The following is a 122,529-nucleotide window of genomic DNA, read 5'->3' as shown; positions in this document are numbered from 1 at the left end:
TGACTGAAAAGTAATTAAAAACAGAAGCAATTATGCTTAATAAGAAACTAGCAACAACACATGCAGGGACTGGTGAGTAAAAATCGAAGCGCTTTAATGTTTTAGAGGCTACCTGAGTTCAGCGACTATGTCGCAGCAACGTAAGCACTCTTTGAAATATTAGCTTTAATTAAGGAGGATAATGGATTTAAATTTCTCATGCATCAAGCTTCAAATATGGCATCCCTTCCCAGGAGTCGATAAATGTCTGATATTGCTTCAGGCTGCAGGACACTTTGGGAAATCTTATCCAAGAGTGAGTTAATGAAAATAGATAAGCCTCTGAAATGCTAATGTTGACTTTTGGTGCCTAAATGTGGCGGCAGCTCTGGGGAACCTGCTTCAGAGAACGTCACGCTGTTTGTTAGAAAGATTTATCGCCTCCACCTCACAGACACGGTTTTTCTGAGTCATTCAGAGACAAATTGATTTACAGGAACCAACAAGTTGCATCTTGAGGTCATTTTCAAGTTTCTCTTTGTCCTGATTTATCAATTTTTTTGTATTTATTCTGCAAAAAAAAAATAAAAAATGACCGTGATTAAATGGAAACGGATTAGTGCTACTTAAAAAAAAAAAATCTGACATTTCTTCTCAGAATTCTGACATTTTATATAAATTCTTGCTTTTTTCAGAATTCTGATTTTTTTTTTCCTCAAAATGTTAAAATTTTTCCAGAATTATGTTTTTCTTCAGAATTCTGACTTTTTATCTCAGAAATTGTTTTCTTTTCTCAGAATTTTGAAATTTTTTCAGGATTCTGACTAACCTCAATTTTAACTTCTTTTGGAATTTTGACTGTTTCATAATTCTGAAATTTTTTTCTCAAAATTCTGTTTCTGACTTTTGACTTAATCACTGCATTCTGACTTTGTTTCCCTCTGAATCCTGATTACTTTTCAGAATTTGGAGTTTAATCTCAGAATATTTTTGTATAACGTTTTTTCAGAATTCTAACAAAACTCAATTTTAACTCTTTATTTTAATAGAATTTTTACTTTCTCAGAATTCTGGCTTTTTCCTCAGAATTCTGACATTTTTCAGATTACGGATTTCAATCTCAGAATTTAGATTTTTTTTTTCTCAGAAACAGAATTGTTTACATTGTTTATGCCCAATCAAGCAAATCTAGTCTAAAGACAACAAATTTACCAAATAAACTTGGGACAGGCTAAAGTGCAGGTTTACAAATCATACAAGAAGAAAAATGTATTATTTTCATACTAACAACATTATTGACATTATTGACTTAACATTTGGTTATTGATTTGAATTTTGACATATATTCACTCAGAGTTAGGATTCTGAGTTTAAAGTCAAAATTTAATGTAATCTGTTTTTCTTGTTGGCCCTAATCTTCTTCCGTATCCACGTGTGGCCCGCACTGCTGGCAATTAATTAAGGAGGGAACATGCAGAGCCTGTCAGTCATCAGCACAGCATGTCAATGATCTGACCATCAACCACTTAATTGGCGTTTGGAGGACAGACTGCTTCTCCCCGATAACTGAAGGCTGAATCAGCAGACAGAATGTGTCTGTGTCAGTCGATAACTCTGTTAAAGTTCATCTGATGATTATTTTTATCTAATCTGTGTTCTTATGGTGACAGGAAGTTTTAGTTTAAATAACTGAAATAAATGGCTTAACTAATGGAGATGTTGTCAGGGGATAAAGGAAGTAATGAATGAATGAAAGGTTTTTTTAGCGTTGTTGCAGGTTGTAGGTCATTTTTTTTTTTTTTTTTGAACTTTTTATTTTCAATCCACATTAAAGACATCAAGAATACAAAGACCAGGAACATAATAATAATATTACAAACCAAATTTTAAAAGTACATGAGAGGGAAAAGAAAAAAAAAAAGGAAGTAGGTGTCGAGGTTACATTATGAGTTTAGATATAGTCATCCATCTTGTTTCAAAGGTCTCCATCTTAAGTTGTAGTCGTGATGTTGTTTTTTCCATTATATAGACTTGTTTAATCCTCTCTCGCCACTGTGTAATGGTGGGAGGCTTTGGCCTTAACCAATTATACGTTATACACTTTTTAGCAATCAGAAGCAAAACTCTGATCAGGTACTTTTTCTCTTTATTGATCATGTCAGGGGGTATTATTCCTAATATATAGACAGATATATCCAGATCCAGTTGAATGCCCACAATACTTTTTATATCTGTTTGGACATTTTTCCAGAACTCGACCACCTTCGGGCAATCCCAGAATATATGAGTAAAATCCCCCACCTTTCCACAGTTTCTCCAACAAAGCTGGGATGTTTTAGCATATTTAGATGTGATGATTGGAGAGTTAAAGAAACGCATCTTAACCTTCCAATCAAACTCCCTCCATGTCGGACTATTAGTTAATTTGTGTCCAGAGCTAAATGTTTCTTCCCAATCCTCGTCTGCTATTATTATGTTAGCCTCCAATTCCCATTTCTCCTTAATTTCTTTATTGTTTACATTAGATTCATATTGCAGGCCTTTGTATATTTTTGATATGAGACCTTTTTTAGAATCACCTTTTGCTATTGATAATAGAATCTCTTCCATCTTTGTCATGTCTGCTGAAAGTTTCTGCCAGTCACTATGATTCTGGATATAATGTCTAATTTGTAAAAATCTATAAAAATCAGTTTTTTGTAGACTGTAGGTCATTTTTTATAACACCACCAATCAGAGGGCGACACCGGTCAGAACTTGTTTCATTCTTTAAATGAATCCACAGTTAGCTGTACCAATAGATTTAGACAGATAGTAAAAGTATTGTTACCTATTTAGTTTTTCTAAATTTAAATAAATTATTGTGCCAAGGACGTTATGTGTGAACTCTGGTCTGCCGACGAGCCTCAGTCTGGGTTCAGTTGAACTAAACTCTGGTGCAATTCAACTACATATGTGAACGCCAAGCAGACTGAAGAACGCTCCAAAAGCAGGAAGTGGGCTACAGTGCAAGGAATTCTGGGTAAATACAACCAAAACATACACACAAGCCCAGCGCTAGTGAGAGAAATGGCTCATAGTTTGTTGCTAAAGAGAAATCCTACAACCACTAAAATCTGACGCCACTGCATTTTTTTTTACATTTTGTGAAGAAGGAAGATGCGTTCAGTGTCTTCAGAGTTTTTGTGTCGTTTCCTTCAGTGGTCCTTGGTGCAGCGCCCCCACAGGCGAGGAGGGGAACAGGTTTCTCAAAAGTAAAATGTAACCAATGTTTCAATTCTGTTCTGATTCAAATTGAATCCACTGGACTAGGTGGGAAAACAGCCTTAGATGCTTATTCACATCCTCCAAACAAACCAAACTTTCAGCTAGAGTTTAATTAAAGCGAATCAAAGAGGGCTGGTGTTAATGCACCCTACATCTAGTCAGTTTTCTCTCTTTCTTTGCTCGTTTAACTGAGTGATCACAACACATTTTCTTTGCACAGATCCCAGAAATCAGGTCAGCCTCAGTAGAAATGGGACGAGGGCCGAGATCAAAGCTGGCACCCTTCTGCAGCTCTGCTCTTCCCCGACTTTTACATCACGAAGCGTCAGCCACCTGCTACCGTTTCAGGTGAAACAAAGCGACTGAATGAGGCTGAAGTGGGAGTTTCTCCTCGACACAGTTGGAGTTATCGCAGACGGAGCGTGCCTGCTAATTACATTCACAAGTCGGCTTCAGAAGCTTCAAAGGCCGCTCCTGCTCCTCCATAAACTTCAAATTGCCTATTGTGCTTTCAGCTCCACGATCCGACTGATTCGCTGTGACAATTTCCAGACTAGTGAGCGTTTGGTTGGTTTTCCTCCCTCTCAGACCCACCTTCCTTTTTCCTTCTTGTTATGTAAAGTGCGTGTCAAGTGTGAGTCTCATGTACGTCAAGTGGAAAGTGTTTGTGCACAACTCGTTCCCAAGACAACTTCAGGAGAGAGAAAAGTTGCTGTTACTTTTCATTCAGGGAAGTTTGTTTAAAGCGTTTTTCCCCTTTTTCAGAGGCGGTGAGTCATCTTCTCGTTTCTTTCAGTTGGAAACCGGGAAGGAAAAGTCATGTGGGAGGCGCCGTTTGAATCTCAGAGAAAAGATGTCAACGATTCAGCAATAATTCAGACCGACTGTAAAATAGATAATAGGAGCTGCAATTTCTTGATTCACTAATCTTTGAATGTGATTATTTTCTGTTTGAGGGAACAACTCAAGTTATTTCTGGGTGCTTAAATAAATCGCTTGCATCCAAGCATTTATCACTCAGAGTTGGATTTTTTTAGTGGTATTTCTCTAATCCAGAGGTTTAAAATTACACAAAGCATAAATTATACACAAGTCAAGCTTGTGTATAAAGTGTACTTGTGCATAAAGTACAAAAGTGATTTATGCACAAAAAGTACCGCCGTACTTTATGCACAAGCTTAATGTTATGCGTAAAACGTTTTCTTTTTAAATTCATGTTGAGTAAATAAAGATGAGAATATTTAAATTTAGACAGTGGGAAAGAAATGTGTTTGTCTTTTTATTAAGTGTAGGAAGATATCTGGCTTCAACTGTAAACAAAGTTTTCCAAATGATTTCTATGACAGAGTGTAACAGCCATCGCTGACAGCAAAAATTATACATGTATTTCCACCAAAAAATATCAGATTTTTTCTTGAAAAAAAAAACAAAAACTAGAACATTTCTGAGTTTGAAAAGTTGAAAATTTGCTAGGAAAAATTTCCAAACTCCAGAAATTTCTGAAAAGTCAAAACTTTTAGATTTTTACATTTCTGTGCTTTTTCTAAAAAGAATATCAAGTATTTTTTCACTGGATGTCGTTAGATCTCCGCCGGTTCTCTGCCGCTCTTCTCTTCCAAATGATGCCCGGCTTTATTAAATAGTCTCATTACATTCAGGTCCAAACCACGGCAGAAATGAAATGGCACAGAGGAATAAGGCCGTGTTTATAAACCGGGTCGAGCTTTTCTTTCACAGTCGCTGTGGATAATTTCCTGGCCCACTGGTTTCACATCATGACCTCTTGTTTGGTGACCTTATCATGTTTTCCCACAGTTTTATAGAAACAGGATCATTGCTGCTGCTGCTGCTGCTGCCTGGAAATTACATGACATGAACTCAGGCAACACACCATGCAAACGTTTTCACACTCTTTGACCCTTTTTCACATTTTGTCACGGTAAAATCTAATTTCAACACATTTCATTAGGATTTTATGTTATATCTGAACACAATCTAGTAAAAATGTTTTTGAAAAGTAACAGTAATTTTAATACTTTGAATAAATAGTGTAATATTTTAATAAAATCCACTTATTTAGCTTGTTTAATTTAATTCAAAATGAGTATTTCGGGCAGCAGTCAATCTTGCAACCAATCTGAAAATCCCTCTGACTGAAGACGTCATGATTTGCTAGCATCTCAAAATTAAGCCAACAGAAAGAGTATTTCACATCAACATGTCCTGGATGACACCATCAGTTGCTAGCTAGCGCTGCTAATCCAGCTCCTTTGCTTTTGCCGCTCCTCTTTAGGTCTCTGTCTGGCTGTATGGTTAGAAAGATGCTGGAGTAGAGGATACGAGTCTTTATGATGGATGGAAGAAATGCTTCAAACTTTCTCCTTCCCTCTTCTCCTCAACTCCTCTGGGATTTGAGGGTCAAAGTTCAGCTTTTGAGGTGATAATTAACTGTGTCCGGTCATAAATGTTACCACGGTAATGCATCATAATCACTGTCTAAATGTAGACTCTGCAAAAACACAAACTCTCGCCAAGTATTTTTGATGTAGCTTCTAGTTTCTAGACTTCAGTGATGGGTCTGAATGACTATCGGCCAATAGCCCTCACGCCGATAGTCACAAAGTGCTTTGAAAGACTGGTAATGACCCACATCAAAGCCACCATCGACGTCACTGTGGACCCTCACCAGTACGCCTACAGGAAGAACCGCTCCACAGAAGATGCCATTTCTTCTGTGGTCCACACTGCTCTCACCCACCTGGAGCAGAAGGACTCCTACGTCCGTCTGCTGTTTGTGGACTTCACATCGGCTTTCAATACAATAATCCCTCAGACCCTAATAAATAAACTTTCTTCACTTGGACTGAGCACTTCACTTCAGTCTGTGAAGATCCACAACATCTCCTCCTCCACCACAGTCCTCAGCACTGGCTCTCCACAGGGCTGTGTGCTGAGTCCCCTCCTGTTCACGCTGCTCACATATGACTGCTCTCCTCTCCATCCTGGCTGTCATATTGTGAAGTTTGCGGACGATAGAGCAGTGGTTGGAAACATCACAAACGGTGATGAGTCCAGCTACAGACAGGAGGTGGAACACCTGGAGGGCTGGTGCAGAGAAAACAACCTCTGCATCAACGTCAAGAAGACGAAGGAGATGATTGTGGACTTCAGACGGAGCAGACACGCCCACCTCCCCCTGCTCGTCGGAGGATCTGCGGTGGAAGTTGTCTCCAGCTACAGGTACTTGGGTGTGCACCTGAGCAACAACCTCACCTGGAGCAACAACACTTCCGTTCTGGTCAGGAAGGCGAATCAGCGGCTCTACTTCCTCAGGCGGCTGAAGCGTGCAGGACTGGGGAGCTCAGTCCTCACCTCCTTCTACAGATGTGTGGTGGAGAGCGTGCTGTGCTCCAGCATCAACGTGTGGTACGGTAGCTGCTCTGCTGCAGACAGGAAAGCTCTGCAGAGAGTAGTGAAGGCTGCACAGAGGACTGTTGGAGTCAACCTCCCCACCACCACAGACATCTACACCTCCAGATGCAGGAAAAGGGCCTCCTGCATCAGGAAGGACCCCACTCACCCAGCACACTCACTTTTTGTCCCGCTACCCTCAGGCAGGAGGCTGCGGAGCATCAAATGCAGGACAACCAGACTGAGAAACAGCTTCATACCAGAAGCTGTGAGACTCTCAAACTCCTCTCAGTCTCTCTCACTGCACTGTCCCTAACAATAACTTGGTCACTTCAACCCCTAACCCCCCCAATGACACTGTATTTGCACTTTACACTCGGACACTTTAAAATGTTGCACTTCTAAATTTATCTTCCCATGCTGCTACATTATTCATACTTCATCCATTTTGTACATTCCTATTAATATACATTTCATTTTTCTACTTCTTGTTTTTATATATTTGTAAATATTTTTCCTATTTATAACAATTTGATCTTGTAGCTAGTTTTTATATTTTATACTTTATATTTGGATGTAACTGGGGCCGTGACTCTCAATTTCCTTCCACCTCATGTAACACGTGATGTGAATGACAATAAAGTCTCTTGAATCTTGAATCTCTTCAAAGAAGTTTTCGGCAAGATACAGGAGCTTATTTTAAATCAATAATTTCTTAAAACTGATGGAGAAACTACTGGTTCTACTGGCAGATTATTTCATGTATAACAAGACATTTTCCCCATGATAGAAGAGAAATAACCTGACAGTGGAATTAGAACTTTTTCCATCAATTTTAATAAGAAAGCTCTTGTATCTTGCTGAAAACTTACTTGAAAGTTAATTTTGTCCTATTTCAAGTATATGACATTTGCATTAGAAACTTTGGTAAGATTTTGTGTTTTTGCAGTGAACAAAGTGAGAGCAGAAATCTTTCCAGCTACACAAACTACCAAAAATTATGATTAAAAGTCAAATCAGAGCTAAAGTAACAGAGCTGCTCCACCATGTTGCTACTATGAGCTTGTGTTGTTTCAATGTTCAATGCAGCTGATAAAAAGTTAAGTCAACTAAATGCCTTATTTTGGTAAAATCAAACATTTTTCCTGTGGCTCTGATAAGACGTTCAGAGGTAAAAACATAAAAACAAAAAACTCTAGACTGATTTGTTTCCCTCTGGAGGCTCAGCTTTCCTGCTAAGCTAATAGAAAACGCATCTGTTAAATTTGTGTAACCAGTTAAACTCTGTGAGTGTCTCATCCGCGGGATCCGTTTCGTCCCGGCAGACCTGCCGCCATAATGACGACGCTTTGATTGCAAACATTTGTCTGGCACTTTCAGTGATTTATGGTGAGCAGGACAGCGTGTGGAGAATGACCTTGTCCTCTTTGTTTCACCGTTCCTTCTGGGAACATTCATGCTGTGTTCTTCTCAGGAGAGGCCAACAGGGCTTTTTTGTTACAACATGCATTTCCCACAGTTTGCATCAGCCTTAGAGCAAAGTGCTAACACAATGGAATATGTTGCTGAGTCTACTGAACACACTAACTAGCTTATTGTTCAAAGTGTTGCTGTTATCATCAGATTTATGGAAGATTAGAGATGAAAAGGCGACTTCCTTCTGCAAATTTAAGATGTATTTTAACACAATACCAAGCTGGAAAAACATCAGAAAATAATCTTAAAAACACAACATATCTAAACTCTTTCAACAGAAAGAGTTACTGATAAACATTTAAGATGGCTGCCTGGAAAATGCATTAATTCATTCAGGCTAATAGAAGGCCGACTTTGTAACTGTCTTTATGTGTCTCTGAAGGTTCAGGTCTGAGTCCGTTATTTCAGGCTGATCTCTAGTTTCCAGCTGAAATAACTCCAGATTGTTCCTCTTTAGGTTCCATGAAACAATCTTAATTTTTCATCAATATTAAGGAATTATTCACTAAAAACAAGCAGAACTTTTACATATCGCATATTTTGTTTTGTTTCCAAAACAAATATTTTATTACACTTTTAAATAAGACAAAACTTTTCAGCAAGATACAGGAACTTAATAATTCCTTAAAATAATTTTCTTTAAAAGAAAAAAAAAAAGGTACAAGATTTTCTGGAAGAATATTTAACTGAAAACATGTGGAAAAGTTTTGTTATGTGTAAAATAACAACCAGTGGAACTAGTACCTTTTTAAAATCAGTATTAAGGAATTATTTACTGTAAACAAGCTCCAAAGTGCACTAAGATATTTGTACTAGAAACTAAACCAAACATTCTTGGTAAGATTTTGTGTTTATGTTGGAAAGTAGAGATGGACTTTTTTGGCTTCAACTTCAATTTAAATCATATATTTTTCTTCACCTGAAGCAAAATGTTAACAATTTTAGAACCTAATGAAGACTAAATTATCCTAATTTGAAAGAGGGCGTCTACAGGGATACAGAAAACCAGCTTTATGTTTTGCATAATATGAAAAACGTTTGCACATGAAGAGCCAAAGTGAGTGAAAAGTGTCAGAATATCTGCTGCCTTTGACTTCACCTTGTGGCTGGAGTTTCTCCTCCGGCCTTCTCCTCCACCACCCACCTTAAAACGAAATCTTCCAATCAAATTCCCCTTTCAGTCGCCCCTCGATGAGGAGGAGATAGGAGTTAAGGTGACCTGGTTCTGAATGAGCCTGCCGGGGATGTATAATTGGATACACTCGGATGCGAGATTGAGTTTATCCCAGGTTATAAAAAAAAGAAAAAGCATCGGAGAGATCCGTTCTGCTCGGAGACGGATGGTTGTGAATGAGGGTAATCACTTTACAGAGGCAGAGACGGAGCCGCTGCTCCTCTTGCCTCCAAAATAACAATCAGTTTAACCTGCAGCTGCTGTGGCTAACCCACTGAGAGGTAAACACACAGCAGAGGTCCACTTCATTTACCCCTCACCCTGTGAAGGAATTGTTTACAGGTAAAGCTGCTCTGTTCCAGCACGAAACACCAAAAATAATGGCAGTAAGGCATTTTTGGAAGATTCTACGGAATGTCAAAAGGCTCAAAATTAAATAAATATGCATAGTTGTGAAATAATTGAATGAATAGTTACAAGAGTTTTGAAATAAAAACCACTGGAATCAAATAAAAATTACAACAATATATGATATTATTGCATGGGTAAAAATTCACAATGAAATTATGTTTTATTTTTCTTAAAAGAGAAGGAAAAATATTTCACAATAATGAACTTATTCATTCATTCATTAGATAAAGACCACAGTAGAGTAGGACGTTTTATGTAAAATTCGTAACCTGCACATTTTTGTACTTTCATTTGTGTCTCAGCTACTTCTTAAATCATCTTAAAAAAACAAAAAACAAAACACCACTGTGGTGTTACCTAGCAACCCCAGCTGAGTCCAACCTCGTTACCTAGCAACCCAAGCAGAGCTCCAGCATGCTTAATCAGCTGTATACGCTGTACAATGGCTGCTGGAAAAGACAAGTACTTTGTTTACTTGTCTTTTCTGCATTCTTGTTGGTTTCTGCAACAAGAATGCAGAAACCACTTCCTGCATTCTTGTTGATTGTGCAGGAAGTTCCACTTCTGCTTTTCAAAGATGTACATTTGTATAATTGTGCATCTGTTTGCAGCCATTTTCACGTGAAAATGTAAACGTTGAGTCGGGGGGGCGTGGCCAGCAGCAGCTTATTTGGATTTAAAACAGTTCTCAGACTTATTCAGGCTGGAGACTATTTAATCCATTTAACAAACTCATCTAAAATAAAATTATTCCTGTAGAAACACAAAATTGTAATATGTACAACCTGAAATGAAAACATTAGTCTCTTGCTATCATAATAGAAACAAAAGCTCTGCAACTCACTCTGAGAAAATGGAAAATGTTCCTGCAGACATAAATTTCTCCGATCATATAAGCAATCTAACCTTCAGTTTCTCTTTTAGTAAGCGAGCATGAACTTTGACCTCATATTGCCGCAAATACATAGTCGTTTACATGCAATACCTTGCTAACCATCAGTTTGATAAATCATCAGAATGATTTTGTGCAAAAAACATTAACAAACATGTTTGTATTGCCATAAAGTTACCTAATGAAGCACAAGGTCACCATTCATAAAATCCCCATTCTGCCCTTCACATGTTACACAACTTTAAATAAAAGAGAAGTTTTGATTAAACTCAAATCTCTGTAAGAGTCCCCAGGCAGCAGATCAGGAGTGGCTGATCTCAGTCGGCTCCTGCAGCAGCAGCAGACTGTGGGCGTCTTTTAAAAAGCTGCGAGTCTTCGCTCAACAACTCCCTCACTTTGTCTCTGCGCTTCCTCTGCCAAAATATTTCTCACATTTGTCTTTCCTCACTCTCTGATCTGTCCAATTAATTCTCTCCTCTTTCTCAGGCTGTGGGTGATCAATGATCTCTCACTAATTTACTTGGCGGGCCGTACAGCTCCCCTTGGACTGTGGGCGGCGGTTACATGTCAGCGGTCGCGGTGTGTAAAACGAACAGACTCTATTAACATCTGTGTTGCGACCTGGAAATGAGGCAGAAATTAAATTTTGAGGTCGACCGCTTCGTATTTCAGAGCGCTGACCTTCACTTCTAATACTAAGTGGAGATGGATGAACGCACAGAAGGCAGGAAGCTAAACGGCGTCCAGTCCTGCAGGGGATTTTAGAGGTTACTGCACCAAGTCCAGAAGTCATTAGGAAAGACTCAACACTGTAGCAGCTCAGCTCAGAGTCAATAAAAGAAGAAAAATCAACAAAAGTGTTAAGAAGAACAAAAACACAAATAAAAAATAGTTTTCAGGAAGCTAAAGTTGTTGTTTTTCTTCCTTTTTCCATTTCAGGTCAAATGAAAATCATGTTCTTAAAGGGTTGGTTGTGCCAGAATGTATCAATAAAACCCAATAAACTGTTAATGAAATATTAATAAACATCTGTCTCTGCACTCAATAAGTTCTTGCTGACACTAAATAATATTGATCAATCCGTCCAGAATGTCGAGATTGTTTTAAAGATTGTTTTGCAAAGATTAAGAGCAATATTTATGCTTCTGTATGATGTTAAATATGACTTTTTGTTAACAGCCACATATATCATGAACTGTACTTTGACATCAAGTAAAGCCGAGGTAGAAATGTCTAAAAGTACAAAATAATGTGAATTAGCATCACCTAAACCCGACGTTTTGACCATTTTTGCAGAAAATTTCCAATAAATTCATAATCAAGTATTACAACAAAAAAAATGCATGTATCTGTTGATTTTGTGTGAATTTTCACAACTGTGAAAAACTGGAGGTAACTGATGTAATTTGGAGTCTTGAGTTTAAGGGCCACATAAAGAACCACAACAGGCCAAATTTTGCCCCCGAGCCTTCAGTTTGACACAAGTGATTCATACTGGATTTAAATTGGGTTTTGATATCTGCAGTTGTGATTTGTAATTGTCGGTGTTTTGATCAGCAGTATGTGCTATATAATGGCTGCTGGAAAAGACAATTGCTTTGTTGTTAACTTGCTATTCAGAAACCACTTCCTGCATTCTTGTTGATTGTGTAGGAAGCTCCACTTCTGCTTTTCAAAGATGTAAGATTGTATAATTGTGCATCTGTTTGGAGCTATTTTCACATGAAAATGTGAAAAATGCTCCAATAGCTTCACTTTTCCAAGATTTTACTGCTAATCTTGGCAAAGTGAAACGAGAATGAGTCAAAAAATATAAATAATTCTTCAAAATGATCAAAACGTGAACACTTATGAAACCAAGACTTACTAAACAACAAGAGTCAGAATGACTTTGTCCACAAAGATGCTAAAAAAGCCATTAAAGACGTTGCTAAGGTCTTTATTGGTTCCACATCAGCGGCTGCTGGTGAGCAGAATATATGGGAGGCTGTATTAATGTCTGTGACGCAGCCTGGAAATGAAGCAGAAATTGAATTTTGAGGCCGAGCCCTTCTTATTTCAGGAGGCTGACCTTCAGGTCTGATTCTAAGTGCAGATGGGTGGATATATTATTTATATTTTAGATTTTGTGTACAGAAGCGGTCTCTTTTTCTGCTCAAGCTGCATCCGCGGATCTAATGACCTCATTAGGACGAAATACCTGGGGATGAAATTTCATGCATTTTGAGATGAACCAAACCATGAAAGGAGACGTGCGTGGCTTCACACCTGGCCGACTCCTCCGCACATCGGCTGCATCTTTTTCTCCCCACCTGTGATTTCAATTCAGCGCCTCTAATCCATGATGGAGGCACAGCGGGGTCTCCGGAAACCATTGGCTGGGTCAGATATTTTCCTCTACAAGAGGGATTATCCCAGCCTGCCTCCAGAAAGTTAAACATTCAAATAAAAACTCTGTATCTTGTCTTCACAGGCCCAGAGAAGCAGGCGGGGGATCAAATCTCAAGGTTTATTCATCACAGTTAAAGGGATAAACTAGTTTGTGTGCTTCGTAAATCATTCAGGATTTATGTACCACAGATTTAATTAGGTCAAGAAAAGCGACTATGTGGTTCTGCTCCGATTGTTTCCCGTTTTTAGCTGTCAGTCCACAGAAGAAGCTTCAGCTCGGTTAGCAAACCGCACGGTCCTCACTTTCATCCCGTCTGAGCCTCAGTTTCTTCATCTCTGGAGGAAAAAGCAACACGGCTTATCGCTGGAGACGCACAGATGCAGCGCAGCTAGAAGAGGCGTTTGGGTGTCTGTCAGAACTCTGTGATTTAAGCTGCTGTTGGGTCGGAGCAGATACCAGAGTGTCTGCTCATTTTCTGCTCAGTTCAGTCCAAAGACACTCATTGATGATTATCAGTTCATCTGAATATCTTTAAGGAGTTGTTGGTGAGCAGGAAGGATGTCTGGTAGCAGTCAGTGCTGCAACGAGTCTGAAGATCCCTCTGACTGAAGACTGTCACTGTCTCATCTTTGTCTCGACATGCTAACAACAACGTCAAGGCAGATGCTGATATTATATAAAAGACATGTCTTCAACTAAATATTTAGCATGCGAGCAATATTTAGTTTGGAGCAAAATACTTAGCTTACAAATTAAGTATTCAGCTCTAGATTCTTATTTAGTTAGCAACTTAAACATTTAGTCTTCAAACTAATTATTTAGTAAACAATGTTAGTGTTTAGTTTGAAAACTAAATATGTAGTTAGCAAGCAAAATACTTAGCTTACAAACTAAATATTTAATTAACAAGTTAAACATTTATCTCCAACCAAATATTTTGGGATTAACTAAAGGTTTAATCTTCAAACTAAATATTTAGTTACCAAACTAAATATTTCTCTCCACATAAATATTAAGTTAACAAGCTAAATATTTAATTTACAAGTTAATATTTAGCTGAAGTATTTATTTACTAAGCTAAATTTAGCTAAGTATTGAGTTAGCTTGCTAACCCAGCTAGCTGATTGTGCTGCTGAGTTTCTGACAGCAGTTTCTGCTTCGTCTCTGATGGATTCTGTATCTGCTAAGAGTAAAGCTGCGGCGGTTCCTCTTTGGGCCCCATTCAGTTACACAACGAGAATTAGCTCATTCCTCCATCCTGCCCGTTTTTGTTTACTTCCTGCAAATCATCTCTTGCAAACACTCTGGCTCTGATCGCCACATCTGCTACGTGTTTCTGTCAATTAGATTGTTCTGGAAGAGGAACAAGTCATCGCTCTGAGGTCTCTGCAGGCTGCTTGCTACACATGTTTGCAATCTCCCTCTTCCTGAATTGGCATTCCCCCCTGCTGGGTTTGTTTGGGTAAAACGTTCGCCCAGAACGCGGCGCTGATTACCTCTGGGTGTGGCAGCAGCAACCGCCAGGAACTGAGCTCGCTTATTTGCAGCGTCTGAACCTGAGCTGATGTGTTGAACGAGTAAATATTATGACGGTAATCATGTGGATAATTATTCCCACGGCAAAGCCAGGCTGAATCTGCTGAGCACCTATTCAGCAGCTGAACTGTCACTTCATCCAATTACTGCTGCTGAATATTCATGTCGAGTCTGGAGGCAGGTACAGTTCCTGCAGCACGCAAAACGAGCCCAATGCTTCAAGAAGAGGAGTAATGTTTGGAAAACATGCACACAAAAAACAAAACAAAAAAAAAACATTTCTTAGGCCGCCCCAAAACTTATGGCCCTGGGGTACTGCCAACGTCCAATGTTCATGTCATTTTAGCAGTTAGCCAAAACTGAAAATAGAGAAAACATTTTTGTTAAAGGAAATACATGAAAACAGTAATTAATTGGGAAAAACTGTAACGCTTATTTAATTTTTTCTTTTGGATAAAAATGCACCACAAGCCTGTGTGCAAAATGCAAAAAGAAAGCAGGTCAAACATGAGCTTCTCATCTCTTTTCATCCCTGCTAATAAACAAAAACTTTCCGTAAAAAGAAAAGAAGGAAACAAACCTAATTGGGTTATTTTTTGAGTTCTTTTCCTGGTGTATTAAACTCATCTGATTGTGTCTTTTTCAGTTAATAAAGGGCCGTTTTCATGTCCCGTTACATAAACAAACATAAACACGCAGTTACACATCGATTTTCAGTCAGTTTTCTTCAAGAATGTGGAAACACGTTTTCACTAAGACTCTTTAAATGTGTATAAATGTGCAAATTTAAATTGATCTGGTCGATGTGTACAAAAAAGACCATTTATTGTGAGGTAACGCAAAAGAGCATTTTCCCCTCATGTCCTCTAGGGGGCTCCGTAGAGCTCAAATTAGCTGATTGGTTAAAGTATTTGATTGAAAAGGAGCCAATTGATGCTTCTCATTGCAGTCTGACCTTCTCGTTTGCCAAAAAAACCCCTGGACCCGGTCCGACGAGGCTCACTTCATAAACACAGGTCATTCTTCAGCCGAGGGGCGTTAAAGTGCAGCAGCCCCAGGTGTTAACATGGCGGCTGATCTATCTGCCGTCAGCTCAGAAATGCTGAGCCTGCAGCGCGACGCGCCTCGGCGGCGTGATGAACCTGTTCCTCCGTGCAGGAAACAAGTGGAGTCCGCTGAAATCTGCTGCTCCCCTCCGGCTCAACGCGGCGCCTTATGACCTGAAAGCGGATCCATTCTCACTCTGCGCTGACTCAACACGCAGCCAGGCAGCGCGACTTCATGCTGGAGTTGTTTAGGAGTAGAGATTCAGCTGCAACTAGCGATTAATCGATTAATCAGTAAAAAAAAAAAAAAAAAAACCGAGAACATTTGCAGATTTAGTAGAAATACATTAAAAGATGCAAATATTTCTTATTCTTAAGCTGTTTTTGGCTGAAGGCATGCTAATGTCACTGAATTATTTTTACTGCACTGTCATAAATACATCCTGCAGTGGTTAGGTATATTACTTTATTTGTTTTCAAGGTTTATTCTTTTACTTATTTTTACAATTTTTAACGTTATTATTGTTTGTTTTTGGTTTCCTTCTACGTACGGTGTTACAAAAAATAGTATTTTCAAATAAGACAATAAACATGTTATGATCTAAAATGCAATAATGCCACATTCTTTTCATCATTTGTAGCAAAAAATAAATAAAAAATACTTCCAACACCAACATTAAAAGCTCAAGCCTTTCTGCTTTACTGATCAACACGATGCACGGCTGATTGAAATGCAAAATATGTTTAATATTTGATTTATTTAACAGAATTTGAACCAGATGAAACTGTTTCGGAGTGAAATCTGGTGCATTTTCTGATATTATTTCTGTGCAAAGTAATCAAAAATAAATAAAAATGTGGATGTGCCAAAACTTTCTTCAGCTGAATAAAAATAAAACTAAAGTTAAAGAGGAACCAAAAAGACTTACAGATCTAGAGTCAATCAGCTTCAGTTATTATAGCTGGCAACTACAGATCAGGATGACCTTTGACCTGAACCTTCAGGGACACATAAAGACGTTACAAAGTCGGCCTTCTATCAGCTGAAACACACTAAAGGACTAATGTCTCAGCGAGACGTAGAGAAACTCATCAATGTTTTTATTTTTAGTTGCATTTAAAATACTTCTGTTAGTTTATAAATCACTGAACGACTTAAATACCTTAAAGGTTTCCTGCTTTTTAATCAACCTTCCAGACCTCTCAGGTCCACTGGTTCTGGTTCTGCTTTGCATCAGAACTAAAACCAAACATGGGGAAGCAGCTTGAGCTTCTATGCACCACAAATCTGGAACAAACTTCCAGAAAACTGCAAAACAGATTAAACTGGCATCATTTCCCCCATTTTCCCAATGCAATGCTTATTTTTCTTATTGTTCTTCCAGTCATGTAAAGCTCTTCAAACTGCCTTGTTGCTGAAAATGTGCATATAAGATTGCATAAAAAAATGTCCTGAAAGTTATATTCCTTTTAAAATATACTCCTTTGTATTGGTTAAATAAACACAACATAAACAAACTCACACTAAATCATGTTTGCTTTCTGTAAACGTGTAGAAGCAATAAGCCGGTCGGTGTTTCGTTTCACTGCTACATTTCCTCTCTGCTGCCAACATCAACGACCTTCACGGCGTTCCTGCTCAACTGAGCGCGTGCAGCAGAATGTCGGAAACCCCAGTGGAAATCAAACCCTCAAACAAGGAGGCGATGATGGAGCCACAGCTACACTGTAAAAAATACCCACACAAAAACAGCACACTCATACGAGAGCCACTGCACGTAGAAAAGTACATTTCTGCCAAAAAACTCTGAGATTAATCTCAGAAAATTTCTTTAAAAATGTGGAAATGTCGGAGTTTGAAAAGTTTAAAATTTGTTACAAAAAATATTAACTTGAAGATAAATCTCACAGGATTTCCCAAAGTAAAAAATGTTTTACTTTTGAAACTCAGAAATGTCCAGATAACTGACATTTTCTAGAATTATCTATAAAAAATTTAATTTTTCTAAAATAAATTCAAAGAATTTTTCAAAAGTTGGACATTTGCTAGAAAACAACTGAGAAATTTTGAGATTAATCTAAAATCTTTTCAAGAAAACAGGATTTCTCTAATTCAAAAATGTTTTACTTTTGAAAGTTAGAAATATTTTTTCTAAAAAGAAATTTTTATTTTGTACACTTTTCTAGAAAAAATCTGAATTTTCCAACAAAATTCGAGCAATTTTTCATAATTTGGACATTTGCTACAAAAAAAATCATAAATTTTAGATCTAAAAAAAAAACCTTTTCCAGAACAAGGACATTTATGAGCTCCAAAAGTCAAACATTTGCACAAAAAAACTCAGAAATTTTGAGATTAATCTCAAAACATTTCTAGAAAAAAGTTTAAGAAAAACAAAATTCTATAAAGTTTTTTTTTTTTTTAGATTAATCTCAAAGTTTTTGTTAATTTTTCTTGCAAATGTTTGACTTTTTGATCTCAGAAACGTCCCTGTTTTTATGCTCAGAAAACATATCTGGGATTAATTTTAAAAAATCTGAGTTTTTTGGTTTAAATTTACTAATTTTTTTCTATATAATGGCCGTAATATGCGGTCTTACATGGTTTAGTTGGGTGGAAGTTTCTAACTTCCAGGTCTCCAAAAAGCTCAGAGAAGAGGAAATATTCCAGTCAGTCTCGGCGCGTCTCACCTGAGGTCGGTCGGCATCCTGCACCAAGCTGCTGCGTCAGATGACTGATGGATCAAACCACCAGAAAAGTCACAGCGGTCTGCTGAGTGACTGATGCCGGCCTCCTGCCTCTGGGTGTGGACCGGCCAGCCGTAGCAAGGCGCTCTAATTGGGAGTCTGGATGACAGAAGGGATATTTCAACGAGGCATCCATCATGTCGGTTAGGGAGCCGCAGAGACCAGACGGCTTTGTCTTCGGTGGAGGAGGCAGCCAGGATGGACTCAAGTGTTTCTCTTGATTTTAAAAAAAAATTAGCTTTATATTTAGTTTGCATTTTGTTTTGTTGCGTTTTTAAAATTAAATTAGCGCCTGCACTTTAACTTGTTAACTTTGATTATTTATTTGCATATATTTCAACTCCTTAAATGTTTTTATTCCGACAGGAACCTTTGGATTCGCGCGTTTCCGGTATGCGCTAAATCTGACGCACATCCACAAACAACAGCGATGGTCGACAAAGCTGCTTTTCTCGGTCCACTGGGAATTAATGTCTGCTTTAAGAAACGATCTGGATGCTGGAAATGACTTGCTGTTTTGTTCTAAAAGGAGTTAGCCTATTAGCTAAGCTAAGCTAAATTAGCATCTCAATGCTAACGCTAATGTTAGCATCCACAGTCTACATGTCTAAAGTTCTGTTATTCAGAATCTGAATAACATTAAAAACTGTAAATATCTATGTTGGTAAGCTTATATGTCTATTTGTTCAGTGATTTATTAGCAAAAACGGGTGTTAAATAGAAAAACTTGTTTATTTAGTCGATATATAGTTTGGTTATTTTAATTAGAAACTGCATTTAACTTAAAATTTTATTCGAGTTGCACCACTAAGAAAAATATATAAAGTGCCTACATTTCCTTAAAAAATGCAATTACAACTCAACAGTGTAAATAATTGTACTGTATTTTCTTAAAAATACAGTGGAACCCCAGGGATTTAGCTATTAGCTAAAATCTGAATGCTTGAAAGCCCCTTTAATAAAACACATTTATCTATTTTATCGGTTCAAACATCAAATATAAGTTTCTCCGTTTCTGCATTCTTTAAAATATTTTGGATATGCACAAAAATGTGCAAATAGGCAGATGTTTTGCAAATAATTTTGCAGCAAAAAGTTAATTAGTCTTGTTTTATTTCAAGATATCTGCTCTAGAAATTAGACAAGAAATACTTGGTGGTGTTTTCCATTTTTGCAGTGCAGAGCAAAAATTATTGCCCAAAGGTTTTAATTTTACTGTCTTTTTCTGCACTGCAGGAAGTTTATCCGGCTTCAATTATGTGATCTTATGTTAAACTTTAAATAAAGTGACCAGGAAGGAATCGGGGAAATTAAAACGTTCAGCAATCATTTCATGGTTTATTTTCTCACATTAAATGTTCATGAAGCTTTCAGCAGCCAGTTGTCAGTCAGTCAGTCCTCAGGCTGCGTTTACCACAGTGATAATAATAATCCCTCAGGGTTACATCTTTTTTTATTTAACTGTAAAAGATGGCAGAGCCCTTGAAGAGAAACTGTCCTCGCAGTAATCGCGTGTTCTGATCCCACTTAGTCATCTGTGCAGCATTAGTGATGAGGATTTCAAAACGCCTGAACCGTGGAACCGACTTGACAGCTTGACAGAATCCTGCAAACAGTTAAGGAGAAACGATGGATGCTCTTAACCTCCCGCAGCGCCGACAGGCATCTCGACCTTACGCCGCGCTGAACACCGGCGTTGTGCTCGGCCTGACGCCTGCACCAAGCAGTAGCTGTGTTTCCTCAGCACAGTTTAACCTTCAGCTTATAGAGCTTATATCCTTGGTAGAACAAGATGTAGATTTTTAGATTCAATAAATGCAATTCTCTGCAGAGGATATCGGTTATGAGGTCTTTTTTATGTAAAAAATGTTAAATGATGTTGGATATTCACTGATTTAAGCACCTCGGGTCATTTTATTCGGTCGTAACATAACTAGACACCTCAAGTTCCAGCTCTGCTAATCCACTTCATTTGCTGCTGCACTCACACTACGCTTGTTTACTGCAGTATGTCACTTTTATAAAAATATGTTTTCATATATTTAACACCGTCACCATGTCATGACATTTTGTAATGATACAGATAATCTATAAAAAGATTGATTTCCTCCACCTTCTCCCTCAGATACTGTTGACGTCTGAAGAAATGCACCAAAAACCACTAATCAGAGCAAGGAGGCGGGTCTTAGTGCTGTCAATCATCCTGCTGAATGAGCTGCTAAATGTGCTAATTGAGAAGAAACGCTTACAGATAAAGAAAACCTGTTTTTCCACCATCATTGGTGGCCATGCTAAGTAGCCTTAGCATTGAAGACGGGCTATGCTGACAGGGAGAAGCTAAGCTCCGCCTCCTGGCTCCAGCTGGTTGTCACAATATAGACAGTTTGAACAACTATGTAAAAAAAAGTAACAATTTATAAAAGTTACATACTGCAGCTTTAATCAAATGAGTCTGTTGGCCCAGAAAGTCAGGTTGGTTTGAGGAGGTCTGAATGCTAATTGAACCAAATAAAAGTGAACTCTGGTCCGCCTACAAACCTGTGAATGCCAAGTGGACCGCATTACGCTCCAAAAGCAGGAAGTGGACTACAGCGCAGGGCATTCTGGGTAAATACAACCAAACCAAACATGATGGTCTTGAGCTAGCGGGTAAAATGATTCTTCAGGCTCACAGAATTGAGCTGAACTAATCAGTCGGATCAATTTCAACATTCGGGTTTACGGTGCTGCAGAAATATTGGAAGCGTTTTCATATTCATTTTAACGGAAGTTTAAATTGAGAAATGTAAAAGATAAACATTAGAAGCAAAGTTTTTTAGATGTGCTTGAGATTTTTATTTATACCAACTTAGTTTGTTAGAAATTTTGGAATGAACAAAGTATTTTTAATGATTCAAATAATTTGAGTATTTCAGTTTTTAATCTGCATTTTCATAGTACTAAATGCTAACCCTGTGAACTTTTTAGCTCTACAACATAACCTGCCCAGCCGCCGCCATCACCTCCTACTGTAAACCCCCTGAGAGCCAATCAGACCGTCACATTTACCCATAATGCAGACGTCATAAAGATGGAGCAGCGGAATGAAACGAGTCAGAGATATGAGCTGCGAGACCATCCACTCTGGGCTTTAGATCCGATCCCTGAAACGGGCAGATCTGGAGGGAAATCATGCGATGCGCTCCACTGATCCAGCTTTTCTAATCCCGCCTGGCTTCCAAGAACCATTCCTCGCCCAAACCACTAAAGAGCAGCTTTCTGTAAAATCCAAAACCTCTCCACTGTCTCTGCTTCAACCAAAGCACACTGAGAAGAAAGTAAAGTGGAGGTGGGAGGAGTATCCAAAGATTGTACTCCAGAGCAGCACTACTTCAAGGTACTTTAACTCAAGTAGAAATAAGATCCAAGAAATTACTCAAGAGTAAAGAAGCATTTGGGGAAAAAGGCTACTGAGTAACTTATAACCAAACATTTAATATTCAATTGCATATATAAAATTAAATTGAAATTTTGGTATTTTAAGGACAAAAATGACAATTCATACAAGTAAAATAGTGAGGCAAAAGAAAAAAAATTCAAATCATTTTGTTTTTCAATATAAAAAAAAACTTTAACAGGAACTGCAGGTGTCTGTGTCTAGTGAAATTTCTGGTTAAAATATGTTTTTCATTCAGTGGGCAGAAAATCCAGAAATTTAACTCAAAAGTAGGAATACTTCATAATAAAAAATCAAGTAAAAGTAACAAGTACATCATGGTAAAAATTCTCCTACACGTACGTATTCTAAAAAAAAAAGTAAAAAAAAAAAGTAAATGTAACTAGTTACTAAACTCTGGATGTTAAATACAGAAAATGCCAACTAGAGATAATTTTTTCTGCCATCTCTTTGGCGCCCCTTTACGGAGCACCCTACGTGTCGAACTTTTATGATAAAGTTACTCAAATATTACATATCCAAGAAATTACTCAGGAGTAAAAAAAAGTAGCTCCGAGTGACTGATCAAATCATTTAATTTTAAAAAATTAGATAATTACAAAGTGGAAATTTTGGTATTTTAAGGATGAAAATGATAACCAGGAATTTTTGGTTAAAACATGTTTTTCATTCAGTGAGTAGAGAATCCAGAAATGTTATTCAAAAGTAGAAATACTTAATAAAATGACTGAAGTTAAAGTAAAACTCGTAAAAGTCAAATTTAAAAAACGGGAAAAAAGTTAGACGTGAATGTAATTGAGTAAACGCAACCAGTTATTACTCACTCTGGATGTATTGGGTGACCTGAGTAAGTGGTGGCCTATTCCAAGGCCCTGAAAGTCACATCAACTCCCAACATGGCTTCTACATCCGAGGTTTCACCTCCCCTGCAGCAAGGAAGCCATTATGGCAACACATTACATGATTCATCCAGAACAATGTGGCTACAGCTGGTTTCATTACCTGAACGTCTCGCAGCTTTGTGCAGCGCTACACGAGCTCTAATGGTCCGCTCCGGAGTGATTTACCGTTTATTCAATACAAATGTGTATTTAAGCCCACAGGGAGAAGCGCTTTGTGCTTCAACGATCAATAACCTGCGACACAGCCACTTTAGCAGCTTGATAAGAAAAATTGCTGGTCTAATTATTTCTCTTCGGTTTAACTAATTCAGCCCAGAGGCAAAAAGTCTTTGCCCCAAACGTCATTAAAACTTGTGTTCTCGTCATTTTTGCTGACCTAATCATTAAAAGGGCAACAATATGTTTATTTTAGCAACTTTTCATTTGTTAAGGTCCGAGTAAAGCCGAGACCACGCCTGTCTAATGTTAGTCCCTCATTTTGGGTAAAAGGAGGTTTGAAAAGGTTATATTACCGTAAAGCAGGGACATAGTATCAAATTAGAAAGCTGATTGAGTGGAAAATCTGGGGATAAAGAAAGTGGGAGTATCTCAAGTACAGATTTTTACCCAAGTTTACACCAAAACAGAAAACCAAAAACTGGTTTTTAAACCTTTACTTTGGACAGAATTTGTAGGTCATCTCAAAAAACAAGATGGATGATTAGATATCTCAATCACAATTTTTCTGGACAACATATTGTCCCAGAAGTTACTGCAATAAATTATATTGCTCCGAGACCATTTTCAAATAAGTTACATAATAATGAAAAAATGCATTCTGAAACAAACTTAAAATTCTATTAACCATTTCTCTTTTAATGTGGCACTTACTGTGAACAATTAAGTTAAAAACAAAAATCCACAAGAAAAACAAGCAGGCCTAACATCTGGGAGTGATCGACTCAAACCTGAACCTTCAGAGCCACAAAGATGGTTATAAAGTCGGCCTTCCATCGCCTGCAGAACATTTCCAGGATTAAAGGACTAATGTTTCAGTAAGATGTAGAGAAACTCATCCATGCTTTCATATTTAGTCGCATTGAACACTGCAGGCGTCTTCACAGCTTCCGATTTAAAATCTGCTGCAGTTGATCCAGAATGCTGAAGTTGTCAAAATGTTGCAGGTTTGACCACAAGACGACATCAGGAATTCACAAAATGGCATCGATAGAAGACCTTAGTTTAAACATCTGGAGTAAACTTGTCAGAGGTGGGTAGTAATTACTTACTTAGGTTTTATGCTCTTTTCACTACACCAAACTTTGTTTAAAGCACTTCTCAAAAACAATTTGTCAACTCTACCCACTTCTGCAGTGATTTAAACTAAAAAGAAAAGTCACAGCTGACAAACACTTTCTAGTTTTAGTTTTCCTAGTTCTTCTAAAAATCAGCAAAATGGAGACGTTTATTCATCCGATGTGGAAGATTAAGAGTTTTCTGAAAGGGAACAGCTCCCTCTGCTGGACAAATTCAGGAACAAAAACTCAAGATGTTTGCAAAAACTATTAAATCTGTGTTTATTTCAATATGAATAAATAGTGAGCATTGTGATTATTTACATATCCAAAGAAAGTGTAAAAAACTTAATTTAAGTGATGATTAAAAACAAACAGTGGCTGTATTTTAAGTTGTGCTCTTGTGCAAATCAGCATCTCGTTTCTTTTGTGCAGATTCCTGAAGAAAAAAAAAAACAGAAAAAAAATGTTAAAATTGAGACAATAAAACTTAGACCATATGCTTCTAGCAAATAAAAAAATAAGTTAGACTACATTATCTGAACAAGTGTCCTTTTTCAAAGTAAATGCTTTAAATAGAATATACTATATTGTCCCCAAGGGGAAATAGTTGTCAAGCTACCACAACCATTTATACAAATATAACCACAATACAAGCATAATAATGTTATTGTAAGTAATTTGAATATGACCAAATATAAAATGCATAAATAAAACAATCTGTAAATGAGTCTGGAGATGTATCCAATCCAAGTTAAATCCATTTTTTTCTGCTTTTTCTCCTATTCTTAGATGAAAAATTGCAACGGCTTCTTTCTCTTTTATGCCAAATTTACAAACGAGGGTATACGACTAAAAACATTGCTTCAAGTTTTGACAACCAGCATTTAAATCAAAGTCTTGACCTGATCAAGAAGCTTTTCTATTGCCAGTTCTGTTTATCAGTTGTCCATCAATTAGCTTCATATAGATATTGATCAAACTAGGCAGTGGAAAAACTAATTGTGAAAACTGTTTGATTTTAGCCTTTAAACCTTTTCCATTAGTATCCATGTTTGTTTTAGTTACAGCTTTTTAAGTCTAAGACCTAATTTTAAGGGTATAGACTATGGGGTTTTTGTTTTGAAAAAAAAAAAAAAAAAAAAACAGTAAAGTGAAACATCCAAAACAAACCTTGTGATTGTGGTTGTGTTTTCTTGTGATTAAAGTGTGAGGTGGCTTCCTTCAGGAAGCGGCCATTGTAAGTGTTGAGCGTTGCGTCTCTCCATGACTTCTCTGCTGGAAGACAGTGAGGTCAGACGTTAGCTGCTGCAGTTCCTCTTAAAACTGCTTTAAACACTGAACTGAAACAAACGGCTCCATGAGGAGAGATATTTTGCTCAACCAGATCTAGAAATCGTCAACTGAAACTAGTTTAAGACTCTTGGAGTCTCCATGACCAATGAGATTCATGAGATAAATGTAGCCCTATGATTTGTTAAAGTCATTGGCTTACCAGTTTGCCGTTTGTGCGTCAGGTACATCTGGTCCAGGTTACTCCATTTTTCCTCGTGGGAAGTTGGTGCATCACAGTTCTCGTCAATCTCTCGGATTGTGTTCCCATGCGGACATCGGCGGAGTCTTTCCCAGCCAACTGACTGGTTCTGCAGATCGTCATGCTTGCAGTTGCTCTGTCTCAGCCTTGTGTGGATCGTCACAGGACTTTTGGTTGCCATCTGCCTCGGTGCCAGTGGCCTCTTGAAGTCCTGTCCTGTCCGACATGAACTGTTCCCAGAAGAGTCGCACTCCGTGTCGTGTCCATAATTGGGAGAACAAAGATCCGGACTGGAATCTTTTCTCATGAGTTGCCTCTTTGTGTGAGATTTGCAGGCTTCACATGTTGGTAAAAGGACATCGTTCCATTCCTGGAAAGGAACCGCTTTCCTTTTCAAGCTTCGGCCTTCACACACCGAACTTGGAGACGTGCTGATCCTACGTTTTGCCGTACATCTGGTACAGAGTCGCTCATTGTTGGACCAGCGAGAGTTCAACATATTCTCATTGAAATTTCTGCTGAGGCAACATTCATGGTCAGAAAGACTTTGTCGATCCACCTTGCCTTTGGGTTTGTACCTCTCTTTTGATTTCCGCACATTAGGCTGTTCTTTGTAATCCATGTTAAGCTTTCTTCTCCTTTTAGACACATCCAGACTATGGAGATTGCTTGGCCTGTTCTGCTTCATAGGAGCTAGTGGGATCTTTTTGCTGTAATAGCCATGATTAAAGTCAGAAATCCAGCTGGTGGATGGAAGGTAAGCAGGCAAAGATTCAAAGGAGGTGTCCTGATGATCCTGGTCATTCGTAGTTTCCAGCTGGTGATGCTCTCTGTCCGAGTCCAGAGGGGAATTATCTGGTAGAAGGATATTGGTTGAAAGAGTTTCCTCTGCTGTGTTTGTTAGCTCAGGCAGTGGAGAAGCATCTGTAGCAGGGTAGACATTTGCTTCAGACATCTCTACAGAGGGGACAAGTTCCTCTAGTTCAACCTCTGTTAGTGCAGGAATCTCCATTTCAGTGATTTCCTCAGTAGGAACCTCCTGCGTTAACATTACCAACTCCTCAGTTGAAGCATTCAGTGTTTTATTGGAAGCCTTCATGAAGGAGTTTTGGACAGGGGAAGTCACAAACGATTCCTCTGCTGACCAGACCGTGGACTCAATCTTCCTCAGTTCATCCAAATATGTTGGATCAAATGGCACCTGAACAACTTTGAGGTGAAAGCTTTCTGAGATCACACTCAAGTCTTCATCAGTTGAAGTCTCTTCAGATTCATTTTCAGTCACAGGATCCATTTGGTTCATGGGATCCTCTAGAGAAAGGCTCTTCTCCCCAGAGTCTGGCTTCTCATCCAACAGGATGTCTGGACAAACATTGAGCTCCTGCTCAGACTGGTCTGCTTGAAGGTCGAGACCCTCATCCTGTGGGATATCACTTTGGATAGGAGAACTACACTGAACCAGATCCTGGGAAAAGCTGTGGGACATTTCTGCAGCCTCTTGAGCGTGGAGCAGTTGGAGCCCGACTGGTGTGGCGCAACATTCAATCCTCACCTCCTCAGTCTGAATCACGAAGGAGCCGTTTGATGGCATTCCTGTCTTGGAAGAGGGCGCCTTCTCTTGGAGCTCTGAAGGGTATTCCTCCGTTTGTACGGTGAAAGCCTGTGACTGGAGCTGACCAGTAGTGGCATTGTCGGTGGAGATGCTGCTGGACCTTGGGGTGCTGGTTTTATGAACCGAGAGAAGCGGCTCAGTTTGAACCTCAGAGCTGGTCATTTCTTTTGACGCAGAGTTGTGTTGGTAGCGAAACCTGCGGGCATGATAGGCCATGGTGTGGTAGTACTGGGGGTTCAGCATGCGTCTGTAGTCCATCAGATGGAGGTGGGTGTGGGGAACGACAAAGCCAGGCGGCTCCATGTAGGGGTTCGGCTGATAGTGGGGCATCATTGGCAGACCAAGCCCTTGACAAAAACAAAACATTTAACTTTGGTAAAAAGGAAAATATCCTCTTGCTAGTCAAATTTGTAAAGAATAATGACAGATTATAATACATGTGGCACTCTGGGCATCTAAACACATGACCAAGGCTGGGGAGGGAAGAACAGTAAGCTATGTAGTACCAACAGTAGTTCAAATTTATATTTGAAATGAAGCATTGGTGCAAAACCTAAGTTTTACAGCTTTATCTGAGATTTTTTATCTACATTTTCAGCCACTAAGTCTTTAATTTGACATCTGCAAAGATGGAAAAGAAAACTTTTGCAGAGTTTTAGAAACAATTTCCAACACCGACAGCTGCCCAGCACAACAAATCAGAGACGCCAGTATTTCCTGACCTGCACTACATGTTTTGGTCACCAGAGGACAGTGACATGGAGCTAGTTTTATCCCAAGTCTCTCAAAATGTCAATTCATTTATGCATAGTTTGTAACTGAAATTTGTTTTTACCTACTTTTCCTTGTTTTCTATTAAGGTAAATGGTATAATTTGCTAAAAAAAAAAAAAAAAAAAAAAAAAAAAAAAACTTCTTAACCCAAACCTTCTCATGAATTACTTAAATCCCTCAAACTATTTTGGTATTTTAATGACAAAAATGACAATTCATATTTGTAACAAAAATAAAATCAGAAGATTTTTTTTCCTAAATCAGTTTATTAAAAAAATAAAACAAAACTGCAGGTGTGCATCTGTGTCTGGCGAGTTTTTGGTTAAAACATGTTTGTTTTCCATGCAGTGGTAAGAAAATCCAGAATTTTCTCAAGAGTAAAAATACTTCATAATAAAGTTACCGTACTCAAGTAAAAATAAAACTCACAGCCTAGTAAAGATACTGCTAGAAGTACTTTCTCAAAACAGTTCAAGAAAATGTGAGTAAATTTAAGTAGCTACTACCCAACTCTGGATGATGAATACAGAAATGCCGACTATATTTTTCTGCCATCTCTCTGGCGCCCCCTTTACCGGAGCGCCCCTACGTGTCTCTTGTAGCACCATCCCACTTTTTGCGACAGAAATATTAATAATCCATTAACCGGAAGAGTCAGAGCGTCTCACCTAAGCCAGGGTAGCCGTAGTACGGGTTGTACGCCATAGGCATGGCTACCGGCCACTGAAGACTCTGCATCGGCAGGTACGGCTGCGAAGGCTGGATGTAGAAGAACGGCTTATGGTGCTGCTCCTCCGGACGAGGCGGACCAGGAGCGGCCGGCTCAGGTCCCAGCTTCGGGTTCAGGTTTGGACCTCTAGGGCCCAGCCCGAAGGAATGCTGAAAGTTAGGCGTGGCTGCTTCCATATCTGAACAAAGAGAGACACGAATCACTTGGGAGTTAAGATTATTTCCTGGGGATAAAGTTGCACCTACATGCGAAGGAGAAGAAAACATCCACAGAGAAACCGGATGAGTTTTCCTTTATGCTTTCAAGTGGAAACCAAACACTCAAGTTGCAAAAAAGCTTCCGCTCCAGGTGCTGTTAGTCCAATTAGAGCTTAATAAGCTGCTGTGTGAACCAATCACAGAGGCTTATTCCGAACAGGTGAGTGTGGTGCCATTCACTCACATGGTGCCAGAAAACACAGCTGTGATCCAAACTATGACTCCGATTCTTAATGACACATAAAGGCTTAAAAAGTCAAATCCTTTTGATTTTTAAACATCTATGATAGAATCTGTTTCTCTTTAGACAATCAGAGGTGAGTAAAGTTAAGTGGAGGAGCAAAATGACAATATGCATAAGTAAAAGAAATAAATAAAATGAGGCAAAAATAATTTTGTTCCGAATCAGTTTTTTGTTTTCAATAAAAACACTTATGAAACTTTAAAACTGCAGGTGTATCTCTGTGTCTGGTGAGTTTTTGGTTAAAACATGATTGTTTGTCATTCAGTGGATAGAAAATGCAGAAATTTTACTCAAGATTAGCAACACAGCGTAGCAAAAATACTCCTAAAAGTAAATAATAAAAAGTTCAACTAAATGTACTTGAGCAAATGTAAGTAGTTACTACACAACTCTGCTTATAATGATCAAACAAAACCAGATTTAATATAGAATATTTCTGTTTATTCATAAACTTTGGAGAATAAAACAACTTGCTTTAAAACTCAACATCAGATTAGGAAAAATGTCCAAGGACTTGGAGAATTGCTTTTTAAGAATCACCATATTAAATTCTTTAACTTTATGTGAAAACTCTTGGTTACAGTTACAATCCTGGTAATAATGCTCTGCTTCTTCTATGGTATGATGAATAACTTGTCAAATCAATCAAAATGGGATCTGTATCATTATGACAAACTCTCTGCATCTGTTAGCTCAAACATTCAGATTTAAACAGGTGAAGATGTTCAAACTGTTGGTTTTAGTAATACAACTTTCAAAACTCATTTTCTCTGACTAGATCTAAAATCAAACGTTTAACCAAATATACTCAGCATCTCAAATGTTGGAAGATGTAAATTGTTTTCTATATTTAGAATATGTTGGTCCAGTTGAATATTTTTTAATCACTTCAGAAAGTGAAACCCATATATCATATAAACTCATTAGAAATGGTATTTCCTGTACTTTTTTGACTTACAGAAAATTAAAACCTCTATTCAAGATTTCTCTGAAGGGTAAAATATTGTAGTGCTGACTTCAGATGTCCTGAAGAAGATGGATGTTCACAGGCGTAGGCATAGAAAGTTGATTGGAAGGAAGAAGTATGCTAGGAAATGATGCAACAGAGAATCACTTCAAAGAGCAGACTGAGGCTAGAACATTAAGAGTTGCTGTGCTACAAGAGAACCAGAACTGGACTATAGTTCTATGGTCCAAAGTTTTCAGACAAAAGTAAAGTTTGCGTTTTATTTGGAAGTGAAGGTCTCAGAGTCTGGTGGAGAAATGCAGAATCCACGTCGCCTGAAGTCCAGAGTGTAGCCTCCAATGATTGTCTGGTGTCTTCATCTCATCTGCTGGTTCTGGTCCACTGGGTTTTCTGAAATCTGATCAATGCAACCATCTACCAGGACATTTAGAGTATTTCTGAGTTACTTCTGCCAACAAGCTTTATGGAAATGCCTTTTCATTTTCCAGAACTTTGTACCAACCCACAGAGCCAAAGGTACCAAAAGCTGGTCCAGTGACCAGTGGTACTGTGGGTGATTCACCAGCATACTGGTCTGGCCAGAACCAGAGAATCAATGGAGTATTGTCAACAGGAAGATTACACCAGAACCAACAAGATGACCTGAAGGCAGCCATCAGAGCAACCTGGACTTTAACTGTGGCAGAACCAGAGGTTGGAAACCTCCTTGCTGCGCTGATGCCCAAACTAACTGGGTGCATAAAAATTACCGTTTTCAGAAGCAGAAATAAAAATAGTCAAATATGTCTTAGTTTGAAGAACAAATATTTTCATCTATAGATTTGCAGAGATACGTTTTGCAGTTGCACCTTATTGCTAGCATACCTGCTAGCATAGGCACTGTCAGGATAGCTAGTATTTGAAAAATCCCACTTGATCAAATTATACAAAAAATACCCTGTTTTTTTAAGTTAAGTTCCTTACTGCCTGCTTACATTTGGAAGTAATCGGTTCACACCAACAACACTTTTTGGCATTATAACTGCAAAATTCAAGCTAGCCATGCAGAAACAAATCCATTTCAGGCAGTATAAGTATACCAGTTAATACTTATACTCTTAGGATTTCACATTTAAAAAGAGCAAGCCATGGTGGCTGGTTTAGAACAAAAGTCCCACAACAAGCTTAAATATTTATATTTTATTGGACTGACCCCAAACAGTGGCAACAACCTTTTAGCCCATTTGTGAGATCAAGTTATCTTTGGTGAAAGGCAGCAGCATCACTGCAGATTTTTTTTTTGTTCTTTTATACAACTATGCTTCTTGTGCAGTGCATTACACCTGGTGCTCCATCATCCCTCAACAGTTACACCTTTAGGGGGGACCTGTAAAAATAAAAAGTGGTAAATATGTAAATAGATGTTAAAACTATTGTTCATTTGGAATGACTGCCACCTACAGTTCAATGCGTTTTGTTCAAAACTCAGTCAAGGAAAACGTCATCTTGGTTCTCCTCTCACTGTGGAGCCTGAAAAACAAATTTACATTTTAAACTCGCATAATGACAAAAAGATAAACCGCTGCTCAAATAAAAATACCTCTTTCCCAACTTAATGGAAGCACCTCTTCTTCACCTTCATGATCATCATCTCTAGGCCTGTGGTACATCACTTTCCACTGAGGGCTCATTTCTACATAGTTGGTTAAGAGAAAATTCAACGGGGGATTAAGAAGGTTCTTATTACTCTAAAAAACTATTTGACTAAAATACACAAAACGGCACATCCCATCAAACTGAGGAAACCAGTCCCTCAGGGATGTGTGCTCAGTTTCATGAATTTCTTTCAAATTCAACATAAACCACAAGTTCTCCAATAAAACCAGCATGAATGTGTGCTAAATGTCACCTTGTCGTTGCAGAGGGGTGGAATGTCTTCTACGGGGAATCACTTCTCCAGCCGGCCTTCGGCTTTGGCCTGCTGTGGTCACATCCGCTCTGCAGAGTCCATCTGTGAACAGATTCATGGGTCACATCCGTTTCTCCTGAATGTTTTTAAAAAAATACCAATTCTCGACTTACCCTGACATGTTCCACATTGCAGCTCCCTGCTGTCCAGCTCCTCTGTTTCTGCTTCAGCAACCTCCTGCTGACAGGCCTCATGACTCTCCACCCGTTTCATAGCATCTGGCAGCTCTTTGTACTGGTCTTTCTTATACCAAGGTTTAGCTGAATGTCTTTGGACAGTTTGAGTCTTCCTTGGTGCAGAATGCTTCCTGACAACCACTCTAATTGGCTGTTCGCACCCTCTCCCGTATGCACCCTCCTCTTCAGAGTCTCCAGCTTCATCATGATACACTTTGGAGCTATGGATTTTGTTCCTGCTTGTCCCTTTTTCCAAGTTTTTCCCACAACAAGCACACACAACCCTCTTCGACTTTGGCAACCATGCGTCCTCCTCATCGTCTGCAGCTGGAGGAGATCGTCCAATTACAGCCGAAAGTCTCCTCCCGGTGTACATGTGCTTTGGGAAGAGATCCGTGTCGTCCAGATCTGTAGAGAACATTTCATCTCTGGAAGACAGTTCATCCAAAGATGGACTGAGGACACTCATGCGCTCGTGTGTAGTCTGCATGGGGAGGTAGTTGTAATAGTAAGGTGAAGCTGGGGACAAGAGCTGTGCAGCTCCAGGAGTAAAAACACCCTCAAATGGTAGCTTGATGATCTGGTAGCCTTCATCGGGTTTGGTTTGATCGCAGGAAGTCATTGAATCTTCTACCTTTGAGACTTTAAGGTCTGTAAAGACCAGTGGACCGGAGGGAAGTGAAGATTTGTGGTCCTTCTCAGCGTCACAAATTGGAACACTTGAGTCAGTCACCAAGATATTTGATTGAATATCTGGGATCTCCGTCTCATGTGAAACAAAGTGTTCGTCTGGTGCCGACTGATTGAAACATTCTTCATGAACTGAAGAGCTGTCAATAGGCAGCTCCTCCTCCAGTCTTCCTGTCCAGCCTCCCTCCGGGCTCAAATGGTCCAAAATAACTTGGCTGGACTCGCCATCATAAACCCCTGCAGTGGAATCACCTGAAGTCACACCTGGAGACTCCAAAGAGCCATGATTTGGCTCTGACGGTAGTGGGTGACCTTCCTTTTCAGCTTTTTCTTCTACAGGAGAAAAGACACCAGAAGATTGAGAGCCAATGCCAGAGTCCAGCTCTCGGTCGGTGCTCTGAAGCTCTGTGGCTCGGATTTTATCCAAGCATTCGATTAGCTTGTTTATGGCCTCACTAGGGTCGGTTTGAGCCCCCGAACAAGCGGTCTCACGGCGCCCTGGAGGTTGTGGATGGTACTGTTGACGAGGTACATCTCCCCAAGCTGGTGCTTGGAATCTAGGTTCAAACATCCGCCTGTAATCTACAGGATACACCGGGGCATGTGGTAAAACAAAGCCAGGGTACGGCATATAGGGGTAAGGATGCATGCTGGGGCGACCAAAGTTAAAACCTGCAAACAGATTTTGAGAAAAATACTCTGAGATTTCCTATGTCAATGCATGATCTACACGTGTGAATTGCTGAATACCTGCAGGCAGTCCGAAGTGGTTGTATGGGTTGGTAAGGTGCCAGGGAGGGTGGAGATAATACGGCTGAGAAGGTGGCTGGACGAAGAAGAAAGGTCTGGGATGGGAACTTCTCTGAGCTCCACTGCCAAAGGAGGGAGGCTGTTTGCTTGGATCTACAGGATGGATTCAAATGGCTTCAAACCACACGTTGGTTGAACTTCATTTTAAAGTTGGAAATAAAAACGACTTACCTTCCATTTTCATTCACGATCTCGTTGACTGTCGGAAATAAAACACACAGGGATGAAAATAAATAAACATCCCCAAGTTTCAGAAAAATAAATAAGTTACTTTAACAATTTCTAATTGAACAGAAGTAGAAAAGTCTCGCTCTATGAAGCCCAAACGACATTTCTACTGAGTAAAAAGCCGAACTGCTGCAGGCAATTAGTTATATAGCAAACAGCTTGCGTCCCGTCAGGAATGTTGCCTTCATGGTCAACCGGGAGCCTTATGTTAAAATAAGATAAGATAATAATATTTATATAATAATAATAAAAACACTAAATTTAAATTCATTTAATGTAGATACTTGGTTTGTTTAACTTTGGTTATTCAAGATATTTTAATGTATCTTCTTCTGAAAACAAACCCTTTTTAGAATATTTTTTCTTAAAACTTCCCACCACCTTAAAACATTGTTACTTTTTAATTGTCAATAAAAAGTATAATTTTTGTGTTTACTTGATCTACCTTAAATTTGATTAATTTTTAATAGATGTTAATGCTTCGTTTTAAAAAAAATACATTTTAACAGATGCAAATAGATTTCCAATGTTTATCTACTTAAATAATTTTTATGCACATAATTATGACGCAATGTGCATTTTTGTACCTTTAATATTTGTTTTTAAATTCAAATTGTTTGTTGTAGAAGTCCAGCTTTTAAAAAACTATTTCTTAGTCATGAAGAACTTTTGACTCTTTCACTACTGTGGTATCACAATATATCCAGCAGATGGCGCCATGTCTCAATTCTACAGTTGTTATGTTATTATCTGTCCAGCAGAGGGCGTTATTTCTCTATAAAACAGGGCAGGTCACTGGGTTTGAGTGCAGTATCCTCAGTTGGCCTCTGCTCTGTAGAGGCGCCTTTGATGCGCTAAGAGGTTTGTCCGCTGCTCGGCGCCGACTCATAACAGTCTTTATCGTCTCAGTTCGGCCTCAAGGGTCCAGTTTACTCTTCATACCGACGGAAAAACATCAGGACGGTTCAGTGAGTGGATCTCACCGACAATCAAAGTAAGGAATGTAGTATTTTTTTCTTGTCGGAGGTGTTTTACGGAAGAGGCGATGTGTAGCTCTGGCCGTTATTAGCTTAGCTGATGCTGTCTGGTTTCCCTTCATGTTTTTTGACACCAGAATCTTCTGTCACAACACCAGAGCTGGGATGGTGGTATCTGACTCTTCCCTCGCTAACAACCAGACAGTGTGCCCCAGCGGGTGCCCAGTTAAACTGGGCCGGAACTGTGCAGAGTGGGGAAAGCTAAAGCTACCATGCTAAAGCTAACATGCTGTGAATCAGGCTAGAGCCGCTGGTTCTGTTCTGATCGTTTTATTTTCCTCTCGGATAACCAGAAACTCCGCTATAAAGGGTGGGCCAATCTGATCACATCTTTTTGTTTTATCCCGGCCAGTATGAAGCCACTCAAATGGGTTGTTCCTGTGGCGATAACGTGCTAACGCAGCTAATTAGCTTTGGGCTAACAGAACATGTTAACGGTACAGATTCGCAAAATGTCAGCCTCTAGATCAAAATAAACCGGCTACTTAGCTGGGAGTGATGCTGACCTTGGCAGCTGCATCATTTCGAACAATTTTAATGAAAATTATAATATGAAACCTTGATTTTTGCTTAGGAATGGTATTGGAGCACGATGTTTTATTTTAAATAAACTTGGATAGGATTGCTTAAAAACCTGTAATTAAATTGTAATATAAAAGCCAGATTCTTTAAAACACTCTTTGTAATCTATGAGCACAATATTCTTTATGTGTTGCCATATTAGAGATGAGGATGAAAACCAGAATGGTTTGACATTTGGGCAGAATTGATTTGTATTAAGTGACATTTTTATGCTGCTTTTGACATCATTTCATATTTGACTTGTTTATGAACTGCGATTTTCAAACTGAAGCCCAACAATAGTTTTTAAAACTGCAGAAAAGAATCTAAACCGTTGAAAACATCTGGAGTTGCACCAATCAGGCTTTTTCTGGAGAATACCAATTTTCCAGTTTCCTGGGATTTATGACCTTATTTTCTTTATTAGATCATAGTACTAATTTTGTGAGAACTCCAACATAAAAAATAATTTTCCAAGACTTTTTTTCTCATAATTTTTTAAGAATTTTTTTTTCTGGTAAAATTGTTTTTATTTTGCTAATATTGTGACTATATTCTTGTAATTAAATAATTTTGTCGCCTGGCTCTAATATTCTATTGTATACAGAAGGGATGATTGAGATGAGTCACGTTTTGAAACTATTCTGTCATTTGTCATTTCTGTCTAGTAAAGAAAGTGGGAGGGGAAATTGGATCTGGTATGAAAATATCTAATTTTATTTTTTCAAGCCAAGAAATCAAAGGAAAAAATAATTATTTTGAAGCCATATCACCAGGACAAAATGTTTTTTATTGGATGGCTCCATCTTCTCAACTGATGTATATAAAAAAAAACTACTAACTTCCTCTTTAAGCACTTTGAACTGCCTTTGCTGAAAATGTGCCATATAAATAAAATTACCTTTTTATTTCAATGTAGTGAAGGATACATTTGCTTGCATGCCTCCTTTTTATTTATTTGTTTTTATTGTGATGTAAATAAATCAAATGCAAGTGTTAGGATTAGATGAATATAAACAAAATGTGCAAAGGAAGAAAAGACTTCAGTATTGTTCAAGACAGAGGAGCTGGTTTTAGGTTAATAAGTCCTTAAAATTGTATTTGTTCCATTGGCAGATTATTTTCACTTATCAGTATTTTTTCCAAGTCATGTAATAAATGAAACCAGTGGAACAAGCAGTTTCTCATAAATTTTAAAGAGTTATTGACTTACAATGAGCTTCTATATCTTGCTGAAAAGCTACTTATAAGTTACTTTGTCTTATTTTAGATGTAGTGGGGTATTTATACTAGAAAATAGACCAAGCATACTTGGTAGGACTTTGTTTTTACAGTGTATTATAATAATAAAAATTCCTGATGAAAATAAAAACACTGTTTTCCAGCGGCCCTTGATGTGACGGCGCCGCAGCGGAGTCGCCCTCTCTACCTCCGATTCTCCTCCGTGCCTCGCCGCATGACGTCCGATGACCGCTGACCCTCGGAGGGGAAACCCCGTCCTCACCCTGCATCCCCCACTTCCTGTGGACTCCTGAGACCGCCCCACCCCCCCACCGCCGCCACAGTCTTGACACCTCCACCTGTTCCAGCGGAGGAGTGGAGGGCCAGAGAATAAAACTCCCCCTTTTCAAATTTCTCCTGGTTGGTTTGAGTCCGGTTCTGCCGGCCACGCGAGTTTTCAAAGCTGGGGCGCGATTCCTGGGATGCAACCATGTCGGGTCTGAGTGAGCGCAGGCCGGTCAACACGGACTACGCCGTCTCGCTGCTGGAGCAGCTCAAGTTCTTCTACGAGCAGAAGCTTCTGACGGATGTGGTGCTGCTGGTGGAGGACGCGGAGTTCCCGTGTCACAAGATGGTCCTGGCCACGTGTAGCTCCTATTTCAGGTGAGCAGGCTGCTTTGTTTAACCGTTACCAGGGTTTCCTCCAGAGTATTATCAGCCTGGCGGGCCACCAGGCTTTACTTGCCCCTGCCAGGCTAAGCGTTTTGAAACTGGCCCTCTCTGTTTTTTTTTCTGTTGTCTTCTTTATTTATTTTGAATATTTAAACTGTTTTCCAGCTCCAGTGTTAAATATTCTTTGTAATTTAAAGTTTATTGATCTTTCGGGATGTGTTTTTGTGTTATTCCATTACCATAATATTACTTGAAAATTGTGTTTAAAGAAAAAACAATATTTATCATTTATCGCAATAACTTCTGGGACAATTTATCGTCCAGAAAAGTTTGTCTCTGTGACAGGCCTACAGAAACGGTATTTTTATTTTGCCATTTCTGTATTTTCATTGTTGTTTATGATTTATTTATAAAATTGTCTGTCAACTTGACATTTTTTGACACTAAAACACAGTGGGACAAATGATGAACTTCCCCACTGCCCTACCACTTCGCTTAGCCAGATTTCTGGGGGAAATCAAAATATTTTTATGGAAAATCAATTTAAACAAGCTTATTTATGCATAAAACTATAAGCTCATTTTAGGGGCTACAACTATTGAAAGTTGGAGAAATGGAAAAACAAAATAAAAAGTTGAATTAAACCAAAATAACAATAAAAAACTGTTTCTCAAAACAACAGAGGTAATTGAGCATCATCATACAGACTGGATACAATAGTACAGGAAGGTCACAATATGGCAACCATGCAGCTGTGCATAACGCCTGGGTGGACCTAGCTCCGCCTCTGAGCTGCAGCTCCGCCTCTGAGCTGCAGTTTCCAAGATGACGAGTTTCCACCTCACAGCAGCCCTCTTCACTCAGCTCCTTCAGACTAGCCAGCTGTAATTAGTGAACACCTGGCTGAGCTCATTATACAATCGAAATGCTGGTAAAAGTGTTAAAGGGTTAATAATGTAGCCATGTTGTGATGACTTCCTGAAGGCAGTTTTTTAGAGAAAGACAGACAGAGGCCCAATTTAAAGGCACTAAATCAGCTGAACAACTGAAGGTCACACAGTTACTTAAAGCAATAAAATGGCGCTTTGTGCCTGGAAAACACAAAATACTGTCAATTTAATGGAAAGACGGCAATTTCTAAATTGTTTTTTTTTTTTCCCCCCAACTTTATAGGAATATCAACAAAGTTTTGCGTAAATTTGTAAAGGAAGCGCAGCTACTGTCGACTTGAGCTCAGGGGCCAAACAGAATCATACGAAGGTCCACTAATGGGCCCCCGAGCCGCGCTTTGGCTGCAGGACTAGAGCTCCAGCTCTTGTTCTCCAACCAGTTCCTGGTACATTCAGGGGGGAAAAAATGAAGTAATTGCTACCAGACGTTTTCCTCTTTCATGCGCTCAGCGTTGCATAATGAGATGCAGCAGTCTGTATGTTTCGGCTGGAAATCTGCTGCATCATCCCCCCTCCCCCACGCGTTGCCTGTCTGGTGCGAACAGAGTGTTTCCCCCTCGGGGTGCAGAGGTGTCGCTGCGTTTCCGCCGAACTCCTCCTGCCTCCTCTCCATCCTCCACGCCTGGCTTCAGGGGGAGCAGCCGGACCGCAGAGCGGAGGGAGGGAGAGTCTGGTCACGTAGCTCTTGTTAAGAGATGGAGGGGGTAAAAGGGGTAATTCTGCAGGGTTGCGTAATACAGCCTGGCAGGTTTGGCCCCTGCTGAGGCCAACACACCCAAAAAAAAAAAAACCCTCCTCTGTATTGTTCAAAAAGTAAATTTCTTCTTCTTCTTTTTACTTTTGGGTAACAAAAAGTGATGAAATCCCTGATAATTTGAGTTGTGTTGATGTTTTTCTGGATATTATTTAATCTGTTGGTAAAGGTGAACCTTAAATGTTCAGTTTGGAGGCAGAAACTGGTGAAATGTTTTCCAGATGAGTCTGTTCTCTAAATGAAATGAACAATCATGCAGCAGCTGGTTGACATCATGCTTCCCACCAGAAGGCGGATGGTTTTATCCCAACAGCAGGTCTATCTGGTCTTCATCCTGAGGAGGAGGAGGAGCCTTTTGATTGGCTACTGGGGTTTCCACATGGCGGCTTTTTGGTCAGGAGGTCTGGAAAATGATTTATGATTCAGGATTTATAACCGGATCCACTTTCAACATGGAGGATATGCATCCATCCATCCATTCATTCATCCAGCATTTCATACATTCATAATTTTATCCAACCAACATTTTATTCACCTGTCCATCCATCCATTTGTCATCCAGTCTGTTCATCCTTCCATCTGAATGTCCAACTGTCCCTCCACCTGTCCATTCTTTTGTCCTTTAATCTCTCGCCTCGTCGGCTGTCTCTATGGCGACCGATCCATCCCTCATTCTGGGTTTTAATCTGGCTTCTGATGGAGGATTCCTTCAGTAAAAGCAACTTGTGAAATCAACAAAAAATCAAAATGAAGAAGCCAACTTGTTAATTTATAGGTTGCAGACATGCTAAAGATTACATCACAGCTGAGGTAAAAATGGCTGATCAGGAATACATTTTCCTCTGACCTGATCACAGATGTGTTGGTTAGTGCACCCGTTGCATCAGGAATCTCCTAAAATCAGAAAATGCTTCTGTTTTCTATGAGAAATGTTGGTGAATCCTGACATTCCTTTATAATTTTAAATAATTATTTCAGTGGTTTTCAAAACATCAGAACTGCATCTTCCACTTCAGAGTTGCTTCAAAAACATCCCAGTAGTTGGGAAAAGGTGCTGTTTTTATTTAAACTGTCCAGGATCAGTAGCTTCCTGGTTGTTAGGGTTGCGTAACTCGCAGTGTGGACGCTGGTGTAGAATAACACGGGCAGCACGGCGGTGTTTGGACTCCAGCAGCGGCCACTTCCAGCTACCTAGGCTCCGGCTGGGAGCGTTGGCGAGCTTCCAGCCGTCATTAAGAGGCTCTGTGTGTTTTTAAAAGAACAACCCTGGGTTGTGAAACGGCCAGCATGTTTGGAGACCCAAACAGAAACATCTGTTCTGACTTGGTCCAGTCTCTCTGTTTCTTGCACTTTATTTTGACTTAATTTGACATGTATGAGACAAATGACCGAGAGGGCAGTTAAGATTATAACAGTCTAGATGCAGTTATGTAGAAATGTGGCTGATTCTAGTCCCTCTGTTATTAAAATTCCTGGAGGTGAGTGCTCTGCGTTGAAGTTTTGTTAAATTGTGCTGTACTGTTTAGCGCACTGGGTTCCAGACGGATGATTATTTTTGTTGCGCAACACTCTCAATTCCACCAATGAATCTTGACGAATGCTAAGTGCTGCTAGCACAACTTAGGGTGACTAAACGTATCGTTTCATTGAAAGGGGTCCATCCTCAGCCACCTATCTACCCATGTCTTATGTTTTTTTTGTTGCTTTGGACTGGCTGCATATTTTTTTCCCTGGACATGTCTGGGTTTTTAGTGATTTGTGCAGTTTAGCAAATCATACTTTTTTTTTTGTGATTTGTGAAACTTATTGCAAATGGGAATGATTTTCAAGAGCAGCATTTGTGTGCCTTGCACTCAGACATACAGCTATCTAAAAAAAGAAGGAAATGGTTCTTATTGTCGTTTTATCACAATATCTTGTGATGCTATTATAATAAGTCCATGCTGCTCACTGCTGGTGTCTCCACTGCAGAGCGATGTTCATGAGCGGCCTCAGCGAGAGCAAGCAGACCCACGTCCACCTGAGGAACGTGGACCCCGCCACGCTGAAGATCATCATCGCCTACGCCTACACGGGCCACCTGGCCATCAGCGACAGCACGGTGGAGCCGCTCTACGAGACCGCCTGCTTCCTACAGGTACGCCCCACTGTCCCTCGATAAGGGATCTTAGCATTTTGTTGAGGTACAAACACAAACTTGAAGTTTTTTGTATTAAATGTCTTGCACTGCAAAAAAAAGAGCATCTTACCAATATTAATGAAAAAATACTTGTTCCATTGGACAAATTATTTCACTGCCAATGGTACTAGAAACTAAACCAACAATGCTCGGTAAGATTTTGTGTTTTTGCAGTGGGTGTGTGATGTTACCTTATGGAAGTGCTGGACAGATTTGTGATGCGTTTGTCTCGTTCAGGTGGAAGACGTCTTGCTGCAGTGCAGAGACTACCTGGTGAAGAAGATCAACGCTGAGAACTGCGTCCGCATGCTGAGCATCGGCGACCTCTTCAGCTGCAGCGAGCTAAAGCAGAGCGCCAAGCGCATGGTGGAGCACAAGTTCCCCAGAGTTTACCGACAGGAGGCCTTCCTGCAGCTCTCCCATGAGCTGCTCATCGACATCCTGAGCAGCGACAACCTCAACGTGGAGAAGGAGGAGACGGTGCGCGAGGCGGCCATGTTGTGGTTAGAGTTCAACATGGAGGCACGCTCGCAGCACCTGTCCTCCGTGCTGAGTCAGATCCGCATCGACGCGCTGTCGGAGGTGACCCAGCGCGCCTGGTTCCAGGGTCTGCCGCCCAACGATAAGTCAGTGGTAGTGCAGGGCCTCTACAAGTCCATGCCCAAGTTCTTCAAGCCTCGCCTGGGCATGACCAAGGAGGAGATGCTGATCTTCATGGAGGCCATGTCGGAGACGCAAGGCGAGACCTACGTCACGTCGACGTCGGCGCCTACAACGATAGTGTGTTACAGCCCACAAGCGGAGAAGGTGTACAAGCTGTGTAACCCGCCAGGAGACCTGCAGAAGGTTGGGACCCTCGTTACCCCGGACAACGACGTCTACATCGCCGGCGGTCAGATCCCCCTCAAAAACTCAATCGCCAACCACGGCAGGAGCGGGAAGCTGCAGGCCGTGTTCCGCTCGGTCGACAGCTTCTTCTGGTTCGATGCGCAGCAGAACGCCTGGGTGCCGAAGACCCCCATGCTGTGCGCCCGCATCAAGCCGTCACTGGTCTACTGCGACGGCTACATCTATGCAATCGGCGGCGACAACGTGGGCGGAGAGCTGAACAAGCGCACGGTGGAGCGCTACGACTGCGAGAAGGACGAGTGGACTATGATGAGCCCACTGCCCTTCGCCTGGAACTGGAGCACCTCGGTTGTGGCGCACGACTGCATCTACGTGATGACGCACGACCTGATGTACTGCTACTTCCCCCGCGCTGATGCCTGGGTAGAGATGGCCATGCGCAAAACCAGCCGCTGCTTCGCCTCTGCCGCCGCCTTCGGCGACCTCATCTTTTACATCGGTGGCCTCCACGTGGTCAGCAACTCCGGCATCCGCATGCCGACCAGCACCATCGACGGCTCCTCGGTCACCGTGGAGATCTACGACGTCAACAAGAACGAGTGGCGCCTGGCCGCCAACATCCCGGCCAAGCGCTACTCGGACCCGTGCGTGCGCGCCGTGGTGCTGCTCAACTCGCTCTGCATCTTCATGAGGGAGACCCACATGAACGAGCGCGCCAAGTACGCCATCTACCAGTACGACGCGGAGCTGGACCGCTGGTTCCTGCGGCAGCCCGTGTCCGAACGCGTCCTCTGGGATCTGGGGAAGGACTTCCGCTGCGCCGTAGGGAAACTTTACCCTTCCTGCTTGGAGGAGTCTCCGTGGAAACCGCCGACGTACCTCTTCTCCCCCGACGGCGGTGAGGAGTTCGAGGTGGACGGAGAGCTGGTGACCCTCCCCCACGTATAGCTTCTACCTCCCCCCTCCATGACACGGTGGAGGAACATTGAGGAGGGGGGGGCGCTGTAGCGTTGGCGTGAAAAGTGCGGCGGGTCCTCCGGACTCGATTCCCCTCGAACATAAACCCATTCTCCTTTTGGTTCTGTTTTTACTTTCAGTGGTGACATCTGTTAGATATTATGTCGGTCATACTGTTTCTACAATGTGATAATCTCAAACTAATTTTGTGATGATGATGATGATGCACTTAACTGGTAAACCTTCTGGTTAACAGAAACTGTACCAAAATCTCTCCTCTCTGCTAAAGAAATACTCCACAGAAAATCAAAGATCACTGCAACTGGATGTTGAATTTGAAGATATTTCAGCACCTTCTTGTTGGAACACTTGAGTTTTGATAAATATTTATGCAGCTTTAATAAAATAAAGTTCGGGAAACGATAAAAGCGGAACAGCTGGGCTCAAAGGGAATGCACTGGGTGGTTTTACAGCTCTGGGCCGGATCGTGTCCTCATGTTGCCTTCTCACTTGTTTAATTTTTCCCCTAAGAACTGGAACATAAAGGAGAAAAATGTGCTGCAGGGTTTCCTATAAACATAGTTTATGATCCATCTTTAAAGGAATGCATTAACAGATATTCCCCATTTATGCATCAAACCTCTTTCATTTCGTACTTTTTTTTTAAAGAAACAATTTCACACGTCTACCTTTTCATTTCAGTTATTCCCTTTTTTGTAATTAATTTTTTTTAAAAACATTAAATAAAGATGGAAACTTTATTCATCTCCAGAATGAAGCTAAATGTACTGAATCGCAAAAGAAAAAAATGCTTTCATGAAATATTGGATAGACTTTCACTGCCTTCCATGTCTGCTGATGATTATTTTGTATTAAAAAAGTAGCTGGTCTAATTAAAGTTGATGCCTTCAATGCAGTTTCAGTTTTTCTAAGCTCCGGCGGCGCTAAACACGTAAAATCTAAAATATCCCAACAAACTACAGTTTGAAATGTGAAGAAAAGTCACCAGAATACTCAAATCTGATGTACAACTTAATTTAGTTTTGCAGACTGCATTTCATTTGTTTCATTTTGGTGACGTCAGTTTCAACACCTTTGGCTAATATTAGCTTTAGCTACGGTTATTGTCCGTTGTTGGGTCATTTGACAATCGGTCAAAGCAAAAGTAGAGCAAACTACGATTTTTAAAAAATTACTTTAAGCCGTCAGCTTTCTATATAGCGGCGAACTGAACTGAAGTCGGAACCAATCGGCTCCATTTGGCTCCTGGAAAACGGTGAAGGAGCAACCAGACAACCTGTTCGTCATCCGTCGCCATTTCGTCCATTTAAACTTCCGTTTTCAACCATTTCATACCCACGATTTTAAAACATTGCATATTAGTTTTATATATGAGGAGTTAATTCATAAACGTGCTCAAATCTCAAAATTTCCATTATTCGTAGATTAATTTTTCACTTATTCTGGTTTTTGTGTCTTAATTAATAAACCATATTGACTAAGCAACCAGCATATATGTAAATATGCCTGAATGATCTAAAATAAGCTAATTGCCGTTGGTAGTATTGGTTACTGGGGTCATAAAACCACATTTCCCTTCAGTAGACCAACAAACTCTTGGCTAGTCATAAATCATCCTTTTTTTTATTATTTTTTTGGCCGGAAACGGCACAGAATAACAAAAATTAGTAAAGAAAATGTATTTAGAAAACTCACTTATTTGGAAGCGTCCCACAATGTTTGAACTTTGATTTTTAGCGGAGTATTCCTTTAAAAAAAAAAAAAAAAAAAATGGGATCATGCATTTCCTTAAAAGGCCTCGCAGACGGAGCGGGTCGTTTCCGGAGGACCGAGCGGCAGGTGGACGAAGTTAAAGACGGGGTGGCTGCAGGTCCAGCCACTCGTAGCCCCGCCTCCGCCGCTTGAGGCTCCGCCCCCTCCACCCAACTGACCCCGCCCCTCATTACGTCACGTCTGCTGCACACAGGTCTTCCACACAACCAGCAGTTCACACCTCAGTCTGTCTCTGTTTCTTTCTCTGCAACAAACAAAACTCCACTCGCAGTAAAAAACCTCCACTCGGGCTCATGCATTTTTATTATTTTTTTTTATTTCCAAGCTGCTGAATTATATAAATTTATAAAAACTATATTTTTCATATGTTTAAAACGGCTGTTTTAGTGTGGAAGCGATGGGTGGGCGTAACCAGGTCTATTTTGTATTAGTGTCTTTTATTTTTTATTGTTATTTAATACCTGACATTACTGTAGTGTGATTGTCTGTAGATCTTCATCTTCTTATCAGATTACATTTTTTTTCTGGATGAGTACTGAGAAATCTTGCTGCTGATTGGCTGAGAGAGGAGAGAGCTCGATAACATGGCGGGTGGGGGGTCTTCCTTCTAAAACATCTTTAAACATGAGCGCAGGTGCTTCATGACAAACCTTACTAGCATGTTTGGCTGCATCATTTTTCCTTTGGCACTGTATTTTGGATGAACGTTAATTTATTAAAAAATATACCAAAAACGTTCTGCAAATGGCCTCTGGTGTTTGGTTTGTTCATACTTTAATTTTTAACCATTTCATACTTCATACCTTACATGTAAGGTATTTTCATAAAATGTAGTGATAAAAATGCACAAATTTTTATTTGTAGATTTAAAAATGAATTTACAAATAGATTCATTTTAAATAATTTTCAAAAATTTGTTTTGAAATAATTTAAGTATTTTCATCTATTTAACGCAGCTGCCAGGAGAATTGGCTGTAATTTGCTGATAGCTGACGTAAACCGCTTGTGTGTGAAAACAAAATAAAACGAGTTCAGTTCAAAAGGAAGAAAATATTTATAAACAAAAACAAAGGATATATCTAGATGTTTTATAAACTCACCTTACGGTTCCAGTTTTAGTTTTCATTATTTTGTTGGTTTTAGTTAACTACATCAACTGTGTTATTGACTAATATTTTAAGACCAAAAGGCCAGGAAAATAAAAATGCAACTTTTATTTATTTTTAATACAACAACATGGTTCATCACGGCCTTTTCTTCCAGGAAAAAATATTTCTTCTTACAATACATTCATTCGGTTTAAATACAAAATGAAAAGATATCAGATTAGAAAAGAAAAACAGCACAAATAATCAAAAACACTTAAAATCAAACAACTATGTGGAGAAACATCGTACTGGTCGATCATGCTCACTGGACAGCGACAGTTTGCAGCATGGAGGGAAACGATCCTGAACGCACCTCGAAACGAACAGTTACACGGTAAAGATCCACAGACAGAGTAATGGCTGCTTTGTGCAAATAAACACAGTGGTCCACTTGTTCCAGTGTTATAATGACACAACATGGATATAGTTCTTTTTGATATAACACGCTACACATCAATAAATAAGTCTTCAGGCTATTTTAGGTCTTAGTAAATATAGTTCTCCAAATATATATTCATTTAAAAGTAGAAAAAAGGTCTGGGAAATGTTAACAGCCTTCAAACACAAACTTCCTTCATAATCAGGATGTTTTTACACCAAATGCAAATCATTTTTGTTCTCAATGATTTCTGTAGCAGCACTGTGGTTGTTCACCTTAAATAAAAGTCTATTTAACTCATTAATGCAGCAGCATTTATAAATTAATCCCTTTAATCCACTTGTGATGCCCAAAAAACACTCAAAATATGCCGAGGTTCAATTTTAACATGGTTCTAAACTATGTTTTTGGTTTAATTGTGAGTGGTAATTATTGACCTGCTGACTGGTTAAACTGCTAAATATTTTAGTTTCAAAAATATATAAATGCAACTTTAAATGTAGGATTCTGGGAAAAAATATACATAAAGGAATTGGAGGTAAAAAAACGACAGAAAATATAAAAAATCTACAAAATAATAGTTAGCAAATTCACCATAAGGCTTCCTTAAAACATAAATAGTAGCCATTTTTAACCACTGCCTTATTAGTAGTGCTGATAAGTGTAGTGCGTATAAAGTCTACCAAAAGCCAAACAAATTGTCATCAACACAGACTTTGTGTTATATAATAAAATCAAATAAAACATCCTCTGGCTGTCGGACCAGTTCCTGAGTTATGCTGACTGTAATTAAAGTTTTACGCTCTAATTATGTGGAAAGTTTGAAAGTTACTTACCACATGTTTCAAATAGTTTAAGGTAGCCAAGACATTTAGCATTTTAGCTGGCAGGCTAATGCTAACTGAATTAGCTTAAATTGCTAAATGTATTAACTTTTACATTTTTGCATATTTTTTATACTTTGAGATAATTTTTTGTTTTGAATCAAATGTTTGTTCAGTTTGAATCTATAAAGCTGCTTATCCTACCAAAAGTTTTAGCTTTGATGTCAGTTTTTGCTACCTAGCTACAAATGTGCAGCTAATATTTTTATGAATGAAACAAATACACTTATAAATATATTTGATGCACAATTTTTTTCATAATTGATTTCAAAGTTTAAAAAAATAAAGAGCTGAAATTTAGTAGCAATTTACTTAGCATCTGCAAATGAGCTAAAATAAATTTTGAGCAAATAAAGACCCTTTTTAGAAGTTTATATTGAGAATCTATTACATAAAAAATATATAATAAACTACTAAAACGTTTAGCGTTTTAGCTAGCATCTAATGCTAACAAAATCTATGACCTAATGATTGTAGGAACATCAACATCATTGAATTTATTGGTTAAATTTAGACTAGAACTGCTTTCTGAGTAAACTGAGGTAATTCTTTTGTAAATATGTGCATTTATGTGTAAATATAAACACACCATGTCAGCTGTAAATTGCTTCTTTAATCTCTTCCTTAATTATTTTGTACAAAAGAACAAAAAAAAACAAACCCTGATCTTAGTGTTCAAATAAGTATTTCATTTTTTGAATTTACTAACTTTTCTCCTTTTCTTCCAATTTAGTAAAAATAATAAATTTATTGTAAACACACGTTTTTGTTTCACTTCAGTTTCTAAAAATTGATTACATTGCACATAATTAAGACAACCACAGTGTCACAACAAAGTCATTGATGAAACAAAAATCTATTTAAAATTGTATGTTTCCAATTTTTTAAGAGTTAAGCTATTCAGTAAAATCCCCAGACCAAGGCGTTTTAAATAACTTTTCCAGCAAAATGATGACAAACTGTAAAGTAAGAAGAGTGAACACAGCAACACGAACTGCAGCGCTGAGACTGTTGAACTTCAAAAAGCCTCTTAAATGATCAGGTTTTTATTAAAGCAGTGGCAGGTTCCACCTCACAGTGATTTTGGGCTGCAGAGGAAATTTACCACCTGCAGGCGCATCCAGCTAACGCGCTGCAGGCGCATCCAGCTAACGCTGCAGGCGCATCCAGCTAACGCTGCAGGCGCATCCAGCTAACGCTGCAGGCGCATCCAGCTAACGCTGCAGGCGCATCCAGCTAACGCTGCAGGCGAAAGCCCAGAATCCGGGTTTATGGTTCAGATTCCCATTTGAATTTGAGGAAAAGAGATTGTTTGTCTGTTCACATCCGTAGTCCGTCCACTGGTGCAAAGGCTTCACAGTCAGACGGTGCACCAGGACCAGTGCAGATAGAAAAAAAAGGAGTGAATTTTCACCCAATCTGAAATCTGTTTGATTAATCTCAGAATTTTTTTGAAAAAATAAGTAATTTCCCGAGATCCAAAAGTTTAACATTTTTTACTTTTGAAATTTTCTAGAAACCTTTGTGATTAATCTAAAAAAACCTTTTGCTTTCATAAATATCAAAGTTTTTCCAAGAAAATTTCAGAGAATTTTTTAAACAAAATTTCCAGGTTTTTTCTAGTATCTTTTTTACTTTTGGAGATAAGAAATTTACTTGTTTTTTGAACATTTCTGGAATTGGTATCAAAATTTAATATTTTTCTTCAAGATTTTCCACGTTTTAAACTCAAACTTCCAAGTTTTTTCTAGGAAATTTCTGAAATTAATCTCAAAATTTGAGTTTTTTCTAGGAATATTTTTCTTTCAAACCCAGAAATCTTAAAAGTTTTTCTAGGAAATTTCTGAAAGTTGTGAATTTTTTTTCTAAAAGATTTTTGACTTTTTAAGCAAAGAAATTTTCAAGTTCTTTCCAGAAATATTCTGAGACTAATCTCAAAATTTGTGATTTTTTTCTGGAGCTCAGAAATTTTCTTGTTGTTTTTTTCTAGAAATTTTCAGAAATTTTTTTCAAAGTGCAAGTTTTCTAAAAAAAAAAAAAAAAAGTTGAACTTTTTTCCAGATATTTCTGATATCAATCTAAAGATTTCACATTTATTTCTAGTAAATTTTTGACCTTTGAAACTGACTTCTCTTTCTTGAAAATATCTGAGATTAATCTCGAAATTTCTGAAAAATTCGACGAAGATTTACTCGTTTTTTCTATCTACAGCGGCCGCAGTCCGGAAAGAGTCGCTGCGGGACGTTTGGATCCTAACTGTCATGGCTTCACCTCGGAGGCCGGTTCTGGACCTGAGGATGGGGTCAAAGGTTGAGGCTGAGCCAGCGTGGAGAACCAGGACGACATGGCCGACTTGGCGCTCGTTAAGGCTCCGCCCACCGACTGACCTATGAAACAATCAAACTTTCCATCAGAAACGCGTTTCTTTCACTGGAGCGTCTTGTGAGACGGTTGGAGGTTTTCCTACCCACTGCCTTCCCGGTTTGGACGACGCTGCGGCTGGTCGTGATCATGGCGTTTCCGATTTTTTTCCCTCGCTCGCTGTTCTGCACCGAACTGCGGAAAGAAAAAACAGAATCAGAAATTAGAAAAACAAAATACTTTGTCTTCTTCAGGATGACGAGATGTTTAGACGTTTTCATGCTTCCCAAGCAAACTAGACAGAAATGCAGCTACTGAATATTGCTTTATTCTGTTGAGGATTTGGAACAGTGCATACTTTTTCCTTCCACTTAACTTTCCACTAAAAAATAAAAACTAAATAAATAAAATAAAAAATAATGGTCTTGTGGAATATTCAGTTTCTGAAAATCAGAATCTTCTGCTGTCTTCAGCTGTAAGCAATAATTAAAATAAATAGAAGCAAATGTTTCAAACACACTTTTTCCTTCCACTAAGCTTTCCATTAAGATTATCATTAAAAAAATTTAATTGGTATTCTAAAATATAACATTTTTCTGACAAACTAGATTTTGTGCTTTCATTAGATGTAAGCCAGCATTAAAATTAACAATTGCATCAAACACACTTTTTTCTTCCACTAAACCTTCCAATAAAATGCTTATCTTAAAAAATGAGGGTTTTTTTTCTTGATTATTACAATTGTTATGAGTGAAGGAATTTTGTGCTTTTATTAACAGTAAAATGAACAGAAGCACACTTCTTCCTTCCACTCAACTTCCCATTAATATGCCTGAACATCTGAAAAAGCAGCATTGACATTTTCTGCTTAATCTTTCACTCCGAGTGAAATAATGTCTCATCAGTTTGACTTTTTCAATTAAACCAATGAAACAGATTCACTTCTGAAAACGTGAGCTGAACTCAGCCAAACCTTCGGCTAAACGCGGCACCTCAACTCCTTTACTGCAGGATGATGCCATAATTCCGACCTTTAACCCCAAAGTGTGTTTCTGGAGAAAAATAGGTTGCTTCTGTGTCCACTTTCTGTCTCCTGGGCTGACCCAGATAAACATCTTATGTGCTGCAATAAAGAAAGATGCGATTGGCCGGCAGCACTTGGGCTGGTCATGTGACTCGCCTCCTAAAACGTCTCTGCCACCAGCTGCTCTTTGTCCAAGAACAAGCCTCGTTTTTGCCCCCGGGGTTTCCACAACATCACCAAGTCAACCGTAGCTTCCCACTTTCTTTTGATTTTTCTTTCTTAGATCCAGTGACGAGTGTTTTTACTTTCCTGACGGTGGGATTCATCACCCCGACCCCCTTCGTATGTCATCCAGGTTCAGGTTTCAGGAAAATAACTCTGTTTACTGAGGCAGGGAAAATGGACGAGTGTGGAAAATACTCAAAAAAAAAAAGGATCTGGAAATGAATAAAGTTAGATGGAAGTAGGGAATGAACTATTCTCTAGTAGAAAAGTAAATATTTGAATACAAAAAGAACAAATTAATCGTTTTACATCATGGAGCATTACCATGCTGCATATAAACCATGCGGTGGCGTCGCTCAGGGCAGTGTTCTCGAGCCCCTTTTGGTTTCAGTTTTTATTTTCAACCATACAGTGTCTTGCAAATGAATTCACACTTTAAATGAGTTTTTTTCCCATAAATTAAATCATGCAAAAACAAACTTCGGTCTACTTTATTGGGTTTTGGGATCGACCAACACAGAGCAGAACAAAGTGGACACGTGTTTTTTTTTTTTTAAATAGAAAAACCGAAACGTGTTACCATTTATTTTCAGATAATAAAATCTAAAGATGCCACAACTTTGATCCATCACATTAAACTCAAATGAAACACACTACACTGAAAAAACACAAAAATCTTACAAAGTATTTTATATAGTTTCTAGTGAAAATATCTTAGGACACTTTAAAAAAAATTTACAAGTAACTTTTCAGCAATATGGAAGCTTGTTCTAAGTAAATAATTTCTTAATATTGTAAAAAAATAATAGATTTTTTTTCATGTTATAGGTGAAATAATCTGTAAGTAAAATCAGTAATTTTTCTTCAGTATTAAGGAATTATTGACTTAATTCCTTAACATTGAATTAAGGAATTAAGCCCCTATATCTGAGGATTTTTTATTACTTCAAGTGAACTAAGATATTTGCACTAGAAAATAGACAAAAACACTTGGTAAGATTTTGTGTTTTTGCAGTGTATTTTTGACTATATGCACCAGAACATGGTTTTATTTCACTCGATGCTTTAACTGGACGCTGTGAGCTGATCCGACCCTTTGCAGCTTGTTTGTTTACTGAAGCTTTACGAGAGATTTCACAGCCGCTGTGACACCGAACACCTGCAGGTAAGGCGAGAGCCGAGTCCGACTTGCTCCTCCTCGTTTGGAGGGTAACTCTACCTGCGGCGCGCGAAGCTTCCTGGAATGAAACCGAGTCGGTTTTTCAGAATGAAGCTCGCTCATTATTAACAACTCCGGCCTCCGACCGGCACAGACTTTAGGCTGCATACAGTATTCATCAAGCGTTCACAGCTTCAGGCTCACAGTTTCTGATTTACTCTGCTTTTAACTCCTAATATGGTCACATAAAACTAAAAGAACCTCACAGAGTTGGATCTCCATTTCCAAACAGGCAGTAATGGTTGAAGGAAAATCAAACTGGGAGGTGGGAGAGACTGGAGACGTTTGTTTTTGTTTTGCTTTCATCTGCTGAAATGCTTTACACGTTTTTACTTTTAATAATTGTTGTAACCAACTATTACTTTAGTACTGGATTATTCTATTAATTATTCTGACGATTAATTGATGAGTCAAATAAAAGTTTAACCACTTAAGCCTTAATTATGCTATATTGAGAATACATTAAAAGATGCCACTAGAGGGCAGCAGAGTCCTTGTTTTGAGTTAATCTTTGAAGATTAGAGACAGATCTACAGCTGGGTTTGTAAATATCTAAAGATTTTCCACATTGGACACTGAAAGAAGCAGAATAAAATTAAACTCACTGTGAGAGCCGCAGTTTCACGTCTGCTACGCTGTACTGGCCCTGGAACGGGTGGCTGTAACACAACGACATGCAATTAACTTCATCCTTACCACAACACATTGAGAATAACTTTTAAAATACTACATTTATCCAGTATATGTACCATATTTAGGTGTCCGTATCCTAGACTTTCTAAAAAGCTGTTTCTTGTTTTTTGTTGCCGTTACTGCAGGTGAACTGAATTTACCAGACGACCGTTCCTGAGGGATTAATAAGGTTCAATCTAATAAAAATGGTTTTAATGCAAGAAGCAGTATTCTTAATATCATAAAAATGTTAATTTTTAATCAAACTAGTATTAAAAATAACAACAAATCGATATTTTTTCTTAATAATTTGTATTAAAAACACCAAAAAATGTTTATTGTTTTCCAGGATTCCAGTTCAGTTTCTTTCAATGTCTCCAGTATTGGACACACTACTGCTAATTGGCTAGTAGCACATCTAACTCTCAGCGCTTTTGCCAACACTGATGTTAGCGCACTTAGCTTCCATTGAGTTTTTCTTTCATTTGGATAAAGGCTGAGTTTTAAACTTTTTGTTTAATAAAATTCAGCATCTGTGCTGAAGTTTCAATAATTGGTAATTTAAATAGTTAGATGTTTATATTCATGCTCTTATTTTAAAATGATTGTTTGCACAGCACTTCCTTTAGTATTAGCTTCTGCTAAATATTCATTCTGCTAACTTTAGCATTAGCCAAACAAATGTTTATTGATAGTGCTTAAGCGTTAGATGCACCGTTTATCGTTAGTGCTATAGCAAAATGAAGGTTTATTGTTAGCACTTTAGGGCTAACAAAACTAATGTTTACTGCTAGAATTAATGTCTATTGTTAGCATTTTAAAGTTAGCAGATCTAATGCTCATCATTAGAGCTTTAGCGTTAGCAGAAACTATGTATATTATCAGCACTTTAGCATTAGCAGAACTAGTGTTTATTGCCAGTGCTTCAAGGTTAGCACAAATAACATCTTAGTTAGCAGTTCCCTCCATTTTGCACCTCCATAATTTATAAAACATATTTGCAATTAGTTAGAACATCTTTATTTCTCTTCCTGCGGTGCATTATGAGGTTGCCGGGTTGGTGCACCTACCCTGGAGTGATGGCTGTCATGCCAGGATGTTTGTTACTGAACCAAACCCGGAAGTTGTGGGTGTTCTTCCACGCTCCAATGAACGGCACCCCATAATCGGCCAGCAGCCTCTCGTTATCTGACAGGAAGAGGAGAAGGGGTCAGGCTGGGATGAAACCATGACATCACAGGATGTTCTCCAGATTTCCCACCTTGCTGTAGCGCAGAGGAGAGTAAGGAGTGCAGGTAGAGGGTGAACTGGGCCCTGATCCACTCGTCTCCTCCCTCCCAGCCCGTTCCGTCCAGGAACACGTCGTCTCTGTTCTCTGTCACGTGTTTCACCAGGTAATCTGCAAAGCGCAGGTCAGCCGTCGTCAGGCTCAGGATCTTTCGGAGTTCTGGATCCTGGATCTGGATCCGAGCTTCCTCCACCTGCAGAAGCAAAGGCGTTCAGATTAATGCGCCCGCTATTCTGATTAAACAGAGGCGGAGAAATGAGCAGGATTCACTTCAACGATGGCGTCACTGAGGTGCCTCTGCTGGCGGAAAAGGATGTTGGTCGCCCCGGCAACGAAGCCTCGAACTGTTACGTCCGACAAGAGGTGATGCTGCTGCAGAGCCATATAAGGCAGGCACAGGTAACCCTGGCAACGATACAAGCAACAAGAAAATAAACCACAAAGCAAGTAACACAGCAAACGTCTTAAAGGGAACCCATTATTAAAAATTCCCATTTTGTTTGTTTCTGTACTTCCATTTTGGTCTCAACTGCGTCTGTAACATTGAGTTTGGGGGCTTAAAGTGACAGTAGTCCCTAAAACAGCTCAATCTGAAATGAACTCACCCGACTGAAATCTCATTATCCAAGAAAGATTTTATGCAAAAAGCTGTAATGGACATGTTTTGTAGTCCGTAGACCAGGGGTGATCAAAATGTGGCCCGAGGGCACTTTGTGCATTTCCAATTTGTGGAATATGTTGTTTGGCCTCGAACCACGAGTCAAGAACGCTAAAGGTTTGGACAACAAAATAGAAAAAATTGGAAATTATATGTTTTTCTGTAATGAGGCTGCAGTCTGGTTAAACTTGCTGGTTTTGTACATACATCAATCCAGTTGAGGACCACAATACATCCCCTCTAGAACCAGAACAGCTGGTTTTATTTACCTTAGTGAAGACGGGGAGCGGCAGGCCGTACTGATCCTCCTCCAGACCCGACACCAGACCCTGGATGACCCCGCCCTGACCGCCGACCCCCAGCGGCTGCACCGTGATCGGAGTTCCTGGTTTGGAGTCGAAGGCGTCCGGCATATCCGACCCGCTGCTGCCAGCTGCAGGTTCTTTGGGTTCCTCCAACACGCTGGGGTCCAGCGTCTCCCAGTCGCTCTCGGAGGACTCTGGAGAGGTGCGTGACGGCGGTTTGAGGTGGTTGCTGTCGCCCTGCGAACTGTTCCCCGACAGCAGGGACTCTGCAGCTGGCTGGGTGGCCTCCATGTTGGCGTGGGCGATGTCGGTGACGGACACCGAGACGAACTCCTCGGCTCCCAAGCCGCTCTCCACCAGACTCAGGTCGTCCGACACGCTGCTCTTTGGTTTGTAGTGCGATGAATCCACCAGGCCGTGTTCGATCATACCTGCAGAAACATCGATGGCGAGACAGTGAGCTCACATCGTGGCAGGGGTCAGCTGCCAGGAAGTGCTGCAGCTTAGTACCAGCAGCTTCCGGCTTCGGTGGGAACAAATGCCACAGCTTCTGCGACAGATGCCAGAGCTTTGATGACAGATGCTATTTCATAAAGTCAATTTTTATGAAAATGTATAATTTTTGCTTTTTCAGGTTCCATAAAAGAAAACATATCAATCCCCTTTTGAAAAAGTTGTGTTTTCCTCTGTATTACGTCCTATAAATAGGAATAAAATTATGGCTGTATAAAAATTAGAACAAATTTCCTTCAGTAGATATTCATGAATATGTATAATTTGTCTTTTTTTTAACATTAGTGGTTCGAAACAAGTTTTATTTATCTGGACTGAAAATGGCTCAGCTGTTCTCTGAGTTACTGACCCGGAAAAAGTGACAGAACCGTCATCAGCGCTCCAACCAGCCTGTTTACAGGAGAAACATAGAACAGGACCTGCAGGCAGACAGACAGACAGTTCTGTTTGATCACATGTGGAAAACCAAAACAACAGAATAAGATTTTACTTTTCTCACCTTCTTCTCCAACAGAATGAGCTTGAAGAGGATGAGAACCTGCAAAACAATGAAAAGTGTTAGAAAAAGTTCAGATTTTAGCATCTTGTGAATGTTTTTGTTACAACCTTGTGCTGAAAGTGCAGGATGAGATCTCTTGGTGATAAACCTGAGGGAAAAAAAATTAATGAATGAGGAGTTTTCCAGGATAATCTGAAGCGTTTCTAGAGGACGGAGTCTGCATACCGAGATAAACCTGCGACCCCTCCAGAGCGGAGCCCCTCAGGGAGCCGTTCATGTGCTCATACAGCTCCTGAACAGGAAGCCAGGGTGGTTACAACAGGAAACAGGAAGTGAATCTCACATAGTGGCTTAGATTCACCTTCAGGATGGAAATCTGGGAGAAATCTTTCTCCTCGAAGTAGGCGTGTGTGATGAGCTGCAGCTTAGCTTGGAGCAAACCGTAGAGAGGCTGGAGAGAGAGAGTCAGCAGTGATTCAGAAACATCATGACCCAAACATGGAGGAGGATTTTCCCCCAACCAGGACAAAGATCCACGAATCACTGAGGTTCCTGCTAACTAATGAGATCTACTGATCAGCTGGTCAGCAGCAGCTGCCAGTGAACCGTCGCTAAACTGTGAATAACCAGAGGTTGGATGTTTAAATCTATGGATGAATGGATGGATGGATGGATGAACGGTTGGATGTTTAATAGATGGATGTATCCTTAAAGTAAAACTCTTCCTGGTTGGTCCAACTTTATGTTTTAGAAATGCAGTTTTTCACTCATTTATTATTTAAGACACTGAAAAATAAATCCTGTTAATATTACTAATTTATCTTTTTCTGTTTTTCCAACCCTGGTATGACCTCTGACCCCTGTTTTCTTCTTTCCATTCCCCCAGATCAGGTTTTCTGAACCGATTGATTTAAGTTCAGTCTGACTCGATGTGAAGTCGCGGTTTCTGAGCTGAACCTGAAGCTGACGCCGACTCACCACTCGACTGAGGACACAGACGCTCTTCTGGACCGTCTCCCTGGTAACATCCGCCTGTCGAACCTTCAAGGCCTGAAATCACATCCACATCAATGAAGAACGACATGAAGAAGAAAACAAGCAGGTAACCCAACATGCAACATTTAGATCAATGAGGTCAAAGTTCACCCTGTAGGATCCTCCAGACTATTCTATTTAAATTAGTTTCACTAACCTTTGCTTCTATTTGGCGATAACAGGACACTCCATAGACGCACTTCATGTCTACACTGAGAGGCGGCAGGTGGAAATACACAGTGTCTGAAAACAGGAAGAAAATAAATCAAGCTGTGTTTTCACACCTGACGGCCAGGTAAACACGGTTTGATTGGGGACAAAAACTGCAACAGAGGTGCATTTTCAGCTGCTGCACCGAGTCAAACAAACCAAAAACTTTGAAAAACTTGTTCCCCTCCTCGCCTGTGGGGGCGCTTCATCAAGACTTACTGAAGGAAACAACACAAAAACCTCTGAAGAAAGCACTGAGCAGACCTTTCTATTTCACACAATGTAAACAAAAATGAGGTAGCTTCAAATTTCAGAGGTTGTAGGATTTCTATTTTGATGATGAGCCATTTCTCCTGCTAGCGTTAAACTAGCGCGTTTGTTTTGGTTGTATTTACTCAGTATTCCTCGCTCTTTAGGCCACTTCCTGCTGTTGGAGCAGCCAATAACATTAGTAATGATTAATTTTAGTCCTTTTTTAACTACATCAGCTCGATAAGCAAAACTGGTTCGATATTAGCAACCAAAGTTTTCATCTTCTGTTTGTATTATCGGAGGGGAGCGGGTTGGTAACGTGGCATTTGTTTGGTCACATGACAGTGAAAGCGACACAGCGCAGTCTTAAACAGCATCAGTAAATATTGCTTACCAACAGCGATATCAACTTTTTTTAAACCACTTAACCTAGTTAAAAAAAATAGTTAAAAATTTGACAACCAATAATAGTAAGAAGATACAAAATCATGTTTGAGAGTAAAAGCAGCTAATAGCAGCTAAAGTGGACTCCTTTCCTATACATGATATACAGCTCATTCTGCCAAAAACAAAGAATAAAATTTACAAAATATTTTGATATTTTTCATATTTGGTGTTTTTCTTTTTGATTGGCCAAGATAAGAAAATGGACATTTAAATTAACAATGGAGAATCATTCACTCCTCATTTATTGGACATGCAAACAAGTAATAGAGAAATTATTCATGATTTTAAAAAAAACTAAACATTTCCCCCGACCTCAAATGCCTGTCCTGCCCCAAGACCATACTGCCCTGGTGAAAAGCCATAATAGGACTGGACAATAAATCAATAATATATATCTTGATAGACACAAGATCATTATCAACAAATAAAAAGTTTAATAAAATGTTCAATATACAGATTATTCAGTGAATTCACAGCATTCTGGGAGGTGGAGGCTAGGTTGGTGAAATCAACTAACTAACTCACTCTCTCTTTGGTTACCTAGCAACAAACTGCTGGAAGGAGTTTCAAAGTTCCACATAACTTTGGTTACCTAGCAACAAACTGCTGGAAGGAGTTTCAAAGTTCCGCATAACTTTGGTTACCTAGCAACAAACTGCTGGAAGGAGTTTCAAAGTTCCACATAACTTTGGTTACCTAGCAACAAACTGCTGGAAGGAGTTTCAAAGTTCCGCATAACTTTGGTTACCTAGCAACAAACTGCTGGAAGGAGTTTCAAAGTTCCACATAACTTTGGTTACCTAGCAACAAACTGCTGGAAGGAGTTTCAAAGTTCCACATAACTTTAGTTACCTAGCAACAAACTGCAGGGAGGAGTTACTTTGGTTACCTAGCAACGACCTGCTGAGTAACTGACACAGCAGCAGTTTAAGGTTTTGCCACAGTGCTTCATAACTGATTAAAAATAATAATAACAAAACAACGATAGTTTGATACTATTTCAGATATTTAAAACAAAAAAACTAATCCATCGTTATTGATAGACTGATATGATCTCTTATGTTGTGGTATGGTATGTTTTTCAGCCGTATCGTCCTTATTCAACCCTGAATCTAATAAAATGACACAGTTTATGTTTTTAATCAGGTTTTAATTGTAAATCGATAACTGATTAAACTGGTTTTAGAGTCCTGTTCTGCCTGAAGACGTTTTTATTTGATTTTCTCTGGTAAACAAAATGCCACAACGTTCAGCCTCAGTTCCATCTGAGCGTTTCTGAACTCTGGGGAGATTTTCTGTGGCTCAGAGCGACAGCAGAGCGTCTTAAAGGTCGATCAACACAGATTAAAGATTTCAGAGAAGAGGTGCCAGCGGCGACATCGCAGAGTCGCTGCGCTTAAAGAAAACAGGATTCTGCAAAATGACAAATAATCCTGAGGAGAAGAAGAAAAACTCAGAAAGATAAGATTTAACCAACAGGAAGATCTGCAGCAAAAGGAGAGGAAAAAAAACTCAATAGAATTTCTTTTAAAATGTATAAATGTACATTTCCACTCATTGTATGGATGGATGGATGGATGGATGGATGGATGGATGGATGGATGGATGGATGGATGGATGGATGGATGGATGGATGGATGGATGGATGGATGGATGGATGGATGGATGGATGGATGAACAGGTGGATGGATGGATGAACAGGATGGATAAACTGGATCACCTGCGATCTTGAAGCAGGAACTAAACTTTCGGACCTTAAAACTTTTGGAAAACAAGATGGAGGATTCCAGATTTATCTCTTTAAGCCCTTGTTGCCATGGCGATCACTGGTTGACCAGCTCCAGTTTTCTGTCTCTTCACAGCAGCAATTGTCCTGTGTAACCAAAAACCAGCAGCCTCCCTGAGACGCGGCTGGTTTATGAGCGGCTCAGGCATAAAAGATTTATTATGCTGTGAAAACCCAGATGATAAGAACCCAGAAAGATGTCCAGATAAGAGTTAAATATTAGACAGGAAGTCTGGTTTCAGGAAGATGAAACCATGAGGTTTTCCAGCCTGAATGTTAACTTTGGCTCAGATCCTGATGTTTGCCTTCACAGTCAGGAAAAGCTGAAAGTTACAGCCACTCTGCCAGCTTTGAAAAAGGTTTAAAAACAAAAAGTTTTCAAGAAAAATTCATATTTCCCCAGACGTTATTGCTATAAACGATAATGTTGTTGTTTGACACCATTTTCAAGTAATACAATGGCATAATAGTACAACACATTCTAAAAAAAATCAATAAACTTGGTTTTTGCCACATCCAGTTGTAAAGTAATCAAATTAATTTTGATTGCTCATTTTCTTAATCAGAGAAGCCAAAGCTTTTCTAGCTCAATCCCAACCCAATCTCCCAGTTGAGAACCATTCAAGAAAATCTCTAAAAAAGCAGCCAACAGGATAAAATACATTTATAACACTGCTAAGTGTTTTTGTTGATCTGTGTGACATTTTGGCACAAAACTCCACTTTAAAGGGTAAATAAAAGCAATTTAAACTCATCGAAAATGAGCACAAGCCTCCAAATCGCACCCTGCCAAGACCCGTCACGACAAATTTTGCTGGATGATAAATTGTTCCAGAAATTATTGCGATAAATGTTAATATCGTTGTTTTGAGACCATTTTCAAGTAATATAATGGCAATAATGGCATGATGATGCAATATTCTCAAAGATCGATAAACTTTAAATTTAGATCAAGATTTAACACTGGAAAACAAAAAAAAAACAACGCAAATAACAGCAAATAAAATGTGTTATGAAGTATCCATCAACTAAATTCTCCACCAAAAATAACCAATAATAAATACTGAGAATGATTCAGAAAGCCAATATTTAAATGCTTTTTCACTGCCTGTGTGAGATCTGTGTGAGATCTGTGTGAGATCTGTGTGGACCCGGCGGCGCCGTACCGTCCTGGTAGTTGTGGGCTCCATCGGGCAGAGCCAGGAAAGGAAGATACTTCCACTCCTCCGGCAGCAGGCTGCTGTCGTGACCCTCGTTTGGCATCAGCGGCGGGTACGAGAACTCAACCTGGGGACACACAGGAAGCAAAAGCTCGTTTACTTCCAGTCATTCAAGAAGAAAGTTTTCATTTTTCAGATCGTTTTGGTGAATCCAGCCGGATGATATCGGTTTGTACGAGAGCAGATATAGACGTCATCTTTCTGACCTCTTAACCCTCAAAACATATTTGGATAAATCTTGAATGCAAAATGTATATAATTTTTGTATAGTCTTGGCTTAATTACGACTCTGAGTAAATTGTTTTTCAGCAAATGCCCTTTTTTGAGTCTGCATACTTCAGTTAACGATTAATCAACTACCAAGTTAGTTAACGATTGTTTAAATAATCAATTAATTGTTTCAGTCCTACCAGCATGCTACAGTCCTGCTACGGAGATGATTTAGCTGCTTACACCTCCCCTCTTTAAAACGTCTCGTGTTTCACAAAACTTGTTTGGTTTCCATTGAGCTCAAAGAAAACTTTCACTCTGCAGCTACAGTGCTGAATTAAAACCTGTTGCTCCTGAACGCAGCACACACCCACAAACAATGACTCAGTTCTGCAGGAAAAACAGGGAGCAACTCCTCCAGGTGAGCAATTAATCAATTAATCACATGAGAATCAATTAAAAAGACCCTGGTAATTTCCATTTGGAAAACAATCTGTAAAGAAATGCTTTCCTTTAATATCGTTGAAGAGCTGGTATTTTTGAAAAATGCTGCAAACATTTGACACCCAGTACGAAGTAGTTAGTTTGCGCATTTAATTTTTTTACTTAAGTCTTTCCTGCCACTTTTGCCTGTTTTCCCTGTCTAAAGCAGAATGATTAATCATATTTTAAATTTTGGTTCCAGAGATTTCATAATCCATTTTAATTATTGTTGTTCTGTTCATTTATTTTGGCTATTTAAAATATTTTCCAGTTACAGTTTTAAATGTCTTTTTAAGAAATACATTGTTTTGAGCCTTGAGAGGGTTTCCTTGCATTAATGAAATTATTAAAATGTTAGTGGAAAATAGTCTCAAAATGACAAAATGATAATTTATCACAATAATTTCAGAGACAATTTATCAAATAAATTAATACGACAGATTAATTAAACTAATTGTGATTAATTGCTTAATTAATCATCCACTAATTTAGTAATTGATTAATCGTTAACTGGGGTACACCAACTCTAAAAATGGATATTAGCTGAAAAAAAACAACAAATTCAGAGCAGTAATTAAGCCAAAACTGTAAAAGTATACACACATTTTGCATTTAGAAGGAAAAACATTTTTATCTGTAAATCTATTATATTCAGAACTCTTCAAGTGGCATTGTTAGCTTCACCTGGTTCATATTCTGTAGAAGAAATTTCCTTTTAAGCACCTTAAGCACCAATTATTAATTTAAAAAATAATCAACAGAAGTAGACAGTATTTTTATGCAGATAAATCCTTTGCTACAAATAATCAAATGTTCACTAAAGGAATGCTATGTTAGTGCATTTTAGGCACAAAAAAAAGTAACTAAATTATTTGCATATTTCTATTTTTTTAATGTTTTTTTAAAAATGTAAAAATGCTTATGTGGTTAAATTAAAAATATGCAGAAAGTGCCTGCTTTTTCTCTCTATCCAATTAATTAGAATAATTGATTACTAAAATAATCACTGGCTGCAAACCCAGTGAGAGAGAAGGCCACAAACCCAAATGTCTGATGCTCAGCAGGAGGCCGCTGACCCTGATCAGATAACCCCAGAGCAGTTTGTCCTCGCTCTCAACTTTACGTGAGAAAAAAACACTCTCTCTCTCTCTCTTTTTTTAATCTTTCAAGGTGGAGAGCAGCTGCTCGTGAGGCTGCAGAGCGACGTGATGCAGACAGATGGAGAGCGGAGGCAACACAGAGGCAAACTGTTTGGTTTATGGCCGTCCGTTCACCATGTCATGCATTTTAATGGAGGGAACTAGAGGACGGCATGTCCACTTTCACTGATTAGCAGACGGAGGACACAAGATGTCTTTACACATAACGTCTGGGCTGAGAAATTTATTTAATCTGAATGTGATGGAGACCAGGGGTTCCATCCCATATTGATTATTGATATTATGTTTATTTACAGTTCAAATGTGTTTGTATCAGTTCTTTATTTCAGTTACATTATGACATTTAGTGAACATTCTTTTTGGTTAGGAAAACTGGACATCTTTCCTGTTCAGAGAATGTGGGGAAAAATGTCAGTTTGTTTTTGATTGGTTTAATTTGAGTTAATTGTTTGAGTACTTGTCTTTCTGGGTGTGACTCAGCCAGGTGGAGCAGAAAGAGAGACGAATGCTCCTGGAGCATCTTCCATTAAGAAGGGTAATACTCTGAGGATTTATATTTAGTTGCATTTACTTTTTGATTGACCTTAGATTAGTTTAGTTTTAATAATTTGCATGCATGTAAATATTTGTTGGAACATTTATTGTTTGTTAGGTTTGTGTAAGTAGTGTTTGTTTCTTGTTTGTCTTTTTTTTGATCACCCCTTTACCTGGTGTAAGTGTTGGAACTTGCCTCAGGTATAAATGTAAGCTGCTTTGTTTCACTGTGAGAAGGGTGTCGGTGTAATGGTGACCTGGAGCTCACAAATAAACCCACCTCAAATACATTTTGTTGCCTCACTTCCTTCCTGAACGCAGAGCCTCCGCCGGTCAAAGTGACACTGAAAATATGGCTCAAAAACATAAAGCTAGGTGTTTCAGTCATTGAAACTTTTTTTTTTTTAAAAAGTCTGATTGTGTTGCAGTTTATGCTAAAAACCATCCAGGAAGTGGTTTTTGTCATGTCTAGTTTCAGAAATATTTGACTTTTTGATTGCTCTTTTTTTTATTACTAAGAAAACATGTTAAGCAGAGAAGCCAAGCCTTTTCTAGCTCATTCCCAAACCAATCATTTAAGAGAATACTCTTAACTCTCTATACAAAGGTTAATACAATCAAATCAATCACATTCCTGCCATTTAGAACAAGGTGTTGCGCTACATGACTCCACTTTAACTGGTAAATAAAAGCAACTTAAACTCATCTAAAATGGTGCACACACCTCCAAATTGCACCCCGCCTTGACTTGTCACAATGACAAATTTTCTGGTTGACAAATTTTCCCAGACGTTATTGTGATAAATATTGTTGTCTTGACACAATTTTTCAAGTAATATAATGGTAATGGCCTCAGAACACAAAGTCTAAATTTTAATGGACATTTAACTCTGGAACTGGAAGAGATTTTAAAAATCCAAAGCAAAAATTAAAACAACAGAAACAAAAAATAAAATGAATAATGAAAATTATCCTAGTTGAGACCAATGAGCCTATACTGAAGACTTTGTCATCCAGTTTTTGGTAGAAAGAGAAAAACGATAAACTATACAAACACAAATTATTGACCTTGTTTTAATTTCCACCCATGTGGAAATTAATGGGTGGAAATTAATTTCCACCCAAAAAGCTGTCAGTAGCTACCTGACAGCTTTTTGGTCAACCATGGTGGTTGACCCACAGAGACTTCACCAGCACAAAGAAGAAAGTCAGGTATGAAATACCGTGACTTCCACCATCAGAAAGAGCTCTGGAGCAACGCTTTCCAAAGTTTTCAGCTTCTGACCCACACAATTAAAAAGCAAGACAACATTTATATAATGCACATGCTTTGTCACTGTCAATTTGGTAATTAAGTCAGTTTCTGATCCCAATTTTGAAAACTGTGCACTCACCTCCAAATTGCACCTAATCTCACATGGGATGCTTGCTAAAGGGAGTTAGGTGTTCTGAAGAGGTTTGAACACACTGTGTACAACAACATTAACGCAGTAATTATAAGGAGGATATTATATTTCTGGTGTCAAACATTCAAACTCCTTGAATCCATAATAAAAAATTAGCTACAGCGTCTTTCAGTGACTTTTACCTGATAAAGATCTTAGTCAAAAAGGTGCTAATGCTCAAATGAAATGTGGCTTTTTTGCAGTTTATATTGTTTTCTCAACATTAAATAATAAAATGTTTATTTGTCCTGTAATCCTGGAACTCTACAAAATATATTATTTGCATGCAATGCAACAGTTTGTGACTCCTGGAAATTAACAGCGAATATTAAACGCACACACTGATATTCCAGTTACAAAATATCAGAAATGTACTACTGTTTTTTAACGGCAGTGAATAAATTCCATCAAATTATGCATTTATCATTGGTTAAAACTTTGATAATGAGGTGTTTTTATTCACAGTTATTATGCTGTGGAAGTTCAAGTCTAAACACAACAAAGCAACAAACCATCAGGAGAATTTCATTAAGATTGTGTTATTGCTACAATGCCGTTTTAATTAAATATGCAGATATGTGTGCTTCAGTAGACATGAAATCAGAAAGGAACTAATCTGATTGTCAGGAAGTATTTCACCGTTTTGATAAATATGCAACTGAAACAACTGCAACAAAACCAGACTGGGAAGCCAATCACCTTGCTAATCAATCAATTAATCTTAAAATGATTAAAGCAAACCGGATGTGGGATCAGGTGGAAACACTGAGCTGTAAAAATATTTCAGCTGGAAATAGAAAGTAAGTGAATCCAAGAGCAAATAGCTGATTATTCATTTCCACACCAATGACAGACTCCAAATTCATGCTTATTATTTATACATAGTGAGAGTATTATTCTCAAACACGTCTGGGGTAATTTTAGTGGGAATGCGACTTTAAATGACAGATAGTTAGCCAGAGTTAGCATAAGGTTTGAGTAGCTACCTGACAGCCTTTCTTATGGTGAAATCCAACCACCACGATGTGCAGCACCGGCCCCTTCATTTCATCTCTGCCCTGAGACTCCATTTCTACCGTTAGTGTTCAGTTCTGGCAGTCCAGGTTCGGTTTCCCTCAGGAGTCCGGTGTAAACAGCAAACAGAGCCGAGTTTTAGCCCCGAATCTGTCACACACACAAGCAGAAACAACAGCCACAAACCTGAGCTGGCTCGACTCACAGCGGGAATCAACGAGAGGGTCCCCTGCAGCGTACTTCCGCCTTCGTTTTGCCTCCAAAAGCTTCGTTAACACAGTTAGCTTTAGCTTTAAAGACACATTTATTTGAAATTGATTTTAAAATATATATTGATTAATGTAACTATATTTTCATAAACCTTAAGGTTATTTTCATTTGAAGTCTTGTAGCTAAATATAAGTGCATAATAATTTTATTTCTTTTACTTTTGTTTATGTTTTATTTTTATTTTTGGAAAGAGTAAAATGCAGGAATCCAAACCACCTGTACACCAATGTATTTGTGTAAATGCAAGTGAAGTTAATTCTATTTGATTCTATTTGAATTAAGACGTTTTATTTTTTTCTACATGGTCCTTTCTCCTCCAACTAAATAGATGATATGAGCTAAATAAACGAAAATGTTATGAAGATTAAAAAGTTACATTTTGTTTCCCTGTCTCGGCAGATAACTATCTTGACTGTCGTCATACAGCAACTGTTTCAACCAACGCCATCATGTGGAGTAAGATAAGGTCTCCCAATGAAAATGTTTTTATATGATAAAAAAAACTGTTTAAAAAAAACTATGCTAGTTTTGTTTCCCTTTTTTGAGTTAAACCACTATTATTTCATAAACAGATATACAAGCCACTATGTCCGATTACTTTTGCCTGATTCAAATTTAAATCTTCGGTCGATTGGTTTTGACTGCTTTCTATTCAAGATGGCGGCTACACCAGCAACGAATCCTTCACAGTTGCTCCCACTCGGTTCGTAATAATCTTAATTTCTGTGTTTTTTTGTGATTCAGGTAACAGAACCTCTGGATGTGGGTCAGAAACAATGCGATGTTTTTATTTTTTATTTATTGTGACGCAGCCACGACGAGCTTCATGTTGGAGGGTCAGATGTGATGAAACAGAGTAAAGCTGCCATTTATCAAACGCACGTTTTGAAAATAAGACTAAATTAGACAATAAAAGGTTTTGAGCTGCATTCTATTTCTAAAAGTAAATTCACAGAAGCAGAACTTTTCCAAGATGAACGCCGCTTTAACTAATTAGACACCTGTGTTCCTGTCCAAATGGTTGCTCCAGTAGCAGTCAGTCCTGCAACGAATCAGAAGAGGCCTCTTACTGAAGACTGTCGCTAAATAACTTTCATGACATGCCAACAGCTCAATATCTAGGTAGCAGAGATGATATTTCACAGTAACATGGTCCTGGATGACACCATTAGGTGTTAGCTAGCACTGCTAATCCACTTCATTCGCTTTTGCTGCTCCTCCTCAAATCTGGTCTAAAAATGTAAATGGTATAACAGTTGTAACGTGTTTTACTCGGTTTTCCAGAGCTTGTGGATAAATGTATCGGCTCCAGGATACACATAGTGATGAAAACGGACAAAGAAATCGTCGGCACGCTGCTCGGCTTCGACGACTTTGTCAGTATCCTTTCTGAGACTCACTAATGGGTTCTGGTCTGAAACCACCAGGTGTTTGGTAGGTGAGGGCTGGATGACAGGACTGTGCAGCTACACCTGTAGCCACGCCCCCTACCCGGGAACCCTCACAGTTCTGCTCCTTAACTCTTGACTTTCAGACATGGTGCTGGAGGATGTCACTGAATTGTAAGTTATGTTTACACATCCATCCACCTGTCCATCTGTTTATTCATCCATTTAATTATCATCCATCCTCTATCTATCCATCCGTTTATCCATCGATATTCATCCATCCATCTATTCAACCATCCATCCCTTTATCCATTCATCCAACCACCAAGTTTCATATCCATCAATTCATCCATCAATCTATTCACATTCATTCATCCATCCATTTTTTTTGGATGGATGAATGTATTCATCCATTTATCCATCATCCATCCATATTCATCTATGCATGAACATGGATGGATGATGGATTAATTCAACCATCAAAATGGTCATCCATCCACCCAGATCCCTATTCATCAATTTTTCCCTTTTTCTGGATGTTCTGCTCATGGTTCTGATCCGCTTTGGTTCTGGTCCGTTGCAGTGAGATCACCCCAGAGGGAAGGAGGATAACCAAACTGGATCAGATCCTCCTGAATGGGAACAACATCACCATGGTAACCAACATGGCCGCTGCTTGCTTTCGGTTGGGCTGCATTCCATTTCTCTGAGTGATTCACCCTGAAATGTTTCCCCCTCTGCAGCTCATCCCCGGAGGAGAAGGACCCGAGGTGTGACCGCCCAGCTGCCTGCGTTCGCTCCTCACTTTCTGATACTCTGATTTTGTAAAAGGAAAATGCTTTTTGTTAAGAGTCTTTTTTTTTTTAATTTTATGTTTGGTAGATAAAAGATGCATCATGTCGGGTTGTTTTCAGTTTCAAATAAAAGAGAATTTCCAACAGCTTGCAATAAAAAAAATGTTCTTTATTTATTGACGAGTTCAATTTAGTGCAAATGTTGGATCAGAAATGAAGTGTTGCAGAAAGTAATGAAGCAATGAAACCAACATCCAGGTAATTATTTTAGGACTGTAGAGGGGAAATTAGGAAACTCGGGTCAGACTGGATTCAGTCGCACAGCTTGGATTGATTTGTTGATCAGTACATCGACGACTTCTCCTCTCCCTTCGGATTGGTCACCTTCTCCAGGTTCTTGACGATGATGTCATAGAGTTCAGCCTGAAGAAAACGGATGAGAGAAATCAGGATTCACTTTTTAGGCTTTTCAATGGATTTAAGTTGCTTTTTTACTCTTATTTAGAGGAATATTTAAGCTGGATGATACATTTATTTTCAGTTCATTGAATTTTTGGATTTTGAAAGTTTAAATGTAGGAAAATCTGGATTGTTTTCCCCATAAATCAGAGTGATGTCAGCATGCCCAGAGCGACCATCTTGTTTTACGTCTGTATTTGGACTTTGAATTCAGGTCAACTCGACAACAGAATACTAATATTAAGTCACAATATTACAATAATAAAGTAATCAAAGTCATTACTTGAAAAAAGTTGTAAAATTAGAAAAATAAAGTAATCAATAGAATTAATTTGTAAAATTAGGAAAGTAAAGTCATAATATAACCAGAATAACGAAGTTATATTACCAGAATAAATTTATAATATTACAACAGTTATGTTAGGTGAAAAAAGTCCTAATATTACCAGAATAAGTCAGTAAAATTAGGAAAATAAAGTATTAATAGTTTAAGGAATGTTGAGCATCTTAAGTTACATATTTAGTAGAAATACTTTATCTTTTAACACATCATCAATTTATTATCCAGATCAGGACTTTGAAACAATCGTGCAAACAACTGCATATTTTGAAAAAACAACTACACTCACATCAGATTTTGATAAATTTGCTTTTTTTTCATTAAAATAAATTTTTTTCTGATAATATTCTGGTAAAATTGTGACTTTATTCTGATAATTAAACAAAAATCCCAGTGAGTTGGCCTTACACCAGTATGCAACTCACAGAAAGTTTGACTGAAATAAAAGCCATTTTTTGAAAATATTGAAATCAGAAATTCAATTTAGTGTAATTTAATATGAGGCCCAACAAACTTTCTCTGTAAACCAGGATCAGCAGTGAAGGAAACACTGCCGTGAATTTTTTTTGGTGAGTTTCCTGACGGGCAGCATAAACAGGGAGAACAGGTTATGGCTGGGAGGGTTTCAGTAACACGTCTCGTATATTTTGTGTTATTAATGTAGCATGAAGCTTCCAGACATCGTTTAATCATATTTTGTGGGATTCGTTGCCATGATGAGAAAAAAAGTATAAACAAATCCTTTGTATTATTTTTCAAAATAAACACAAACACTGCTGTTAAAATATGAATCCATTATGAAACCGGCTACTTCAGGGCACCGTTTGCATTTAAGAAATACGATCTTTACTGCTAAACAGCATGAAATAACTTGTTTATAATAAAATATTTATTTATGTCAATATAACAGTAACAATTGCAACAATATTCTAAGTGGGATTTTTAAACATTTTTATTGTTGCTGCAATAAATCACAAATAAATCCACAATTAAATAAGAATTTTTCACAATAAATTATAAACTGCATTTGCTTCAATTACCAAAATGGAATAGATTAATAATGGAACATTTCCCTGTAATACATACATAGCACACATATTTAATTAAAATGATAATATTTATTTAACTTTAATTATAGTGATTGTTCATCCACTATAATTACAATTAAATAAATATTATATTGATGAGTTAACTACTTAGGTGTAGTTCTCATATATGTGGATTATACATCTAATAAATGTATAAGGAAGGTTATATTGATATGTTTATACTTCTATCCATTCCTTTTAATATGTAAAACATAAGTTTTGACATTATGTTTTATGCTGTAAGTGTTTTTTGTATATATATTTTGGACCAAATTATATAATTTGGTCACCAGCTTAGCCAGGTTGCCACAGATTTTCTGAACAGGTTGCAAAATTCTGCCATATTACAGCTGCAGCTCTAACGCTGCGTTCCATTTAGAGTTAAAACTCGGAACGTCCAACTTCCAAGTTGGAAGCAAAAAAAAATTACTGCCATAATAGTGTTGGCTATCGGTAGAAGGGAGGAGTTGGAAACATAACTGGAACGCGGAAAAGTGGGAAATTACGTTCCTCCGACTTCCCAGTTATGATTTCCAATGTAAATGGAATGCAGCATGTTGGTATTGCTGTTTTATAATTAATGCAACTGAGCCCAAGTGTCAAAGCAATGATGCAACAACAACATTTAATCTCAAGCTATTTCATGCCTTCTGCGCTGAAATGGATTCACTCATATCGGCATGCTGGATGCTTGAAACAATCATTAGGACATTTAGATGCTTAGTTTCTTAAGTGTGTTTCACAACTAAGCAAAGAAACTATAACATTACAGCTTAATTATGAGTTTCCTTATATTCTTATAAGTATTTTCTATTTACTTACGTAAAATCCACGGATGTCCAGGACGATCACTCTGATCTCAGAGAAGATTGCTCCATCCTTCTCATGAACAAGTGAGCGGTAGTCCATCTGACAGCAGAAAGAAGCTAATATTTTAGCACAAAGACGAAAACATTTTACATAAATTCCCATGTGTTTATTCAAATTAAACAGTTTCGTACCACATGAGTATCTTTGGAGGCTTTAGCGACGGCGTCACCCCTCTCTGAAAAGTACCTGTTCAAACAGAAACAACCACAGCTGAGCACTAATATATACACTACTGGCATGCTTTACAGAAAACCTTATCCTCGTCGTACTTGTTGATGTTGGTCTGAAAACCATCAACTTTGGTCTTAACTGCAGCAATTCTCTCCAAGATCTTCTCCTGTGGTTCAATTAGAGATTTCAAGTTAAGATTGGAGGAACAGCCGAATCTCATAAAATCAACGCAAGGCCGAAGAACTGATGTACCTGGATGGCGACGCCAAAGTCATTTCCATCCTCTATTTTGGGAATGAGGTGCTGGATCCAGCAGGAAACCTGCAGGCATCAAATGGAATCATCAATGGTTTTTCATCCATTCATCTATCAGAGGACAAACGACGAGGAATTCACAATATATTGAAATTAACATCGGTATTGTATGATTGTTTTAAAGCATTGTACCAAGAATACATTTTAGGGCTTTATTTCTTTTCTTTTTACATTTTAGGAAACATTTTAATAATCTTTGTCGTTTTTTATTTTAACTATTGATATTAAGTACTAATTTATTCAAGTATGGTAGACATGCTTTTAAACTTTACTAAGATAAAATTTAGGTTGCACGATTTATTATTAATTAAGTATGATTTAATTCTGATTTTTAACAATGAAAACCACCATATAGAGACATTCAAGTAGACTTGAAATAGTAATTAGTAATAGTAATTAAACAAAAAACTGTAAATTACCCCCCCCCCCCCCAAAAATAAAACAAAGCACAAAAACCCCAGCGAACACTTTGCAATAAAATGGATTAAAAGTAAAATCTAAATTAATTAAACAGAAAGCAAATAAAACAGGGCATCTAAAAGGCTTTATGTATTCTGTGCTACTATAATTGTTATAAGAGTTAGATAAAGACTGTATGCCGTTACAACTAGATATGCTTTTTTTTATTCTAAACCTTATATGTTTATACCTACACTAAAGTAAAAAACTAAAATTACATTTCTTGTTTTTGCCCACAATTTTGAGTAATAAAACTGATTCTATGCTGAAGTAAAAGATAAATAAATCTGAGCATCCACAGTAATTACAGTAAAATCCAAAGCACTGATAATCTTTTTTATTTACCGCCAGGATGGTTTCTCTGAGATCCATGATCTCCGGCTTCACTTTGTCCAGAAGCAACATGATTTTCTCGTTTCCTTTGATGTAGCCACATTTTGGAGCTGAGGGACACAAAAACAGCAGCTGAAGGGATTTTTCTCCAACTACACAGAAATATTACCTTCACAAACAGAGTCTTCCAGGACATCTTACCTTTCTTCTTCTTCTTCTCTTCCTCCTCGTTCTTGTCTGTTTCCATTTCCTGGAAGATAAACGGCAGAAATGTCAGACTTTTGGGTTTATGTGAAACCAGGTTGTCCTTTTGGCAGCTGTTGCTTGGGAATTTATCACTAATAAAACACAGATCAGCCTATAAAGAAAAGCATAAAATCTAGTACATATTTATTGCGCAGTAATTATAGAGGGTGAGAATAATTCAGGCACCTGTTGTTTTGGAATAAAGTATTTCTCACCACTGAACTACTGGTTCCTACTGAATAAATACACAAATTACAGGTTAAATGTTTTTAGGATGACGCAATGAACGAAGCTTAGAAGGAAAAATAGAAACTACACAAACCAGTTGGGAAATATACAATAATAGAGAAGTGAGGAAGCCGTTATTAACTCTTTATGTCAGCAATTTTTCTAGCCCTTTTGCATAATTTAACAGTTCTGTCCACGTTGACCCAAATTCGCTTATATTTTAATTTGGACATGAATTTAAAGAAGTTGATGGGTTGGAATCAACTTTCTTTCCTTTAGCTAAAATGTTTGAAATTGTGTTTTCAGTGACTCAAACCAGCATCCTAATTCATGCCATAACTGCAAGAATCAAAATATACTTAGTTTTTACTAAAGAAGCAAACATGTGACAATTATTGATTTAATTGCCCTTCATACCTCAGTAATTCATGATTAGAGTTGGACAAAGTTGAATTTTGCTGCAAAGAAACAAACTAGACTACTAGAAAACTACATGTATGAAGGGCTGAAACACATGATTATGTGACTGCTGTCCACAAGGAAGCATGCATAAATAATAGAAACTAATTCAAAGTGTTTATGACTAAAATAAAGGAATGAAGGGATCACCTCGTCTTCTGGAGCAGGAGGATCTGGGACGGGAATATCCAGAGGAGCCTGGAGTGAGGACATGTCTGTGATGCTGAGAGCATCATCCTGGGGAAAACAAAAAGAGAAATTTAATTAAAATAGTCACCCCGGGAGGGGTATGGATTAAAACAATAAGAAATAGTTTGTATACTGAACCCTGAGGAAAGCGTCCAGTTTAATTATCTTCATAGGAATAAAACTGGAAAACAGATTTTCAGCCTGGAATCACAAAACAAACCCATCAGGAGCTGCAGGAGGAGGATTAAAATGGGAATTATTTCAATTTTCTGCACAATCAAGGGACACAAACCTCATGATAGATGGACTGGCGGAAGTTTTCCACCTGTGTTACAGACAAAAAGAAAAATAAACTTGCTGAGTCACGTTTGCAGAAAGCTTTCTGGATTTACTTTCGCTTTCCTCTGAGAAACGGGACTTTCCACCGCTTTTACGCTCAAAAACAACTTCCTTTCACATTTTATTACAGCCAACATTTACAAAACCTGCACAAAAACCGAGTTACATTTAAAAAATAAGTTTCGGTCCAACTCTTTAAGTCCTGCCCCGATCGGAGCAGATCGACTCACCTTGACTGCGTGGTCTCTGCTAATTTTCAGGGTTGCTGCCTTTGACATGATGGAACTTTACCGCTTTAAAAACAATAAGATTTAAAATAAATAAACCCACAGAATGGATTTTAAATATATATTTTCTATGCGGCTGCAGCTGAGGTCTGTTTGTCTCCTCCGTGGGTGTGAGATATTTTATTTCCTCATTCAGTTTACTTTCGATTACACCTCGCACCTCCCACCGACAGTGTCCCTCCTCTGATGAAACTAGTGCCCAAACGACTTGCGCTGAAAAGGCTGTTACTGAGCATGCGCAGTAGAAACAGGAAGTCAATATGCCTCCATTAGCGTAACAAAAATGATCTGAAACTAAACTACAAGCATATGAGACGCGTTTATTAGTATTTATATTTCACATTTCCAACACGAAGGCAATTCAAAATGCTTAAAACCAGTGCTTAAAAGTGATTTAAATGAAAGAAAATCAACAAACATTACGTTGCAAACTAAAGGGAAACGTATTCATGCCATTTTCAATGTAGTTGTCATTAATAAAAACACTATACTTTCCCATTTTTACTTTAAAGACGGTTTAAACTGGCTTTTGGCAGGTGGAAACAAGACAAGATCCGCTTTTACTTTGAAAATTCCCCAAAAACCCAACCGGAAGTAGATTTTAGTCTGCAGTCCTCAAATGTGTATTTCCGCATGAACAGTTGCTCACACACGGACCGAAGTGTCCGAGTAAGATGAGGGTGTGTACAAGACATTATTGGGACAAAGTAAAGAATTAAAAACTCTACATTTAAGCGGAAGCAGAAAAAAAACCTGTCAAAATCAGTATAAAGAGCGACAGCGGTGAGTAAACGAGCAAAACAGCTAGCTTGTTGTGGACTCTGATTTCAGGTTTCACTTTCAGCTGAACTGACATTGCTTTCTTAACTTATCGATCTAACAGCGTTGTAACACAGTTATAGAATGTTTAATTTAATTTAATTTAATTTAAATAAGCATCACTGAAAGTGATATTTTTGCTTTTCTCAGCTGTTATTTCTGTAACTAATATTAGCCCGGGTTGGAGTTTCTCATTATGTCATGTAGAGTTAATTCAAAAGTATTCAAACGGACACGAAGGCTGCATGCCATAAATGTGAAATTTTTCCTGCTAAAATGTTTATTATAATGACATGAATAGTTTTAAATCTGTAGTTAGGATATCACAATTCATTTCCAAGCTCTTCTTATCGACCTCATTTACTTTTTCCGCTCCTCTTTAAATCTCTGTCTGATACTGACTAAAAAAGAAGTGAAATAAAAGCAAAAGAGAGTTTGCAAAGTTAGTAGTTGCAAGCATTTTGTGAATTGTTCTATTTAGAAAACAAAACAAAAAGTACTGAGTGAAGGGAGATTTTATAGAATAGGAAAACAAGTTTATAGTTAATGTCTCGATATAGTACTCAGATGAAGAAAGACACAGCTAAACACTAAAACAATTATGCACAAGTACATACTATGGGAAATAATAAAACATTATTTAAATTAAAGGTTGTAATAGAATTGTAATTGAACTAATTTCAGTAATAATGCTTGAGTAATTCAGAGGGGAAAGTTGGTGAAAAGGATCATAATTCATGTCAGTATGAATCCGTATGAAGACAAAAAACAAACTTTTAATTTTTAGCAAATAAAACTGCAGCTATAGTTTCTGCAAGCATGGAGTCAGAGGAAACCAGTGACATCAGCTGCGTTTCCATTACAGATGTGTGGAAAACGTTGTTACATCCATCCATCCATTTTCTTACACCCTTGTCCCTCAGTGGGGTCGGGAGGGTTGCTGGTGCCCATCTCCAGCTAACGTCCCGGGCGAGAGGTGGGGTCACCCTGGACAGGTCGCCAGTCTGTCACAGGGCAACACAGAGACACACAGGACACACAACCATGCACACACACACTCACACCTAGGGACAATTTAGAGAGGCCAATTAACCTGACAGTCATGTTTTTGGACTGTGGGAGGAAACCGGAGTACCCGGAGAAAACCCACCATGCACAGGGAGAACATGCAAACTCCATGCAGAAAGACCGGGGCCGGGAATCGAACCCAGAACCTTCGTGCTGCAAGGCAACAGCTCTACCAACTGCTCCACTGTGCAGCCCCCAACTTTGTTACATGAAAAATAAAAAAATTAAAAATTGCAATTGCAGTGTTTCCATTAAATAAGAAAAAATTAAAATCACACTTAAATAAGTTTGTTTACGCTATAAGTCAGTAAAAAACATGCTGCGCCAAGATTCTCCAACTACTTCCTGTCTCTTCTTTGTGGTTTTTGCCAGTGGTTAACATCCGGTTGATGATCATGTGACTCGTCAGATGTGTGAAAAGTGTTTCCTTTTGAGTTTTGTGAAATAAACTAATTTCAATACAGCCAAATCATCCTACGAGCAAAACACTTAATAAAAAGCATGTTTTTTTTATTAAACTGGCATTTTTACATTAATAAAATTTATTTTCGAAATGTCAAATTGTGCTATTATGTTCAGCAAAAAAAGCGAATCTGTGCAGTTTATTTATCTTTTTTCCCCGGCAGCGATGAGCGGCAGCGCCGAGTCGATCCAGATGGAGGAGGTCCGGCAGAGAGCCCAGTCCCTGCTGTCGTCGTCGGGTTTAGCCCAGGATGTGAAGGCCGAAGTTCTGACCCTGGCCAGCATCTCTCTGCCTGTTTCAGAAAAGTACCGCCATCTGACAGCGGAGGAGATGCTGAAGGAGAACACGGCCGGTCGCAACAACCTCGAGGTTTTTCTTCTGTTCCTACTGCGTCCTGTAACGCAGCTGATGATTTCTGTTGTTCCTTATGCAGCAGTGGGATCACAGTTTACATCTGTCTCGTTAAGTTTTAGCTTTTGAGCCGCAATATTAGGAAAAATTTGTTCTATTTTAGTAGTTCTTATCAACTTACAGCACAGGTGGGAAGAGTGCCCTGAAATAATACTCAAGTAAGAATAGCACTACATCAGCATAGTTTACTGAAGTAAAACCTTAAGTAAGAGTAAAATAGTGTTTGGTAAAAAGTTTAGTAACTTATCAAATGATCAATTATTTACACATTCAGATAGAACAAAATATAAAGCTAAGTGTAATTTTTGGTATTTTAAAGTTGACAAAATGTTGACATTTTCTTAAAATGTCATCTTGTCAAAATTTGACAAAATTACAATAATTCATATAAGTTACAAAAATAACAAAGAAAATTTTTTCAAATCAGTTTCTTTCAATAAAAAACTTATGAAACTTTAACAGAAACTGCAGGTGTGCGTCTGAATTTGGTGGATTTTTAATAATACATTTTTTATTTCAAAGGCGCCTTTCTGGCACTCAAGGACACCGTACAATAGTAAAAAATAGTGACAGAAACAAATAAAATATAACAATTAAAAATAGATAGAAATAAATAAAACAAAACAATGTATCTATATAAAATCTATGTAAAATCAGGGAAACCAATTGTGTCATGTGGAAAAGGCAGATCTAAAAAGTTCGGTTTTAAAATTTGATAATGAGTTTATGTTTCTAAGGTATGGTGGTAATGAGTTCCATAGTTGAGGAGCAGAGCGACTGAAAGCTCTGCTCCCCATGGTGGTGAGACGGGCAGAGGGGACAGTGAAATGGATAGAGGAGGATGATCTGAGGGAGCGAGAGGGAATGGCAATATGAATAAGATTTGAAAGATACATGTTTGTTTTTCATTCAGTGGGAAGAAAATTCAGTAATTTTACTCAAGTAAGAGCAGAAATACTTCATAATAAAATTACTCAAGTAAAAGTAAAAAGTACAACATTGTAAAAATACTCAAAAAAGTAATAAAAAAAAGTTTCCCAAGTAAACGTATCTGGTTGCTACCCGCCTCTGGTTTGCAGTTGAATGTCAGCAGAATGAATGAAAACAGATTGTCATGTTAATGTTTTTTCCTTTGGTTCATTTCTCCTGGCCAGGTGTCGGAGTCGTTGAGTCGACTCGTCAAAGCTTTGAGCATCCTGGAGAAATACGGCTGCAACCTGACGAGTCCCACCAGGCCCAGATACTGGAGGAGCGTCAAACACAACAACCCCGTCTTCAGGACCACTGTGGACGCCATCAAGGTGAGTAAAATCCACAGACGTTTCCTCCAGACTCACACAATCATGCTGCGCCGCCAGGCGTTTGTTTATTTATTCTAAATAGCTTTTTTTATATTAACAGTGATAGCGAGTTCAGGTTGAGCTAATAGTTGATTCTCTGAACTCTATAAAGGCTGAATTATGGTTTCACTTGTAGAGGTTTGCAGTGAGACTCGTGTGAGCGCACATATACTAGTGAACAAAGAAAAACGTGTTTATATGTCACACATTTGCTCATTACGTGTTCTGGCAGTGCTGCAACTCCATAAAGTAGAAGAAAAATATATTTTGATGTCTGAGATAAAAATATAACACATATGAAAACTGTATTAAGAGCAACAAACTGTACAGTAAGGGCAAAATTACAACATAAAATACTGTACAATTATTAAAAACGGTGTCCTCTAATCCAAAAATGTGTAACTGAGTAGAATAATTATAAACATTTACATGTGCATCAGAAAACACCAGACTATTTACAACAAGTAAATAATCTATGAAAAATAATAAAGACCTGAGTAGGGTTGAAATGATTAATTGTAATAAATCGATGATTGAAATAATTATAAACTACTTTAGTAATCCATTAATAATTAACTGGAGTCAAAAAATGCAATTTGCTGAAGGAAGAACATATTCAGAGCAGTAATTAAGCAAAAACTGTACAAAAATAAAAACATTTTGCATTTAAGATGTAAAAAAAACCCTTATTACTCTGTAAATACGTTCTACCCAGAACTCCTCAAGTTGCAGTTTTAACTTTCTCTCCGTCGTATTTCGTTTTGCTCAACAGGGCGGCCGGAGAGTCCTGTTTCTGTACGGATACACCAACCAGCAGATCGACGGCCTCAGCTTCCCGGACGAAGTCACCGAGCCGGACTGTGACGTCGTTGCCGCGGTGACGCTGGAGGTGATGACTCTGCGCACCGAAGTGGACATGCTTCTGAAAGTCAGTTCGGCTCCTGGGAAAACCCGCTCTTTGTTTCTCTTTTTGTTCTGGATGAGAAACAAAATAACTTTTTGTTTTGTGGTTTGAACCTCCAGGGCATCCATCCTCACCCAGAATGCTTCAAGGACATCATCCCGGGTCTCACCCTGCAGGTCAGGAGCACAAACACAACCCAGTCAGCTGGATGTCAGGAAACATCCTAAATGTTCTGCATTTTCTCTGCAAAAGGAGCAGACTGACGACTCAAATCTGTCTGGAGACGACGGACAAGGAGATAAACCTCAGGCTCCGCCCCCTTTAGTTAAACCTACTCCTTTACCCCGGCAGACTCAACCTCCAAAACCACCAGCAGGTGAGTCGGTGTTGCACACTGAATAAAATGAAAGGAGGAGAATATCAACACGTATATTGGAATATATTCACATCTCAGTTGAAGTTTTACAGCTTCAAAAGCCTGAAATTAGCTTTTATTGTCTGCAAAGTCAAAAATGAAAACATTTGTTTACAGGTTTTAATTCCCTGGAATCCCCAGTTTCCATCACCATCTGATAAAACTGTCATTATGTGTTTTTATCTGCCTGCAGTTATCGCAACTAAACCAGGAGATCTTCGTCTTTAGATGATGTCACTGACAGCTGCTAACACAAATACAAGCTCAGCAGCTTAAAATGTACTTAATTGTTAACATTATTTTCAAATGATACGAGCTTAGGATAAAATAAAATAGTGACAATTATCATTATTATAGCAAAATAAACTCAAGAAAGTGAGATAAAAGAAACTGTTATTGTAATTTTGGTATCTTGGTCAAATTACATTTAGGAGAGTAAAATAACCTTAATCTCATTACAAAAAAAGTTTGGTACAATAAAAAGTTTTTCATTCATTGTCCAGGTTTTTGTTCTGCTCTAGTCTTCCTCTGTCTCTGCTGTCTTCAGCGCCCCCTGCAGTCGCTCAGTGTAATCTCTGCGGCAGACCGTCCACACTCGTCTGTCCGTCCTGCGAAGACAAGCCTTTCTGCGACGCATGTGACGACCTGTATCACCGCCACCCCTCCAGAGCCAATCACAAGCGAGACAAAATACAGAAAACCCAAACGGGTGGGTCACGTTCCTCCACAGAACTGACCCAGAGATGCTTCTATTCTATTCCATTTTTCTGAATTTTGTCTTGTTTTGCAGAGAAGTGCAGCATCTGCGGCATTTCTTCTGTAAGCATCCAGTGCTCCACCTGCATCCAGAGGCTGTGTTTGAATTGCGACCGGCTCTTCCACTCCCATCCGGACCGCCGGGGACACAGCAGGACCAACCTGGCTGCCGCCGCCGCCGCCTCAAGGTGAGCAGAACGCGCCTCGACGCATCGCTGTAAGAAAACCCCGGTCCTAAGTGTTGCTCTCGTTCCCCCAGCCCGTCTCTGTCTACCTGGGAGTGCGCTCACTGCACCACCGTGAACGAGATGCGAGCCGTCCTCTGCACGACCTGCGACCGCCCTCGACTCGCCACTCCTGCCATCGCTGGCCAGGACGGTTCCGGTCCGACGTCACAGAACACCGGTGGGACTCGGATACACGAAACTCCAACACACCAAAACAATAGGTGTCACGAACTGGACGGAGGCTTTCTGTGGTGTCCAAACATTTTTAAAAGCACCTGTACACTACAAAAACACAAAATCTTACCAACAAGCAAACATCTTGGCACACAAGAAACAAGACAAAACTAACTTACAAGTAACTTTTCAGCAAGAAATAGGAACTTGTTTTAAGTCAATAATTCCTTAATATTGTTGAAAAAGTTCTAGTTCCACTGGCAGATTATTTCACTTATAATGAAACATGTTTTCCCATGTTATAACGGAAATAATCTACTTTTTTTTTAACTGGTATTCAAGACTTTTTTACTTAAACAAACTTATTTATCTGTCTGAAAACCCATTTCTGAGTTAGTTTTGTCTTATTTCAAGTTATACAAAGATATTTACACTAGAAACTAGATTTTGTGTTTTTGCAATGCAGGGCTCTATTTTTGAACTTTATTAAATTTATTTAATCTTCTCAAATAATAAACAAGGACATGTAAGATTTAAAATTATTTAAATGTAAAACATTTAAAAATTTTAAATGTAAAACATATGTTTCATTTATATTTTTCTCTGAGCCAAAGTCAGAGTAAAGTTTTCCTGGATGTTTGTGGTTCTACAAAATTACAAGTTCAAAAATCTGGACAATGAAGAAGAAACTTTTTTTAAATCATTTTTTTCTTGTAATTTTAAGATTTTGTCTGTAAAGTTTGTCGATCTAAAAGAAATGGGGAAAAAACTGTTCACCTGTGTTTACAGCTAAAACTCGGTTCATTCTAGAACCGTGGGCCGCACAAAATCATCCAGAGGGCCACAAATGGCCCTCAGACCATATTTTGAACACCTCTGGTGTAGACACACTTCTTACATAAATATTGAGACGTTTATCCAATTTGATTTAACAAAAACACAAAATGTTGGGAGAAAATTATATTAAAAAAGTTAATGTAAAGATTTGTGTGCTAGGAGTTAATCAGCCTGACTCTTTATTTTTCTGACTTTTTACTGTCCCACTAAACAGATTCAACTAGTTTCCAGTTGAATTGCATTGGTGTTTATTATAGAACTGTGTATATTTGAGAGAAAATCTGTTCTCATTGTGGAGTTTGTATTTGTTTTCCCTCAGAGTGGCAGTGCAAGAGCTGCACGGTGGTGAACCAAGGCAGCAGCATCCTCTGTGAAGTGTGTGAGCGCCCCCGCCTGGCCACTCGCCCGCCTGTCCCTCCAGCTGCAGAGTCTGGATCAAAGGTCTCTGCTGACAATGTCAGATTTCCAAGTTTAAACGTTTTATGGATAATTATTAGACCTGATGCTGTTTAAATGTCATTTTCCACTCTGTGGGAAATTAAATGTTTATAGCATCAAAGTTTACAAAATTATAGGATTCAATTTTTATTTTTGCTTTTTTTTTCTCATCTCCCGTCTAACTTCCTGTTGGAGCGCCCCCTGGCGCGCTCTGGTGGTTTAGTTCCTCTTATATTTTAAATATTTGTGTTTTTTCAGTGGACCTGCCAGTTCTGCACCTTCGTGAACTCCAAGCCCTCGGCGGTGTGCGAGATGTGCAGTCTGCCGTGCAAAGACGCGTCTGGCGTTTCGGCGCCACAGCCGCTGCAGCAACCGCTGCAGCAGCCGCTGCAGCAGCCGCTGCAGCAGCCGCCCTCCTTCACCAAGGAACAGCCTGACCTGGGCGCGAAGCCGCAGCCGAGGCCCCGAGCCAACCTGGACCTGAAGAGGCAGAAAACGATGAGGGAGGACGGACTGGCACTCATCCACCAGATCAGAGTAGGAAACACGCTTTTTTTCCTTCCTTCCTTCCTTCCTTCCTTCCTTCCTTCCTTCCTTCCTTCCTTCCTTCCTTCCTTCCTTCCTTCCTTCCTTCCTTCCTTCCTTCCTTCCTTCCTTCCTTCCTCCCTCCCTCCCTCCCTCCCTCCCTCCCTCCCTCTTTTCGTCCTTCCTGAACTCTGATCCTGTCTTTCTTTTGCCTCCCTCCCTCTTTTCGTCCTTCCTTCCTTCCTTCCTTTCTTTCTTTTGCCTCCCTCCCTCCCTCTTTTCGTCCTTCCTGAACTCTGATCCTGTTTGGTCTTCAGGAAGCGGAGAAGCGCGGCGTCAGCCCCGAGGAGGTCTTCGCTGCTCTGAGCATGTGTGGCAGCAGCAGCATCAACCCCTGTGATTGGCTGACATCTGAGCTGCCGCACCTGCTGGACGAGATCTGCGCCATGGCCGCCTCCATCCAGCTAACCTGCAGGCCGGAGAACGGTGGCACGGCGCTCCCGGTGGAGAGGGACGGGCCGCCGCCGGAGCAGAACGCCACGCCCGGCGGCGTGAAGCTGTCCAGAGCCGAGGCCAAGCTGGCCTGGCTGGCAGCCGGCGGAAACAAGGACAAGGCTGTGAGACAGCTGCTGAGGGACAGACAGGTCAAGGTAGGAGCCTGACAACAGTTGCTATGGAGACAAACCACTGGGCAGCTCTTGTTTAGCTCATTTTAGGAAAAGTTGATTCCAGGAAACGATTAATTGGATTGAACTCGATTAATCGATAAGGGAAATAATCGTCAACTAATTTAGTCATTGATTAATCGCTAACTAGAGGCAATTTGCTGGAAAAAAAACATGCTCAGAGCCATAATTAATCCAAAACTTTAGTTATACACATTTTGTAATTAAGATTAAAAAACAACAACACATTTTCTGTAAATATATACAACTGTTGTAGATTCATCCAGTTAAAATTCACTGAAGGAATTTGATATTTTTGCTTTGAGACAATAAAATGTTTATTTGCATCTTTTAATGTAATCCTAATAATTTATTTAAAACAAAAAACCATGAGATTAAGTGAAATATCTCTAAAATGTGTCATTTTCTATCTGATTAATCGTCAGAATAAACGATTAATCGATTAGCTGTGATTGAGATCTCTTCTTGTTTCGTGACCAGATGCGGGAGCTTCACTCCCTGGGCTTCCAGGACATGTCGCAGTGCGAAGAGGCTCTACGGCAGAGCGGAGGGGACATCAAGGGCGCTCTGTCTCTGCTGCAGCGCCCCCTAATGGACCCATTCCACCAGCGCATCTGGCTGGACCAGCCCGAGCCGCCGATCAATCCCAAACACCCGGACAAGCAGGTCAGGCGACTCTGTCCGTCTCCTGAGACATTTGTTGCTCTGGAAAGTTTTTGTTCCTGCCTCACGACCCGCCGGATGTCTGCTGCTGCTTTTCAGAGGATGTGCCGGCGTCTGCTGGCGCTGTACGACCTGCCCAGCTGGGGGCGCTGCGAGCTCGCGCTGTCGCTGCTCCAGGAGCCGGACGTGAACTACTCCCTGGAGGACGTGGTGCAGGCGGTGAAGGAGTCTCACGACCGGGAGTTCATCCGGCGTCTGCTGAACACGGAGTGTCCCGTCTGTCTGAGCATCTTCCCCCGCAGCAAGGTCAGTCGCAGGGAGTCGGACCAGCAGTTACTGCTGCTTCACATAGATATATGCGCTCAGATCAGTCTCACTATGCGCTCAGATGTAACGCCACCCTACTGGGGCTCAAAACTAATTTTTAGAACAACATTAATGTTTTTCTTTTGCCTGATTTTGTTATTTAAAATAAATATTTTCAGTTTGGTCCCTAAAAGTCCTAGATTTCTTGAGTAGACTATTTACCAAATACTTGTTTTACTTTCTTGGAGAACTAATATTGATCTTTACTTGAGGGAAAATATGTTGAAGTAGTTTTACTCTTGGGTGAAATTATTGGGTATTTTACCAACCTCTAACTGGGCGTCTGTGTGAGAGACATTTCAAAGCAAAATGTTATATTTCAGTTTAATTTGTCTCTGCTGTCGAGTGTAGAATTAAGTCACAAGACTTTATTAATAACAGTAATAAATTATACAATCATGTCTTTTTTTTAGATTTTTTGTATTTTTTAAAATTTTAAAGTTTGAGAACTTACCTGGAAAGGTGCTTGAATTTCACCCTGCGATTGGTGTACTGCCCCTGGTGGTTCCTGCAGAGTAAGCAGCATTTAAACCTTGTTTATTTTTTTGTTTTTCCCTGTCACTGCTGCAGATGCAGTCTCTGACGTCCTGCCAGTGCTCCGTCTGCCACGAGTGTTTCCGGCAGCACTTCACCATCGCCGTCAGAGACAAACACATCCGGGACATGGTGTGTCCCGCCTGCAGCGAGCCGGACATCAACGACCCAGAGCAGCTGGACAGCTACTTCTCCACCCTGGACATCCAGGTCAACTGGAAACGAGAGAAAAAAACGTTCATGATCAATCTGTGTAGTAATGGTTTCACTTTTTCAATCAAATTACTAAAAAAAAATCTGCAGAAAGGAAGCAGAAAGAGACACAATCACACTAAAAACCTGTGGTTTAGTCTCACCTTTTAAAGCAGTTTTTACCTGATAAAGAGTCAAAATAAGTGGTAACTGTTAATTTACACAGATTTCCAGGCAATATGATCATTACTTCAGCTTAATTATGGCCAACAGGTGCAAAGAAAAAACAAATGCAACAGAAAAACATTGCAAAAGAAAAATGCTTCAATCAGGGACAAAATGCTGCTGAACGGCAGACGAAATGCTATTGATATATAGTTTATGATTAATTAATTACAGACCCTTTAATTAAAAACTTTAATCCAGTTTTTGTGTTGGTGTGTTTTGGAGTTTGCCTCATTCATGTGTTTGTATCACATCTTGCTGTTTTCTGCACCTGTATGCCGACATAATTCTGTCTAAGGAAAACACAATGTTTCTGAAAATGTTCTGGAAGGAAAACCTGGAGATCTCCAGGTCAACAGGTCAAAGGTTAATGAACCTCAGTGTAACTGAGTCTCATTTAACCGAAACAAGAACTGAATTGTTCTGGCTTTGTTCTGCAGCTGCGCGACTGCCTGGAGCCTGAAGTGTACGAGCTGTTCCACAAGAAGCTGACGGAGCACGCGCTCATGAAGGACCCAAAGTTCCTCTGGTGCTGTCATGTGAGTCTCTAGAAACATCCAGAGCTCAAATCTTTCCTCTCTGTGTTCATCAGTCTGAGATCTGCGCCTCCACCTGCAGATTACTGATGCTCACGCCTTCATGACAAACTCAGCTGCAAATGTTCAAAGTTCTTTTAAATTATTTTCCAAAATACAAAAAAATCATTGTTCCGGCAAAAATACAAAATCTTACCACATATTTTTGGTCTAGTTTTATAGTGCAAATATCTTGAAATAAGAAAAAACAAACTCATAAGTAACTTTTCAGCAAAATAAAGTTAAGTAAATAATTCATTAATGTTGACAAAAACTTTTGTTCCATTGGTAGATTTTTCCACATGTAGCACGGGAAAAATGTCTCTCAATAAAATGTCTCTCAATAAAAAGTCTCTCAATAATCCTCTGTCAATACTTTTTGTCAATATTAAGGAATTGCTGACTTAAAACAAGCACCTATTTCTTAGTTTTGTCTCATTTCAGGTGAACTAGGATATTTTCTCTAGAAACTTGACTAAAATTACTTAGTTTTGCTGTTTTGTTTTTATTAAAAACTAAATCTTTTGATTTAAACAGCTGCACATTTCTTCCCGTTTACTGAACAACTGAGTGAGACTATAGTTTATCTTAATTTAGTTTAACTGTCACACAGTTCTGGTGCTAAAAAGCAGGGGGCGCTGTGGTACTGTGTGGCCACAGCAGGTCCATAATGCCCTGAGGAGGTGAAAAAGCACAAATATTTTATAAAAATCTACTTGGATCCTTTTGTTATGAAACAAGTTCATGTCCAATTGCATATTTTGTCAATATTTAATAAGATTGCTGATTGAAATGCATTGAATAACTTCCTACTGTGCACAAAATTAACCATTTTATAAAAAGTCAGACTACCAGTTTAATCAGCTAATTTGTTTTACTTCAAATATCTTTATCAATCGGGGGGAGGATCAGGTTAAACGTTATACAGAACCGCCTGCAAATAGTTTAAATCCATGATGAATCCAAATCCAAAAGGCTCATAACTGATGATTTTAATATTCTGTAATGACCTTTAACCTTACTGAGATCAAAACCATTATCAGAAGTAATTAAAATGAACAAAACTTTCTTCTTCACAGCCTTTCATAAGCATAATTAAATTACCCTGACCTGATGTAACTCTGGGAGCAAACATTTCAAAACAGTATGGGAACAAAGTCCATACCAGGTGTGGGGCTGAATCACCAAAGTGTTCAGGTCAGAGGTCAAGTAGTTCCAGGTAATATTTACATACACAAAAAGGAGCAGATATGACCTTCTATAAAGAGAAAGGGAAAAAACAAAAGATCTTATTAGTAGTTCCATTGGCAGATTAACTTATAATGAGACATTTTCCCATGTAATAATTTATCTACCAATGAAATTAGAACTTTTTCATCAATATTAAGAAATTATGCCTCTATATTGTGCTGTTAGTCTTATTTCAAGTCTAAGATATTTGCACTAAAAACTAGACCAAAATTACTTGGTAAGATTTTGTTTTTTGTTTTTGAAGTGAGGTAACTAGTAATAAATCAAAGAGCACAATGATAGTACAGCAGATTCTGTTTGATTTGGGACTAAAAGTGCAACATTTGCTACATTTCTGGCTGCTGTGGTTCTTTCTCTCTGCTCTGAGTGAAACCAAAAAAACGCTTTGAGCAACCTGTTCCCCTCCTCACCTGAGGGGGCGCTGCACTAGAGGAAACAACACAAAAACCCCTGAAGAAGACACTGAGCGCAACTTCCTGTTTCACGAAATGTAAACAAAAATGGAGAGGCGTCAGATTTGAGTGTTTGGAGGATTTCACTATAGTCTTTAGTAAAAGACCAAGAGACATTTCTCCCATTAGTGCTAGAGTAGTACTTGATTGTATTTACGCAGAATTCCTTTGTGCCATAATCTGTTTCCTTTGGTACAGTCTGCGCTTTAAAAAAATAAAAAATAAATAAATAAATAAAAAGACACTGTTGAGGAATATAATTATGTTAATAGTTAAAATTAACACCCAGCCGTTATTTTGACAGTAAGTTAATGTTTTTTTAGTGTCTGGACAATGAGCCGATTCAAAAACCCCTGGAATGTCACATCACAAAAGAGCAGGCACTGCCGTTACCTAGCAACCCCAGCAAACAGCAGGCACTGCCGTTACCTAGCAACCCCAGCAGAATTCCGCCCCTTACCTAGCAACCCCAGCAGAATTCCGCCCGTTACCTAGCAACCCCAGCAGAATTCCGCCCATTACCTAGCAACCCCAGCAGAATTCCGCCCGTTACCTAGCAACCCAGGTGGAGCTTCAGCATGTTTGGTCAGCTGATTTTACTACTGTGTGCATTGCGCTGTACATTGGCTGCTGGAAAAGACAAGAGTTTTGTTGTTGACTTACCATCCAGGAGCCATTTGCTGCATTTCTTGTTGGTTGCACATGAGGTTCTACTTCTGCTTTTCAAAGATGTACGCTTGTATAATTGCTCATCCATTTTGCGAGTGTAAACGTGGCCACCAGCAGCTTACTTGGATTTAAAGTGACAAGACGCCCTAAAATAAAATAGGCAGAACTGAACAGACCAAAAACGTATCATTTTGTGCAGAAATTGTGTTGAGCATGTTTTGTATAGGCCATAGACCGATCCTAACCTGTTCAAGGAAGTTCTCTGTTACTAAAACTAAATGAAATAGCAAATAGGACACAGTTTTAACACAAACTTACAATAAAATCAAACAAAAATTAGAAGACAAGCAGAACATTTCACTCCCTTTTTTTCCCCCTCAGTGCACCTCCGGCTTTATCAACGATGGAAACCAGCTGAAGGTCACCTGCCCATCCTGCCGCAAGAGCTTCTGCGCTCAGTGCAAGAAACCGGTGAGTCTGACCTCTGCAGGAATGTGTGTGGGAGTCGCTCGTCCTCCTTCAGCGCAGATAAACATCTGAGGAAGCGCCCCCGCTCAGCTGCTGTGCCTCTGTTCCAGTGGGAGCCTCAGCACCAGGACGTTTCCTGTGAGCAGTTCCAGCTGTGGAAGCGGGAGAACGACCCGGAGTACCAGAGGCAAGGCCTGGCCGGCTACCTGAGGGACAACGGCATCAGTAAGTACGACCCGCTGCACCAGCCAGCAAGAAAGCGGCAATTATCTTGAAGAAAAACATTCATTTAGTCTACAAAGTTCAAATATCATGAAACTCATATACAACATAGATTTACAGAAATGTAATTTTTTTCCTTCCACTCAACTTTCTGGGAATATACTTGGATACAGCATTCTGTGAATAACTAGCTTCTTTAGCAATGACTTTTTGTGTCTTCCCCATGATGCTGTCACAAGAAAAACACCAATTCAATCTACAGGTTCAGCTCAAAAATTTTAAATATCACAAAACTCATATTTTAGAGATTTATTACACATATTTTTAGATTTTCTTTCTTTCTTTCTAATTATTTGTACCTCAGAAAATTAGAATATTGCATAAGATCAATAAAAAAGTATTTTAAACACAAATGCCAGGATTTAAAAAGTGTAAATTTTCCTCCAATACTTTTTCCTTCCACTCAACTTTCTGGGAATATGCTTGGATACAGTACTGTGAATAACCAGCTTCTTTAGCACAGAAGCTAAGAATAACATTTCCCGTGTCTCCTATGGGACTCCAAGTTAGTTTTGTCTTTTTAAAAGTTAACTAAGATATTTAAACTAGCAGCTAAACCAGAACTAGTTGGAGATATTTTGTGTTTTTCCCAGTTAAAGCATTCCTTCTTCTGATCTGACCAGTGTGTGTTTTTCTTGCAGCCTGTCCGGAGTGTAAGTTCCAGTATGCGCTGACCAAAGGCGGCTGCATGCACTTCACCTGCTCCCAGTGCCGCCACCAGTTCTGCAGCGGCTGCAACAACCCGTACTACAAGGTGGGTTCCCATGACGACGCACCAGTCGGGGTGGGGTTAGCGACGCGGCGTCTGGTCCCAGTGTTCCCAGTATGTTGGTGTTTGTTCCTCCTGCAGATGGAGTGTAAGATTCCTCAGTGTAAATTCACTGGCCTGCACGCCCACCACCCCAGAGACTGTCTGTTCTACCTTCGGGACTGGGATGCTGACCGGCTGCAGGCCCTGCTGCAGGTAACTGGTTCTGCAGCTCTGAACTGGGAGGAATGGGGAAACAGAAGCTTTTCCTCCGGAACACGTCTAGGCTGCTCATGTGAGATCGAAGATTTGAAGCAGAGTTCATCTCTGAGTTCATGGAGATGCTAAACTGGGATTAGCATCTCCCAGTTTAGTAGCTCTTTTTATACCATCGTCGTCTTTCCTTTCATCTTTTATCCTTTTTGTTTTCCTGTTTCATTGTTGTTTTCTTTTCATTTCCATTTTAGTTTTCCTTTTTCTTATTTTCTCACTAAATAATTAAAATTGAAAAAAAAAAATTTTTCTTCCTTTTTCTTATTTTATTTCTCTGCCTCTTGTTGTTTTTTTAGCTGAAACATTGAAGTTATTCACATCAGGAGTTGATTTAAAATCAGTTCAGTTTAATTAAAAAGTGATTTAATTTCCTGTCTTGTTTCCCACCAGAGGAGCGGCGTGGCCTTCAACACGGATCCTTCCAATGAAACCCCAACCGGTGAGTGTCGTCCGGTTCTGCTGTGGAAATGATTTGGACCTCCTGGAGTTTCTTAACGCTCCGGTCTCTGTGCCGCAGACGCCTGCGGCGTGATGGAGCAGAAGGACGAAGGCGGCCAGCCGGCCGACTCGCCGTGCGGCCTCCAGACCCAGCCGGGCCAGGCCGGGCTCTGCATGTGAGTCAGCAGAACCGGACTGAACCTCTGGACGGTTCCTGCTTGTCGGGTCGAACCCAGAGGTTCTGCAGCGAAGTGAAGCTGCTCTTCCTCCTGACACTGATTTTGGTTTTTAGTTATTTAATAAAAGTGTTTAGGAAAAAGAAAACGGAGAAATCTGAACATATTTGGGTCAAAAGAACAACTGACTGTCCGACGGGGTTGATCCATCCATCCATCCATCCATCCATCCATCCATCCATCCATCCATCCATCCATCCATCCATCCATCCATCCATCCATCCATCCATCCATCCATCCATCCATCCATCCATCCATCCATCCATCCATCCATCCATCCATCCATCCATCCATCCATCCATCCATCCATCCATCCATCCCTCCCTTCCTCCCTCCCCCCCAGGTGTCACTGAAGCCCTGCAGCAGCTCTGACTGAACCCCTCTGAGTCTCAGGTTGTTTTTCCTGCAGGAAACACTACAGGGAGTACCTGGTGAGCCTGATAAACGACCACTCTCTGGACCCGGCGGTTCTCTACGAGCCCCAGGAGCTGGTAGTGGCCTGCCAGAGATACCTGGGCGACCTCAAGAAAGGAGACGGGGAGGACGACAACGCGTTCAGCGTCCGCCTGCTGAAGGTTCGGCCCAGACAGGATTAAACTCACCTGCTCTAATAAACCCGGAGACGCTGCTAATCCAACTGTTCTGTTTCCGCTTTGCAGAAACTGATGGAGGTTCCTCTTGGAGAAAAAGTTCCTCGAAGCAAATAAACTGAAGAAATCCCTGCCTGCAAAAAACTCTTACCAAGTATCTTTACCTGGTTTCTAGGGCAGAGAACGTCAACATGTGGGAGCCTGTTTTCAGTCAGACGTTGATATGGATGAAAGAGTTCTAGATATACTGGCAGATAAATTCACCTGTAACAAAATATTTTCCTATAACTTATATAGAACCAGAACTTTTCACAGTATTAAGGAATTATTCACTTAAAACAAGCTCCTGCATTTTGCTGATTAATCAGTTTTGTTTTATTCCAAGATATTTGCTCTAGAAACTAGAATAAAAATATTTGGTGGGATTTTGGATTTTTGCAGTGTTGACATCTGGTTGATTCTTCCATAGAAATCATATATTTATAACCATATATTTCTTGTTGTTTTTTTTGGTGAAGCACAATCTATCTTAAAATTTCCTGCACATTTTCTCTTGCTTTGTGCATTTTAATTGGATTTACTTAAAAAGTTTAATCTGAAGTTATTCACTGTGTATGTTGTTGTGCAGGAATCTGACAGTTTTATTTCTTAAACTTGAACGAAGCTGGATGAGGGGAAACAAATGAAAACATTATGTTATTTTGATTAGATTTTGGTGCGGATGTTAAATTTTTCTTCTTGTTTGGTGTTCACATGATGACATCACATCTAAAACCAGATCAATAAATGGTTCAAAAGGGAAAAATTGAGGAAATTCTCATTTTTATTTACCGCTTCTTTCTTTGTTATTGGAAGTGTGAGGAAAAATGAAACGTGTCATTTTTTGCAGGCCTTGGTAAAGACGAATTTAACTGAATAAAGCCGTACAGTAACTGAGGCGTAACGCTGTGCAGCCAGACGCATTACAGTCATTAGTAAACAGACTCTCCACCCCCTGCATTTCTGCCAGATGATGCAGCAGTTCTGGAGAAAAGCTGTGCATATTGCAAACAGCTGGGCGTTCTCCATTAAAGGAAGAGACCAAAACGACCCACAACACAAATATTACAGCACCCATGAGTTGTATTTGACAAAACAATTTCGGATTAGTCTCCGAAATCATTTTAAAATATTAGCTTTTATGCTTGAAGTCATTGTCTTTGTGTGTTAGCAAAGGTTACCTTAACTAAACAACTCACTTTGCCGTTTCTATCCACGGAAACTGAATCCTGGATTAAGTCTAATCCCTCCGATTGGGACATGTGAAGAAAAGCAGAGAGATCTGAGTCCTGTGTGCTGCCAACGCCCATCACAGAGGACCAGGATCCAAAAAGCCTAAGTCAATAAACCCTTAAAAATGAATAAAACCCCATCTGTTGCTTCCTTAACAGGTTTTCTAAAAACTTAAGCAGATGATACTCAAAGTTACTTAAGAAAAACATTGACACTAGTGGCAAACCAACAGTCAAGACGATGTATTTTAACTAACAACTGATCAAATTCAGAGGTGTTAGGTACAGAAACCAACAAACTAACCAAGATCAAGTATAAAAATGAGATCAAAAGAGATCCAGCATGTATAAGAGAAAATGTTGACTTTAGAACCATTATCTGTATTTACTAACTTTAAAGCCTCAGAAACATGCTCTGTATTCATGCTGGTTATATAAGAACATTAAATAGTTTATCCAACTCAACTATAAAATACATCATTTACACACAAACTGATGTTTTCAAGCATCTATTACTGCTTATTATGATTATTTTTCATTTTTAGAATTAGAGAATTACAGCAGGCTAATAAAATAAACCTTTTTAACACTGAAATGTTTAGATTTTATGACAAGTCTTATTGGGGGCATATTTGAATTTACTGAACATGTAAATATTCATGTCAAATAAAAACAGCAGGATATACTACTCATAAATCATTGTATTAGCTAATAAAAAGTCTCAGGAATGTAGAATAAAGTGTTGCAGTGTGGATAATTAGATGTAATTATTTAGTCTTAACTTGAACTAAAGCACGAATATACATTAAAACAAGCTGCAGTTTCTTTTAGGATAAAAAAACATCGGGTTGTTTTTGTTATGTAAGCTGCAGACTGAGCGGTGTTTTCTGTCGCCCCCTGGCGGTGGAGGCGCGGCGTGTTTCTGCAAAGTCACGTGATTTCGAGGAAACGGGCAGCTGGGCTGAGAGGAGCGAAGCTCTGCTGCTCCGTCACTCAGTCTGCAAGGCGCCGCTGAGGAAACATAACCAAGGTAAACGAAACTTAAACCTACTTCCTCCATTTTGACACTTTAGCTTCTATTTCTGACTTTATAAAGTCCTCAGAACCGCAGCGGAGGGCTCGCTTCTGATATTTTATATCAGCAAAACTCGGCTCTGTTTGAAGGCTGTCAGATTTTTTAAAAAGAAAAACAACTTTTAGTTGTTAACGCGGCTCATTTCTGTGTCATAAATCAAATGTATTCTTCTTTTACTTATTTTTTCAGTCAGTTATTTATTAAAATGCACCTGTAGAGCGAGATTAGCTCATGTCATTAATGTGCCACTTATTATTTTATGTTGTTTATGTATTTCAGTCGTTTTAAAGGGGAATCATGGCAGCAGGAAGGATGAGATCCACCCGCAGACTTCGCTCATGGATAGTGGATCAGGTGTGTGTGTGTGTGTGTGCTTGTGTGTGTGTGTGTGTGTGTGTGTGTGTGTTTATGTCGTGAAGGGTGGAAAGAGGGGCAAAAAGGGAGGGGAAAGCAGATAAGAGTCCTAATAACTGTCTCGTTTTTGAGGTCATATAAATATCAACCGGAAGTCTTAATTTTCAGAAGTTAAAATGAATTAGTTCTCTTCTTAAGTTATTAAAACTGACTTTAACTAAAATACCACCTGCTGAAATTTTAATGAGATGCTTTTATGTGACCGAAATCTGTTTTTTAGAACCAGAAATCTGTCACAGAAACTAGGTTTGAGGTTTGGTCGGTTTATTTGTTATTGTAAACAAGTTGTGTGAGCCAGATTAGACATCTATGAATACCTGTGAATTGTTTTAATGCATTATCTTACATGTCTATCTGATTTTTCTCTTGCAATTGAACGAGACAAAAAAAAAGACAAACTTGGTCAAACTTGCGTGACTTTGTATTGTAAATTTCCACCCAAAAACTCAAGAGATTTCTAGATTAATTCAACAAATTTAGGAGAAAAAGATCAAACTCTATGCTGTAGTTAAAAAGTTGTAAATTTACATGAAAGAAATTATAATTTGCCATAATAGTTACAATCTATCCTTTAGAAAAACATCCAGATGCTCCTAATTTACCTCCTCAATATAGGTTTTCTGGTAAAACTAAAAAATACAAAGTATTTTAAAAAATTACATTTTGAGAAGTTGAAATAAGATGACAATAAAGTCATAACAAGATGGGAATAAAGTCAATATGAGAATAAAGTCGTAAGAAAATAAAGTCGAAATAATAAGAGAACAAAGTTGTAGTATTACAAGAATTAAGCCGTAATATTGTGACTTCATTCTTGTAATACTACAATTTTATTCTCATAATTTTATTACTTTATCTCATTTTGTTTATTTCTTTAAATGTTCTTAGCCTGGCCCTAATACTGTTGTGTTCTGGCATTTTTTATTTTGTTTTATGCAAATTTATGACTTTCAATGTCAGAGAAAATCTTTGTTTTGATATTTAACTTTTTCTTGTTAAATTTTTTATGTAAACATGTGAAATGAATCTAAACATTTCCAAGTTTTTGCCAGAAATTTACTCAGGTTGAACAAACTTTCTGCTATTTTCTTTTTGTTTTGTCAAATTGCAAGATAAAAATCGGATACATTTGTAAAATAATAGCCTTATAATAGCCCACAGAAATTAAATCGGTTGAGGCAACTGACACTTTGTGCAGTTCCAACAGGATAATGATGTGAAACCCATTTCAAATCTGGTCTAATAGGATAAAGCTAGCTAACTGGAAGCTCATTCCAGTTCAAATGAACGGACGTTGCTCCAAATCTTAGTCTAATCCTTGAAACATTTAGTTGTTATATTAAAAAACCACATTGCAGTGATGGAGTAACTCCAGCTGTTTATTGTGACGCTCAGATTCTATTTGGTCCGTTCGGAGCTGGCGATCTCTATCGAACCGTTAGCAGGCGTTAGCCCAGGGCAGCGGTTTGGTTTCGCCAAATGGAGGAACTTCCTGTTGGTGTTGAAACGTTGCTGGAAACCAAACGTTGGTGTTTGTCGTGTGACAGGTGAGCAGCGGGAAGTATCCAGGTGTGATGTGGGACGACGAGGCCAAAACGATGTTCAGGATCCCATGGAAACACGCAGGGAAACACGACTTCCGTGAGGACGAGGACGCAGCGCTCTTCAAGGTCAGAGGTCGCCTGATGCTTTGTGACTTTGGATTTTAGTTTACAGGATGAGCGGGACTGGATCAGAACCCGGTGACTGGACCGGATCAGAACCAGGTGATCAGACTGGAACAGAGCACGGTGACCAGACTGGACCGAGTTTGGAAAATATTTCTGTTTTCAGATTGAATTTAAAGTCTGACATCCATCCATCAGCCTATCGTTCATTAATCTGTTCATCCGTACATACATACATCCGTCAATCCATTCATCCAACATCCATCCACTCATCTGTTCATCCATCTAGTTATCTATCTATCCATCCACCCAACATCCAATCATTCATCCATCCATCCATCATCTGTCTGTTCATCTATCCGTCTGGTTTTTCCTCCACCCATCCATCCGTCCTTCCATTTGTTCATCCATCCAACATGTATCCATTTTTTAATGTATCTGTTTTTCATCCGTCCATCCCTCCCTCCATGGTAACGCTGGTTCCCCTGGTTCTGCAGGCCTGGGCCGAGTTCAAAGGGAAGCTGGCGAACGGAGAGAAGAATCCTGCGGCGTGGAAGACGCGTCTTCGCTGCGCTCTCAACAAGAGCCCCGAGTTCAAGGAGGTGATGGAGCGCGCCCAGCTGGACATCTCAGAGCCGTACAAGGTGTACCGCCTGGTCCCCATCAGCGAGCAGGGTGAGGCCCACCCGCCGGTTCTGACCCGGTCCAGGCTTTCTGTCTGTCTTGGTTTGGTGAAAACATTGAGCAACACGTTGCACAAACCAATCTATTTTTAGAGCAGAAGCGTTTCTGCAGCGGTTTATCTCTGACAGGAGCGTTTGGTGTTTGTCCAGCAGCTGGTTCTGACTCTGGTTCTGGACCAGATAAAACTCCAGCTGCTGATTCTTCAGGTCAGACTGGTGAACTTTCACACACATTCAGCAGACAGAGCGAGGGTTTTATTTAGAGCAGGAACCAGGAAACCGAGCGCGATTTCTCTGAGGTTTTCACTGCGATTTGTTGGCGGACGAAGTGGCTTTAGGTGTTGAGACGCCTGCTGGCGCGAAGATTCAAGAGGAAATGGAGCTGATGCTCCACGTTACCTTGATTTGAATATCTGGAAACTTTTATTTTCAAATCTACTTCTTGTTTTCCCGACAGGAAGCCACTGTTCAGTCAAACATCAGTCAGAAGTCACAGTAAAAAAGTCACAAACAAAAACATTCAACAACAGAATCATAGTGATGCTTTGGATAGGAAGGATTTACAGTAGCAGTCAGTACTGCAATCTGTAGAGGCCTCTGACTGAAGACTGTTGCTTTATCACCCTCATGACACCGTCAGTTGTTAACCAGCTCTGCTAATCCACCTCATTTGCTTTTGCTCTCCTCTTTAATGCTGCATTCCATTTGTAGTTGCAACTCGGAAATTCCAGCTTCTGAGTCGGGAAAAATCAGTATCCAATATGGCCGCTCCTCGCAGCAACAGCAGTATAAGGGTGTCTAAAATCAATTTTACATGTAGCACCTGCAACTCTAAGCTGAAAAAATGAAACATGGCGAAAAGTACGGCTTGAAACGATGATCGTAAGATGAACAGTGGCCACTTGGGCAGCGCCATTTTGAAACCAGACTACGTTAACTGGACCACTGTTAACTCGGGTTTGACGTCGATTTGACCTCTGAGTCAGCGAAAGCCTCATAACTATCCTGACATGCTAGCAGCTCCATAACATGTCCTGGATGACACCATCAGCTCTGCTAATCCACCTCATTTGCTTTTGCCACTCCTCTTTAAATCTCTGTATGGTTAGAAAGATGTTAGAGTAGGGGATATCTCTCTCTCTGCATCCTTTTCACCTCCACTGGGGTCATAGTTCAGGTGTTATTTGAGCTTTCGAGAAGCTTTATTCTGCACAGAGAACTAGCCAAAGGCCGCCTTAGAAAGAGGAAGTATGAAGCAGTTAAACATGATGATGACAGCAGGGGTGTAAAATGAAGAGCTTCACTGGGATCTAACTTCAGGAGACGCATTGAACATTAATATTTCATCAGTAATAAAGTTATTATGCTTATCATGTCAGCTGTAAAGCAGGGAAACGTCGTCGACCTCCATATTTACAGAAACGTTTACCTCTCCTGTTTGGGATCATTCATGCTAATGAGCTTCCAGTTTGTTTACGTTTTACTATGGAAACCAGAACACGAGTATTTACATGTCAGCTGCTTTCTGATCCACTTCTGACCAGGAAGGTCAGACTTTGAGGGATCGTTTGATCACATTTTTATTCTCAACTTTGAGTAATTCTTTGTTTTTAAGCAGATTTTTAAATGTTTTTATTTTAAATTAGAAAAGTGATGATATCCAGGGTTCCGACGCACTCTGGGAAAGTCTGACTTTTGATTCAAGTAATTTCAGATCTGGATAAAATGGAAATTGAAAAAAAATTCCTTTATTTTACTTCTTATCTAAAACTTCATTTCCAGTATTATTTTTTTCTTTGTGTCTTTTCTAGTTCCTTTTTTTCTCATTATCCTTCCTAGAGTCCTTTTTCCTTATTGTGTTTCCTTCCTTATTTCCTAGTGTCCTTCCCTCTTCCACTCATTTCATTCTTCTCTTCCCAGGGTTTTTCCTGTTTCCTTCTTATGTCTTTTCCTTCCCTCCTAGAGTTCTCTGCCTTCCTTTTTATGCATCTCCTTTCATCTTTCCTTCCTAGTTACCTTTACCTTCATTTAATGTCCTTTTTCCTCCTGATGTCTTTTCTTTGTTTCCCTTTGTTTCATTTTCCATCCCCTTCCATCTTTCTTTTGCAGTTTACTTTCCCTCCCTTTCCTTCTTGTTTAATTCCCTCCATCCTTTTTTCCTCTTTATTCTTTCCTTCCTAGCTGCCTACAGATGAAACGGAGCTGTGTATTGTGTCGTCTTGTGCAAAAGTCTTGAATCGTTCTTCCCAACTTGTTTTCCTCATCATCATGAGAAAAGTTGTTCTTCAGCCTTTCTGAAGGTTTTTTTTTTTTTTTTGCGTCAACCACCTGATCGTGACAGAGTGTTGTGTAGTTTGCACTTAATAAAAGGCGACACCCCTCAGAAGTTTCGGCTGCTGGCAGTCGGAATATAATCCCTTGGATTAGCGCTGCTGGACGTCAGATTAATCTTCCTCCTCCGGGTTTCCAGGTGTGCTGCTACCTGAGCCGAAGGTCAAAGAGAAGAGCAGCAAGAAGCTGAAGAGGAAGAGCAGCAGCTCGGACTGCCAGGTCAAAAAGATCAAAACTGAAGAGGTCACCTCTCAGCTGGTGAGGTTAACTCTCAGGTCAAAGGTCAAGGTTTCATCTCGCTGATGTCAGGTGGACCACTAACCTTCTGTCCTTGATTCACAGCATGAAGAGCACCAGCAGCAGGACAGTCAGCCGGTCCAGTCAGACGGACCCGCCCAGTGCACCAGTGAGTCCAGACGCTCCATTACAGCCCACAGCATCATGCTGCCACCGCCATGCTCAATAACTAGCTTTATAGAGGAAGGTCTAATCTCTTCTAAACTCTGATGCCTGAGATTCATTTACTAAATATTTTTGTTTATTTTGATGCATTTCTTTAAAAACATTATTCAGAAGGAACTTTTTTTTATCTGTAAAAGCCCCAGTGAGGTTGATATCAAGCTGTTGCTTTGTCTCTGCAGTATTTCAGAGTAACCTTTAACAGAATTATGAGTTTTTTCTGCTTAGTAACTGGTTTATTTCTCATCTTCCTCTCTGCAGCGCTGGATGAGATCAGGCTGGACGTTCGGATCGAGGAGAGTGTCCCGGCCAACACGGGAGGTAACCAAGGAAAAAAGCTGCTGTCTCCATCATGAACCTGCAGCTTTAGCTCCTCCCCCTTTGTTAACTCCGCCCCCTCTCTTTCCAACAGACCAAGACTCCTTCAGCGTGACGGTTCATTATCTTGGCCAGGAGGTGCTCAAACGTCAGATCAGTGGCCCCGATGTCCGCATCCTGTACCTGCCCTCCTCGTCCGTCCCCCCGACTCCTGCCGCCCTGTGCCGCTTCCCTCGCATCCTGCTGCCGGAGCCGCCGTCCACATTGCCGGCGGGCGAGGAGCTGCAGGCGCTGTTCACCCTGCTGCCCTTCATGGCGAAGGGCATCGCGCTGACGTCCACGGCGCAGGGGGTGTACGGCAGGCGGTTCTGCCAGGGCCGGATCTTCTGGACGGGGCCACATACGACCACGCCGGGCCTCCACCGGATGGAGAGGAACATGGAGTCGGTGCTGCTGTTCAGCAAAGACATCTTCAAGCAACGTGAGTCTAAACTTCTGGTTTTTATTTACCCATTGAGCTGCCTGGTACTCGTTTGGCTGAAGGGTGTAGCTGGCTGCATCCTTAAAAAGTCTTAAATTTCTTTTAAAAAACCAGCGAATTGGCTTTAAATTCATTAATGTCATGTTGTAAAAGCAACCTATTGTGCTTCCTTGAACAGGTGAGGATGTACAAAAAAACATTACACTTAAAATGAATCCATTATGGTCTTAAAAAGTCTTAATTTGAGTTGGTGAATAAAACATGATGGAGATTCGTTTGAAGAATATTTCAGGCTCTGCTTTCCTCCACTTCCTGAAACTGACCTGGGAAACTTCATTAGTAGGTAAAGATGAAAACTCAACCTGGTTCTGGTCTGGTGTTTCCTCAGAACTGGACTTTTTCCGAGCCAACGGCGGCGAGCCTCCTCAGTGTAGCTTCACTCTATGTTTTGGAGAAGAGTTCAGCAACACCGAAGATCCGTCTCGAAAGCTGATCATCGCGCAGGTAAACCTCCGAACCGTCAGCAGAGATAAAATAACCGGATACAGAGGCACATTTTGATCATTTTGGTTTTAATGCTACATATTTTTTTTTAAAATTGATCATTTGCAGAAAAAACTACAGTTTTAAAAGATTAAATATACAATATTAAGTCAGACATTTGTGAGAAAAATATGTCAAATTAATGTCAAAGTATTAGTGATCTTGGTGGAAATTTACTCTCCTGACACCATTTTTAACATCTAGAATGACCCTTGTTACCCAAATACAGCATCGTATTTAAGGAATCAATTTCAAATTACTCCTTGAAGTTTAAAGGAATAAATTTGAAATCTAAAGAATCACATTTTTTAAAATATGTTATTTAAAACTACATTTTGTGTTTATGAGCCAAACTTCCTGCCGTTTGTTCCAGTAATCTAATATTAAGTTCAGTTCTGATGGTTTAGCATCAGATTTAATAAAATAAAGCCACTATAATCTAAAAAAATAAATTTTTATGTCCAGTTTTTCTACTGTGAAGCACAAAGTTGAGGTAGTTCCTCTGTAAGGTGGCCTGTGCCTCCTGTGTGCAGGTTTCCCTCCCGTGGGCGGAGCAGCAGGTGGAGAATGCACTCTCCGTCTTCAACACCCTGTCGGTCTTCCGGACCTTGGCCAGCCAGTCTCCGCTGGGAGAAATCACGCTGAACCTCGTCACGGTGCCGTCGCCGTCCTCCGAGCTGGACGCCTGTCAGACCAACTGAGAGTCTCCAAGAAACTCTGAAACATTCCCAGCTTTCAAAATAAGAGCCTCTACTTTCTCTGCACGCAAAAAATAAGACTTTGAAGCACTTAAAAGAAAACTCCGTTGAACTCTGGAGCTGAATCGGTGACGTTTGAGGTTAAAAAAAATGGATTTTCTTCATTTTCTGCGGAGATCGGTGCGTTGGAAACACTACAGGAAAAACCAACAGCGTGGAGATCGATCGTGTGTTTTAGAGAAATTTGAAAATAGCTTCTCTATAAATCAGTTTTTATTGTTCTGTTGGGGCTTAGAGCCCAGACACTCTTTTAAAGGGACCATAAAGTTAAAAACAGGCATGTTTGTCGTACTGTTATCCAATCATAGCATAGATTAATAGTCTTAGCTGCTTGTTATCATCCAGACTGATTATGAAACAGTCTTAAAGCTGAGTTTTAGTTTAAAACACTCGTTTTATTAAATAATAAAGGACTTTCCACTGTGAACTTCATTATTACAGCAGAGATCACAACCAACAGTTTTTCCTTTTTACAATTCCTAAATCTTCCTTCATTCACTGGATTAAATTATGTATCGCGAAAGAGTAAAGCGCAATAACAACCATGGAAGTAAAACTACTGTTTTAGCCTCACAAACACAGATTTCTATTTCATTTTAAGGAAGTTCTAACTTTAGTAGATTATTATTTAAAGGCTGGTTTAAGAAGCTCTACTCAGATTTTATTTTGATAGTTTCTGGCTGTTATGATGCCATGTTCAGGGCATCTGTTCAAGAAAAAATAGTTTTAAAAGTTTGTATTTTAATAATTTGCAGTACCAAGTTAGTTTTTGTTCAGTTTAGATAATAAAAGTTTAAAAATGGCTGTAAAGCAGGCAGTGTAGATTAAAGAAAATAAATAAAATGAGGCCATTGAGGAGAAAGTTTCAGGGGAAAAACTCAAATATTTTGAGTAATTTCATATTAAAGGCTTAAATTTAAAGTATTAAAACAAAGATATTATAATGTCAGAAATTTGTAAGAATACTCTCATATTTTTCAGAATTTTTTTTTTTAATTGGACATTTGTCACAGAAAATGTCGGAAGTCATCTAAGACTGAGGCGGTAAATTTAGGAGACGAACATCTGGATGTTTTCCAGAGCTAAAGGGAAGATCCAGGTTGTTTTCCTGGATCAGAACGTCTCCTGGAGACCCGGTTCTGGTCCAGAAAAAAGCCCAGACCTCATCCTTAAACTCTGGGAAACATCCAGGTGTGAATCTCGTAGACGCAGCGCCTCACAGATGTACAACGTTTTAGAAAATTCCTGACAAATTTGAGTTTTCTTACAAATTTCTGAGTTTGTACATCAAATCGTTTTAATATTGTAAATTTATGCCTTTTATCCTGGAAGATTTTCATTTTACAGCTTTTCAACATCAGAAGTTTTTTCTCATAAATGAGTGAATTAATAAATTTGAGTTTTTTGCAGAAAATCAGCTCCTCCATGGTCTCATTATGTTTATTTTTTTCATCTATAACAGCCCTGATACTCTGTCATATTTATACCAACTATTTATGTGTATTTATATATATTTTTTAAGACTTAAACTGACAGAAAAACAAGGAATTATAGAATTTGAATGTGGGGAAAATTGGAATTATGAAACGGAAAATAGCAAACACTGAAATATAAAAATATTCTAAAAATTCTTAGAATTTTATTTTTTAAATCTGAGAATTTCTTGAATTTGAATGTTAAATTTTCTCATCTGATGTTGGTGTAAAATGTAAATATGGGAATATTGCACTAAAGTTTAGAGCATTTCGTTTGTTGGATTTCATTTAATGGTAGTTTGGGTCGATTTTAAGTTGATTTTCTTTAATTCAAGGTAAGAAAATCTGCAGAAATAAAGAAGGAAACTTCTTGGACCACAACGAGCTTCGAGTTCAGTTTATATCCAATATTTAAAACTGGAACATTTAAGGTTTGTAGAAGTTGAAAACTTGTTACCAATGTAATTAATCACAGTGTAATAATAACAATAATAAAGTACATCCTTTTAAATTAAACGTTTCTATCCAGCAGTTATGAGGAAATCAACCAAATAAAACATATTTTTTTAAACAAACTACCATCATCATCATCATCATCCTGAGTTGGATGAACATTTTGTGACAACAGATAAAGAAAAAAGGCATTTTAGAAATAAAACCATGAGGTGGATTGTTGGAGTTAAATCGTATTTTAAGGTGGATTAGTTAAAAAATAATCCGTTTTTTTTTTTTTAGGTTGGCACGAGATGTAAATCTGTCATTTAAGCTCGTTTGTCTTTGTTCTGTCGATAGTAAAACTTTTCCATGGACTCTGCTGGGTGTGTGTTTGTGTCGGGGGAACCGGGTCGCCGTCAGATGTTTCCGTTGGCCGGCGAGGAAAGCTCGGCGATCTTGGTGTTAAGCGTCTGATTGGTCCAGTCCTTGGTGATGTCATCCAGGTGGCCGTCGAAGTCCACCAGGAGGGCGTGGTCGCCCGACTCCAGCATCTGGCTGGCGATGGCCTGTGTCTCCTCCCACTGCCGCAGCATGATCCTGGACAGGAAGTGACACGAGTCCCTTAGGCTGACGAACAGGAAGCTGCTGCTACTCAAACCAATGGAGTTCAAACTAAATCAGCCATTTTATACATTTATTAATGAAAACTAAAAGGAAACTTGATAAATTGTTTCAGATGAGATTCTAATTTCTCAGATTTATCCGAGTCGGATTAAACTTCCTGACTCCAGATTAATCTCCTCCTGATGCTATATTGACATTTTACTACAAACCAAGACTTTATAAAGTCCCTCACAAACCTAACATCTTTATCAGACAGACCAACACACAGTGGAAAAAAAAATCGTTTTCACAACCCTCAATAAATAAATCTGAAAAGTGTGGCCTGCATTTGTATTCAGCCTCCCGGGTCTTCTGGAGTTTTTCCTCCATCAGATAATTTTTCAGTCTTTAAATCTTCATTTTCAAGCCTTAGCACAGATACTCAGTTGAATTGAGGTTTGGACTTTGACTAGGCCATTCTAATTCATGAATCTGCATTGATGAAAACCAGATGCGTCCAAATGCAATTTAAAAATGATAGAAATTTGTCCCATCCAGCACAGGTGTTTGATCCTGAAGGACTTTTTTTGTAATCAAGGCAAAACTATTACAAACTTTATTTTTTATGATGAAAAATGTAAAATACGACTCAAAGTATTTGTTTTCATAACCAAGCTTTTAACGTAAGTAGATCCAGAGACTTCTAGAGAGCCAAACCCTTTTCTTATTACAGAAAATACTTTTTTTTTTAATAACTAGTTCATTTCATACTTCAATAATGAAAAATCCCTTTTAAGTTTCAGATCTGTTATAAATAACATCCATGTCTGCCTCTGCTGACCTTCACCGTTTCTCTACCTGAGGAATCCCTGACCTCACCAGCGCCCTCTGCTGGCCATTCTAGGTGCTTCAACTCTTTGCAAACTGGATTCTTTTCTCTCCATTTACTGGTTTTCATGTGAACTAAATCACAGATAAATGAGTTAATGTTCCAATTTAAAACATCCTGCAGCTTCCTGGAGACTTAAGACACTTAATATTATTTTTATTTTACATTTCAGTTTCAGGAATTTGTATCTTTTTCTTCATAGATAAATGATGAACTGGCTGTGTTGATTTGAACTCTTCCCACATGACTTCCTAAGTTAAAAAGTTGGTATTTAAACCAAAACTAACTCGTTTTATTCTTTATAACTCCCATACTGTCCCTTATGTCCTCCCTCCCCCTCAGGTCTTACGTGTGTTTGTCCTTCAGAACCCATTTGGAGTCTCTGCGCTCGTACATGACGATCGGAGGAACCCGATCATCTGGAGACATTTTGCTGCCGTCGAGCTTCAGGAAGAAACAGAAACAAACCGACTGCATTAAACCAGCCAACTCTCCCGTTCCATAAACATTGAAAACATTTAATCTCTTCATTAAAACTTGATTTTCTGTCGTCCTCACCATTAATAAGACTGCACTCTCAAACTGCTCGGCGATCTTGTCGGCTATCTTCAGAGCGCACGGCGTCGGGCTGCAAACAGACACCAGACCACTGAAACCGTTTCTGGATCGGCTTCGGTCCTGGAGAAGTTTCTCCCCTTCAGAAACTCACCTGCAGTCTGATGCGCAGGCGTTGGCCTGGTAATATCCAACTATCCTCTGCTGAGTCTGAGCGCACCAGACATCCACCTGGGAGAAGAGAAGAGAGAAAACTGCTGGTTTAGTCATTTTAGACAACATGTCTGCAAAACATCTGAGTAAATTAGCTGATTTATGTTCAGCTTTAGCAGGATTTTAAAACTAAAAATGCCTCATAAACGTGTTGCAGGAAATATTTAACGAAATCAGCAGATTGTTTACAAAAATAAAAGTGGATTAACACTTCACCCACAGTCCACACCTCATTGAAATCTTGAGTGGGCTTTGTAAGCCTGCAACTATTATTTTGATGATAAATCAATTAATAAGATAAAAATACATTCTGCAGATTTTTTATTTAACCACAAGCTTCATCTTTGTGGGAAATTTGATTTTTTTTACTAATATTGCTTTTAAGCTCAGAGCATCCAAGTTTTTTCTTATAAGCATGTGAAATTAATTCATACGTTTTTGGTTGAATTTACTCCTTCATAACCACATTACTGTTATTTTTGTCATCTTCAATGATCTTCAAATACTCTGTCATGTATATATCAACTAATTTAATACTCAAAACTAAGAAAAAAAATAGAAAATTATCAAATTTCAATGTGGGGGTGGAGAAAAAAAATCAGGAGTTGTGAAATGGAGCAACGTAAAACCAATTTTATGTCAATCTGAATTTGGAGTTTTTATATTGCTGAAATAAATTACATTTTAACTTTATTCTCATTTTTACTGAAAACCTTCTCTTTTTTTGGATTTACATCACATCCTGGACCTTTTTGAAAACCGGGCCACGACACCAAACTCCACACCTGCGTGAGGGCCAGTTGCGTGATGGGAGCCAGGGGCAGGTGAGAGTGAAGCAGCGGCACGCAGTCCGTCACGCAAACAGCGCCACCTGCCGAGCTTGAGGACAGCAGCAGTCCATTGATGCTGCAGCGGGGGAACAGGCAGGAGTGCAGGTACATCTTCACATAAGCCCGACAGGAGAGCTCCACCTCACCCATGGTGACCGCTACGGAGGTGCGGGGCGGACAGAAAGACGTTGAAACACCGAAGAACAGTAACACAAACACTTTTCTTATGAACGGCGCCATATTTACCTAGAAACAGACCCAGAAACGTCCCGGTTCGGCTGCGTTTGACAGCCGGATAATTGCCCTGGGAGGTCCTGTGGTTAGCATACAAGCTAAACCGATCCGCTGAATTAGTCTACCTCCAAGTTAGTCTCACTAGAGTAGCGAGATACACGATCAATACCTTAAGCAGTTTAGACCCCAGTTAAATTTCTTACAAAACCCAGAGGTCTGTCTTTTAGCTAACAAGCTGGGGAATGAATGACGTCCAACGACAGTTTCTGGTCCCTCCCACTGGAGTCATATGCATTGTTCCGATTGGTTTAGAGCATAGATTCTGTATTATGATTGGCGTAGAACCGTGCTTCTCCGTTCTTTTTAAGAGCATGTTTACACATCGCAGCACCGTGCGCCCCCTAACGGAGCGGAGGAAGGCCCTTTGACAAAAGTGAATGAGTATCTAGAAAAATGTTTCTAGATGTTTTAGTGGAGCATTACACTCCATTAAAATCTGGATACTCAACCCACTAACTTAACAAAAAAAAAAAAAGACAAGTCATGTTAGAAACGTGTCACTGGATGCGCTCCATTTTCTTATATGTACTGCAAGTACTAGTTAAAATAAAATATCCACTTAATTTTGAAACATGAATTGCAGGTAGATTGAATATATGCACAGGGTTAATCCCAATATCACTGCCATTTGAAAAACTACCCTTACGTGAACCTCTTGGTTTAAAAAGAAAAAGACTAATGCATAGTTTTGTGAAAAATCTGCATGACTGGTTCTGCTTTAGAGGTGCTTCTGGGACAGCCTTGGTTGGTTGTTTGGGATATAAGGTTCCTGTGGCCATTTAACCAAATCACCACACTGCCTAGCCAAATAGCACTTCTGTGAGTGTTTTGGTACATTGTGTCCCTGGGGAAGTGTAGTCTCCATTTTACCCTCAATGTTGTAGAAACACCTGGAACATGCAAAGTTCCAGTCAAGTTTTTAATACCATATCAGCACAGTAAAGCTTAGCAGTTGAAAATTAGTCTATAGAGTTTTGCAGGCAGGTTTTCACTTATGAAATCATAATCAAAAAACCCCCAATAAGATTAGAGACACTTTAAGACAAAAAAAAGAAAACATAAGTTTTGTAACGAGTCCTTTATTGACAGAGGTGAATAATTTGGTGTAATTACTTCTGGACCTAAAACAAAAAAAAAAAAAAAAGTTAATTAGTCAAGACTGTAAAAAGTTGAAGTTCCTCTTCATAAAATTACCAACCTTCTGAAGTGCTCTAGATGCAGGGTTTTGATTGCAGAAACGGCCATTTGCTATAGCATCTTGGACTCTTGGGTGGCTCTCCATGATGAAGGGGCTCTTTAGGAACCTTGCCAGACTCCAAGGTTTGGAAAAAAGGCATTAGGCTATGGTTGACTGGAGCCTCTGTAGGATGCCTGGGCTTAACAGGGAATGTTTGTGGCCTACAAACACTAAAGGGACTCCCCACTGAACAAGGAGGCTTACTAGGAAGCTGTGGTGGTTGGGCCCGAGATACTGGCCCTCCTATTGGATACTTTGGCTCAACAGGAAGTACTGGTTGGTCAAACAGAGGGACTGGCCCTCCAAATGGATACTTGGGCTCCACAGGAAGCACTGGTGGGTTGGATTGAAGAACTGGACCTCCTATTGGGTACTTGGGTTCAATAGGAAGCACTGGTGGGTTGGACTGGGGGACTAGAAATCCAAATGGGTAGACTGGCGCAACAGGAAGCCCTGGTAGGTTGGATGGAAGGGCTGGACCTCCTATTGGGTACTTTGGTTCAATGGGATAAGCTGGTGGCCAGCAAGAACCTGATCGTCCTCCACTTGAACAAGGAGGCCTTCTAGGAAACCGTGGTGGCTTGACTGAAGAGACTGGACCTTCAATTGGGTACTTTGGCTCAACAGGAAGCATTGGTGGATTGAAGGGAGGGATTGGAAATCCTGTTTGGTACTTGGGCTCAACAGGAAGCGTTGGTGGGTTTAAGGGAGGGATTTTAAATCCTACTGGGTACTCTGGGGCAATTGGAAACATTAACGGGTAGAACAGCTGGCCTGGATGGCCTATTGAGTACTTCGGCTCAACAGGTAGCATTGGTGGGTTGGACGAGGGGGCTAGAAGTCTGAATGGGTACTCTGGCACAATAGGAAGTGCTGGTGGGTTGGACAGAAGGACTGGACCTCCTATTGGGTACCTTGGCTCAACAGGGAATATTGGTGACCTGCAAGAACCTGCTTGACAAGGAGGCTCTCTAGGAAACTGTGGTGGCTTAAACAGAGGGACTGCACCTCCGATTGGGAACTTCGGCTCAGTAGGCAGGTGAGGTTTACTACTGCCCTGTTCCTGGTGAGGGGTAAAGAAACCATGGAAACCTCTTGGAAACCATGGGGCATAGCGTTGCACATCTGGCAGTTTGTGTGGTTTGTTTGGACCCCAAGTTAGAATCCCAGCCTCAGGCTTTGAAGGCACATATGAAGCTGTTGAAAAGCAGACTCAAGTTGAGTTTTTGTTTCAATATATATTGAAAATTACACAAGTCAACCTTACCTTTTACTTTACATATCTGCAATGCCAGTAAGGAGACCACCACCAGCCTAGGAATAAAAAAAAGTTGAATAAAAACTGTTTAATGAGTAAAAAACATTCAACTTACTCTACAGTTTGACATACCTGAACAGAAAAGCCATAATGTCAACCTAAGTTGACAGCAAGCAGTTACTTGTGTACTGCTGCTGCTTAATTTTTATACCTCCCCCACCAATTCTGTTTTGGTAAATGAAAACAGGTGTCAGTAGTTGAAGGCTGGTGTGGCCAATTATCTTACAAGAGAAGTGCTTCCTGCATGGGGAAGCCATACAGGGACTTTTTTTTAGGTGGAAAACAGCACCTATCAACAAAGTTTAGGAAATTTGTCAATTTTTTTCTCCAGAACACTAGAGAGTCACTTTACATACATGATACATTTATTGTGAAACATAAATGAGAGACTACACAGATTTAGATCAAGATCACCCTTTGTGGGGTCAATGGACGGAATCACAAAGTTTAATGGCTAAAAATATATTATATATTAAGACTTAATACACATCTATAGCTTTGAAATTGGTAATACACGAGATTACTTAGTTCTGGTTTCAATCAAAGCTTATTTGATCAACAGGCAACAATGTGTGATGATAAGAAAAGATTGTTCAAAACAGTTGGGCACTACTTGTAGTCTCCTCCAGGGGTCAGGATTGAGACCAATAGATTTCATTCTTTCAACAGATATTTAAGGAGACAGCTTACAGCAGCTTTTAAAAGTAAACACTCAAAACTTTATTAAAATTAATTTATTGAAATATATGCATGTCATTTGGTGACAATAGTAATGAATACATAAATATAAAATAATTATGAAACTGACATTATATATATTATATATAAACAGCATTTAAGCTGTTTTTAAACTTAAATGCTTAAAAGCAGTCCAATCGGATTGAGTTGTGATTTAGCTTGGTGGGTCGTTTTTGTAGCTAGCTTAGTCACAGACTTAACTAACGGCCGTTTTCACGAAGAACTACAACTCCCATGAGCAAAATCCTTAAGCAAGGCGTACATGACTTCCGACATGAGCATTTCAAAATAAAACGTAGAGACGTTCTCTCCATCATGAAAAATATCACTTTGAGTGCCATTTTGTGCTTTTATTTTAAAATCGGGGTCATTCCTCCGCGTTTCGTCGATCCCTGACAGAGTCTCCCACCCGCTCCGCTCCCTCCTCCCCAACCGTTGGCGACCTGACAGCGGGCAGTGCCGTATGATTCTCCCGGGCAGGTTCACTCCTCCTCCTTCTGCGCGATGAGGCTCCGTTTGGCCGGGGCCGTGCTGCTGGCGGCGGCTGCCTACTACGTGTACCTGCCGCTACCGAGCGGCGTGAGCGAGCCGTGGAAACTGATGCTGCTGGACGCGCTGTTCCGGAGCTTCATGCGGGCGGTGAGTGGCAGAATGATGCGCTGAATGTGGAGGAACACCGGCGGACAGGTAGCGATCCACCGCAGCCGGGATCAATTTTACAGGTTAAAGCCGCGCAGGGCAAGTAAACACCTGCTTGTGGGTTTAAATAATAAATCACTAATGTGATTTTCACTGAGCTGAGCTGTCTAAATCAAGTTTTGAAGAGATTAAAATAGAATCGCATAGGAAAATACAAAATAAGAGCAACAAAAAACCCTAACCTAAAATAGTACATAAATTGTGGGGGGGATTTTGTTTCATATTTGTGCACACATTTTCTTTATTAAAGCATATGGAGATCTCTGGTTTTTCTGGCCTGTTTATGTGTTTCAATACAACTTTGATTGGTGTTTTTTGCAATGTGGAAAGTATTTTAACACCAAGGTAACCAAACCTAAACACCTGTACGTTTCATTTCAGTTATTTTTACAGCTACAACTGGTTTTGTTGTTACATAATTATTTAATTTGTAGTTTCTCGTGTGAAAAATCTAAATCTTTAATTAAGATGATTGAATGTTTAGACCGTGCAGAAATGCTTTTAGTGTTTTAAACACTGAACCATGTGGAAATAAATGTAACACATGTTGGCTTGTGGATTCTTGACTCCAGCAGAAACATTGTGATCGTCTTAATGTTCAATTCTGTCTCTAATCTGAGTCCATTTTTTACTGAGCTGAAATTAAAGTGCATGAAATGACTAGCTGATTATGCATTTTACAAACTGACAGAGATGCAAATATTTATTTTAGATGCATTTTATAACAATCAAAAAAGCCAAATTTCACACTGTTTAAGCTGCTGGTCAAAGAGGAACTGTGTCAACTGAGTGGTGCATCCTAATAAAAATGATGAATAAAAACCTCAAATTCAAATTGTTGTCAATGCATCAGATAATTATTCATTTCTATGTTCGTCAGTTAAATTTTTTATTGGGGAAAATTTCCATGAGGTCCAAACAGAAAGCACAGAATGCTGCAACAACGTGAAAAACTCCTCCGACCGCATTACTGACGGTAACCTGCCTCCACAGACGGTAACCTAATGCCTTTCAGCAGACGATGCTGCGCCTTGGTCTTTGTAAAGAGCAACACGTTTTTCCTGTGTTTGGAGGACAGGTTTGGCACCCTGCTCAATGAGTTCACCCCGTTACTCAACAGAGGGGTCAAAAGGTTTCACGCAGGTTTCACATCCATTGTGTTTCTATAAATTAAGATATCAGTAAAAGCTTATTTAGTTTTAATTAAGTTATAAATGTATTCATTTCAGTGCAAAAAGTGAAACTCATGTGGATTTGTTCCTAACACAGTGATTATTTCGGATTATCTGGAACTATATTTCTAACCAGATTTTAAAATGTCGCAAAAAAGAAAATACAAATTAGGCTCTTTTTTTTTTTTTTTTACATTTTCTGGTTTGAAGTGAATCAACCAGGCTATGTAAAGCATAATTTTGTCATATTTTGGCTGTAAAAGTAAAAGAATAATTAAAAATGTCAAAATTTTTACAAGTTCTGTGCCTCTGGTAAGGCACAGATCAACTAGTGGAATTCGCTACGTCAGAACTTCTTCAGCAAATGCCCCCTTTTGGGCATTAACTCTTTTTCGGAAAAGCCAAAAAACCGAGTGTAAAAATGTTTTTATGAAATTGAGAAATTTTGCCATTAGCTTTATCTAATGCTGTACTGAAGAGTACGCTTAAAAAGACAACAAAAACGCGGTTTATGGGGGTTTAGTCTATCGTCTGCAATCTGGAGTTTGAAGCTATTCACTCTTAAATGGGTATTTGTGCCACCGTTTTTCCTTCCACTCAACTTTCATTGTATATATTTGAATCTTACATCATTGATCTGTTGTGAACACGGCTTGTTTGTGCATTTCAGAGCGACGCGGCCCACTCCCTGGGCGTGTGCCACCGTGTTCGCCTGCTGAACCGGGTGGTGTCCTGGGTGGAGGTGATCGAGGCTCGCTCCAGTCCCACCGTGAAGGTGATCGACTCCTCCCTGGGAGGCGTCCCCACCCGCGTCTTTCAGCCAAACGGAGACAGCAGGCTGAGAAGAGGAGTCATCTATTTCCACGGAGGAGGCTGGGCGCTCGGCAGCGCAAGTGGGTTTAATCCTAGATCTGATGTTTTTATTATATTTTTGCTATAAATTAGGAATACCTGCAGTTTATATAAGATTTCAATACAAAACATCTCAAGATTTTATGCTTTATTAAAAGTTTAGACCAAAACATGTCAGATTAGTCTAAAAATACATCTGATTCAATAAAATAATAAAGGATACAAAACATTTCCGGATGCCAACCTTCTGTTATCTTCCTAACCAAGATATAAATTCATGTTTCCTCACATTATTTTCTTAATTGTGAGGCAAAAAATAGTTTTATTTTTTATTTTGTTCTTTAAAAATAAACTAAAGAGTGGTCATCTTTATGTCTGTCATGATAACAAATTCTGTTGGACAATAAATGGTCCCAGAAATTATTGCCATAAATGATAATATTGTTTTGAGATCATACTTAAGTAATATGATGGTGATAATAATACAAGAACTCATCCTCATAGATCAATAAACTATAAAGTTTAATGAATATTTAACAGGAATGGAAGACATTTGAAATATCTAAAATAAATAAAGAAAACAACAGATAAATAAAGTGAAAAGTCCTTAAAAAAATATTTAGTTGAGACCAAAACATCAGACTGAAGAGTTTTATCATCCTGGTTTTGGTAGGAAGAGAGAAAAGAGAAAAATTATAAATTATGCAAATAGAAAATATTGAGCTTGTTTTAATTTAGTACATGATCAATTGATTTATTGCTTATTGCATCAGTCATAGCCATCGTAGGAACATCATGCTGTAGTTTTTCCATGATTCCTCTGGAACAAAGTAGAGATGTTTATACTCTTATTTTCCATGAAATATTGCCTGATTGTTGTTAAGTTACATCATTTTCCTGGTTTTGTCCACCAGCTGTTCATTTACATGCCAGGAAAAGTCAAATTATTATAGAAAGCACTCAGTAAATCTGACATTTACATCACAATGAATTTTACCGCTTGTGTTTTGCAGGGATGCGCTCCTATGACCTTCTGTGTAGGAAAATGGCGGAGGATCTGGACGCCGTCATAATGTCTGTGGAGTGAGTGTCGGGAGTTAAATCAGCAAATTCATTCCTTTTATTTTCTTCTTCTTCTTGCTAACTGCAGTGCTGCTGTGGCTTTCATGAAACAGGAGGTTTTTTATGTTCAACTTCACGGTACATTGTGTCCGTTTCGACAAACAAAGAGTTCGTTCAGTTGTCATGGACACGGTTGAACTGATGAGACCAGGGAACGATTTCTGCCCAGAAACTGGAATATGAGCAAGAAAAGTCTGATGATTTAGTCTTTAAATGCTGCCATGTTGCGTTTGTCCTGTCATAGTTACCGCCTGGCTCCCGAGGCCGTGTTTCCGGATCAGTACCACGACGCCGTGGCAGCGTCGCGGGTCTTCCTGTCTGCTGAACTCTTGCAGCAGTACAGCATCGACCCGGAGCGGCTCTGTGTGTCTGGAGACAGCGCTGGAGGAAACCTGGCTGCTGCTGTGGCGCAGGAGGTAAAGAAAAAACAACAAATATTACGCAGAGACACATCCAGGTTTTAATTTTTTTCTCTATTAACTCATTATTTAAATAACTGAAGGTCCAACACCACCGTCACGCCGCAAAGAAACAATGTCTTACCAAGTATTTCTGTCTAGTTTCTTGTTCAAATTTCTTAGTACATTTGAAATAAGATAAAACTAACTTACAAGTAACGTTTCAGCAAGAATAGGAGCTTGTTTTAAGTCAATGATTCCTTAATATTGATTGAAAAATTCTTGTTCCACTGATAAAATGACATTTTTACCATGTGATATGTGAATTTATCTCTTAAAATTAAGGAATTATTTACTTAAAACAAACTCCTATATCTTGCTGAAAAGTTGCTTGCGAGTTAGTTTTGTTTTATTTCAAGTGGAACTCGGCTTAGGTTGCTAGGTAACGGGGCTTTGGTTGCTAGGTAACGCCGCAGTGCCCATGTGACTTAACTGTTGGGTTAAAAAATATATTTTTCCCATGTTACAAATAAAATATGTTGCCAATGGAACTTAGACTTTTTCATTAATATTAAGGAATCATTTACTTAAAACAAGTTCCTGTATTTAGCGGAAATGTTACCTATAATTTAGTTTTATTTCACGTTTACTAAGATATTTTCTCTAGAAACTAAACCAAAAATATTTGACAAATAAGGCTCTTTAGTTTCTTCTGTCAAGTTGAGAACTTAAAAGAAGAAAAAAGCTTGTTTGCTAACTACGTTAATTGGCACGCGTGGTCAAACGTCAGTATTGATATGGCTGGAAGATTAATAACTGAAACTCATGTTTAAATTTTAACGTTTAAAACTCACTTGCCTGCCAGTGAACAAACTTTACCAATTTAGCAAGCTAAGCTAAAGTGGAAGTGCTACGATATGTCCCATGTGTTTAATAGTCTTTCTATGCCTGAGTGATTTATGCACTAAAGTAGAACGTCGAAACAATATGGGCCTGAAATTGGTGAGAAGATTTGAAGAATCGGCAAACGTCTAAAGAAAAGCTGTGAAAGATCTTAAAGTCTGTGGAGCCATTATTTCAAAATGGTTTCAAACATTACAAGAAAGACTGGAAATTTGGATGCGACCTATAAACCAACTGAAGTCTGTTTAATTGTATAACTTGCTTATTTTATAAAATGTCTTCAGTTTGGTGATTTGGTCTCAACTATCCCTTTTATTGATGGACAGTTTTCTTTAGAGACTCCATAATTCACTTTGTCATTTCTGTTGTTTTATTTAATTTTTGTTGTTCCAGTGTTAAATGTTTTAGAATTTAAAGTTTATGGATCTTTGAGAATTTGTTGTTGCATTATTATTATTATTATTATTATTATTATTATTATTATTATTGCACCATTCCCATCATATTACTTGGAATTTGTCTCAACAATCACAATAACTTCAGGGTGACATTTGTTACCGTGACCGGCCCGGTTCAGTTTGGGTCAGGAATCTTCCTCTGAACTGGTATATTTTATATTTTTTTCCTGCAGCTCAGCCTGGATGACTCTCTGCAGGTGAAATTCAAAGCCCAGGCTCTGATCTACCCAGTGCTGCAGGCTCTCGACTTCCACACGCCGTCGTACCAGCAGAACCAGGCCGTGCCCATCCTCTACAGGCCCTACATGGCCCGCTTCTGGCTGCAGTACCTCGGCGCTGACTCCTCCCTGGAGCCCGTCCTGCTGGCGAACAACCACAGCGCTCTGGACCAGCGGGCCATCAGCGCCGCCACCCGCTCCAAGCTCAACTGGACCGCTCTGCTGCCGACCGAGCGCAAGAAGAACTTCAAGCCGGTGGTTGAGGAGAAGGGATCGCCAGGCGTGGTGGGCGCGGTGCCAGGGCTGATGGACGTGAGGGCGGCGCCGCTGCTGGCGGAGCAGGAGGTTCTGGGTAAAACGCCCCAAGCGTATGTGATGACGTGCGAGTTTGACGTTTTACGGGACGACGGTCTGATGTACGGCAGGCGGCTGCGGGACGCTGGCGTCGAGGTGACGAGTGACCACTACGAGGACGGTTTCCATGGCTGCATGGTGTTTGCGAACCTGCCAATGATGTCGAGCGTTGGGCAGAGAAGCATGAGGAACTACATTCGCTGGCTGGACCAGAACCTATGAGCAGGACTCCACACATATGGGAGCTCTTAGTTGAATTTTTAAAAATTGGTGCAAAGGAAACCCAAAACAAAACAAAACTAAACAAAACAAAAGCAGCAGTATAAACATCTTTACACAGCAAAAAACAATTATCAAGTATTTTTGTCTAGTTTCTAGTGCAAATTTCTTATTGCACATTAAATAAGGTAAAACTAACTTGCAAGTAACTTTTCAGCAAGAAATAGGAGCTGATTTAAGTCAATAATTCCTTGAAAAAGTTCTTGTTTCATTGGCAGGTAAAGTGAAATAATCTGCCAGTGGAACTAGAAGATTTTCAACAATATTTATTAATTATTGACCCAAAACATGCTCTGATATCTTGCTTAAAGGTTATCTTTAGCTTAGTTTTGAGTTATTTCAAGTGGACTAATGTATTTAACTAGAAACTAGATCAAAAATACTTGGTAAGATTTTGTGTTTTTGCAGTGTAAACGTACAAGATTTACTGCTTCAGAGATGCTTTAAAATAAACTCACTGGATCTGAATATTTTAGTGAAAATGGCGCAAAAAAAATATTTATGAAAAGCAAATATTATTATGGGTCAACGTTTTGAGGGGAGGAAATATATTTATGGCTTATTTATTTCTTGAAATTTCTAATTAAAAAAAGAACTTTTTTATGTAAGCTAATTTTACACTGGATTAAAAGAAGATGAATTCACACATACTTAATAAAAAAAGAAAGTCAGCCACTGGACAAACACGCATAATGGATCAGTGTTTTACTTTAGTGTCTGCACAGTTTATAAATTTGTACTTCGACACATTTTATTTGATATATTTGTTAATTAGGTCATTTATGTGCGTTTTCATGATTTATTTATGTATTTTATTTAAAGGTTTAGAGTTTTTGATTAATTGACATTTTAGTTGGACACAACAATGTGCTGTACTGATGACAAAGCAGCTGTTTGCAACACCTGAGCTTATTCAAAGTATTTTTTGCAATTAATTACATTTATTACACATGAGATAAACACAAATTAACTATACAATTTAAAGCATATGGCCACTTTTTGACTCCTGAAATTCATAGACATTGAAGTACAAAACATACAATATTTTGGAGTTCACTTCAAACGAAACGTCTTATTTAAAACTTCTAGGTTTAAGCATTGTTACTGTTAAACTTGTAACAGACGGTAAAGTAATGAAAGTTCAGAAACAAAGTTGTTATGGACAAAACAAGTGAACACTTACTCAAGCTAAGGCTACGCAAACAAATGGCTAATACCAATTGGCTATTTTAGCTAACTAGTAACCAAGCTAACGCTAATTACTACATGATCTAGCTACTACTTATTCTAACCGTTCACTTATAGGAATGTAGGTTAACGCTTCTTGCAGTGTAAAAGTCCCTCTAGTGGTCATCTATATTAACTAAAGCTTAACATTTATTTTAGCTTGCAGCTAAATAATCCAACAGCTACTAAAGCTAATGACAACTCATGGTAGCAACTTAGTAGACTAATGACTACTCAAACTGAAAACTACTCAAACTAAATATTATTTTAGTTAAAAGCTACACAAACTAATACCTAACTCTTTGGATTGCTAGTCAGGGTTATAGATAGACCAGCTAACAGCTAAACAAACTAACATCTAGTGAAGCTAATGCTGTGATCCATTTGTGGTTGGAAATTTCAACTTCTGAGTTGGAAAAATAAACTTGAAAGCCCCCCAAAGTTGGACTTTGCTGGAGAATCTTTCCATTTTAGCTAGCACCAATTTAGGCTAATAGCCACTCAAACTAACAGATGTTAAAATAACAGCTACCCAAGCTAATAACTACTCACTTGAAAATATTGACGCTGTTACTTACATTTTTAACTTCTGAAGATTACAGTGATCCAAGCTAATATCTACTTAAGCTATTCAGCTAATGTCTGCTCAAAGCTACTTAAGCTTGGTGCTGTTTAGGCTAGTGACTTCTTGGGCTTACTGCTACTTAGCATCTACTCGAGCTGTCAGATTTTCAAACTAACAGCTGGAAAACAATTGATCAAGATAATGACTGATTAGGCTGATGGTGGCTCAAGCTAACAGCTACTAATGCTAAAAGGTGCCTAGAGCTCAGTTTAGCAACTTTTAAAGGTTCATCATTTGAAAGAACTCAAACTCTTTACTACTAGATTAAGATAAGGCTATATTTATTTTTTGCTTTTTTACTCTGCTGATTTTATATGAAACATTTATGTTTGTCAGTTTTCTCACCTGTGTTGCTTTGGAAACTGTATTTTCAGTATATCTTACACTTGAAACCATATTTTTGAATTTAATCAGGCAACAACTCCAAGACTAAAAATAATGTTTGCATAATAAAATATGACATTCCTTTCCTTTTCTTTTGTTCAAAAAGCAAGGAAACATGCCTGACCTACGCTTTTTAAAGAATACGTCATGATTGCAAAATGCAATAATTCAAATTGAAGGAACATTTCATCCGTTTTTCCTTTTTAATTATTATTCCGCTGTTTAAAAACGGCCTGCAGGTTTCAGATGATGCGCTTTGTAAAAGTAAAGCTCTATATTTTTGAATAAAGCTGCTTCGAGTTTGAAGAACTTCGACCTATTCCGTAACAGTTCCCTCAGAGACTGCAGAGGTTTGCTGACACATGTAACTACAAGTCAGCGTGAGTTATGTCCGTGTGTTGTAGTAAAAGTATGCCAGAGTTCGCAGCTGTGTATACTCAGCATTGTGCAATACTGTGTGTGTCCCTCTCTCACTCCGTAACGTTGAGATCGCTGCACTGCAGGATGATGGCTGTGAAATCTATTAGTAGGCTGCTGTACCGCCATGAGAGCGCAGATCCCCGGTGGGCTATCATGTTTCCTTTCTCCTCCACCGCTGTCCTAAAAACGAATAAAATAAATGACGTCGGCCAGCGCCTGACAGACACATGGCTCTGGCTGTCGGCCAACAGCAGAACCGATGACCTGATTGTGGTCGTTACTTCTCCAGTCTTTGGGAATAAGCAAACTGGGAGTTTCTTTTCTGAGGGAAGAAGTGATTCCAGACTTAAAACTTAATCTGTATAAGAAATAAAATGTCTGTTAGCAGGAAGAACGCAAAATCTTACCAAGTACTGTTTTCTGATTGATGTTTATGCATACAGAACAAATGTATTTTACATATACCAGAATGCAATAATGCAAATCAGCCAATTAAGTTTATTTGCACAGCACGTTTTTATACATATTGCAACTTTTATTGTATTTAGTCAAATCAATCATTGAAAAAAAAAAGTCTAACCAAGTATTTTTGTCTGGTTTCTAGTGCAAATGTTCTTAGTGCACTTGAAATAAGACAAAACTAACTTACAATCACCTTTTCAGCAAGAAACAGGAGCTGGTTTTACATAAATAATTCCTTCATACTGGAAGATAACCAGTTTGAACAATGAACTGAAGGAGGAAAAAAATAGGAGTGAATTTCTGCCAAAACCTCAGACATCTTGAGATTAATTTCAGAAATCTCTAGAAAACTAGAAGAAAAAATCTGAGTTCCAAAAGTTGGAAAATTGCAACAAAAAAAATCTGAAATTTTGAGATTAATTTCAGAAATTTTCCATAAAAACATGGAAATTTCTGATTTTGAGAAATTGAAAATTTGCTAGAAAGACTCAGAAATTTAGACATGAATTTCAGAAATAATAAAAAACAATTTTTTTTAGATTCAAAAGTTGAAAAATAGCTAAAAAAAAAATTCAGAAATTTTGAGAATAATTTCAGAAACCTTGTGAAAAGCTAAACCTGGAAATTTCTGATTTTGAAAAGTTGAAAATGTGCTAAAATAATCTAATTTTGAGAGAAATGTTCTGTCGATAATAAGGAATAAGGAACATTTTCCACGTTTGGATTTTTTAAAAACTTTTTTCTGGAAGATTTCTGAGATTAATCATAATCAGAAAATGTCTAAAGATTTTTTTTTTTTGGCGTAAATTTACTCCTTTTTTTCTTCTACCACCAATATCCCTATTTGTAGTTTGCTGATATTTCTGAATCAAACATTCTGAATAAAGAACCAAACAAGGAGAAGCAGCATTCAGCTTCTATGCACCACAAATCTGGAACAAACTTCCAGAAAAATGTAAAACAGCTGAAACACTGTTTTACAGTTTAAAAATCAACTTAAAACCCACCAGTTTAGAGTTGCTTATGGCTAAATTAGGATTAGAGTGCCGGTTTTGATGTCTTTGATGTTTTTATCTTTACTTTTTATTTCCTTATTCTCACTGTTTATGTTTTAATGAAAGTTTTAAGGTGTGCGTACCTTTGTTAGATGGCGTTCTAACTAAAACTCTAAGGTTTTAATGTTTTTATCTTTTATTTGTTTTAATCTTTTTCAAAATCCTTTTCTCTTCCTCACTGTTTATTCCTGTTTTTATTTTAATTATGTAAAGCACTTTGAAATGCCTTGCCGCTGAAATGTGCTATACAAATAAAATTTGATTGATTGATTGAATAAAGTAGATTCTGATTTCAGTTAACAGAAGATGGCGCCAGATCGCTCTCTGAATGTTATTGATCTAATGCCTCTTTTCTTTATACTTTTACTTTGGAAGTTCATGAACACAGATGTATTTTTCATTTGTAAGTTCGCGTCCAGAAATATCGGAGGCTAATAAAACCATTGTGCAGAGCATGAGGTTTGTTGAAAAGTGACTTTTTGTCCTTTCATTGGTTTCCAAGATGCTTTTCTGCAACTTGTCCTTCAAGTTGAGGCTTGCAGAGAAACAGAAAGCTGTCAAGTCGATTTCAGATCATGTGACAGAGAGTTGGCAGCGAGGTGAGCAGAACCCAGCTGCTGGTCTCCGTCTGAATGTGAGAACACCTGCAGTGAAAAAGCTTAACCAGACCCGCCCATGGAGAGCCACAGGGCATGCTCAGTGTTTGTTTACCTGAATGCCAGGAAGTTGGATTGGTGCCCAGCAGAAGTTGGATCTCTGAAGCAGGTATGTGCAGAGGGAGGTGGGAGGGGCTTGAGCCCTTAACCCTATGATGCTCAAGTGCTTTTGTTGAGTTTTTTTGAGTTACAATCTGAAGTTAGCTTCAGATTGTAGCTTCCTGTACTTATCCTACAAAGCTGAACATGATGTCTGTCATGGAAATACACAGTAAACAAAGTACTGATTGGTAGTTCAAACGTGGAAGGTAGTTTTCCAAACGTGGAAAATCTGAAATGGTTTTTTAAGCCGTCCTGATAGGTAAAGGAGGGACTCAGAGTAGATCCGCTGCTCCTTCACATCGAGAGGAGCCAGTTAGGGCGGCTCAGGCATCTGGTCAGGATGCCACCTGGACGCCTCCCTGGTCAGGTGAGAAGGGCAGATCCCAGCGGGAGGAGGCCCTGGGAACACCCGGCGTTCCCAGGCTGACCTGGGAACGGCGTTGGGCCCAAATGGCTTGTTGTTCGCGGCTTCAGTTGGCTGTAATCTGACAGGAATTACTTCTTCCCCTGTTCCTGTTGGATTACTGCCAGATAAAGCTACAAACACAGAAGTTCATAATAAAAAAAACCCGTAAACATAATTACTATAAATGTTGTAAGGTAGTAGGACCTTAAAGGATGCTATATTAATTTTAGTTGAACACTGAAACCCAAACAAATGTCCAGATGATGGGACTGAACCCAACATGAACGCTGGGTTCACTGGACATATTTGTTTTTGGTGGGGAAACTGGAGCGCCCAGAGAAAACCCATAGAAGTAGGAAGTCATTTTACTGTAGTCTGGACTTCTAACACTGGAACTGGAAGAAATGTTAAATATCCAAAACAAACAAAACTGATTGACGGCACTAAGACCCTCCTCCTGGCTCTGATTGGTTGTTTTTGGTGCATTTCTTCAGACGGCAACAGCAGCTCAGGGAGATGAAGGAGACTGATATTTTCACAGATTATCTGTCATAATCTGTCACAACATGGTGACAGTTTTAACAAATACACACAAAAAAACTACATATTTTTATAAAAGTTACAACCTGCAACTTCAACTGTATTTAGTAAAACCAATCAAACAACACTTTCCAATTTAACTGACTTAAATCACTGAATGTTGTTTTTCTTAGCTCTTTTTAATTTAAATAACAGCAGTAGTCTCAGTTTGACTTATAATTTCCACACAGTGTAGTTGAGTAAATTCAAATTACACCACTTTTGTTTTGTGGAACAAACATTTATTACCAATAAAACACAACATCATAGATAGCAAACCCACTGCCAAGGTATAAAATAATGCAAATATATAAACTCTGGTTACAGTTACCAAACCAATCAACACTTTCCATCTTCTTCTTAAAGAGCAAATCGGTAGAAAAATGGGTCTACTCACTCTCTTTTTATTTTTATAGTACATTTCAGCAACAAGGCAGTTCAAAGTGCTTTACA

At 39.1% G+C, this 122,529-nt stretch overlaps 11 protein-coding genes and 3 long non-coding RNA genes across 16 annotated transcripts; 5 read left to right on the top strand and 9 right to left on the bottom strand.

Moving 5' to 3' along the window:
* Positions 1–24,201: 24,201 nt before the first annotated feature.
* Positions 24,202–28,994, bottom strand: LOC103456706 (uncharacterized). 2 transcript variants are annotated; one of them, XM_008396416.2, is made up of 5 exons: positions 28,839–28,994; positions 28,532–28,771; positions 25,440–27,437; positions 25,118–25,222; positions 24,202–24,383 (listed from the first exon to the last, which is right to left on the bottom strand). In XM_008396416.2, the coding sequence occupies exons 2-5, from the start codon at positions 28,767–28,769 to the stop codon at positions 24,355–24,357; spliced, it is 2,370 nt and encodes a 789-aa protein (XP_008394638.1). In that variant the 5' UTR covers positions 28,770–28,771; positions 28,839–28,994; the 3' UTR covers positions 24,202–24,354. The 2 variants fall into 2 exon arrangements, with proteins under 2 accessions (XP_008394638.1, XP_008394639.1); XM_008396417.2 differs by having other exon boundaries at positions 25,118–25,219.
* Positions 28,995–31,225: 2,231 nt separating this feature from the next.
* On the bottom strand, positions 31,226–34,072 carry LOC103456707 (bucky ball-like). The gene is made up of 7 exons (XM_008396418.3): positions 33,857–34,072; positions 33,626–33,778; positions 32,123–33,547; positions 31,950–32,051; positions 31,641–31,733; positions 31,502–31,570; positions 31,226–31,427 (listed from the first exon to the last, which is right to left on the bottom strand). Exons 1-6 carry the CDS (start codon positions 33,867–33,869, stop codon positions 31,542–31,544), a joined length of 1,815 nt encoding a protein of 604 aa, XP_008394640.1. The 5' UTR covers positions 33,870–34,072; the 3' UTR covers positions 31,226–31,427; positions 31,502–31,541.
* A 629-nt stretch (positions 34,073–34,701) lies between these two features.
* kbtbd2 (kelch repeat and BTB (POZ) domain containing 2) lies at positions 34,702–45,632 on the top strand. Its single transcript, XM_008396419.2, has 4 exons — positions 34,702–34,907; positions 36,897–37,395; positions 41,080–41,245; positions 41,525–45,632. Exons 2-4 carry the CDS (start codon positions 37,223–37,225, stop codon positions 43,082–43,084), a joined length of 1,899 nt encoding a protein of 632 aa, XP_008394641.1. The 5' UTR covers positions 34,702–34,907; positions 36,897–37,222; the 3' UTR covers positions 43,085–45,632.
* LOC108165718 (uncharacterized) lies at positions 39,225–44,900 on the bottom strand. Of its 2 annotated transcripts, none has more exons than XR_014085350.1 (5): positions 44,810–44,900; positions 41,479–41,557; positions 39,956–40,002; positions 39,644–39,830; positions 39,225–39,511 (listed from the first exon to the last, which is right to left on the bottom strand). It is a non-coding gene; the product is annotated as an uncharacterized LOC108165718 (long non-coding RNA). The 2 variants fall into 2 exon arrangements; XR_014085351.1 differs by having other exon boundaries at positions 39,644–39,815.
* Positions 45,633–46,086: 454 nt separating the features above from the next.
* Positions 46,087–66,102, bottom strand: avl9 (AVL9 homolog (S. cerevisiase)). Its single transcript, XM_008396420.3, has 16 exons — positions 65,831–66,102; positions 60,959–61,079; positions 57,255–57,340; positions 57,041–57,112; positions 56,424–56,513; positions 56,288–56,354; positions 56,170–56,210; positions 56,063–56,101; positions 55,913–55,982; positions 55,015–55,481; positions 54,358–54,492; positions 54,061–54,280; positions 53,870–53,987; positions 52,733–52,786; positions 49,766–49,854; positions 46,087–49,685 (listed from the first exon to the last, which is right to left on the bottom strand). The coding sequence occupies exons 1-16, from the start codon at positions 65,912–65,914 to the stop codon at positions 49,558–49,560; spliced, it is 1,881 nt and encodes a 626-aa protein (XP_008394642.1). The 5' UTR covers positions 65,915–66,102; the 3' UTR covers positions 46,087–49,557.
* A 574-nt stretch (positions 66,103–66,676) lies between these two features.
* Positions 66,677–68,456, top strand: lsm5 (LSM5 homolog, U6 small nuclear RNA and mRNA degradation associated). The gene is made up of 5 exons (XM_008396421.3): positions 66,677–66,831; positions 67,413–67,508; positions 67,663–67,690; positions 68,100–68,172; positions 68,260–68,456. Exons 1-5 carry the CDS (start codon positions 66,786–66,788, stop codon positions 68,290–68,292), a joined length of 276 nt encoding a protein of 91 aa, XP_008394643.2. The 5' UTR covers positions 66,677–66,785; the 3' UTR covers positions 68,293–68,456.
* A 2-nt stretch (positions 68,457–68,458) lies between these two features.
* Positions 68,459–74,282, bottom strand: psme2 (proteasome activator subunit 2). Its single transcript, XM_008396422.3, has 11 exons — positions 74,037–74,282; positions 73,760–73,792; positions 73,606–73,668; positions 73,429–73,515; positions 72,547–72,595; positions 72,358–72,455; positions 71,491–71,559; positions 71,337–71,404; positions 71,199–71,253; positions 71,020–71,106; positions 68,459–68,733 (listed from the first exon to the last, which is right to left on the bottom strand). Exons 1-11 carry the CDS (start codon positions 74,082–74,084, stop codon positions 68,653–68,655), a joined length of 738 nt encoding a protein of 245 aa, XP_008394644.1. The 5' UTR covers positions 74,085–74,282; the 3' UTR covers positions 68,459–68,652.
* A 404-nt stretch (positions 74,283–74,686) lies between these two features.
* rnf31 (ring finger protein 31) lies at positions 74,687–91,923 on the top strand. Its single transcript, XM_008396424.3, has 24 exons — positions 74,687–74,876; positions 76,607–76,812; positions 78,009–78,155; positions 78,967–79,122; positions 79,218–79,274; positions 79,351–79,474; positions 80,061–80,222; positions 80,304–80,457; positions 80,529–80,674; positions 81,827–81,948; positions 82,204–82,482; positions 82,788–83,120; positions 83,637–83,822; positions 83,919–84,125; positions 84,756–84,929; positions 85,577–85,675; positions 88,465–88,554; positions 88,662–88,776; positions 89,475–89,587; positions 89,684–89,797; positions 90,245–90,293; positions 90,372–90,468; positions 90,938–91,103; positions 91,188–91,923. The coding sequence occupies exons 2-24, from the start codon at positions 76,609–76,611 to the stop codon at positions 91,233–91,235; spliced, it is 3,342 nt and encodes a 1,113-aa protein (XP_008394646.2). The 5' UTR covers positions 74,687–74,876; positions 76,607–76,608; the 3' UTR covers positions 91,236–91,923.
* On the bottom strand, positions 86,829–88,680 carry LOC103456713 (uncharacterized). The gene is made up of 3 exons (XR_532302.3): positions 88,566–88,680; positions 88,078–88,229; positions 86,829–87,618 (listed from the first exon to the last, which is right to left on the bottom strand). It is a non-coding gene; the product is annotated as an uncharacterized LOC103456713 (long non-coding RNA).
* A 1,372-nt stretch (positions 91,924–93,295) lies between the features above and the next one.
* irf9 (interferon regulatory factor 9) lies at positions 93,296–101,869 on the top strand. The gene is made up of 10 exons (XM_008396425.3): positions 93,296–93,419; positions 93,744–93,818; positions 95,426–95,548; positions 96,043–96,220; positions 98,699–98,817; positions 98,902–98,965; positions 99,280–99,339; positions 99,431–99,817; positions 100,206–100,321; positions 100,894–101,869. The coding sequence occupies exons 2-10, from the start codon at positions 93,762–93,764 to the stop codon at positions 101,059–101,061; spliced, it is 1,272 nt and encodes a 423-aa protein (XP_008394647.1). The 5' UTR covers positions 93,296–93,419; positions 93,744–93,761; the 3' UTR covers positions 101,062–101,869.
* A 1,106-nt stretch (positions 101,870–102,975) lies between these two features.
* emc9 (ER membrane protein complex subunit 9) lies at positions 102,976–106,656 on the bottom strand. The gene is made up of 6 exons (XM_008396426.3): positions 106,365–106,656; positions 106,074–106,276; positions 105,230–105,306; positions 105,079–105,148; positions 104,870–104,964; positions 102,976–103,625 (listed from the first exon to the last, which is right to left on the bottom strand). Exons 2-6 carry the CDS (start codon positions 106,266–106,268, stop codon positions 103,445–103,447), a joined length of 618 nt encoding a protein of 205 aa, XP_008394648.1. The 5' UTR covers positions 106,269–106,276; positions 106,365–106,656; the 3' UTR covers positions 102,976–103,444.
* An 815-nt stretch (positions 106,657–107,471) lies between these two features.
* Positions 107,472–109,152, bottom strand: LOC103456717 (uncharacterized). The gene is made up of 4 exons (XM_008396427.3): positions 109,040–109,152; positions 108,917–108,963; positions 107,611–108,846; positions 107,472–107,533 (listed from the first exon to the last, which is right to left on the bottom strand). The coding sequence occupies exons 1-3, from the start codon at positions 109,054–109,056 to the stop codon at positions 107,624–107,626; spliced, it is 1,287 nt and encodes a 428-aa protein (XP_008394649.1). The 5' UTR covers positions 109,057–109,152; the 3' UTR covers positions 107,472–107,533; positions 107,611–107,623.
* A 619-nt stretch (positions 109,153–109,771) lies between these two features.
* LOC103456719 (neutral cholesterol ester hydrolase 1-like) lies at positions 109,772–118,482 on the top strand. Its single transcript, XM_008396430.3, has 5 exons — positions 109,772–110,344; positions 112,247–112,469; positions 113,442–113,511; positions 113,795–113,966; positions 115,483–118,482. The coding sequence occupies exons 1-5, from the start codon at positions 110,210–110,212 to the stop codon at positions 116,101–116,103; spliced, it is 1,221 nt and encodes a 406-aa protein (XP_008394652.1). The 5' UTR covers positions 109,772–110,209; the 3' UTR covers positions 116,104–118,482.
* Positions 113,526–114,369, bottom strand: LOC103456718 (uncharacterized). The gene is made up of 3 exons (XR_532305.2): positions 114,094–114,369; positions 113,799–113,952; positions 113,526–113,722 (listed from the first exon to the last, which is right to left on the bottom strand). It is a non-coding gene; the product is annotated as an uncharacterized LOC103456718 (long non-coding RNA).
* Positions 118,483–122,529: the final 4,047 nt, after the last annotated feature.

The sequence above is a fragment of the Poecilia reticulata genome, chromosome 20, assembly GCF_904066995.2.
Source record: "Poecilia reticulata chromosome 20, P_reticulata-male-v2, whole genome shotgun sequence".
Lineage (NCBI taxonomy): Eukaryota > Metazoa > Chordata > Actinopteri > Cyprinodontiformes > Poeciliidae > Poecilia > Poecilia reticulata.
The sequence above is the reverse complement of the archived record's forward strand: the minus strand, read 5'-3'. Positions and strand labels throughout refer to the sequence as shown.

Bases quoted from the DNA above. Each gene is read 5' to 3' on its own strand.
- LOC103456706 (XM_008396416.2), bottom strand. From the start codon at position 28,769: ATGGAAGCAGCCACGCCTAACTTTCAGCATTCCTTCGGGCTGGGCCCT. The intron at 27,438-28,531 runs GTGAGACGCTCT...GTTTTTGTCAAG, and splicing joins CTACGGCTACCCTGGCTTAG to GGCTTGGTCTGCCAATGATG. The intron at 24,384-25,117 runs GTTTGTTTTGGA...TTTTTTCTTCAG, and splicing joins AACACAACCACAATCACAAG to GAATCTGCACAAAAGAAACG.
- LOC103456707 (XM_008396418.3), bottom strand. The intron at 31,734-31,949 runs GTGACATTTAGC...CCAACTATGTAG, and splicing joins CACCCCTCTGCAACGACAAG to AAATGAGCCCTCAGTGGAAA. The intron at 31,571-31,640 runs GTATTTTTATTT...TTTGTTTTTCAG, and splicing joins TCCATTAAGTTGGGAAAGAG to GCTCCACAGTGAGAGGAGAA.
- kbtbd2 (XM_008396419.2), top strand. From the start codon at position 37,223: ATGTCGGGTCTGAGTGAGCGCAGGCCGGTCAACACGGACTACGCCGTC. The intron at 37,396-41,079 runs GTGAGCAGGCTG...TCTCCACTGCAG, and splicing joins ACGTGTAGCTCCTATTTCAG to AGCGATGTTCATGAGCGGCC. The intron at 41,246-41,524 runs GTACGCCCCACT...TGTCTCGTTCAG, and splicing joins AGACCGCCTGCTTCCTACAG to GTGGAAGACGTCTTGCTGCA.
- avl9 (XM_008396420.3), bottom strand. From the start codon at position 65,914: ATGGAGTCTCAGGGCAGAGATGAAATGAAGGGGCCGGTGCTGCACATC. The intron at 57,341-60,958 runs GTACGGCGCCGC...TCCTGTTTTCAG, and splicing joins AGCCCACAACTACCAGGACG to ACACTGTGTATTTCCACCTG. The intron at 53,988-54,060 runs GTGGGAAATCTG...TCTTCCTGTCAG, and splicing joins CTCCTCTGCGCTACAGCAAG to ATAACGAGAGGCTGCTGGCC.
- lsm5 (XM_008396421.3), top strand. From the start codon at position 66,786: ATGGCGGCTACACCAGCAACGAATCCTTCACAGTTGCTCCCACTCG. The intron at 67,509-67,662 runs GTATCCTTTCTG...CTTGACTTTCAG, and splicing joins CGGCTTCGACGACTTTGTCA to ACATGGTGCTGGAGGATGTC. The intron at 68,173-68,259 runs GTAACCAACATG...CCCCCTCTGCAG, and splicing joins ATGGGAACAACATCACCATG to CTCATCCCCGGAGGAGAAGG.
- psme2 (XM_008396422.3), bottom strand. From the start codon at position 74,084: ATGTCAAAGGCAGCAACCCTGAAAATTAGCAGAGACCACGCAGTCAAG. The intron at 72,596-73,428 runs GTGATCCCTTCA...TTTATCTTCCAG, and splicing joins CTCCTGCTCCAGAAGACGAG to GAAATGGAAACAGACAAGAA. The intron at 71,254-71,336 runs GTACGACGAGGA...CTGTTTGAACAG, and splicing joins TTTCAGACCAACATCAACAA to GTACTTTTCAGAGAGGGGTG.
- rnf31 (XM_008396424.3), top strand. From the start codon at position 76,609: ATGAGCGGCAGCGCCGAGTCGATCCAGATGGAGGAGGTCCGGCAGAGA. The intron at 79,275-79,350 runs GTCAGGAGCACA...TCTCTGCAAAAG, and splicing joins TCCCGGGTCTCACCCTGCAG to GAGCAGACTGACGACTCAAA. The intron at 85,676-88,464 runs GTGAGTCTCTAG...TTTCCCCCTCAG, and splicing joins AGTTCCTCTGGTGCTGTCAT to TGCACCTCCGGCTTTATCAA.
- irf9 (XM_008396425.3), top strand. From the start codon at position 93,762: ATGGCAGCAGGAAGGATGAGATCCACCCGCAGACTTCGCTCATGGATA. The intron at 96,221-98,698 runs GTGAGGCCCACC...CCGGGTTTCCAG, and splicing joins GGTCCCCATCAGCGAGCAGG to GTGTGCTGCTACCTGAGCCG. The intron at 99,340-99,430 runs GTAACCAAGGAA...TCTTTCCAACAG, and splicing joins TGTCCCGGCCAACACGGGAG to ACCAAGACTCCTTCAGCGTG.
- emc9 (XM_008396426.3), bottom strand. From the start codon at position 106,268: ATGGGTGAGGTGGAGCTCTCCTGTCGGGCTTATGTGAAGATGTACCTG. The intron at 105,307-106,073 runs GTGTGGAGTTTG...CTCTTCTCCCAG, and splicing joins CGCAACTGGCCCTCACGCAG to GTGGATGTCTGGTGCGCTCA. The intron at 104,965-105,078 runs GTGAGGACGACA...TTCTTCCTGAAG, and splicing joins AGAGTGCAGTCTTATTAATG to CTCGACGGCAGCAAAATGTC.
- LOC103456717 (XM_008396427.3), bottom strand. The intron at 108,847-108,916 runs GTAAGGTTGACT...GCTTTTCAACAG, and splicing joins GCAGATATGTAAAGTAAAAG to CTTCATATGTGCCTTCAAAG.
- LOC103456719 (XM_008396430.3), top strand. From the start codon at position 110,210: ATGAGGCTCCGTTTGGCCGGGGCCGTGCTGCTGGCGGCGGCTGCCTAC. The intron at 110,345-112,246 runs GTGAGTGGCAGA...TGTGCATTTCAG, and splicing joins TCCGGAGCTTCATGCGGGCG to AGCGACGCGGCCCACTCCCT. The intron at 112,470-113,441 runs GTGGGTTTAATC...TGTGTTTTGCAG, and splicing joins CTGGGCGCTCGGCAGCGCAA to GGATGCGCTCCTATGACCTT.